This window comes from Podarcis muralis, chromosome 8 (genome assembly GCF_964188315.1).
Source record: "Podarcis muralis chromosome 8, rPodMur119.hap1.1, whole genome shotgun sequence".
Taxonomy (NCBI): domain Eukaryota; kingdom Metazoa; phylum Chordata; class Lepidosauria; order Squamata; family Lacertidae; genus Podarcis; species Podarcis muralis.
The window spans coordinates 28,486,843-28,630,102 of record NC_135662.1 but is presented as its reverse complement, the minus strand read 5'-3'; the positions used below and the strand labels follow the sequence as shown (position 1 = coordinate 28,630,102).

General features: G+C 44.0%; 6 protein-coding genes across 16 annotated transcripts in view; 4 read left to right on the top strand and 2 right to left on the bottom strand.

Annotated features, from left to right (window-relative positions):
* The window catches only part of RALYL (RALY RNA binding protein like), a 247,227-nt gene extending 245,267 nt beyond the window's left edge, over positions 1–1,960 (top strand). For all 7 annotated transcript variants that reach the window (XM_077932886.1, XM_077932885.1, XM_028736598.2 and 4 more), the window contains one exon: positions 1–1,960. This exon is cut by the window's left edge and continues 956 nt beyond it. The gene's annotated coding sequence lies outside the window, so the exon portion shown is untranslated.
* A 24,870-nt stretch (positions 1,961–26,830) lies between these two features.
* SLC7A13 (solute carrier family 7 member 13) lies at positions 26,831–34,112 on the bottom strand. The gene is made up of 4 exons (XM_028738626.2): positions 33,080–34,112; positions 29,618–29,749; positions 28,062–28,426; positions 26,831–27,071 (listed from the first exon to the last, which is right to left on the bottom strand). Exons 1-4 carry the CDS (start codon positions 33,801–33,803, stop codon positions 26,838–26,840), a joined length of 1,455 nt encoding a protein of 484 aa, XP_028594459.2. The 5' UTR covers positions 33,804–34,112; the 3' UTR covers positions 26,831–26,837.
* Positions 34,113–50,567: 16,455 nt separating this feature from the next.
* Positions 50,568–72,149, top strand: LRRCC1 (leucine rich repeat and coiled-coil centrosomal protein 1). Of its 3 annotated transcripts, XM_028736593.2 has the most exons (19): positions 50,568–50,668; positions 51,796–52,001; positions 53,170–53,235; positions 53,750–53,917; positions 55,064–55,233; positions 55,355–55,555; positions 56,541–56,734; positions 58,031–58,226; positions 59,756–59,904; positions 62,303–62,507; positions 63,460–63,599; positions 64,272–64,473; positions 66,602–66,787; positions 66,964–67,138; positions 68,250–68,413; positions 68,703–68,911; positions 69,111–69,248; positions 70,221–70,356; positions 71,836–72,149. In XM_028736593.2, the coding sequence occupies exons 1-19, from the start codon at positions 50,610–50,612 to the stop codon at positions 71,956–71,958; spliced, it is 3,087 nt and encodes a 1,028-aa protein (XP_028592426.2). In that variant the 5' UTR covers positions 50,568–50,609; the 3' UTR covers positions 71,959–72,149. The 3 variants fall into 3 exon arrangements, with proteins under 3 accessions (XP_028592426.2, XP_077789007.1, XP_077789008.1); XM_077932881.1 differs by lacking the exon at positions 70,221–70,356; XM_077932882.1 differs by lacking the exons at positions 68,703–68,911; positions 70,221–70,356; positions 71,836–72,149.
* Positions 72,150–73,051: 902 nt separating this feature from the next.
* On the top strand, positions 73,052–88,268 carry E2F5 (E2F transcription factor 5). 3 transcript variants are annotated; one of them, XM_028736595.2, is made up of 9 exons: positions 73,052–73,594; positions 78,810–78,919; positions 79,385–79,546; positions 80,358–80,401; positions 81,224–81,288; positions 82,707–82,968; positions 83,288–83,476; positions 84,262–84,306; positions 87,535–88,268. In XM_028736595.2, exons 1-9 carry the CDS (start codon positions 73,403–73,405, stop codon positions 87,642–87,644), a joined length of 1,179 nt encoding a protein of 392 aa, XP_028592428.2. In that variant the 5' UTR covers positions 73,052–73,402; the 3' UTR covers positions 87,645–88,268. The 3 variants fall into 3 exon arrangements, with proteins under 3 accessions (XP_028592428.2, XP_028592429.2, XP_077789009.1); XM_028736596.2 differs by lacking the exon at positions 73,052–73,594 and adding an exon at positions 73,688–73,756; XM_077932883.1 differs by lacking the exon at positions 73,052–73,594 and adding an exon at positions 76,624–77,198.
* On the bottom strand, positions 84,629–92,103 carry RBIS (ribosomal biogenesis factor). Its single transcript, XM_028736597.2, is given in 6 exon segments — positions 84,629–86,615; positions 88,316–88,393; positions 88,722–88,838; positions 90,016–90,132; positions 91,991–92,010; positions 92,013–92,103. Coding segments are annotated over 5 exon segments (399 nt in total). The 5' UTR covers positions 92,089–92,103; the 3' UTR covers positions 84,629–86,615; positions 88,316–88,324.
* Positions 92,104–97,802: 5,699 nt separating this feature from the next.
* LOC114600460 (carbonic anhydrase 13-like) lies at positions 97,803–114,010 on the top strand. Its single transcript, XM_028736592.2, has 7 exons — positions 97,803–97,947; positions 103,388–103,585; positions 105,010–105,128; positions 107,751–107,846; positions 109,092–109,154; positions 110,732–110,887; positions 112,265–114,010. The coding sequence occupies exons 1-7, from the start codon at positions 97,917–97,919 to the stop codon at positions 112,376–112,378; spliced, it is 777 nt and encodes a 258-aa protein (XP_028592425.2). The 5' UTR covers positions 97,803–97,916; the 3' UTR covers positions 112,379–114,010.
* The last annotated feature ends 29,250 nt before the right edge of the window (positions 114,011–143,260 follow it).

The window sequence follows — 143,260 nt, the reverse complement described above, 5'->3', positions numbered from 1 at the left end:
TTGAAGTCACATGATCACGGCGGTATGTTTGGGGTTGGCAACCAAGCTTTGTAGGTAGCTCCCCATAAGGTTAGTCCAATGACCTGGACTTATTTCAAACCAAACATTTATAATACTACCACAGTTTGCCTGGTGTTAAAATTGCCCTGAGCGATTTTGATGCTCCTTCAGTCAAGCACCTAACTGAACGGAGAGGCAGTTCAGATTTCTTTGTGGCATCCCTGCCAATAAAATATGAATGAGGCCCTGGATTGTGCAATATCTTTCTCTGCCTTTGTTTCTCATTCCTAAGTGTTTCTTGTGCTCTCAAAATAAGGCTGCCCAACTGTATGTTAATTTACTCTATGGTGTCTGTATAAACTCTTCCCCACACCCCTCACCAAATCTGGTGAATTTTTCCCCACATGCTAATTGGAAAATATTTATAGATACACTTAGTATTGTACAGCTGTGACTGCTTCTGCTCCAGGGAAAGAGCTGGTTATTTGGCAGTGCTGAAAATAAAACTGCATGGATCAGAAAAGTCTTTCCACCACCTCAGTTTCTCTCCTCTGCTGGGAGTACTGTACCATATACCTCTGCACACAGGGAAAATGGGTCAAGAGTTTTGGGTTGTTGTTTTTTCCTTTCCAGAATTCCTTCATTGTCTTTTTACATAGTTCAGTTTTATGATTCCTAAATAAAGCTAAAAATAAAATTTAGCTTTTAGTAATATTAATATATAATTTCTCTTAAGTTTTAATGCGTTTCCCTATTCCAGGGTGTTCTTGTGTAATTAAATTATTTGGCCATTCTTAACAAGATTCAAGCCCCTTTCAGATGAGTGGGGGGGGTCACACAGTCACTGAACATGTGCGGAGGGGGCAACACCATTCTGTCACACACACAGGTTTGCTACAAACAGGCCTCTGCCCCCACCCACACAAACTATCTGAAAGGTGCCTTACAGACTTGACAATGATACTTTTTCAGAGTACTTTCTATAGTGTAAAGAGAACTTTCCCCCCCAGTTTTGAGAGACAGAATATTTATTTCCCATGATTTCGTGTCATCTTCCATACACCTTTCCTACAAATGATTGACAGCGGCAGACCTATAAACCACAGCACAGAACACTTCTTCCACACGCTAGTTTGTTAGCACAAATCATTCGTACAATATGCATTTAGGTAGGGACACGGACCAAAGAATAACTTGTCGTTCTGATCACCTGGCGAGCAAATCTGAATAACCCCAATTTAGAAAACCACCCCGGTCAGCTGGGAATATGAACCTGTCAGATACAAAGTCAGGCTTATCAGTCCATCTAGTCCAGTACTGCCTGCCCTAACTGGCAGCTGTCTGAGGCACAGGTCTCCCCTAGCCCTGACACCTATTTGTTTGTGAAAAGAAGCTGCTCTACCTACATGTGCCCCAGTATATTGCTTTATTACACCATCTGCACTTGAGCATGCTGGTTTCCGTGTATGCACTTTCTTCTTAAGCTCATGCAATAGTTACAAAAAGGAAAGGTTCCCCCCACCCCGATCCCAAATCTAGCATGTGGAGCATGATCCAGCCTCTCCTTTACTGTGAGTGCATCAGCCACATACCTGTGACACAGGGGACCGAAATTGTCTCCATTTGCAATCCAATGAAGGAAACCAGATTCTTTCTTTCTTTTTCACTTTTCTGTATCCTTACATTAAGTCTTGTTATATCTTTTTGTCTACAACAATTTATTTCCAAGCAGGGAAAGCGGTTTCTAAAACGTCGAAAAACGTCGTTACCTGTACACACTTTCTGCAGCCCTTTTCAAAGCCATGGTAGTTTTTAAACAACTATGATAGGAAGTTTATTTGCACTGAATATATTGCCCATGTGTTCTCGTGGAATCATTTCATGACGGTTCTGTTCCAAATGTTGTAACATAATTTTTACATTCCTGTAAATAAATATTTTCTCTGACTAATGCACTAACTCTCTTTAGTAGTTCCTGCTGCCAAATGCTGGTTATAGATACGGAGCAATATCCCAAATATATTCAGTCTGCCGTGCTATACACATTTACCTGAGAATATGCTACACTGAACACAAAGGGTGGAATTCAATAGTGAATTAAGGCAATTGTTTGGTCAGCAGGACCATTTCTGCTCAACAGATGGAAAGATCTCCCCTCTCCTCCCCCAGCACACTCTTCTGGGGGTCCTCCCGAGCAGGTTTGGGGATAATGGAGGAGCAGAGTCCTGTTGTGCTAATGGGGGTCCACTAGTGCAACAACTTAGTTGAATCCAGCCCAATGGAACCTGCTTTTGAGTCAGCATGCCTAGGATTCAACTGCACTTCACTTAAACTAATGGTCCATCAGAGCAATCTCCATGAGGATAAAGCTATCAGTGGCTACTAGCTGTGATGGGAATGGTCTACCTCCACTGTTGGAGACAGAATGCCACTGAATACCAGTTGCTAGGAATCACAGCAGGTGAGGAGAGTGCTGTTGCATACAGGCTCCCCACTGGCACCTCGTTGACCATTGGGAGAACACAGTGCAGGTGGACCTTTGGCCTGACCCAGCAGGTGCTGCTTATGTTCTTACTGGGTTGTGGGTTGGAGGATAAGGACAGAGGAATCACCAAACCCCAAGCCCTACGGGGCTCATGCCAGTCAGTTGGAAGGTGAAGGATGAGTGCCATTCCATCTTTCTTCTCTCCTCTCAGAGGACTTAATTCCCTCCCTTGAAAAAAGGATTTCCTTCCAACTGAGATCAACAAGAAGGAAATTAACTACATCAGCTCCAGGGCTGTAGTTTTCCCCTCCATTCCATGTTAGAGAAATGGGAAAGCTTGGGATCCTGTGGATATCTCCTAGGACATCCTATGGATATCTCCTAGGACATCCCTGGAATCCTTTTTCATTTACCCACGTCCCACCTGACATCTAAATGAGGGGCATGTGGCTGCTAAAACAGTGCAATGTGCCTTAGCTGAATGTTCCAGTGACTGCTTCTGATGCAGCTCAGATGTACAGTCAAATAGTTCCCATGGCAAACTAAATAAGGAAATCAGAATTCCGGGTCCTAGTGCCCTATCTTATGAGATGGAGTACCTGTGAAGCTGTTGATAGCAGGCCAAAGCATATAGTAGCTTTTCTGGATACAAAATAGTCTATATCTCTACAGCCAGAAAGGCAAGTCTGTGGATGAGGCGGTAAGAAGGAAGCATGCAAAAATAAGGCTCAACTCAGGAAGGCCAAAGAAGTACAGAAGGCAGACTCAATTAATAGGATTGGGCCATGATCTCCCTTTGTATGGAGGCACTCTATGCGAATATGCACATAGTATGCATGTGCAGCTATTTCTCATGCGCATCCAGCAAAGAGACATCAGCTTATGTGGCTACTGATGGGTACAGAGGAGAGGCAGAACAAGTCTCTACTGTGGCCCTGGAACGCCACCCCAGCCCATGCAATCTTTGACACAGAAGTGGGAGGGGGGGTGTCACAGACCTGAACCCTCCCTGTTGCAACAGATCTAGTGGGAATGGAAGGAAGGGCACCAAAATGGTAAAAACAGGGGAAAGGTGCAAATGCTCAAATTGGTGCTCATCTGCCCTCATATGTAAAGGTTTCCACATTCTTGTGCATCCTTTATTGTATATGCTCATGATCATACGCAAAACTCCATGCGTAAGCCCATGTGCTGTGTGTTCCGTACAGATAAAAATGTTCAGCCTCCACCCTAACTGTTGCAGCCACATTTGCTCTATATACAGTGATACCTCGTGTTACGTACTTAATCTGTTCCGGAGGTCCGTTCGTAACTGGAAACCGCTCATAACATGAGGCGTGCTTTCGCTAATGGCACCTTCCACTGCTGCCATGTCGCCAGAGCGCAACTTCTGCTCGCATCCCAGGGCAAAGTTCGCAGCAAGGGGCATCTACTTCCGGGTTAGCGGAGCGCGTAACCCGAAGCATTCGTAAGGGGGACGGTACGTAACATGAGGTACCACTGTATGGCAAAAAAAAATTCTGGGGAGAAAAGAAAAGAAGCAGGAAAGATAATAATCTCTGCTGAGTTGTATTTAGTTTTACTTCAATCCAATATTATGTCGCTTGCAATCAATATGTCACTCCTATCAAGAAGCACGTTGGCTCCATCCAACATGGTTATTTAAGGAAACAAGTTTCGGAGACCAACTGCAAAGGCTCATGTCTTGGAAACCCAAAGTAGTTTTTGACAGCAAACTAGATAAAATCAATTGCAGTGATTTCAAGGATGACTTGCCTTTTAGAGCTAGTTATCCCTCTCGGCTTACTTGAACATTGCTTCTAAGTGAATGTTGAACTTTTGCTTGCTTGCTTGCTTGCTTGCTTGTCCTCCCCCCCCCCCCCCCAGTTTGGACAGAATCAACAGAGCATAAAAGCAACACCCTCCTGTCACTACCAGCTTAATGCTGGCCATTTGGACCAATTTATTGGAAGCTTTGCTTTGGACGATCCAGGATCCGTAATAAGGCAACCCGAGAGCAGCGAATCAATAGGAGCAATAGAAGAAATGGGATGGAGAAACGCATCCATGTAATTGCACATGGGTGGTTTGGAAGGCAAAATGCAATGTTGATTGCTCTATCCGATGCAGAGTTCACCAAGGGCAGGAGAGTAACGTCAGAAGCACAGCCTGCCAAGTCCAAAGTACAATAAAGCTTTTGAAACAATATCTAATGGCCAGCTCATAGTTTGGAAAAAGTTCTCTTTGCAACATGCCTCATTCAAATGAAAATGGGGAAGTATGATCGCGTGTTATCTTCTTTTTTGGTGTTTTGCTTCATCTAGTAACCCTTGAAGTCAAAGATGCCCTGATCTCTGGTTTCCTTGAACCTTCACTAAAGCAGCTGGGGGCTGCAATAGCTCAGCACTGCTAACCCTGGTTGAAAACCACTTGGGTTCCTCCAAACTGGTGGGGTTTTTGTGGGTGTATGCAACATGTCCTCATCAGGATATCTGCAGATTTACACTGGACCATCCACACATCATGCTACTTGATTAGTTGTTCTGTGAGCCTTCCCCAGTGCTGCATTATTGTTGGCAATACGGGCTACAACGCAACTGAAGCAGGACAAAAAGACCTCAACGCAGAATATTTGTGGTACGAAAAGCTATGGGATTTCAGTAGAAAGTTGCAGGATATGCCCTGACTGGAAATGAAGCAGTGAGACAGCCCCAAAACCTTTGCAGGCACAAACGGCATTGAAAGTGGGATCATGTGTGGCCGCCCCAATCACATGGTGAGCACAAAGCATCCCAAATGCACAATTAAAAGGATGTTTGGAGCAGTCCTTAGTACATTATATCCAGACTTCCACTGTGGGGCCTCCGGTGTCTGCCTGCCCCCTCCTACTCAGCCGCCCTACAGCTGGGGGTGGGGAGGCAGTGGGCGGACTGTTTGGGCAGCGTGGAGCATGCACGCACCCATACTACCACATCTCTCCCAGGAGAGACGCATGGTTCGGGCGCGCTGCAGGCCCCGAGGTGAGTGCCGTCTGGCATTTTGCCACCCCCCTCAGTGGTGACACCCGGGACAGCCCACACCCACTGCAGCCCCCCCTTCCTTCACCCCAGATCTGGCCTTTGTAGAAAATGGGCAGGGCTTTTGCACCTTGCAAAGCTGTGCAGAATTGTGCTTGTCTGAAATCCCCTTTCCCTCACAACTATTAAAGGGTCCAAGTGCCTTGTCCTTTTTTCCACCTGACCCCCCTAGTCCCTGTCATTTGGCTAGCTGGTTCAAACGAGTGTGCCTTCGATGACTGGCAAATAACTTTCTGCTGCTGTGGTTATAGTGATGTTAGTGCTGCTGCTGTTTCCTCACTGAATTGTTCTCCCCTCCCCGATTATTTACACTTAGGGCTTCATGAACTGAAAGAAAGAGCAGATGCAACTCCGTACTTTCCGCAGTTGCTCAAGCCCATCCTAATATGAAGTCAGAGCGTACTCTGTGAAGCTGTTCCCTATATCTGAAGTTTTCAAAGTGGGATTTCGCTTTGGGATTCCTGCAGTGATGTGATGGCTCTTTTCATCCGCTTTGGCATCGGAGGTCATACCAGAAGGCAGCCGATGAAAAAGGGCGGGTGAGGAGCTTCGACTGACAGTGGCAGGGCTCCTATCTATTACTGTCCTCAAACAGGCTGAGAAAATGAAATGTCACTAATGGAACATTTGACGCTCTGATCAAAAGTGTTAAATTAGAGCCGACGTGCATTAAATTATATCCTCTTTTCATCTGCGTTAAGATCTCAGGCTTTGGTGATTATTATCTCCTCCTGATTGTCTGTAGCCCCAACTGAAATAAATTAACTGCAGCTCTCCTTGCTATATAGCAAGCTATTTCAAAACACAGTCCTAAGAAGCACCTTCCTGCCCAGCAGGAATTTCAATTAAAAAGAAATTACTTTAGACCCATTTTCTAAGTCTATTAGTTTGAAGCCTTGAAAGCGGGGTAGCATCACTTCTAGTGAGAAGCTGTGAAATTGTCAGGGAACCAAGCGAGTTGCAGAGAGAGAGAAAATCTAAGCTCACATTTTCTATTGTGTAGGAGCTACTTTTGTGTGTTATCATAACTTGCCTGTGCATGGGGAAGGGCTGTCGTTCTTTGCTGCTTTGCTTGAAGATGGTCCTGGGCTCAGTCCCCAATGGCATCTCCAGATAGGGGTGGAAGAGACCCTGCCTGAAACCCCCAAAAGCTGCTGCCAGTCTGACTCAGTAGAAGGCCATGAAGGAGCATCTCCACCCTCATTTTTCAGCCTGGACACTGTCCACCTCCGAGGGCCTTCTGGTGCTTCCCTTACTGTGAGAAGTGAAGCTACAGGGAACCAGGCAGAGGGCCTTCTCGGTAGTGGCACCTGCCCTGTGGAACACCATTAGATGTCAAGGGGATAGATAACTATATAACTTTTAGATGACATCTGAAGGCAGCCCTGCATAGGGACGTTTTTAATGACTGGTGTGCTCTTATACTTTTTGGAAGCTGCCCATAGTGGCTGGAGCAACCCAGTCAGATGAGCAGGGTAGAAATAACAAAGTTGTTACTATTATTATTATTATTATTATTACAAGGCAAATCTCACACTCCGTGATACGAGCCAAGACACTGTCATCACATTTCTTCTTAGTGATTGCACTTTGAAGGCTGCCAAAGACATTTCCCTTATGTTTTTTCATAAGCTTTTATTAAAGCTTTTTCATGATACAACAAGATAAAAGAAACTAATCTAGATAAAAACAAACACAGAGAAGGAAAGAGAAAATAGAGTTCTCTCTCAAAGGTAATCCTTGCCTCACACAGAAAGTGGTGGACCATCCCAGCTCTCACCTGGGAGCATTCCCTTCTTCTCCTTGTCTCTCACACTGAGAGGGCTTCCCTTCCCTGCCTCTCACTTAGGGTCCTCCTATCCATCAACCCAGGGCTTTTCTCTCAGCTGGGCACCCTTGCTATTCTAAGAGAATGAGGGAGGCGTTCATGGTGAGTTCCAGCACCTCTTTTTCTAGAAAGAGAGAGGTGGGGGGATGTTGTGAGCCTTCAGATATGGACACAGTGATGCGCCTAAGTCTGGACCTCAGGGATGAAGCTCAAGGGTCTGCAACCCAATGCGGTCCCTAATAACCCTGAGCAGCTGTTAATGTAGGCAACAGAAGATAAGCTCATCATCAGCATAATGGGTGTATCAGGGCCCATTGGGATTGATACAGGTCGTGGCAGTATCCTTTCTTCTGCTTCTTTTTAATTTTATAGCCAGGGGGTGGCTAGCCAGGCATGCCTATGGTTACAGGTGCTTGTTTTGTTATTGTAACTTTAAAGTCCATCCTCCTTTTCTACGAGAAAAGGATGTTTATTCCCAAGCAACTGAGCTTAGCACTGGGGAAGCAGAAGCAAGCACCACTTTGTTCCTGTAGTCCTGACAGTGACATGATTTAAGTGAGCTTAAAATACGAAGCTGCATCTGTTCAGAGCATTTGATCAAGGCAGGCAAACTCTCTCTTCCTTTTTTTATTGTGTTTTGCTCTAGCATATGAAGAATATGGAAGCCATGGGAAAGGGCAGAACAGAACATTGCAATCGAGTGCTTCACAATGAAAGCCATCGCAGCCTAGAAGGGGGAAGGTGGCCATAGCTCAGTGGTAGAGCTCTGCACGAAGAATCTCCCAGGTTCATGCTGGCATCTCCAGGCAGGGCTGGGAGAGAACATTGCCTACATGAAACGTAAACTCTAAATTGTTCCAGGGGAAAAAGTGATTACCACCCCCGGTGCTTTTGACAGGAAAGCTCAGCTGAATTTAAAGAAAAGCTAGAGTGAAGGTGTCAATGTCTGGAAGCTTGCATTCATTCCCCTGGCACAATATTTATAGTCGAGATGCATACACATTTTATACAGAATACAGCCTTGGCCCATGGATGTTCCATTAACATTGTATAAAATAAAGTGTATCAGTTCAGTTGACACTTGTATTCAGTTCGTGACTACATTGTTAGGAGTTTGTGGGTCTGGTGGGTTTTAGAATTTAATCAATGCTTGATTAAATTGTATTAAGCCATGTGTGTTAAACTGGACCTGTGTGTATTAAGCTTTGTGCTAGACACTTTTAATCTGCTGGAATCAGAAAGTATTTAAAGCTAATTAAGCTAAGCTAAAGGGATGTGGGTGGCGCTGTGGGTTAAACCACAAAGCCTAGGACTTGCCAATCAGAAGGTCGCTGGTTCGAATCCTCACGATGGGGTGAGTTCCCATTGCTCGGTCCCTGCTATTGCCAACCTAGCAGTTTGAAAGCACGTAAAAGTGCAAGTAGGTCAATAGGTACCACTCTGGTGGGAAGGTAAACGGTGTTTCCGTGCGCTGCTCTGGTTCATCAGAAGTGGCTTAGTCATGCTGGCCACATGACCCGGAAGCTGTACGCCGGCTCCCTCGGCCAATAATGCAAGATGAGCGCCGCAACCCCAGAGTCGGTCACAACTGGACCTAATGGCCAGGGGTCCCTTTACCTTTACCTTTAAGCTAAGCTAAGCCTCCGCATGAAGTGATAGCCTGGAGTATGAACCATGAAGACTAGGATCCCATGTGAGATGGCAAATGGATAGGGTCCCTCCCTCAACATATAAAGCAGTAGCAACGTGGGTTAGGAGATTAGAGGAAGGGTTTATGTGACCAGAAGAAGCAAAGTAGCAGGCAGAGCACAATGTTGGATCTCTGCTTGGAACCTAGGCTGTTTATAGAAAAGGCAAGACCCTCTTGGGGTGATTATGCTGTGAAACCCCTCCACTGCAGGCTCAGGTTGTATATGTGGGTAAATAAACCGTATATCACAAAGACACCACAGTCTCTACTGTGCCTCATTTCCAGAAGGAAACACAGACCCTGGGTAAGCATGCCTGGAACCCCTGGAATCTCTCCCCACTTGGAGATTGGGGTTGTGTGCAACAATATAAATCCAAATGGATGTGCACTCACTAGCACAGAGAAAGTGCCATAATTGCATAGGTTACAACTGGAATAAGATTATAGCAACCTGACAAGAGTTCCGACCTGCAAAAGGTAACCTTGAAGTAATCATTAACTCAATTTCTTTCAAATTCTGTGTAAATATGCAAGCTTGAAAACCAATCCAGAGCAAATGGAGCCTGAGAGTTTCATTCCAGCTGTCATTGCAGAGGGTCACAAGGCTGCAAAGCATTTTTTATTCAGCGAAAAGAACAGATGTATGGATCTGACCAGGTTAAACTAATTTGAACTCAGACTTTGCCTGTAATTTACAGTGCAGTCCTGTGCGTGTCCAAGTCCCACTGAGTTTGATCAGACTTACTCCTGTGTAAGTATGTACAGGATTGTAGCCTTAGACATACAAATAATGAGAAACTGAGAAGTCTTATTTTCAGATAGCAATCTTCCCTCCCAAGGAAGCATACAGACTAGGAAGGCAAGGGAATTGGGTCTTGTTTTCAGCACTTAAAAACCCTTCAAATTTTGCAGAAAGATTAAGCAATCAGAATGAATGCATCAAATTATGTAAATGTGTGTAGCTGTGTCTGATTGTTCTACTGTGCTTTTACTTTGTGTTGTTCTTAGAGATTAGGTAGCAGTGGGGAAGCGGCAATAAATCTGCAGAGGCAGAAGGGAAAGACTTGAATAGTGAGAGGAGGGAACCAAGGACTTCAGGAGCCGGGAAGGGTGAGAGGCAAAGAAAGGACAGCCCAATTGCTGCAGCGCCATTTATTCTCAGAACCTCAACAGGGTTTTGTAACTAAACAAGCACACACATTGGTTTATTTACCATACAGCCCAGAAGTGGGGAGCCTCAGGCTATATGGGGAGCCAAATGTGGCACTTCAGGCTTAAATATTTGGCCCTCCAAGTTCTCCCCCTGGCCGTGCATCACACCTCAAGTGCTTTGTTTTCTTGGCTAGAATGTGCACTTGCACTCCAATAATGCTCTCGATTTGTCTGGAAGATAGAAAGGGGTGCCTGAGCTGCACCCCACTTTGCCTGGAAGGGGAACTTCCCCTGGACAGGGGTGTTACAAAGTTTGCATCTTTGCAATCAAGCCTGCCCTTCTTACATGCAAACCTGACACTCCTTTCAGAAACTTTTGGCTTTGAGATACGAGTGTGTCCTGAAACAGGCACTTTATTGAGTCAGAAAATACTGCTGATCATCATTCAAGCCATTTATTATCATGAAGGAGAATTAGCACATTTCTCTTAAAATGCCCACTGTGCTTGGTTATTTCTGCTTTCCTCTCCCCAGTGATCCTCACAACAAAGCAATGGTGTAGGGTAGACTGAGAGACACTGACTAACCAAAGGGCACACACAACAAGCTTCAGATTTATAAAAAATCTGATTTTGTAACCTACTGTCTGATCTTGTGACCTACTGTCTTCACATGAGTATATGCATTTCAGTGTGCAACCTAATAAAACAGCTCCATGTATATTCCTGATGGTTTACAGAGGAAGCGTCTGTAGCATTTACAACAACAATGAGAAAATATATACATATAAAGAGGCTCTTTGCAGATGTGTGTGGAGATGAACTCTGAAGGTCAGTTTTTCAAGATAGCCTGTGAAGTTATTTCTTAAAATCCCATAGAAATTCTGCGGGAAGGCAATTTGCTTGAAGCGAGGAGGCTAATCTGAACCACTATTTAATAAGAATCATTTTCTACCTCAAGCTCTCTTGATTATCATCTTAGTATCGACTCTGGGTGCCTGCAAGCCTTTTCCTTTGTGTACTGAATACCCTTTATGAATGCTTTGATCTTTCTTCAATATGCATTTTTTTTACCCCTCTTTTTTCTTATTTATAGTTCTTGCCAATATTTTGCAGCAGCACTATAAAGATTACTGCTTTTAGTGGAGAGAATAGGAAGAAACTATTAACTGAGACGCTGAGTGCTTCGCTTGGATAAAAGTACCATATGCATGCACTAAATGGTCTTCTGGGATTAGGCTACCAAGGACAGAATTACTCTTCTAAATTTAAAAAAAGTTCTCTTCTCCAAGCCCATTTTCAGCATCTAGCACCATCCGGCAGTGGCTGGAGTCCCCAGCAAAGCTCACCAGCCCTCGACCAGATGGTGAGTAGATGGCCACAAGTCATCATTTAAATTTCCAGTGATGCCCCAGAGCAACCCTATGTTGGATGTTGACTGCTTTCCTCTGTGGAACTTGCACTTTGACAAGTGCCGGTAATGTTCCTTCTGCATTTGCAAGGAGAAGAAGAAGAAGAAGAAGAAGAAGAAGAAGAAGAAGAAGAAGAAGAAGAAGAAGAAGGAGAAGAAGAAGAAGAAGAAGAAGAAGAAGAAGAAGAAGAAGAAGAAGAAGAAGAAGAAGAAGAAGAAGAGTAGTAGTAGTAGTAGTAGTAGTAGTAGTAGTAGTAGTAGTAGTAGTAGTTTGGATTTGATATCACGCTTTATCACTACCCTAAGGAGTCTCAAAGCAGCTAACAATCTCCTTTCTCTTCCTCCCCTACAACAAACACTCTGTGAGGTGAGTGGGGCTGAGAGACTTCAGGGAAGTGTGACTAGCCCAAGGTCACCTAGCAGCTGCATGTGGAGGAGTGGGGAAGCGAGCCCGGTTCACCAGATTGCAAGACTGCCGCTCTTAACCGCTACACCACACTGGCTCTCTGTCTTTGAGCATGACACCATCTGTGCCTTGGAACTCCCTGCCTGTTGACCTTAGGCAGACTCCTCTCTTGCTATAGCATTTTAGACACCTGCTGAAAACTTTCCTATTTGTTGCAGGATTGCAGCCTTATGATATTTAAACAATTGTGTGAAATAGGAGGGTAATGGAACATGGCCAACTGTGCTGAGGGTGAAAGGCACAATCAGCTTTTATGCCTCACTGGCTGCCTTGGCAGGTGGGCAGCCAATGCCCTTTCAGCCAACAAGGCACACCCTCCAGAGGAGGACTCTCATTGGCCAATTTGAAATGAAGGACTCCAGTCCTGCTACCCATGTGGCCAGGGGAATTCCCCAATGGTCACCTAGCCATGTGCATTCTGGCTGCCCAGGGATGTTGCAAGGCTCTGCAACAGCCGCCCACCCAGAGAAATGGGTAAGCATCCATTTTACCACCTGGCTGCTTTCAAAAGTCTTTAGGCCCACAAGGACTCACGTTGCATGAAGCTCAAATATTGCAACTCTGAAGTTACTAGCGGGCTGCTTTCATCTTCTCCTAAAGGTGGCAGCTTTTCATTTCAAACTTTGGTTTCATAAATGTGCAGTCTCGTCTAGAAAAGCTCTGTGTAGCCTTCTCTATAATATAAAAAATTATTCATCCTTTGAATGATCTGTTTGTGGTATTTGCTTTCCTTGAGCCAAGCAAACCATACATCAGGATTGAAAAAGAAAACTTCCCCCAAAGCCTTTATCTGCAAATTGCCGTGAATGATTGATCTGATGTCTGGTGACTGAATGCAGGTAGCTCTTATTACAGCCTCATGGCCTTTGTGGCAGTAACATCAAGTAGCAATTTTGCCGTCAGCATCAATTCTTCGTCCCCCCCCCTCCCATTCCAATATGAAATGAGTTTTGTCACAAACAGACCAACCTTCGGTTTAAATAATCCTATCTCTCAAGTTGTAATTTGCATGACTGTTGTGGTATTTAGGCAAAGGCAAGACTGAAGTTAAATTTCTCAGCACCTCACTTTAAGAAGTCTATAGACTATTAGAGCAGTTTGGAGGACAATAACAAAAGATGCTCCGGCATATGGAAAGCAAATCCTATGAAGAAGGGTGAAAGGAACCAGGTTTGTTTAGCCAGGAGAAGAGAAGAGAATGTGGTGCAAGATAGCTATCACACTATAACTAAAAGACTATCATGTGCAAGAGGCCAAAGACTTGTTCTCCGTGCCTCATCTTCAGTTGCAGGAGGGTAGGTTTCTCCTGAACATTTGCTGATATATTTTTTTGGCAGCAACAGCAATTTGACATTGGAACCAATTACCGATGGGGGTTGTGAGCTTCCTTCACTGAAGGTCTTCAGTCAGAAACTGGACATTCATCTGTCAGAGATGGTCTAACTCTGGATCTCCTGCATCAAAGTAGGGGATGGACTGCAATCTGGCCTACAAGATTCCCAGCAACTCTGTGAGCCTATGAGATGATGGAGCATGTTGGGAACTTTCAGGTTCTACTTCATTTTGATTTTGGACAAAGAGCAGAACAAAATATGGGGTGCTTGTTTTCTCTGAAGCCTCAGAGGAAGTCAGTTATTCAAGAGGAGCACAATTCCCTACACAAATGCTACACAATAAAACAAAAGAACGTTACCTTCTCCTCTCCCTCCCTCCCTCCTTCTCTTCCCTCTCTTTCCCTCCAGCTGCATGATGTCTATGACAATAGTGTCTCATACAGAACATAAACAAACTGTGGAAAAGATTATGAATAAAAAATGGAGGTGCTATATGTACTTTTCCTTGCTTGTTTGTTTTATAACACAATATAATCCTTAATAAAAATGAATTATTATTATATGTATAATTTTTTTTATAAAAAAGAATTTAGATCAGAAGAATGAACTGACCTGAGGAAGTTGAGGAAGAGATGAGCAGACTCAAAATGTTGCTTAAAAAACATTTGTGGAACAATCTGAAGATCAGTACTGGTTCAAGGTGACTCTGTTAGAGTTGCATGGCCTAGATGCTTTCAGAAAGACTTTGCAGTGGTACTAGAGACTTCCATGGTGGACAGGGACAGAACTATTACAACTCCATGGAAAAACAACTTTCCTCCCCTTCCCTTGGCCATGAGGAAAATCCCTTCTCAGATACTGGTATTTGCTTTGGGAGGAAATATATATTTGGAGCTATCAAGCCATGCTGTGATGATCTGCAACTGTCTTGCTTGACTGTGTAACTCTGCTCTCCCTCTCTGAGAGTTTGCTTTGCTGTCTGTGACCAACCTCCTGATTCCAGCACAGAGGCAGGGCAGAAGGGGCTACAGCCAGGGCTTTGTTTTTCAGCCAGAACTTGCCAGAAATCAGTTTCCACGCCTCTGCCATCCTCAGAAAATGAGGGAGGCACGTCTAGAAAAACAGCATTGTCTACTGTTAATATGCTGCCTATAAATGTTCACCTTTCTTTCTGTCTGAGCCGGGGGGGGGGGGGGGAGAGATCCCTGCTTGCAGCTGAATGGTGCAACAAGAATTTGTGGGGGGACTGGATCTGTACTACATTCATTCATTCATTCATTCATTCATTCATTCATTCATTGCCTTTATATACTACCTGATAGTAAAAGTTATCTGAAGTACTCACAGGGTGACAGAGGATGGTGAGGGGATGGGGGGGTCAGTGCACAGGAACCAAAGGGGCCCAGTATACCTGAAGGAGCGTCTCCACCCCCATCATTCTGCCCGGACGCTAAGGTCCAGCGCCGAGGGCCTTCTGGTGGTTCCCTCACTGCAAGAAGCAAAGCTACAGGGAACCAGGCAGAGGGCCTTCTCGGTAGTGGCACCCGCCCTTTGGAACACCCTCCCATCAGATGTCAAAGAGATAAACAACTACCTGACATTTAGAAGACATCTGAAGGCAGCCCTGTTCAGGGAAGTTTTTAATGTGTGACATTTTAATGTATTTTTAATCTTTGTTGGAAGCTGCCCAGAGTGGCTGGGGAGACCCAGGCAGATGGGCGGGGAACAAATAAATTATTATTATTATTATTATTATTATTATTATTATTATTATTATTATTTATTATTATTATTACCTCCATGAGCACAGCAGGTTCTGAGGCATAGAGTAGTAGAGTGCTCTTGGAGGCTGAGACAGGCAAGGGCCCACAGCACAGCTCTCTAGCTGGCCAGGTGAGGCTCATTAGCTGTGGGAGAAGGTCTATGAGACCTCAGCCGGAGTAGGCTTAGGACAGGTGAGGGTCACCTGCCTCATCAAGCCCAGGTGCTGCAACCATCAGGCAAAGTACAAAAGGGAAGCAGAGCTAAGGTACTGTGCTTGTTGAACTGCCTGTGTTGATGGACTTTGTCTTGGATGCTTGAGGGCCTCTACAGGACAGTCCTTCAGGTTTGGCTCTGAACTCTTGTTTCCTGCAACATGCTGGGCTTATTACTTTTGCAATAAATCTACCGTTGCACCTTATTACTGACTACAGTTCATATGCCCATCAGTTCAGTATTCGTTTTTCACAAAATAAAATAAAAATTATGGGAAAACATTTATGAATGATACACTGTCAAATGCAGGAACATGATTCAGTTCCCTTTGAAAGCAAGCATTTAAAAACCACTTAATGTGCATGATCAATAGCATGGAATGTAAATTATTACGGTAAATGGTGTGTCAAGGAAACGGCATCTTACACATATGCCAATGCAATTTCCATTCCAGAATCGGTTTCTTAAATTGTAAAGACCTAGTGGAGATCTTTACGGCAAAGGAGCATAAACTATTATTGCTTCTCCTTCCTCTTCCTTTCGGTAAATATGACCACTGCCTTACAAGTAATGGTCTACTAATTCTGCAGAGTGCCATTTTGCAGCAGAACATTCAGAGTTATTGATACGTCTGCTTTGTCATGGTTGAAACTGAATTGTAAGGACAGATGGAGTTTATGTTCATACATTACACTTGGACGTTCCGTGGCTCACAAAGAAGGAAAATAATTTCTTAGAGCACCGGGGTGAAAGGTCACATTCCCAAATCACACAATATATAATTTTTACTCTTAAATTATTTTATTCTTTTTTTCAAAAAAAGAAAAAAGTTTTTGTTTTTTTAAAAGTTTCTATTTTCCTCCAAGTAAGCATGCTATTTATAGCTGGTGCAATCCTGGATATAGCATGCAATTGTCTCCAGTAACGATTCCAAGAGGATTATCATTAATTGCCCCATTTTCAGTGAACAGATGTGTAAATTACACATGTTCCTGTGACACACAAGCAGATCTGGTATCACAATGGAAATGGCCAACAGCCAGGAATGATGGGAGTTATAGGAGGGTCAGAGCTGGAGGGCCACAGATTCCCCATCTCTCTTTAATCATTCTGTGCCTGATCTTTCCTATAGCTCCTTGTATAGCTAAGGCAGAAAGAGATCAATTCTATTATTATTTTATTTATTTTTTTACTATGTTATTTATAGTCTTCATTTATATGCATTTTGTCAGGGAACTGACATCAGAGACACGGGAGAAGGAGAGGGTCTCAGATTCTGCAGGTGAAGGTCCTAGCACAAGGGGGAGACTCAGCTTGGTGGAAGGGGAAGGAAATACGCGTGACACCAAGAGTCCAGGAGAGCAAGGGGAAGAGGAGGTGGAAGGGCTCCGGGATTCTTCCCTGGAAGTCAGTGAAGAGAGCCCAGGCACTCCGCTACCCACGCCCACCCTGCGCAGGAGACTCCCGCGCAATGAGAGGCGGAGACGATTAGGTGTCAAACAGCTTTTATGCTGGCAGAGGTTTAAGAAACGCCCACAGACAGATTCTGCCAGTGACTGAGGCAGTCAAACGGAGATGGGCTGTGCAGTCCGAAGGGTTTAACCAGGCAACCAAGCACCCAAACGGGGTCGGCTTACGCATGAGTAACTCCAAACCACTACACATTTCAACAATTGTTCAACAATAATTCTAACATTTGAAACCTAACTTCCTCCTTTTTCTGCGGTTCCTTAAATTTATTTTCATCATTCCTTGCATATTTCAAATTATCTTGGCTTATTATTTTATTCATCTGTTCTCATATATGTTTTTTGAAGCTGCAAGTTATTACAATACTGCCAATGTCTCAATCTGTTTACAGTTTGTTTGGAAATATTCAATAAACTATTTCCATTCCTTTATAAAAACTATGTTGTCTTGATTTCTTATTCTTCTGATAAGCTTTGCCATTTCTGCATAATCCATTAGTTTCTGCAGCCATTCTTCTCTTGGGACTTCTTCTTCTTTCCATTTTTGAGCAAATAACATTCTTGCAGCTGTAGTTGCATACATAAATGAATTTATATACTGTTTAGGTAGTTCTGATCCTATAATTCCCAATAGAAAAGCTTCCGGGTTTTGTTTTTTGTTTTTTTACAAATGTTATCTTAAACAGCTTTTTCAATTCATTATATATTATTTCCCAGTAAGCTTTAACCGTATTACAAGACAACCTGTCAGGAGGCTGTCAGCAGCTCCTGGCTGTTTGTCTAGGAAAGTATAAAGACAAGGGAAAGTTTCTTACCATCCTTTTTTATTTCAATCTTTATTGAACCCAGCCTCCTGGATAATGGCATTGTCCTGAGTGAATCTCCACCCACCCCCTTCTTCCCCACTTCCTCATTCATCATCATCACCTCCTCCTCCTCTCTGGGTGCCACTAAGTGCCCTCTGTCTTCGAGCTCTTTGCTTTCCTACTTTTAAGGCTTGCCAGGTTCTGGGAGATGGAGGGTCTGGAATGCTTTCTAATGACAACGTGTCAGCTGGGTGTTGTTCTGGCTCTCCCATGATTTCCCAGCTTTCCCCCTCATCTGCCTCTGAGCTGTTCCTGCCTCAAACCCCTGTTGTAAATCTGTACTGCCTTCCTCTTCCTCCTCCCTGGAAGGGTCAGGATGGGGAGGCGGTCTCCACCATTTCTCCTCTGCCCAGTTCCTGACACCACCACATGTGAAAAAAATGTACCTTCTTTTTCTTTACATTTCCAACACTTATTCAATTTTGATTTATACATTTTCGCCAGTCTACTAGGTGTTAGATACCAACTATATAATATTTTCATATAATTTTCTCGTAACCCATAACATGCTGTAAATTTTATATCCGTATTCCACAGTCATTCCCATGCTTTCATTTCTATGTTATGACCAATATCTATTGCCCATTGAAGATTTCACTTGTTCGTCCTTTGTCTCCCATTCCAGTAACATCTTACACATTTTAGACATCACCTTAACATTACAGTCTAACAGGTATCTCTCCAGTTATGAAACAGGGGCTTGAGGAACAATAATCATATCTTTTTAAAATACTTCATTCAAATGATATTGTATCCATGTTGTTAACAAATCCTTAAACTCTTTTAATTTAAATTCTCCACCTTCTCTCTTAGTAAATTTCTATAGGTTGCCCAATTTTCCATCATATTCTTCTTCTTCACCACTATGGCTTCCAATGGTGAAAGCCAAAGTGGTGTTTTTGTCTCGAGTAAATTTTTATATTTATCCCATACCTACTATTGTTTTCTTTAGGGTTCTTCCATTCTTTCCCCAGGATATCTTCAAGCAGCACTTTCAGCAAGGGGTTTGCAGTATTTAGTAAAAGAAGAAAAAAAGGATTGGCAACCATTATTCATAATCCCTAACAAATCCTAAGTAATCTTTGAGAAGCCTGAAAATAAATCAATGCGCATATGCAGATTTTGTTTATACGTGTGCATGGGGCATTATCATCAACTTCAAGCCACAGTTTCTGGATCTGTCTTTATATACTCTGAAAACAAAAGGAAGGGTACACATTTCTGAAAGGGAAAGCCTAATTTCCCTTGAACATGTTAGTCAGCAAACAAGTCTTTGGAGCAGATATCCTCCGTGGATGCTGAAATGTGTATTTTATGTATTTTAATTATGAGTAGCTAGATAATCGATTTCATACATGTTATTTTGCTGTTGGCTTTTATTTGTTAACTGCCTTGGTATTTATTCAAAATGAAATTCAGGAGATAGGATGTTGTTGTTGTTGTTGCTGCTGTGGCAATCCTGGAATCAGAAGCAGGATGTGAGAAATCTGCATTTTTCAGGAGGCAGACTAGAAAATTGCCAGCAACTCAGACTCTCTCTATATGCACACATGGCATCATCCACAAATAATGTCCCTTGTATTGACAGAACTATCTCCAGACCTGCAATCAGTGGAACAGATTCAAAGAATGACACAACCCACAGATGGTCCTGACACAGGTGAGACCCCCCACAAATGGCTGCTCATTGCAAATTATTCTTACAGCTGTAGCAACAGGAATGTGAAACCATCTCTGTGCAAATACAGTCTGAGTTGCAGGACATGCTGTATAACTTCCACGTGAGAGATTATGATGTCTAAAATATCCATATAGTGAAATAGGTCTTTGCATAAAAGGCTTAAAGTATTAAGTGAAGCAGCTGTTTTATCCACCCACTTTACAGCTGGAACATTTTCAAGCATTTCTCAAACGGAATGAGAATAACAAGGAGGCATTAAATGTCTAATAGCCGTCTGGGGGATACGGGATTATAATTAACACAGAAATACATCATGTGAATTCATTTTAAGCTTTGGGTTTAGTTCCAAAATTTCATCGTAATAGCATTTATTCTTCCAGCTGAGTTTATGGAGGCATCTTGGCACATGCAGTTGGTCTGTTATATTCAGGGCCGTGTGATTCTGTGGTTGCACTGACCAAGCACACAACTCGCTCATGACTCTGGAAATCCTGAGAATCATTGTCTACTTTTTCTGCTTGCAATAAAAGAAGCTTCTAGGGCTTATACAGTGGTGCCCCGCAAGACGAATGCCTCGCAAGACGAAAAACTCGCTAGACAAAAGGGTTTTCCGTTTTTTGAGTCGTTCCGCAAGACGAATTTCCCTATGGGCTTGCTTCGCAAGATGAAACGTCTTGCGAGTTCTTGCGAGTTTGTTTCCTTTTTCTTTAAGCCGCTAAGCCGCTAAGCCGTTAATAGCCGCTAAGCCGCTAAGCCGTTAATAGCCGCTAAGCCGCTAAGCCGTTAATAGCCGCTAAGCTGCTAAGCCGCTAATAGCCGTGCTTCGCAAGACGAAAAAACCGCAAGACGAAGAGACTCGCAGAACAGATTAATTTCGTCTTGCGAGGCACCACTGTATCTCTAATACAGGGATGGAGAACCCATAGTCCACCAGATGTTGTTGCACTACAGCTCCCATCAACATTGACCACTGGGCAAGCTGGCTGGGGCTTGTGGGAGTTGGAGTCCTACACTATCTGGAAAGTCACATGCTTCTTGTCCCTGTTCCTGTTAGACAAAGCTTGTTGAAATCAGGAAAAATGAGTGGTTGATTGTAAGATACCTGCTTTTAATGGGAATAGGTTCCAATACCATATGTAGTTCTGCTATAACTAGTAGAAGGGAGAATACATTCTGAAATAATCAAATATAAATGCAGATATTCTTGTTCTGCTTGCACTATTCTCAGTTATATATTGCTGAAGAACAGTTGTGTGGTACCAACAGTTGTGTGATTAACCTCTAAATAACCTGATCAGCAACAAGGCTCAAGAGGTCACAAATTAAACAACTCAAGTTTATGCCCAGCTTCCCCATAGAGGAATTAGCTACATTTTCAAATGCTCAAAAGAAATGCTTATTTTAATGGGACTACATTTATTCAACATTTGAGTTCTTGGTGGAGAAAGGTCTATTACTGCTGTGCTGCAGTCTTACATTGAATCAGAATTTCCGACTCTTAGGTGTCTGTTATTGATCTAAGGTTATCCTGGCCAAATATTTTAATTGGTATTTTAATTGGAAGACTGGAAAAAATACAATGAAGCGTGATGTCCTTGGTATGAACGGAGGTCACTTTCTATGGATTCTTTTAAAAGTGCTAGTTCAGATTAAAACTGTGCTGTAACAAACGGTATTGTGTGGATGAGGGATTAGAGGTGGGAAAGTATTTATCAGAGGCACGCATAAACTGTGTTTGCAGCCTAATCACAAGGTGGGTGGGTGATTCAGGTGAAGTTTTCACATGCCTAAGTTGGCAAATATTGAGTCCAGCAAATCTTGCGGCCAGTGAGTAACTCTAGGATTTATCAAGATCTGCTTTACTACTGATCTGATATGGATTTATGAGTTGGGATGAATTTCCTGTTCTGAACCAGTTCATCTTCTAGTCTGTTGCCGTTTGCATTTCATTAAACTTACACGATCTCAGCCTGATCAGGCAGTTTGCTAAAATAACATTATTGTTTTCGATCATTCTGACAGTGTTGCGATGATCGCTTATATAATGGATATTGCTATTTACAGTACTGCTGTGGTTATTTATTACCCATCATCAAGTACCCATTTGAATGCTCCCAGGGGTATTGTAATTTGTCTGCCATGCAGTGTCCCATTAATTTTGATGTTTCCCTTTCGTCTTCCTGTATTTTTTAGGAATTTAATGAGGCTTGTGCATGCAGTTCTTTTTTGAGTTCCCCCACTACCCCAAAAAATGTAACTGGTGGTTAACCGATGGTTAAAAACCAATTGAAAGTGCCCACTGAGTTGGTGCCAGTGTACAGTGTCACAACTGTTTCAGAGGAGAGGAGACCCCAAGAGTTGGATGGTTTCTGCAGCCCCTACAGGGCGATGCAAGCATGATGCCTGTGGTGATCACACAGGGTCCCCGGACGTTTCACCGTCTATTGATCCCTGTGCCACCACTTTATTTCTCGCTGCCACCACCCAGGCCCTACCTGGTACAATACTGAGTCCAGTCAGGTTTAAATTGGAACATAAACTTCTGTTTATTTATTGCAGTTTAACAAGCGTGTGGTTTCATAAACGGTATCGGTCCATTACAATCATGGGGTGCCTATCCAGACCTATAACTTCCACTACTTGCTCTCACTCACTAAACCACCTCTCAGATATTTACTTGTCTTCCTAGCTCCTAACTGTTCCTGACTCAGTTTATTTCGCTACACTAACTCAACCTCCCCACAGACTCTATCCCAATTCACTCCCACTCCAACCAACCACCCAACTCCCAACGAACTCCTCCTTCGCCCCTCCCAGAGCTGGTTTTATAGTCCCTCTGACTCCACCCCCTGGGTTCTGATTGGGTAACTTGTTTAACTATTTCACCTCCAGCACTCTCATATGTTAACGTCACAATGCCACACATGGTTCCCTGTATTTACCTGCCGCAGAATGAAGGAGCTGTGCACTCTGGCTACCTTCAGTTCAGATGCAGAAGTAGCCAGGCAACCAGGACACAGTGGCTTTCCAGGCATTTCTGTCTCCTAGGGGACCCAGCAGAAAAACTAAGGGCTCTCTCACATAGCATCCTCCTGTCACTACAGCTTGCCCAAAGTCGACCATCTATGTTGGCCTTGACCTACAGGGATATGATGTATTGTCATGGAGCAGAAGGCAGCATGGCATGCATATGGCTCTCAGGTGGTCCCCCACCCAGGCACTAACCCAACCCAGACCTGCTTAGCTTCAGCCAAGTGGTGGCCTTGTACCTTCAGACCTTGCAGGCAGTGACATCTCGCCGGGGTGACAGTGACACTGTGTACTTCTGATAGATTCTTGGGGATTGACTTCTCTCTCTCTCTCTCTCTCTCTCTCTCTCTCTCTCTCTCTGCCTGTCTCTCTGAATACAGTATATACAGTAGTACCTCGGATCAGTGGCGTAGCGTGGGTGGTCAGCACCCGGGGCAAGGCAAGTAAGTAATTTGCGCCCCCTAACCCGTGGATTTGCGCTCCCTAACCCGTGGATTTGCCCTAACCCCAGATGTTGCGCCCGGTGCGGCCGGCCCCCCCTGCACCCCCCACGCTACGCCACTGCCTCGGATTACAAACACTTTGGGTTACAAATGCTTCAGGTTACAGACTCCACTAACCCAGAAGTAGTACCTCGGGTTAAGAAATTTACCTCAGGATGAGAACAGAAATCCGGCACAGTAGCAGCGGGAGGCCCCATTAGCTAAAGTGGTACCTCAGGTTAAGAACAGTTTCAGGTTAAGAACGGACCTCCGGAACTAATTAAGTTCTTAACCAGAGGTACCACTCTGTGTGTGTGTGTGTGTGTGTGTGTGTGTGTGTGTACATATTCCATCTATATCTCAATTATTATTCAATGGTTACATTCTTTGGTATAATAATATCCTTTTAAAGTCAAGTGGTCCTGAGTTGCTCATAAAAGTTTCAAAAGCAGGGCACGGACCAAACAGATTTTAAGTTCCTGACCTAGAAAATGATTTATCTACATTTTTACCTTGCAAAAATAATAATAATGAGTTGCTGCTGTTTCTCTTGCGTTCTGCATAATCTACCTACTACTTCAGGTCAGATATTATTTGTGTGGTGCCATCTGCTAGACGTATCGCTAGGCGCTCCCTAACTACAAATAAGCTTGGCATCTCAAACCCAATTATTTGCTCAGGGATAACTGCCCATCCCGCTGTTGTAGCATCACTGCATTTCTAGTGAAATCTCACACTTTGTGCAAAGCATATCCAGGTCCATGCACACCCTGTGTATAGCACCGTAGCCTAATGCTGCTACCTGTTTTGTGAAATGGAACTTTGAGTTAGCTATTGACACTCCCAATCTCAAGTGAATCACTTAAGTGCAGACACAAAACATCTGCAAGAGCCACAATATACAGGTCCATGAACACTTGTGCTCAGTTTTCCATTTCGGTTTATGAACAATCGAAACTGAAATTGAGTGTTCCAGTTTTCAAACGTTCTTTTGGAACCTGAACATCTGACGGGGCTTCTGTGGCTTCCGATTGGCTGTAGGAGCTTTCTGAAGCCAATCAGAAGACAAGCTTTGGAAGTTGAACGTTTCAGAAGTTGAACGGACTTCCAGAATGGATTCCATTCGACTTCTGAGGTACGACTGTAATAATAAAAAATGTGGGTCTTCCCCCAACACCCTAATTAGGTTGCTGAAATGAAGAAAGCTTGTGGGGGAACCAGGAGTGGATGTCTGGGCAAAAGACAGTGAATTTAGTTCTGGAAAAATAATGATTCCTGGGCTAGTCACATCTTTGGGGGTATATCTAATATGTAGTATAAACACTGCCAATTGGGAAACGCTGGTCTGCGAGTGCTCCAATGGAGAACAGCCTTTACCAAAGATGCCATGGCCTTTGAAGACACTCGAACTCAGGACGAAAGGGAGAAATGTGCTAAAATGAAGGCACACTTGGCAAACCCTCACCATGATCAACTCCTGCCCGGAAACCAATGTCCCCACTGTGGAAGGACATGTGGATCCAGAACTGGCCTCCACAGTCACTTACAGACTCACTGTTAAAACCATGTTCATGGAAGACAATCTTACTCAGCTATGAGTGATCGCCAAAGAAGAAGACCTAATAAATAACGACCTTAAAATAGATAGTAGTTAGGGCATTGCTTTTTTAAAGAAGTTGTGGCTTCTCTCTATTCGACTTGACAAACAATAACTATGTTTAGTTTTTATTTTAATTGTTTGAAAAACAAAACATACTAGAATGTGCTCTTAAAAAAGATATCCCAAGAATTTTTCCCATGTTTATTTATTCAATTTATATCTCACCCAGGAGCCCAGAACAGCAAACACATATACCATTAGAAAACAAAAGCAAAAACATTCTAAAACCTTCCAAAAACCATCTGAAATCAGTTACTCTTAAACATTATTCCATCCAATGATATTATTATTATGAATTCCTGCCCTTCACCTAATGTCCCATTAGCATTAAAACACAATGCTTAAACACAGTTTATCGCAAGTGTCAAAGCTGCCTCAGGTCCCAGCTCACAGAGGACCAACGCCAGTCCGTTGTTATATAAAATAGTCTTTATTGAAGTTCAGTTTCTCATTTACAGCCACGGCGCGCAGCTCTACGTCTTAAACCCTAGACCGCTGAAGCTCCGTCTGAGTCTCCTCCCCCCAGACACCAGTTTAAGACTCTAGCCTTGCTCCACCTCTTCCTTTGTTCTTTCCTCCTCTGGGTCCGCCTGTCTGCCGGGGTTTTGCCCTTTCTAGACTCTTCTGACGCTGAGTCCCCCGAGTTTTCCCCCTCCCTCCGGCGGGCTTTAGGACCTGGTTCCCAATCCGGGCTTTCTGCTGTCCCGCGCGCCTGTACATTTGAACTTGGCGCGCGCGCCCAGCCTGCCACCTTCCTTCTGACCGTTATACTGTTCCTGTCGCTGCTCCCCTCTTCGGGGACGCTAGCTGGGCCTGACTCCTCCTCCCTGCTTGCTGGAGGAGACGCTGACTCTGACCTATGGGACTCTTCCCCCCCACTACGCTCTGGTGGGGAAGCTGGCCCTGATTTCCAGCTACTGCTTTGGGAGTCTCCGCTGGCCCCCTGCTTCTGGTGTGTCCCCCCTGGGACCCCCCTTGCCCTGGCCATCGGCGCCCCCTTCTGGGAATCTTCTGATTCACTGGAGAGGCTCATGGAATCTCTCGGGTCACTGTCATTCTGCCCTCCGCTGCCCTCAGATTCCTCCCCCTCGCTCTCCATTTCCTCTCTCCCCTGTGCCTCTGCTCCTGAGCCCCTGACAGCAAGTTTGGGTTACTAGGAACAGTAATCTTCAGCCAGCAAATTGGGTTTTATTTTCTTTTGAAATAAAGTTTAAAATGCAAGCAACAAAAAAGGGGCATTGGGTTGCTTTCACATTCAGAGTCCTTTAACCAGGTGACAGCTCTACTAACTTGTAACCTTAAGAAACATTGGGTGGGATGCAGAAAAATGCTCACACAATGGGGATTGTGCAACCCTTCTCCCATTTGTGCTTTGAGGTGGTGGTCCAGGGAGATGCAGTGAGAAATACAGACTGACAAATCTGTTGGTTTTAGTTTCTCTCTGTTTCTCATTTTTCACATATTTCACGATATTTTCATGATATTTACAAATCAGTTTGTGATTTTTTTAAAGACCTCACAAAATTTCATCTGCATTTAATATGCATTTTTCCTAATATCATAGCTGTCAACTTTTCCCTTTTTTTTAGGGAAATTCCCTTATTCCGAATAGGATTCCTCACAAGAAAAGGGAAAAGTTGACAGCTATGCCTAATACACATATTTCTGTATCCAAATTACTCTAATACAATGCATTTTTTGTGTTAGTCTCATGAATATATCGTAGCCTGAAAGTGTTCTAGGAAAAAAATATGGCATCCAATTTTCTTGTATGAGAGCACAGCAGCCATTTGGGTGCCTTGATCTCGTGAGATTCCGCGGCAAGATCTCTCCCAAAAGAAATCATGTATTTTGGGCTCCATGATCTCATGCGGGACATTTGACTCACCCAGGAGCACAGGTGAGAAGACATGTATCCCAACTTTGGGACACAAGCTGTTGGAAGGTATGATATATGCATTTTACTGCATAATTTCCCCTACTACACAATTTTTTGTACACATTTCTTTGGGTTGGAGAACAGCATTGCAAAATCAGAAGTACAAATTTCAACAGTGAGTTGCATTTCAGTTTGCATATTGTTTCAAGAAGTGCAAATTAGGTGGGTCTGCATTAAAACCAACTGTCTCCCCCACCCCCTTGGAGAGAAGGCTGTAGGAAGCAATATTCCATTAGATCCAAGCCACGTTCTTCACACACACAAAAGGCAGCCAAGTATGAACCTTTGCCCTTACTCAGATTTATAATGAGGAGGTGACACCTCCAGCAACAGCTGCAGGTAGCAAGTCATTTTGTCAATAAACGCAAAATGAATTTTAAAATGGACAAAAGGCACATATAAGAGGAGACCCCCAAGCATAAAAATGGAAGCGTAAATGTACTGCACCTTTGGAGACCAGACTATAGGAGCTAAAACTAAGAACAGTGAAATCGCCACCATCCCGAAAGCGACAGGTAAGAAAACCTGCAAAACAGAAAAGGCGTTTGGGAAAGCAAATGTCAGATATATGAACAAGCATAGGGGGAAAACCTGCAGAAAAATAAAATACGTTTCATATTCTAAGCAGAGATGATGTTTGTGCTGCCGACCAACTATTTTGGGGGACAGGTGGTAAGAACTGAAAGAGCCCCAGGCAGAATCTCTCCAGAGCTGCATTATGCAAGAGATTTCCTCCAGACTTCCTGAGTACTGAGTGATCTTCATACAGTCACTGGGGATGGTATAAATAACTGTTCAGTCATTTTTCACATGTGAAGCTTGGCTTGTCTCGATGCAAAGTGGTCCTGTCTGGACCTATCGTTGCATTATGGCTCATTCGTTTGGTGTTGCACTTTCAGAATTTGCCTTTGATTCTGCAGCTGTAGCTGAGTAAAATCCCTGTCTCCCTTTCAGTACAGGTCCCCCTGCCATTTTTCATATGTGCATAGCATCACTGCTTATAGAGTAATACACACCTACGTGCAATCAAGGCTGCAATTCTAACCTCCACTTCTCTGAATTCAAGCCCCATTGAAGTCAGCAGGACTTATTTCTGAATAGACACGGCTAAGATGGCAGTGTAGATCTACCTTTTAAAAACAATTCTATCCAAAATGGCAAAATGTGATTCTGGACCATACCAAGATGTGGTCTTTTGGCAAGGTTAAAAAAGAATTCTGTCGTATAATTGCATGCTCTTCACTCAGTAGGCTCACCTCCTAATATATATATAGGTTTATATAAAGGTTTATGTAGAAAACCTCTGCCTGACCCTCCAAAAGGTTTGCTGCTGGTCAGTGTATACAATATAGACCAGATGAACCAATCATCTGTCTAAGCATAAGGCAATTTCTAATGCAAATATGTCCCATCTAGTATCAGTGGGGTTGAGCTTACAGTGTCCATAGCTTAAAGCTTGCAAGACTCGCGTGTTATTTATACGGCAATTAATTAGGTATTTACATTTCTTTTTACCTTGTATGGCCTGTGTAGATTAGGCTCTCGGTAGCGGAGGACAATCAGGCTAGTGCAAGTTAATCCAATCATCAGCCAAACGGAGAAGCCAAAATAATTGGTTAAAGCAATTAGGTCTGATGGGATAATAAAAATGGACGCAACAACAGTTGAGAAAACCATGGCTGGCGCTGGGGTCCAGTGGTGGACATTGAGCATGGATACTATGGTGGGCAAATGTCCGGATTGGCTTCCAGCATAGGTCAATCGTCCAAGTGTAAATACGCTGCTGTTGAGGGCGCCAAATATGGAGATGGCCACAGATGCAGGAATTATCCAGGCAACTGAAGGGATCACTCTGTCGGCCCAAGTGACTGCTACAGCGACTGCAAGGAAACGTTGACATCATTAGCAGACTCCTGGTTACAGTTTGACAGCTCTCCTGGATCATCAAGTTTAGTCTCATGTTTCAGTGGCCGCCAGACCATTTAAAGCGCTAGCAGTTGGAGGTACTGCATCAGGCTATCATGGCAGTACTTTCTATTGCCATAAGAGGTGGGGCATTAGCCAAATTATGTATTTATTGCAAACACACATATACAGACATATATATATATATACACACACCCCACCTTGGTGCTGAAGTGTGTTGCAGTGATGTCATCTGTATTCCCAGAAACAAGATTGTACACCTACAGCAATCAATAATAATGCTGGTCACATTGAATTTATGTCATCTTCTTCTTTACAACAAACCACGCATCATCACTTGGAAGAGAAATTCATCCATAAATTTCAATGGGATTTGAGTCTCATCCCAAAGCAAAGGGGAATTATTTTATATTAGGTATAGTTTTAAAATAGTAAAAGGCTAGCATGCTACCTTCACATTGTTGCATAACTAGTCTTGAACGGTCACTTATTTGGTTTCATTCTTCATCCCTTATGCCTGATCGGGATAGGCTAAACAACTGACAATTTAAAATGCACTTCCAAAAATCACCAAATGGGGCTTCAGTTAAACACACAAACATAAATCTGATTTTCTGCCGTCTTTAACATAGTTCATAATTGCATGCTTTTTAAACTCTGACTTTATTAGCAAAATCTCTGCTTTGGTTTGCTTGAGACCCTGGCCTGCCTCGTTTTGGTTTGGTTCACTTTTTAATATGAGCCTGCCTAATTTGTACTTCCTGAAGAAAAACACAAACTAAAACACAGCTATCCTTCGAAATTCTCACTTTTCTGAACTTCTCCAATCAAAATATGTATATTGTAGAGGAAAGTGTGCAAAGAAATGTATAAATGTGAACATAACATTGACAATATGGGAAATCGTTTATTAAAAAAATGTTTATATTTGGGGGGAAATGCATACAAGAATAAGGAAAAATGCACATTAACATGCTGACTTTAAAAAATCACATATTGGTGCAAAGTAGTAAACTGAGCATAAGATTGGAAAAATGAGAAATGGAGAAAACACAATTGTCAGGTCATCCATCTCTATTATCTACTGAATATGTATTATATCTATGATCAGTTCTTGAATAAAAAATGCAAACCAATCAGCCTACCTGAGGAGACAACCTCCTTTGGTGTGAGAACTGTCAAGTATGAAATGTTCACAAGCAAGTAAAACACAGTTATTGCAGGAAGTGTTGTCATCACAGTCAATGGAATGTTCCTGCTGGGATTTTTAACTTCCTCTGAAATAGAAAATTTAGAAGAAGAAGAAGAAGAAGAAGAAGAAGAAGAAGAAGAAGAAGAAGAAGAAGAAGAAGAAGAAGAAGAAGAAGAAGTTATTATTTATTCCCCAGCCACTCTGGGCAGCTTCCAACAGAATATTAAACAGAATAAAACTTCATGAAAAACTTCCCTAACAGGGCTGCCTTCAGATGTCTTCTAAAAGTCAGATAATTGTTCATTTCCTTGACATCTGGTGGGAGGGCGTTCCACAGGGTGGGTGCCACCACCGAGAAGGCCCTCTGCCTAGAAATCATTCCAAAACATTTGTTTGTAAAGGGAGAAAGCATACATCATAACTTCTTTTACTAGACTCACGGCTATGCTGTTTTTGTGAATTTCCATATGCTGAATTTGAAAATTGGCACTGAATCTTGTGAAAAGCTGCTTTACATTTATTCTTATACCATGTTTTTAGCTGGCATGATTATTGTTATTCTCTCCCCCGCCCGCCCCCGCCCCAGTATCCTGTTGTTTTGCAAAACAAAGAATTTCGCTTCCATTTATACTTCTTTGGCCACATTTTCTTTACCAACTTATGTTCCTCCAAGTACTATGTTGATCATTGCAGAGACATTCCCCATACTATAAAACTAAAACAGAGTAAAATCAGAAAGCACACATAAGACCATTTTTCTATAGGAACTCTTAGCCAACAGATATGCGGTGAATGGCGAGGTCTCATGCAACAGTGGCCTTCTCTAAACCACAGTGTTTGGGATGTTCCATATGTAAAGCTTTTATTGAAATGGACGGGAATTATTTTAAGTGTGTTCATTGCAACTTTGTGGAATTTCAGATCCCAGCCATTGTGTTTTACTGAATCAATTTGCAATGATTACATCACCGGTTGCTGCTCTGAAAACCAGTAACAATGGTCAAATTGATGCCTGTCAGGAAGTAACTGTGTGGTCTTGAGGAAACAGAGTAAATATGAAGACTCAGGACAATACGTACATTATGTACACTGCTTAGGTTTGTTCAACACTCACAGCAGCTGTAACCAGGTGCAAACCAAAGGGAAGATTTCACCACCACCTTGGAATGCTCCAAGTAGGTAGTTACTTATGTGCCAACCGCTTTCCTTATCTTATGTTTCTGTTCTTGGCACAAATATACATTCCTTGCACCAGGTATGAGATAGCTGTTCTGTAGCTTGGCTAACAGTGACCTAGCCCAGCAACAGAGAAATGCAGAGAGCTGACTGAGAGATGGGGGAGGCAACAGAGTGACTGGAGGAGGCAGGAGGGGGAGAAAGCAAGATGCAGCAGGGAGCAGGACAAAGGGAGGGAGGGTGTTGGAGTGGGGAGTGAGAACAGAGGGTCAGAAAAAGAGACGGAAGAGATAAAAAGAGAGAGGGAAGAGATAAAAGTCAAATCCAATAAAAGGGATCCTCTTCAAATTGCATGTTTTTCCTACAAATCTCCCTACTCCTCACCACCATCAAATCACAGATCACACCTGAACCATAAAAATCAGCTCTGGTGCTCCCCAGCATAGTCATTGCACACACAAAAATATGCTTTTGAGGTATGGATTCTTATGCATTCTCATAATTTTTACAAGGGGTCCCTTCAAAACTGATAAAACTATGGGTCACATTTCTATCCACAGGTATAAATTTTCTGGTGATTTGGTTACCACCCTATTCAAAAATAGGGTCACGGGTAGCGCTGTGGGTTAAACCACAGAGCCTAGGACTTGCCGATCAGAAAGTTGGCAGTTCAAATCCCTGCGACGGAGTGAGCTCCCGTTGCTCGGTCACTGCTCCTGCCAACCTAGCAGTTCAAAAGCACATCAAAGTGCAAGTAGATAAATAGGTACCGCTCCGGCGGGAAGATAAACGGCGTTTCCATGTGCTGCTCTGGTTTGCCAGAAGCGGCTTAATCATGCTGGCCACATGACCCAGAAGCTGTACGCTGGCTCCCTCGGCCAATAAAGCGAGATGAGCGCTGCAACCCCAGAGTCAGCCACGACTGGACCTAATGGTCAGGGGTCCCTTTACCTTTACCTATTCAAAAATCATGAAAATCTATCAGCTTTAAATTGATAGTGCTTCTGGCTGTAGTGGAGTCCCATGTAAAATCATACAAATTTAAGAGAATATGTCTTAATTCATATGGATCTGACTTTCACCTAGAGTCTAGACTATATTTTTAAAACCCCAAAGTGTGTGTGTGTGTGTGTGTGTGTGTGTGTGTGTGCATGTGCATATGCATATGCTTTCTCTCCTGCCTGTAAGGGAGGGGGAGAAGAAGCTAGAGACCATGGGTCCCAGAGCACTCTTTCAAAAAGCCCATGTGCCCCAAAGGATTGGCAACTCCTAGATTAGAATCTAGTCCTGTCAGTCTGCAGGACCACCCTGTATTTTCATCATATGTTTCAGTTTTTTACAGACACATGATCACATATTTTATTCAAGTTCGCACTCCTGCACATGATCTGTATAGCTTTTTAAAAAAACATCTGGATCTCTTAATCACCCCAGATAGCTTTAATGGTCCCCAGCAGTTCAGGGTGCTTCTGAGAGATCCTGCTTCAGGTCAGAGAAGTTCTGAATCCATCCACAGCAGCTGACTTAGAATCATCATTCAGGATTTGTCTGAATCCAATGAGTGCCTTTAGTGTGCATTTAGGATCTTATACCTCACAACTTCCCTGGCTCACATCGCAATACCATGGCTTCCATCAGGGATGGGAAACCTGTGACCATCCAAGATGATGTTGGACTCCCATCAGCACCGCAGAGCATAGCCAAAGATCAAGGATGATAGAATTCAACATCTGCAGGGATACTTTCACATGGCTGAAACTGATCCAGAATTGCGCCTAACACTTATCTATGTGTTCCCCGATTGAATGATGGTAGATCAAACTTTTTTAAAAAAAAACCACAGCAGCAGCAGAATTGGGCCTAACACTTATCTATGTGTTCCCTGATTGAATGACAGTAGCTCAAACATTTAAAAAACAAACAAACAAAAAACCCTGGTAATCCTAGGGTTCAGAAATGTGAGGTGGTATTCTGTGTGATTAAACCGACTGCTTCACTGTGTTCAATCCTTGTGAATTAGTTGTTTACTGCTTTAGAATAATCTACCCTGCAGTGTCTTCCCTCCTTCTCTTTCCTTGGCCTAGAAAATTATTGCTTCAGGCCTGTATGAAGAAACCAGCCAGGAAGCTGTACAGGACTCTATTCGTCATCAAGTAAAGTCACTGACACCTGTGTGGAGCCTCAGTTCCATAATCAAGACATCACAACTGCCAACTGAAAGCAAAAATGAAAGATATACCTGACAAATAGTTGAGAGACCACCAGCCGCCATATGCATAGAGCCCCTGGTAAAACGCTTCCGCAACCTGCGCAGCATCTGGGATCTCTGAGCCGAAGGCGTTCTCAAACCTTGCTACGTTCTCTTTCCTCCCCCTGATCAGCAGGACAATCCCGCCAACCGCGATTACAGAGAGAGCCATCATCTTCAGGACGGTGAAAACGGTCTGCACCCAAGCAGCCATCTTGACACTTCGACCGTTGAGGATCCCGAGGCACCAGAGGACCGCCAAAGCCAGACATTTCTTCAGCACGTCGGGAACCGGGCACTCGCCGTAGAAAGGCTTGGTGGCATACTCAGCAAACAGCAAGGCCCGGGCGGCATTTGAGGCGGGTTTGTTGAACACGGCCGTCCACAGAAAGATGAAAGCCAAGGGAGAGCCCAGGGCTCTCTTGATGTGGCTGTATTCTCCTCCTGAAAGCGGTAAAGCTGTGCCCAGTTCTGCGTAGCAGAGAGCGCCCATCAACGATACGATGCCACAAGCTGTCCAGATGATCAATGCAACGCCAACATTGAGCAAAGAATATTTCAGCACTCCAGTGGGGGAGACAAAGATCCCTGCCCCTACAATGGTGCCCACGATAAAGCTGGCACCTTCGAAATATCCTATGGTTCTTTTGAGTTGCATCTCGCCATTTTGGCTTTTATTTTCTTCATCCACCTGATCACACCCGTCGTTCCCCATGGCGCTTTCTTTTCTTTTGCTGTTATTTCCACACACCCACCAGAAAAAGAATCGTTAGCAACCCGAAGATCCTAATCTCCTCCTCTGACTGTAGTGAAACGTTACTTGGAACTGTTTGCAAGGTCATTACAAACCTGTATCCTCCTATGTTTAACAGGAAAAATGCTGATGATTAACCATGTGGTTTCGAGGAAGCAGGCTGGGTCATAGAAAATAGCATTCCCCATCACCAGCGTGTTCTCAAATTAAGGCACATTTTCTGGAACAAAAAGAGAACTGAAACACAGCCGTCCGTGGGAATTCACACTTCTCTGAATTTTGCAATGCAGTTCTTCAGCCAAATAAAGTTTACAAGAAAGGCATATGCTAGTTAATCTGTGCATAACAATGCATATATTAGTGGAAGCCAGTGCCAAATATATTGCTCTGCTTTGGACCACATCAGCAATTGGGGTCTTGTCATCTGGGTAGCCCAGGACCTCCATACACAGTACCCAGGCTTGCGCCCCAAGGAGGGTCACTTTGGTGCTGCTAACGCAGTGGTTTGACTTCACCTCCAGAGGTGGACTCCATTGTCTGTCGAGACAGAGGGATACCCAAAAACAAGCAAAAATGCATTAGTTTTTTTGTGAAAATTGCTTTGCAAAAATGTGGATAATTAGCAAAAATGCATTGTATTAGCGAAAGTTGCTTTATGTGGATAATGGGCAAAATTGCATGCAAACATGTGCATTAGGAGAAATTCACACTAAAATGCAGGGTTGGGGAGGCTGTCAAGGCAGAGAAAGATGGAGCAAAAACTCTTGATGGAGGAACCTGACTGCCTAGTAAGCTGCAGTCCTAATGTGAAGGAACAAGTCCATCCTGAGTCCCTGAAGGGGGTGAGGACAGATATGGAAGCAGACCTCATTCAGTGGACCCCTTTACTTCAAAGCTTGCTTACCTGGAACGTGCAAAGGTCCTGGAAGAGATCTACAAGGAGGGTTTTCCTTCCTTTATATTTGTCCTACGAAATAGGCTGAGGTGGGGCTGCCAAGAAAGGAACAGCTTTACTTGAACAAGTCATATAAAGCCTACACTTACTGTTTGCAGGAGAGCTCTTGAGATGTTTCCCTGCCATGGACCTGGGTATTTACAGAGTGCTCTAACACCTGATGGTTAACAGAAGCCATTGAGCTCAGCATTCCCTGTGACTGTGTCCAGTTGTATATAGGAGAGCAGTGAGAATAGAAGTAAATACCTTTTGATATCAACAGAAGCCATGACTGCTAAAGTTGTGTAAGAGTGCTTGAAACTTATGGTGTAGGTATGACCAGAAGAAAAATTAAAGAAATTTAGAGTGCAATTTCAATAGTACAATATCCTAGCTTAAACTGAAAATGGTAAGGCAAGGGTATATTTCCACTTTCCCTTAAACAAGGCTCCTACAAGCAAAATGGTGTATTTGTGTTAGACGAGGCCAAGTCTTTCACACATGCTCAATTATGTCTGTAGAAACAGAGGCACCGCTAAAAGCAACTATTGGCAATTCTCTGGTAGCAAAGTCTATCCCAGTTTTATGCTGATTACATTTATTTGATCCAGAGTCTCAAGTCGGATCAAAGGCAATTACAGACATTTGTTCCAAGTATCTGAGATAACAAAAGGATTTGTCTATAAGCAGACAGGCCTGTGGGTAAACAGGGGAGCTGGAATCTGATTGCACAGCTAAAATCTGATTGCACATTCAGATTTCCTTCCTCTTGGAAATGTTTAGAGTCGTAGAATCATAGAGTTGGAAGGGATCCGAGGGTCATCTAGTCAAACCCCCTTCAATGCAAGAATCTCAACACACGGTCCCCTATCCAAGGTGAAACCATACCGGACCCTGCTTAGCTTTGAAAATGTGCTAGCGGTTTTACTGCTGTGGCACTAGGATCCTCTGCCTTTTTTTGGTACACCTTATAGAAAAGATGACCAAGGACATGATAAATGTGTTGCTCGCTCCTGACCTCAGGAATGCAATTAATGGGTGAAAATGGGAAGTAGATTTTGGAAAAGCATTAAGAGAAACTTCCTAAGTGAGGAATTGGGTGACCAGATGCCAAAACAGACAAGGATCCTTCACCTTTAATAGTTGTATAGAAGAAGAGAAGTTCAGCTGACGCTGCTTTTTATGCAAGCTTAAAAGCAACCATAAAACTTCCTACAAAAAAAAGAGCGAAACAAAGCTATTTGGGTTCATTAACTCAGATCAAACATAAACTCAGCAGGGTATACTGGATATCAAGAAATAAAGTATAAACAGAAATATTAATTCTTCCATGCATATTTCATCCAAAACCTGCCAGCATGCAATAAATATCTGATTAATCAAATTGATGTGCTTTGTCATTACTCTCCCCTGATTATTCATTACAAGAGGCATATGGTCATAAAGCTTTACTGACTCCTTATTGATTTAGCAAATGGTCTCACTGGATCTCAGCAGCGCATCAAGGACTTCATATGTGCCATTTATTTAAACAAAAACCCCTAAAAATGCCATCTGGCACTGCATTGTGCTCCTAGATGATTCAGATACTGATTTTCTTCCCTTTTTTATTGCATTTACAGCACAATCCCGTGTGTGTGTGTGTGTGTGTTCAGGAAATAGTATTGCACTGAGATATGTGAGAAGTACCCCCCAGGGATGCAATTCTTCTTAACTGGTAGTATGTACTTAACTGAGAGTAGGTCCTGTTGAATGGGCATCTGATTAAACATGTATAGGATTGCTGTCATAAGCTGATAGCAATATCTATTTGTCCCAGTCTACCAGTAGCCAGCTTAGTCTAAGGCAAGAAGGGGAAACTTTTGGCTCTCCAAATGTTGCTGAATGACAACTTCCATCAGCCGCGGAAAGCATGCCCAATGGCTAGGGATTTTGATGATTAATTACATTTATATACCGCCTTTAATCTGAAGATCACAGGGCAGTTTACAAGTTTTATAAAAGTGTATGTTTGTTATACCTATTATTATTACAGTGGTACCTCAGGTTAAGTACTTAATTCATTCCGGAGGTCCATTCTTAACCTGAAACTGTTCTTAACCTGAAGCACCACTTTAGCTAAGTGCCGCCGCACCACCGGAGCACGATTTCTGTTCTCATCCTGAATCAAAGTTCTTAACCTGAAGCACTATTTCTGGATTAGCGGAGTCTGTAACCTGAAGCGTATGTAACCTGAAGCATATGTAACCCGAGGTACCACTGTAATTAAATTTGTATATCGCCCCTCATTCATAGATCTCAGGGCGGTTCGCAACATAAAAATACAAGATAAAAACACAAAACATATAATATAAAGAAGAAGAAGCCCCTCCCACAAAAAACAATAACTCCCCTCCCCCCACAAACACATTTAAAAGGGTATAGTTTTCTTGCGTCCTAAAGCAATTTACAACCAAAGTAAAAATAAAATCCCATGCACATTATTAAAACAGACTTAACAGTATATCACACAGAAATGTCTTTGGTGCTGAAACGATTACAAGGCTGGTGTCAGGCAGGCCTCCCTGGAGACAGCATTCCTGTTGTGGCCTCGCTCTGGACTTACTCATGAAGTTGGCATTTAGAGAAGGGCCTCAGATCTCAGAGTTCAGGCAGGTTCATGGTGGGAAAGGCAGTCTTAAGCAGAGTAGCTCTGAGCCATACAAAACTGTTAATGGATCTTGTAGAAGGCGGTGGCAGAGCTCCATCTCAACCCGCCCCATCCATCTGCCTCCCTCCCCAGTGCTCCTCTGCTTTCCTAGCCTGGCCCCAGAGCTAGACCGCCCTCACCAAGCTGGTTCATTTCCGAGGCTCTTTTCCAATGGATGGAGATGTAGCCCTGAGTTTATGCCAGCAAATGGACTTTTTCTCCCACTGGCACTGTGGTGTTTGGGCATTTCTCGTGCCACTTTCTACAGCCCTGTGTGATAGTGGTAGCCAACGGATGGGAGTTGTGGTTCAGCAACATCTACTGTAGATGACCAAATGTTACACACTCCTGGTCTAAGGAGTAGCTATGACAAACTGTGTTAAAGTCATAACCCAGCCTATTTGACTAAGCCGCAATTCCAAGATTCCATTCTAAACAGTGCAAGAAGTCCTTTTTGAGAAACTATGAAGCTGTGCAGTCCAGGAAATCGCTGCCATAGATGCCCTCCTGTGTTACTGAACACAGAAGTGGTTTATTATAGAAGAAGCAGACAAAACTATCACAAGATAAAGGACTACTTGTGGGACTGCACTTTCTGCTCTTTTTGGGCATGGATGATTGTTCAGTACTTGTATAGATGATCCCAAGCCATATATGTCAGACCATCTCAAAGACTCCAAGATAGCTCCGATTTAATGGTTCCTGAACTTGCAGCAAATCCAGACAAGCCAGTGTCTTCAAGCAAGGAGGCCTCAGAAAGAAAAGGAAGAAGACTACTACTTGCCTTACTTTTAAAATTTCACAAATCCATCTTAGAATCTTAAGTTTACGCCTCCGGAGCCCAATATATATGACGACTGCTGATTCCAGATTGCCACTATTTTGTAACTGGAAGTGAAGTCAATTCATGGGCAAATTTGGGTTGTGCCATTAAAGTGATTTTGGCACTCTTGTACAATAAACCTGATTTCCTCCCCAAAATAAAATCAACACCCGACTTGTGGTGGTAAACAAAGTGCATGGGAAAGCGTAAGATGACAAATGCTCCGGATATGACATTGTACTACATCCCTGAAAACAAATCAGTAATGCTCAGTAAACAGCTGACATCATATAAATGCCCTGTGAGTTGTGTACAAACAGAATCAGGACGAATGCTTAATATACAGGTCACCTGTAAGCAACCCAAATCACCAAGCCATGAGGTTTTCTATCATGGATTTATTTGGTCATTTCCATTAATGAATGTATTGCATGATCCGCTGCCCTCCATTGATTCTAATGTGCAGTGTTGGGGAAAGGAGGACAGAGATAAATCCAGATTGCCCCCTCTTGGGTGACAAACATGATTAAGACACTGGAAATTAGGCACATACGCATTTCAGCTCATTTAGTATCATCACAGATGGCAACGCAGTTTGGAGACATGTGTGCCCTTCAGATTAATGATGGGAAGAAACTCTTCATTTTCTGGAGGATTGCAAATATCTGTACATGTGCCTTATGAGAAAGAGTACATATTTTCCCTAAGGGGTGCCAGCTATGTCACTCAGGGTTCTTTTAAAACTTTTTTTAAAAATGTATTTTATTTCTTATTTCACTATAAGGTCCCAAAGCATTTTACAGCAATAATATATACAACTATATAAAGCAGTTACAGTGACAAAACAAGAGAAGTGTAAAAACATTTATATGCAAATCATATAAAACAATTCCATATATAAAAACAATAAAAACATTTTAAAACAACTGAAATAGCTTCCAAACAGATACAGAACCTGGGGAGATCAGATTCTAATCAGCAATCCCCATACAGCTATAAAGCTCACTGGGTGACCTGAGTCCAATTGCCATTTCTCAACTGAACCTACCTCACAGTTGTGGGGGAAAAGAGGAGTGGGGGACCTTACACAAATGTCCCATTCAAGCCCTATTTTCACATTATGTAAAGAGTGTTGTCATGTTTATTTTGGAGCGGGGCTGCACTTTGGATCTAGACCCATCAAAGAAGTGTTTCAGTTAAACGCATTGCAAACTTTCTTTGAGAAATCGGGTTGGCAAAAACGGAACTCCGCAGCGCCACCTGGTGTCACAGTGTTAGAACAACAACACATATAAAGCAGTTTTTCTTTGTCAGTGTAACTGAGTCCCCAGTTGCACAGAGCTTCCTACAGGAAAACAGGACTGCGAGCTGGAGTTTATTTATCGAAAACTGCATGCGGAGGGCGAGATCTCGCACAAAATGGATGTGATCTTTCCCCAAATCAGTGCCAAAGGCAGTGACCTTCTCCGCTCTGGCAGGGCCGGTGAGGTGCCTGTGGGTATGCCATCGGGGGGGGCGGGGTTCTGCCACCTGAAGCAGCAGTCTTGCCCTGCCTAATGGCTGCAGGCAGAGCATAGCCATGATGGCAAGTAGCCATGCACAGCCTCCTCTTCCATGATAGCCTCTTTCAAAGCCACTCAGGTTGGTGGCCACCGCTGCCTCCTACGGAAGCAAGTTCCACAGATAAACAATGTGTGGAGTGAAGAGGTACATTACTATATCTGCCTTGAATCGCCCAACACTCAGCTCCATTGGGTATCCACAATTTCTGGTCTTACGACAGAGGAAGAAAAACTGTTCTCTGTCCACTTTCTCCATGCCATGCATACTCTCTCTCTATATATATATTGTTGTTGTTGTTTAGTCGTTTAGTCGTGTCCGACTCTTCGTGACCCCATGGACCAGAGCACGCCAGGCACTTCTGTCCTCCACTGCCTCCCGCAGTTTGATCAAACTCATGCTGGTAGCTTCAAGAACACCATCCAACCATCTCATCCTCTGTCGTCCCCTTCTCCTTGTGTCCTCCATCTTTCCCAACATCAGGGTCTTTTCCAGGGAGTCTTCTCTTCTCATGAGGTGGCCAAAGTATTGGAGCCTCAGCTTCAGGATCTGTCCTTCCAGTGAGCACTCAGGGCTGATTTCCTTCAGAATGGATACGTTTGATCTTCTTGCAGTCCATGGGACTCTCAAGAGTCTCCTCCAGCACCATAATTCAAAAGCATCAATTCTTCGGCGATCAGCCTTCTTTATGGTCCAGCTCTCACTTCCATACATCACTACTGGGAAAACCATGGCTTTTACTATACGGACCTTTGTTGGCAAGGTGATGTCTCTGCTTTTTAAGATGTTGTCTAGGTTTGCCATGACCTTTCTCCCAAGGAGCAGGCGTCTTTTAATTTCGTGACTGCTGTCACCATCTGCAGTGATCATGGAGCCCAAGAAAGTAAAATCTCTCACTGCCTCCATTTCTTCCCCTTCTATTTGCCAGGAGGTGATGGGCCCAGTGGCCATGATCTTCGTTTTTTTTGATGTTGAGCTTCAGACCATATTTTGCACTCTCCTCTTTCACCCTCATTAAAAGGTTCTTTAATTCCTCCTCACTTTCTGCCATCAAGGTTGTGTCATCTGCATATCTGAGGTTGTTGATATTTCTTCCGGCAATCTTAATTCCGTCTTGGGATTCATCCAGCCCAGCCTTTCGCATGATGAATTCTGCATATAAGTTAAATAGGCAGGGAGACAATATACAGCCTTGCTGTACTCCTTTCCCAATTTTGAACCAATCAGTTGTTCCATATCCAGTTCTAACTGTAGCTTCTTGTCCCACATAGAGATTTCTCAGGAGACAGATGAGGTGATCAGGCACTCCCATTTCTTTAAGAACTTGCCATAGTTTGCTGTGGTCGACACAGTCAAAGGCTTTTGCATAGTCAATGAAGCAGAAGTAGATGTCTTTCTGGAACTCTCTAGCTTTCTCCATAATCCAGCGCATGTTTGCAATTTGGTCTCTGGTTCTTCTGCCTCTTCTAAATCCAGCTTGCACTTCTGGGAGTTCTCGGTCCACATACTGCTTGAGCCTTCCTTGTAGAATTTTAAGCATAACCTTGCTAGCATGTGAAATGAGTGCAATTGTGTGGTAGTTGGAGCATTCTTTGGCACTGCCTTTCTTTGGGATTGGGATGTAGACTGATCTTCTCCAATCCTTTGGCCACTGCTGAGTTTTCCAAACTTGCTGGCATATTGAGTGTAGCACCTTGACAGCATCATCTTTTAAAATTTTAAATAGTTCAGCTGGAATACCATCACTTCCACTGGCCTTGTTATTTGCAGTGCTTTCTAAGGCCCATTTGACTTCACTCTCCAGGATGTCTGGCTCAAGGTCAGCAACCACACTACCTGGGGTGTACGAGACATCCATATCTTTCTGGTATAGTTCCTCTGTGTATTCTTGCCACCTCTTCTTGATGTCTTCTGCTTCTGTTAGGTCCTTACCACTTTTGTCCTTTATTATGGTAATCTTTGTACGAAATGTTCCTTTCATATTTCCGATTTTCTTGAACAGATCTCTGGTTCTTCCCATTCTGTTGTTTTCCTCTATTTCTTTGCATTGCTCGTTTAAGAAGGCCTTCTTGTCTCTCCTTGCTATTCTTTGGAAATTTGCATTCAATTTCCTGTATCTTTCACTATCTCCCTCGCATTTTGCTTGCCTTCTCTCCCCCGCTATTTGTAAGGCCTCGTTGGACAGCCACTTTGCTTTCTTGCATTTCTTTTTCATTGGGATGGTTTTAGTTGCTGCCTCCTGTATAATGTTGCGAGCCTCCACCCATAGTTCTTCAGGCACTCTGTCCAGCAAATCTAAATCCTTAAACCTGTTCCTCACTTCCACTGTGTATTCATAAGGGATTTGGTTTAGATTGTATCTAAATTTCTTTTTTTATATATAAAATATTTATTAAAGTTTTAGACAATAAAACAAACTTCACATTCACAACCAAAAAAAAGGAAAAACACCATCACATTCAATCAAAAAAGCCAAAAAAGAAAAAAAGTACAATAGAAAACCCCCCCATACAAAATAGAAGGGAAAAAAAGAACATAAAAAAGACATAAAAGAGGGGGGGAAAGATTCAGTTTCTTAAATATTGTTTTCAAAACCCTCCTTCCAGACTCCCTCACATCTCCCTTTTCTGTGTTCCCTTTTACAAAATCTTATTCAGCAATACTTCACCTTCTTTCAACTCTTATTTTATGTTATACATTTCAACTATTATGTCTCCAATTTTTCCCTTTATTATCAGTTCTTTGAGTTTGACATAATATTATTCTAACTTCACCTTTGTTCTTTTAAACCAGTTTTTGCATATTCCTTTCAGCTATGTCACTAATGCCATATTATCTTTATATCCTGCATCATTCTAACATTCATACAGTTTACAATACTTTTGCAAGTAATCCTTAAATTTCTTCCAGTCCTCTTCCACTATCTCTTCCCCCAGGTCTCGGATTCTGCCAGTCATTTCTGCCAGTTCCATATAGTCTATCAGTAGATTGTATCTAAATTTCTACCCTGTCACCTCTTAGAATCATAGAATCTTGGAAGGGACCCCATGGGTCATCAATTTCTAGTCCAACCCCTTGCAATGCAGGAATCTCAGCTAAAGCACCTGTCAGGGGTTCAGGAGCAGAGGGACAGGAAAGGGAGGAAGTAGAGACCGAGGGAGAGGAATCTGAGGGAGAAGTCAGCGAGGGTAGCCATCCGAGGTCTCTAAGTCTCTCCAGTGAATCAGAGGATTCACAGAAAGGGGCTCCAGTGGTCAGAGCCAGGGGGTTGCCAGAGGGAACACCCCAGGAAGGAGGGGCCAGAGGGGACTCAGAGAGCAGCAGCTGGAAATCGGGACCAGCTTCCCCACCGGAGAGCAGTAAGGGGGAGGAGTCCCAAACATCGGCAGCAGGCAGCCTTCCGTCAGCGGAAGGACAGGAGTCAGGGTTAGCCACGCCTGCATCAGAGAGCGAGGTAACGGTCAAAAGGAAGGTCAGGGGCAGCGCGCGCGCGCCAAGTTCAAATGTACAAGAGGGGGGAGCTATGGGCAGTCCGGAGAGAGAGCCGGGTCCCAAAGCCCGCCGGAGAGAAGGGGAGGAGTCCGAAGGGTCCGCTTCCGAGGCATCCAGGAAGGAAGGCACCCAGGGGGGTAGTAGGACCCAGAGGAGGAAGGAGAAACGTAGAAGGTGGAGTAAGGCTAGAGTCTTAAGCTGGTGTACAGGGGGCGGAGACTCAGACGAGGCTTCGCTGGTCTAGGGTCTAGACGTAGAGACGCACGCTAGTGCTTGAAAATGGAAACTAAATGTCAATAAAGACTTCTGTACAGTTCTAATGGCTAGCGTTGGTCTTCTGTGAGCTGAGACCGGGAGGCAGTCTCTGACAGTAAGCCTCGTCTCCAGTATCATCGGTTTTCTTCGCCTCAAGCATCGCTAAGGAAGCGAGGCAGGGAGGGTAGAAGACTGGTGCCTTGCGAGCTCACAAGAGTCAGGCAAGATGACTACAGAACAGAAAATAGCTTCCCTGCAAGAAGCGGTGACACTACTCAACGCTGAAATAATCGCATCCAGGAAGAGAGAGGAAGAAGCGGCAGCTGCCTGCAGAGATCTTCAAGCCAGGTTGGAAGGGCTTGTAAAGCAGGGGATCCCAGTACCCAGATCCGAGGGGATCGGTTTGGGGAAGAGAGGAGGCAGCATTGTATCTCATTTTGATGGGAATTTGCAGCAGTACCCCAATTTCCGAGCAGATGTGCTGTTTGCGCTGCAGCTGCTGGAAAGAGACTTTAGAGATGAGCGGGAGAAAGTGGGGTTTATTTTGTCTCATTTGCATGGGGACGCGAAAGCATGGCTGCGCAACCTGTGGAGGGATAAGGATCCAGCGCTCCAAAGCGCAGATGCGTTCATTAAGGCGATGGACTCCTGTTTCTTATCCAAAATAGACCTTGACATTGCCCGGAGGGACATATTTGGGCTAAGACAAGGGAAAGCCAGCGTAAGGCAGTATCATTCCCGGTTTTTTGCATTGGTCAACGCGCTGAATTGGGATAAGGATTCTCCGCCGGTTAGAGACCTTTTTTGGGAGGGTCTGAATGCACAGATCAAGGATGAGATGGCAAGGGGAGAGAGACCCACAACCACTCAACAAGTGGTTGAAAGAGCGTTGTCTATTGGGGTGAGGCAGGAAGAACGCCCGTGGAGCAAAGAAGAAGGGCGTTGGGGACGCTCACCAGCGAGAGTGCCCTCCCTCTTGCCCAGAGAGGCAGCGCGTGCGCAGTCCACGCCTCCACAGGGAGGGGGCGAGGAGCAGATGGAGATTGGCGGTGCTAGGGCTCACTCAGCTACCAGAGCCTTAACACCGGGAGCAGTAAAATTGAAGCTGCCTAGAAGGAACAGGAAGTGTTATATATGTGAGAGTGCAGAGCACATGGCGAAAGAGTGTCCCCAGAGGATTCTCAAGCACACTGCAGCTTCAGTGACAGTATTGGAAACAACTCAGCAGAGAGCACCACAGCAGGGAAACGACCAAGTCTGGCTGGAAGAGGAGGCACTGGGGCCCAGCCAGACGAGTCAGTGAGGAAGTCCCCAGAGATTTTGCAGCCCACAGACCCCCTCCCGCCCAAGCCAGTGGTGCAGCTAACCGCATCGCTTCAGCTGCCCAATGGACTCACCTTAGAAGTGCCTATTACAATTGACTCTGGCAGTAACGCAGACTTTATTGGATTGGAGTTCATTCAACAACACAACGTAGCATTACTGCCAGCCACACTGCCCCTGAAGGTTGTCACGGTGGATGGCAGGGAACTGCTAGGGGGGCAGGTGGTGCAGCAGACGCCGCCTATGGTGATGCAAATTGGGAATCACCGGGAAGTCATCAGTTTCAATGTCACCCAACTGTCCGACACGCCTATAGTATTAGGCATGAGTTGGCTGCACAGACACAGCCCAGCATTGGCTTGGTACCAGCGCCAACTGACTTTTGGCTCCTCCTACTGTGCAGAACACTGCATTATACCCAGCCCGGAAGGGGAAGAGGAGGACCCGCAGTTACAGTTGGGCACGCTGCAAGCAGTACCCCACAAATATGCGGAGTTTTTGGAGGTATTCTGCGAGAAGGAGGCGGACAAGCTGCCCCCTCACAGACCCTATGATTGCAAGATTGACCTCCTGCCGGGGGCGACGCTGCCAACTGGGAAACTGTACTCCATGTCTGAGGATGAACTGCAAGAACTCAGGGAGTTCATAGATCACAATTTGAAGCGTGGGTTCATCCGGGAGTCGAAAGCGGTGGGAGGCAGTCCCGTATTCTTTGTGAAGAAGCGGGACACGCCCCAACGGAGGCTGGTGGTGGACTTCAGAATCTTAAATTCGAAAACCAAGCCCTCAGCTTTCCCCATGCCCAAGATAGACGACCTGCTCGCGACGGTGCGGAAAGGACGCGTTTTCACCAAGCTGGATCTACGTGGCGCGTACAACCTGATTCGCATGCGCGACGGCGACGAGTGGAAGACGGCCATGTTCACGCCACTGGGCACCTACGAATACAGAGTTATGCCCTTCGGATTACAAAATGGCTCTCACACTTTCCAAGCCTTTATGCATCATGTGCTGGCGGGGCTCCTTTACAAGAAGTGCGTATGCTTCCTGGACGACATCCTGATTTTTTCAGAATCGCGAGAGGCGCACGAGAGGGATGTCAGGGAAGTTCTGCAGAGACTGAAGGAGCACAGGCTGTACGCCAAGCTGGAGAAGTGCCAGTTCGACGTGACGGAGGTGGATTTCCTGGGCTACAAGTTGTCGGACAAGGGGCTCGCCATGGACAGCGCCAAGGTTCGCGCAGTTTTGGACTGGAAAAGCCCACGCAATCGGAAGGAAGTCCAGCGGTTTGTCGGCTTTGCCAACTTTTACCGCAAGTTCATCAAGGGATTTGCCATGCAGACAGCGGCCATCACCGACACGCTCAGCTCCAAGAAGAAGAAATTCATCTGGACGGAGCAAGCGGAGCAGTCCTTTCAGAAACTCAAGCGTCTCTTCGCGTCCGAAGAGCAGCTGCTGCATGTGAATCCCAGCAGACCCATGAGGGTGGAGACAGACGCCTCAGACAGAGCCGTGGGAGCTGTCCTGTTGCAACAAGACCAGCAGGGGGACTGGAGGCCGTGCGCCTTCTACTCGAGGAAGCTCAGCAAGTCGGAGCAGAATTACACTATCTGGGACAGGGAGTTGCTAGCCATACATGCAGCATTCAAGGCATGGAGGCACTTCCTCATCGGAGCCAGACATACAGTGCAGGTCCACACGGACCACAAGAATCTGGAGTACTGGCGCACGGCTAGGTTCCTCAACCAGAGACACATTAGATGGGCAGAGTTCTTCGCGGACTTCGACTTCAAGATAGAGTACATCCCAGGCGACAACAACGTGATGGCGGATGCATTGTCCAGAAAGCCGCAATACCTGGAGGAGGCGGCACCGTCGGCGGCCAAGCACATTTTCGCACCGGAAGCGTGGGCATGCGCGTCGGCAACCGTGGACCTGGACGCCGTACGTCGCGCGCTGCGGGAAGACCCCTTCGCACGGGCCAAGATGGAGGAGGTGCACAGGGGCACAGCGAGGGCCGACGAGTTCCAGATACGCGATGGGTTGCTCCTCCACAAGGGAGCACTCTACGTGCCGGGAGACGACCTCCGCGCAAGGGTCCTGCAGCAGCTACACGACGCTCCCACCGCCGGGCACTTTGGCAAAGAAAAGACTGTCGAACTCGTAGCCAGAGACTTTTGGTGGCCCAAGATGCGGGGGGAAGTAGCGGATTACGTCTCGAGATGTGACACCTGCCAAAGGGCCAAGTCAGTTCACAGACCGCCGGCGGGACTGCTGGAACCGCTGCAGACACCGTCTGAACCGTGGGAGAGGGTGGCCCTGGACTTCGTCACGGATCTGCCCAGCTCGAGGGGAAAGACAGCAGTGCTAGTGGTGGTGGACATGTTTACTAAGATGGCACACTTCATCCCGTGTGCGAAGGTAGCCACGGCAGAGCAGACCGCCAAACTGTTCATAGACCACGTGTTCAAAGTCCACGGTCTGCCACGGTCTATTCTCTCCGACCGGGGGCGACAGTTCATCTCGAACTTCTGGCAGAAGCTGATGGGCATTCTGAACGTCAAAGTCAATTTGGCGTCGGCGAGACACCCACAGACCAACGGACAAGCGGAGAGGGTCAACGCCATCATGCAGCAGTACCTAAGATGCTACGCCAACCAGCAGCCCACGACATGGGTGGACTACCTGCCGCTCGCCGAGTTCGCTTACAACAATACGAAGCACGTGTCGACGGGGGTGACGCCGTTCTTCGCCAACAACGGGAGGCATCCCAGAACCTTCCCGGGTTTAGAGAGAGTGGGGGAGGGGGAGCCACAGGCAGCGGAAGCCTTAGCGTCGGAGTTGCAGGAGGTCCACGAACAGCTCAGGAGGCAGTTAGAACTAGCAAAGCACGCATACAAGGTGCAGGCCGACAGACACAGAAGAGTTGGGGAAGACATACAGGTGGGTGACTGGGTCTGGTTAGCAGCGCAAGCAGTGCCGACCAGATCATTAGCTAAGAAGAAGCTAGGACATAAGCAGCTAGGACCTTACCAAGTCCAGGCGCAGGTCAATCCAGTGGCCTTCCGGTTGGCTCTTCCGGAGGGTTCCAGAATGCATCCGGTGTTCCATAGATCGGTGCTCACGCCCTACAAAGCACCTCATAGGTTTCAGGAGCCAGACACAGCACCAGACCAGAGCAGGGAAGGGCCCAGAGTGAGGGGGTCGCCTAGGAGGGGACACATCAATGAGGTCACAGAGATTTTGGACTCCAGATGGGGGGAAGAGGGAGTAGAATATTTCCTAGCCAGAGAGGGTACCCCGGCCAGTGCCAACAGCTGGGTACCGGGCTATGCCTTGGAGGAACCGCTGCTCAAAGAGGAGTTTCATGCCCTCTTCCCGCACAGGCCCATGCCAGCAGAGTATTTCGACGACTGGCTTTTCACACCCACTCTTTCAGCCAGCACATTCCTGGGGTTCGACTCGGACGAGGAACAGGCACCAGTCCCCAGCTCCCAGGTGGGTTCGCCACCGGGGTCTGCCTCAGACCACTCGTATTGGTGGGACGATCAACCAGAGGAGCAGTGGCGCAGGAAGTGGCTGAGGGGTCCTTGGATGGGACCACCCGAAGAGGGGGAGAGGGGCGAGACGGACATGGACGTGTTGGGGGACAACGTGGGGTTCGAGCACGAAGACAGAGAGATGGAAGCAGAGGAGAGCGACGTTGACGAGTACATGGGGGACGAACTGTATCCTGCAAGCACCCCCGCTACGACGGAGCACCCAGTACCCGCACCGGAAGGAGGGGAGGGGGGAAGGGGGGGCTTCGAGGGGGGGATGGATGTCAGGGGTTCAGGAGCAGAGGGACAGGAAAGGGAGGAAGTAGAGACCGAGGGAGAGGAATCTGAGGGAGAAGTCAGCGAGGGTAGCCATCCGAGGTCTCTAAGTCTCTCCAGTGAATCAGAGGATTCACAGAAAGGGGCTCCAGTGGTCAGAGCCAGGGGGTTGCCAGAGGGAACACCCCAGGAAGGAGGGGCCAGAGGGGACTCAGAGAGCAGCAGCTGGAAATCGGGACCAGCTTCCCCACCGGAGAGCAGTAAGGGGGAGGAGTCCCAAACATCGGCAGCAGGCAGCCTTCCGTCAGCGGAAGGACAGGAGTCAGGGTTAGCCACGCCTGCATCAGAGAGCGAGGTAACGGTCAAAAGGAAGGTCAGGGGCAGCGCGCGCGCGCCAAGTTCAAATGTACAAGAGGGGGGAGCTATGGGCAGTCCGGAGAGAGAGCCGGGTCCCAAAGCCCGCCGGAGAGAAGGGGAGGAGTCCGAAGGGTCCGCTTCCGAGGCATCCAGGAAGGAAGGCACCCAGGGGGGTAGTAGGACCCAGAGGAGGAAGGAGAAACGTAGAAGGTGGAGTAAGGCTAGAGTCTTAAGCTGGTGTACAGGGGGCGGAGACTCAGACGAGGCTTCGCTGGTCTAGGGTCTAGACGTAGAGACGCACGCTAGTGCTTGAAAATGGAAACTAAATGTCAATAAAGACTTCTGTACAGTTCTAATGGCTAGCGTTGGTCTTCTGTGAGCTGAGACCGGGAGGCAGTCTCTGACAGCACCCATGACATATGGTCATCCAACCTTGTCTTAAAAACTCCCAAGGAAGAAGAGTCCACAACCTCCTAAAAAGTCCCTAAAGCTGCAACTTTTCTAAAGTAGGGGAGTCGCCCCCCCCCATCTATTGTTTTGGTTGCCCTTTTCTGAACACGGTTCTGTTACGATGGATGCATTGGTGGCAGGGATCAGGTTGCTTTTAACGTAAATCTGGTTCAGTCTGGAACACGCGTTCCCAAGCCCCTTTATTCGTCTCCGTAGGGATGCAGAAAACAATGAGACCTCAAATTAAACTGTACTCTAATGGGAAGGGAGGGGTAGATATCTATTGTTTCTAGCTCTGTGGGCTAGAAGTTTCCCTTGATCCAAATAGATATGGGGAAAATACGATGTGCACATGGCCATAACTTCCGGGTTCCACGCCTCAAAAATAGAGAGCCGCTCTTCGCTTTCTATCTCCAAGGTGTCCACTCCCGGCACGTTTCACAAACGCAATAAAAATGAAGAGTGACGCACGTAGCTGATTGGAGTTTCCGGGTTCACTTTAGAGAAACCGTTCTTGGTTGAATGGGCTGTGTTTGCACTGGCAAGGCTGACATGTGTTTACATTGTTATCTATATATATTTACAAACCTCGTTTTCCACATTTAAAAAAGTCAGAAAGCGGAGGACGAGCTGTCTTGTTTTTAATCACCTTTTATGCTCTCCATAGACTTACATCTTTCCCCGCCTTGCCAAACAACTCTGAGAGATAGGTCAGTCCTAAGAAACTGAGTGGGGGATAAGAGCCCTGGCCCTTCTGAATCGTAACGCGAAGCTCCAAGCACTACCCCTCACTTTCCCTTCCTGTAGTAGGAGAAACGCGCAGAGTCCTGCGGCGCATCCTACTTCCGTCCCGGAAGTGCTCAGGAGACGTGCGTATCTATATTTTGGCATAGCGCTATGGTTCGCTTTCGCTTCGCTCGCAGGGAAGAGCCGCCGGGAGGAGCTTCGAGCTTCCCGTCATGCCGTGCGCGGGCGCGGTTGTCCCAGCGACGGGGTGGGAGGGATTTGAAGCGGAGGGCGGCAAACGCCGCGGCGGCTAAGGGCGAGGGGCAGCTCCGACGGGAGCGGGATGGCGGAGCCCGGAGCGGCCTCGGGGGAGCTCAGCCTCATGGACAAAGGCGTCAAGAGGCGAGCGGCTGCAGCGGAGTCACGGAATGATAGAGTTGGGAGGGGTCCCCAGGGGTCATCTAGTCCAACCCCCCGTAATGCAGGAAATTGGAATCCGTTGGTTCGGGTCCCAGCAGGGCAGGATGAACCACCAAGCGGAAGAAGCTTGGGGCATCCAGGGAAGGGAGGCTCCGGGGGGACATTTCCCACGGCTGGATTTTTAACATTAATGGCCACAAATTGCTCCGCTGAGCAATTAATTAGTTGGAAGTATATTGAATGTCCCAACGGAACCAACTATCCAGCAAGGCCTGGGTTTAAGATTCCCATTCAAACATGAAGCTTATATGAATGGACAGGTGGCTGTCCTAATCACATAAAGGTAAAGGGACCCCTGACCATTAGGTCTGGGGGTTGCGGCGCTCATCTCACTTTATTGGCCAAGGGAGCCAACGTACAGCTTCCGGGTCATGTGGCCAGCATGACTAAGCCGCTTCCGGTGAACCAGAGCAGTGCACAGAAATGCCGTTTACCTTCCCACCGGAGCGGTACCTATTTATCTACTTGCACTTTGACGTGCTTTTGAACTGCTAGGTTGGCAGGAGCTGGGACCGAACAACGGGAGCTCACCCCGTTGCGGGGATTCGAACTGCTGACCTTCTGATCGGCAAGTCCTAGGCTCTGTGGTTTAACCCACAATGCATAACCCTAATTCACAGGCTTGTGAAGATTGGAAGTTGTAGCAAAATGAACCTTATGGGAAGAGCGGGGTGAAAATGCACAGGCAGTTCCACCGTTTAATTCTCACAACAACAACCTTGTGGAGTAGCAGTGAGATAGAAGAACTGGCCCAGGATCCTCCATTGTCTTTTCAAAGCTGCATGGGGATCTGAACTTGCAAGCGGAAAGCTGGTCATACATCACACTGTCTTTCATCCCCAAGCAAATGCAGTCTAATTGAGTGCATCCTAATTGAGCACAGGTAGCCATAGTAGAGAGCCAGGCCTGAGCACTGGAAATGACCGTGTTTACCTGCCTTGCAGACCATTTGAGATAGGCTACTTACTGCTTATTTTCATTAGGATTCTCTATTTCCCTCCCCACAAAAAATTATTACATCCTAATATCATTTGCTTTTTCATTTGTAGTTTAGCGGGGATACCTTTAAGCTCAGAACTTCACACGCTCAACTTGCACTGTAACCAGATCTCCAGAATTGAAAGTCTTGGTCATATGTTGAACTTGCAGCATCTGGATCTCTCATCCAATCGCATACATCGGATTGAAGGGCTGAGTTCCCTGACCAACCTGCGTACCTTAAACTTAGCTTGCAACTTGATAACAAAGGTTGAAGGTTAGTCCTTGGCTTGACTGGTTTTCTGTTCCTAGTGTGCATGTCACATGTAATGACTGTGTTTGGGTGACACGGTAAATCAGTGCTAGTGCAAGCTTCCAGATCGCTCCTGCTGTACTCCTCCCCTAGTGTAAGCAGGAGTAACAAATCACAAGCCTTGGCTTACTACAGTGTGTGAACCAGTGCTTGGCTTCAGATCTTGGTTTGCTTAGAGAGGAAATAAACTCCAAATCCTGGTTCACATGTTACAATAAGCCAAGGCTTGTGGTTTGTTGCTCCTACTTGTGCCCAGGAGGAATGCAGTAGGAGCAGTTCAACAGTGTGTGCTGGTTTACTGTTTGTTCAATGCAAATTCTAGTTTATGGCGGGGTGGGGAACCTCTGGCCCTCCCAATGTTGCTGAACTGCAGCTCTCACCAGCCCTAACAAGCATAGCCAATGACTGGGGATGTTGGGAGTTGTAGTTCAGCAACATCCGGTACCCTACACCTGGTTTGTAACTTGTTCGTTTCTGACTCAAACACAACTCACTGGCTTGTGAACTTCCAATAGCTGCTTATTATTATTATTGTTATTATTATATTTATTTATTTATTTATTTATTTTATTTTATTTTATTTTATTTTATTTTATTCATTTATGCCTTTCTCCCAGAACCGGGACTTAGTTAAATGTTCTTATAAAAACACATGCTATTTTGTTTTGTAATTAATTGTAAAAGGAAGACCCTTCTCCTCCCCACCTCCAAGCTGGATTGGAAAGTTGTGGATTCCTATGATGATGCTTGGCAACTCTGTCAAGATGTGCTTTGCTAGCCCAGTCCTCAAACAATCCTCTGCTTCCTTCCCCAGTTCCAAGCTGAGATGAAAAGTGGTGGGAATGTCGTCTTAAAATTGCGCTGGATCTCAGAACTGGAGACATACTTTGTTTATTAAATTTATATCCCACTCTTCCTCCCAAAGGAGCCCAGGACAGTAGGGACATAATGTGAGGTCAGGAACAAGGGACAGTAACCATAAATTCTGGCTTGGCTGCCGACCAACCCAAAACTGGACCCCTGTAACTGTTGCGACTTTATCTTTTTTCTACATTATCTTATTGGCATATATTCTTTATCTATTCTCCGTGGTCAGTGATTTTTTTGTTTTCTTTACCTTTTTCTTTCCCAGGACTGGAAAAGCTGTTTAACTTAACTAGATTGAATTTGTCTTACAACCGCATACATGACCTTACAGGTAAGAGATTTTTGCAGCTCAACCCTCTGCATATCTACTTGGAAGTAAGTCTTACTATGTTTGATGTGACTTAACTCCCATGATGGCTTTGCGAGAATTGTTATTGCTGCTGCATACATCTAACAATTGCCAATAAAGTATTCATGGGATATTTTACAGAAGAAAAGGATGAAAAGTGGTTTATTCTAAAAGGAATTACTTTTTCCACATAACACATCATTTCAGCTACAGAACATTCCCTCAGGAAACAGTGATGGCTACCAACTTGGATGGCTTCAACAGAGGATTAGACAAATTCAAGGAGGCTGAGCCCATCAGTGGTTACTAACCTTGATGCCTATGTTTTACCTCCACTATGCTTCCAAATTCCAGTTGCTGAGAATCACATTTGGCCATTGTGAGACCATGATCCTGGTCTAGATGAGCCCTTGGCTTGATCCAGAAGGGATTTCCTTGTCTTTACACCCCTTCTTGTTGAAAATGTTTTTTTGACATACTGTGTCTGTTTTTACAGGACTTTTATATCTTCGTGGAGCCAATTTTAAAATTAGTTCTCTTGAGCTACACGGCAATTGTATAAGTAATATTAACCATTTACTCCAGTGCTTGGTGGGATTACAGTACCTGTCAAATCTTTCTTTGGAGAAGAGTGGAAAAAGTAATCCAGTGTGTGCAAAAATAGGTAAGAGTGGTGCACAGGAAACATTTACAACTCACTCTATTTGCATTTTGAAGATCGGCATTTCCAGCTGATCACCAGATCATGACTTGGATCTAGATAACTGTTGGCAGAAAGAGAAAAGCACAAGTGCTGGCCCATGAATTATTGTGCTAAGGTTGTAGAAGACTTCTTGCAGCGTGGCTATGGCACCCCAGTTATAGAATGTCTCCCCCTCAGAGGCCAGGCTGACGCTAGCGTTGATCTTAGTTCAGCACCGGGGAAACCTTTGACTGCAGCTTAGTATTGATGTTTGCTTGATTTTTAAATTAATGGCTATAGCAGGTTTGCAATTTGCTGTTTTCGTATTCAGCCATTATAGGGCGGGTTATAAGTATTTTAATAAGCAAAATATTCATAAGGGTGCATTGCAATATAAAAAAACATGCTGAGAAGAAAGACGCAGACTGTACCATATAAAGTTCAGTGAACAATGAAAAAGTCTTGAGAAAGAGCTTGCGCAAACAGCAGAACTGCTTTGAAATCTTCTCATGTGGTGCTCTTTTGCTCCATTCAGAATTAGCCCTTCTGCGAGTGGTTGAGGCTTTCGGCTGCCAGAAAAACATCTTGGGAATGGATTGGAGCCTATAATTTAGTTATTCAGTGAATGATGTTTCAGATAATACAAGGATAGGGAACCTGTGACCCTCCAGATACAGTGGTACCTCAGGTTATGTACTTAATTTGTTCCGGAGGTCCGTTCTTAACCTCAAACTGTTCTTAACCTGAAGCACCTCTTTAGCTAATGGGGTCTCCTGCTGCTGCTGTACCACCGGAAGACGAATTCTGTTCTCATCCTGAAGCAAAGTTCTTAACCTGAGGTACTATTTCTGGGTTAGCGGAGTCTGTAACCTGAAGCGTATGTAACCTGAAGCGTATGTAACCCGAGGTACCACTGTACTTGATTCCTTATTCCCATCAGCCTCAGCCAGCACAGCCAATTGTTTGGGATGATGGGGAGTTGTAGCCCAAAGCATCTGGTAGGGAAACTGGTTCCCCATCCCTCTGGTATTGGGATAGTCAGATATGCTATACTGAAATGAATTTGCCTCACTGTTGGTGATGTTTAGACTGAAGCATGGAGCTTAATAGCTTCTCTGTTCTTCTTAGGCTACAGAGAGATCCTCCTTCAGGCTTTACCCCAGCTAACCATCCTAGATGGAAGGAATATATTTGGTGAACCAGTAAACTTGGCAGAAGCAAATTCAACAGATCTGAAGTGCTTAGAAGGCCTTTTGGACTGCTTGGCTTCATCCAGTTCTCCTGCAGATGATGATGAGGTGCTGTGACTTCTGCATGTGGGGGGGCAGGGGAGGGGGGCCTTTTTGTCTCTGAAAATCTCAAAGCAGTGTGCATCCCCTCCCCGCTCCCCATCACTTATGCTTTGTTTCTTTTAAACAGACTTGTATCAATTTGCCAGTGATGACACCCCGTATTGATGAGGTGTTAGCTCAGTTTCGCCAGCGTGTCTGTACACCAACCTGGCCCGCCACTAGCTCTTCCCCTGAGGGCATATCCTCTTCCGAGCCAGAAAGAATTAAACTGGACAGTGACATGAGAATAAAAAAACTAGAGGATCAGATATCACAGCTACTGGAAAAGGTAACAGTTTACATTTCCCCCTCTGGCTTGACAGATGTCTGTTTGCTGATGAACATTGGAACGTACGAAGGAGCCTTGTACCTGGTCAGACAGTAGGCCCATCTAGTTCAGTGTTGTCTACATTGACTTTCTCTTGCATCTCTCCCGACCTGACTTGGAGGTGCCGGGAATTAAACTTGGGTTGTTCTGAAAGGCAGGTGTTCTACCACTGAACTACAGCCCTTCCCCAAATGTAGGGTGGATCTACACTGGTCGTTTATAACGTTAAAATGCATTATTAAAATGAAACAACAGAGGGCGCTGTGGAGCAGCGAGCCTTCGACAATGGGAAACTGCATTGAGAGTTATATAATGTTATATTTAATAACATTTTTACAGATCAGTGTAGATCCAGCCGTAGTTACAATTGAAACAGTTGCTCCATGTGACATAGATATAGTTTATATCTTGTGCACCTATTATAGAGGCTTGGGATGACTGCAGCAAAGCTACCAGCTGACTTGCCTGAAACAATTGACTTCTCCGCCCATTTTTTTCCATTTGGTTGCTTCTGGCTCATTCTCCTTGCTTTAATACCAAAGGTCTGAACTGAAAGGTCTGTAGTCCATGACTTCAGACAGAGTGTGATCAACAAGCCACTTGAGCTTCTGTAGTCCCAGAACTGCAGTGTGAATAAGCTTCAGAGTGCAGTATGAGCCATGCGCTTGAGAGCAAAATTGTTCTTATGGTCTGAGTGGAAAGTGCTGAAGCTTGCAGTCAAGGGGCTTAGGCTGGGTATTTTGGGAACTTAAAGGGAAGAAGAACCTCACTTAATTGCTGCTTGAAGTAATAATGGACACTTCTTACTTTTGGAGTTAATACATTTTCACAGATTATCCTGCTGTAAGTGGCATTCAGTGTAATCAGCTACCCAAGACTGTCTAAAAGTAATAGGTCTAAAGATCAAGTAAGATAAAAAATGAGCTCTAAATCCTTTTATTTTTAGGTGACTAATACTTCAAAGGCTGGCGTTGCTCTTAATGTTCTCAAAGCAAAAAAGGACACAGATCTCACTTCAGAGAGTGGTGGTGAAAGTGGGAAAGAGAACAGAAAGGTAGCTAAAAGGAGCAAGATCCCCAGTTATCGAAAAGCCACATCGTCTACAAAGTACCATTCTCAGAGAGGCAAAATTTCAGACAGGTATCTTCAGTTTGTTGATGTGTGCTTCCATATTCACATGCAGTCTTTTATCCATTTACTTGGGAGTAAGCCTCATTGAACTTGGTGGATTTCTGAATAGGCATGTCTAAAATAATGTTTTCAGTGGACTTTTTAGGTACTTCTAGTTGGTACCCTGAAATCATCTTCTGAGGCCCTTTGTGCCTCCTCCACAAGAAGTCCGGAGGGTAGCAACACGAGAATGGGCCATTTCTGCAATAGCTCCCCATTTGTGGAATGCTTTCCCTGGGGAGTTTCGCCCGGTGCCTTCATTATACACCTTTAGGCGCCAGGCAAAAACATTCCTCTTTAATCAGGCCTTTGGTTGACTGACATTCAATGGCCTTTTAAAATTTGGGGGGGGTATCTTTATTTTATGTATTCTGTGTTTTTATATCATGGTTTTATCCTGTGAACTGCCCTGAGACCTGCAGGTATAGGGTGATATGCAAATTTAATAAATGCCATATTTTTCGCACCATAGGACGCACCGGACAATAGGACGCACCCTGTTTTAGAGGGGAGAGAACAAGAAAAAAAAATCTCCCCCTCTCTGGCGGCAGGAGGCGCTGCGCAGAGATGGAGAGAATTTCCCCCCTCTTGTTTTCCCCCTCTAAAACAAGGTGCCATTTAAGGTGCGTTCAGTTGCCTTTAGGCGGCTACCTTGGAAGCCTGGAGAGCAAGAGGGGTCGGTGTGCACCGACTCCTCTCGCTCTCCAGGCTTCAGGTTCCTTTCGACCTGCTCTTTGGGGCTGGCGGGGGGAAGCCCACCACCAGCCCCAAAGAGCAGGTCGGGGAGCAGCGGAAAGGCACGCAGTGGAGAGGCTGCTGCCATAGTCGCACGTCACCTCTCCAGCCGGGAGAGGGTCGCGGGGCTATGGCTTCTTTAGCCCCGTGCGCGCTCTCCCGGCTGCAGAGGTGGCGCGCGGCTAAAGAGGCTGCTGCAATAGCCACGTGTCACCTCTCCAGCCGGGAGAGGGTCGTGGGGCAATGGCGTCTTCGCTCCATAGGACGCACACACATTTCCCCTTCATTTTTGAAGGGGAAAAAGTGCGTCCTATAGAGCGAAAAATACGGTAATAATAATAGTTCAATCGGAGAGCAGTTTGGGTGTTAAAAATACAACAGAAATTGTTTTGTGTGCTAGTTTATGATCAAGTAAAAGCACAGAAAATTCTCCTTTAAGTATTTGGAAGGCATTCTAAATGCATTTGGTAACATCTGGAAGTTTTTTTGTCCAAGTATTGATGTGTGAGTTTAATTTATGTATCGTTTTAGGGCAGGAGAGCAGACTTGTGCAAAGTCAAAAACTCGAGGATCTCAAGTTAAAGAGGAAGAAAATTCAAGTCCAACTTCAGAAGTTCTGAGCTCAGATTTAGTGGGGAGATCGCCCAAGAATTTGGGTGTGCAGAAAAACCAAATGAAAAACCTAAAACGTTTAGATTCCAGTACTCAAGAAGAGTCGACTTACAGGGTAGGTATATTTTACTCTGGACCATAAAGAAGGCTGATCGCCGAAGAATTGATGCTTTTGAATTATGGTGCTGGAGGAGACTCTTGAGAGTCCCATGGACTGCAAGAAGATCAAACGCATCCATTCTTAAGGAAATCAGCCCTGAGTGCTCACTGGAAGGACAGATCGTGAAGCTGAGGCTCCAGTACTTTCGCCACCTCATGAGAAGAGAAGACTCCCTGGAAAAGACACTGATGCTGGGAAAGATGGAGGGCACAAGGAGAAGAGGGCGACAGAGGACGAGACGGTTGGATAGTGTTTTCGAGGTTACCAGCATGAGTTTGACCAAACTGCGGGAGGTAGTGGAGGACAGAGGTGCCTGGCGTGCTCTGGTCCATGGGGTCACGAAGAGTTGGACACGACTAAACGACTAAACAACAACAAGGCTAACATGGTTTTCACGCTAGCCATAAAAACTGGCACTAATATAAATATTGATCAACAGAAGTAGGAGTAACTTTCTAAATCGAAGTGGAGAGAACCCCTAAACTTGTAAGGCAGCATGAGTGTTCTAGCTGTTGGTCCACTGAGCACAGGATCTCTTGCAGCTGAATCGGCTTATAGATATCACTATAGGATCACATCTGCTTTCTCATGTTTTTTCCTTGCATCAGCACCTCCTTCAGCAGTCTACTTGCTGTTTTGAACTTCAAAACTGGCTCTTCTTTTGCAGTATGCACCTTACTACCATTGTCACACGGACATTCTCATGCTTTTATGAAACCCATTGTTTCTTTTCCAGCATTACTAGACTTTACCTTTGCTGACCTTCATTCTTCTACTTATTTGGAGCTGAAGTAGATCATTTCTTGATATGCCCAATATTGGTTTTTAAAGTTGGGATTTGTTAGTTGTTAAGCGAAAGCAATCCCTTTGCCTTAACTGTCTAGTAGCCTAGTTTTTAAACCCTTCCTATAGTGTAGCAGGGGATGCGGGTGGCGCTGTGGGTAAAAGCCTCAGCGCCTAGGGCTTGCCGATCGAAAGGTCGCGGTTCGAATCCCCGCGGCGGGGTGCGCTCCCGTTGCTCGGTCCCAGCACCTGCCAACCTAGCAGTTCGAAAGCACCCCCGGGTGCAAGTAGATAAATAGGGACCGCTTACTGGTGGGAAGGTAAACAACGTTCCGTGTGCTGCGCTGGCTCGCCAGATGCAGCTTTGTCACGCTGGCCACGTGACCCGGAAGTGTCTCCGGACAGCGCTGGCCCCCGGCCTCTTGAGTGAGATGGGTGCACAACCCTAGAGTCTGTCAAGACTGGCCCGTACAGGCAGGGGTACCTTTACCTTTACCTTTATAGTGTAGCAGCCTGCAGTGTTGGAGTCATGGCCATATAGCACGTTATCTTTCGGGAGAATAAAGTGGGTGTCTATCATCTCCCTTCAGTGCCAACACCCTTCCTGCCCCAAAATGCATCCACCTTTCTTCTTAGCAGAAGCAATTCTTCTGCATTTGTAGTTTCTCCTTTGGATTATATGGGATCTCTGTCTTGTTCAGGCACTAATTCAAGAGCTGGATCAGGAGAGAGAGAAAAGGTGGAAGGCTGAACAAGCTGAAAAGAAACTGAGAGAAAATATCAAAGAGCTGCAGGACCAAGCAAAAGAAGAAAAGGGTATTCAAAGTATGGCCGTGTATACTACAGACCGGTAAGGATCCAGCATGTTCAAATGACCTTCTGAAAATTAATTTAGTACCAGTTTCCCCCCCACTAGCATTTCTTCAGGCAACAGAGAGGGAGTATTTTAGAGCAATAAAATATTACAAGTTTCTATAGGTGTCTGTAGGTTTATTTGCAAATCAATAACTTTCAGTGTGTCTTAGGCTATAAATCTTCCACAATCCTGTTCTGTGCTACTGCTCTTCAACAGAAGAACACATTGTGTCAAAGGTGGATGGAGGTGCAGCTTTTCAGAAAACTGATCAACCTCGTCACCAGGGTGATACTATTAGCAATATTATAATTGACTTTGCCTTCAAATAATTTTGAAGTGTGCTTGAAAAATCCTTGTTAGCACTTCTGGCATTTGAATATATGTGAATAACTCTGAGGATTATCTGCAAAACTTCTATGCATAGTTTATCCTTCAAAAAAAGAATATTACTTTTACAACATTGCATTTCAGATATTGGTCTGGTTTGCACAAAATGCTAATTCTTGGTTTATTAACCAATGGGCTTTTTAAAAAATCATCCGAGCCCTTCCCTGTGGCTTAACTATATTTTGTTACTGCCAACAATATGTGAAGGCATAGCTTGTTGCTGTTGGCTTGTGCACCTTGGTTTGTTTTAACTGTGACTTGACATTACATACGAACCCTTCCTTAGTTTGATCACCTTTGTTTGATCACCAAACTACAAAGGCCATAGCAGCTGCAGAAACAGCCTTTGTAGAAACAAGCCATGGTTTCTATAATCATCTCAAGTGGTTTGTGTGATCATCTGTGGGACAACTTCATACTTGTGGCAAACTTGTGGTTTGTCAAACAAGCTATGGCTTAGTGTAATGTGTGAATCAGGCCATTATTTCCTGATGATGAACATGCCCACTTAAAATATATATTGGGCTGTGTTTGCTATTAAGCTACCTTTGCAGTTCCCACTCACCTTCTTGTGAATGTTTGTCACTTGGATAATTCCACATCCTTTTCAGCCTATAAGAACAGAAAAGTTGCTTGTTTTTCTGTGAAGGAAAGCCAAGCTGCTGAATTCAGCATCTATTGTCAAGTTTTGTGTGTTCTGGGCTTGTGGGAATGTTGAAATATGCACAACCCTAATGGACATACCTGGACCTTGCTATGAGGATTTGACAAGGAGGCCATAGCTCAGTGGTAGAGGAATATGCTTTGCATGTGAAAGGTTCCATGCTAAGTCCTTGGCTTCGCCAGTTAAGACTGAAAAATGCTCCTCCCTGAAACCCTGCAATTTAGCATGGGCACAACTGTGCCAGTTAGAATCTCACTTGGAATACAGCAACACAAGGTCTTCTATAAGCTTGATGCAGAAATGCTGAAACTGCACAAAGCTGGATGCCAAAGTATATGCCAGTAGTTTTAGGCAGATGATTTAACTCCTGAGTTAAATATTTACAGTTCTGCCTCTCGAACTTTGAGTGCTTTCTCATTGCCCTTCTGGAAAAGCTTTCCCCTCCTCACTTAAAGACTTAGTTCTATCAACTATTAATACAACTCATTGCTTAGGTTGGGAGCATGACAAAAACAGTAATTTGACCGGAGATCACTTAGGTACCGACTGTTGGGTTCTTCTGCCATTGACTAAAAACATACCTCTTCACCCAAGCTTTTCCTAACTGTTAATACCAGATCCTAGCATTTCTGGCTATTTTAATAGCAACTGATGTTTGCTGATATGGCTTTTTAAAATGGCTTTTTAATTTTCCTATAATCTGCCTTGGTGTTTAAAATGAAAGGTGATATATAACAATTTTAATACAGTGGTACCCCGGGTTAAGAACTTAATTCGTTCCGGAGGTCCATTCTTAACCTGAAACTGTTCTTAACCTGAAGCACCACTTTAGCTAATGGGGCCTCCTGCTGCTGCCGTGCCACCGGAGCATGATTTCTGTTCTGAAGCAAAGTTCTTAACCCGAGGTACTATTTCTGGGTTAGCGGAGTCTGTAACCTGAAGCGTATGTAACCTGAGGTACCACTGTAAGTAAAAAATAAATCCATTGTCTAACTATAGCTCAACTTAGACATCATACCAAATCATGGTTAAGGAAGCTGAACTGTTCTGGCATAATATCTGAATGGACAAGCCATAGTTATGTCTGGCCCTTTGCCTCTGGAGGTTGCTGTTCCGTGAGTGTCAGAAGCTGAGTACTGGGAGTCAGGGAGCAGATGAGCAGGTTTAAAGCATGGCTTGCCTATATGCTTTGGAAATGATAACTATGATTTGGCCTTAAGTGATACACCAAGTATCAAAAGCTATACAATACTATGGTGGCATCTCTTCTTACATTCCTAAACAGCGCCACTTCTTACTTTGAAAAAGTAGTGATTTTGAATTGAACGTGATGTTTTTCAGGCTAAAAGAGCTGGTATTGAGAGAAAGAAATGCGAAAACCAAACTTCAGGCGGACATTCAGCATCTGAAAGACGAAGTTGAACGACTTCACAAGGAACTAGATCAATCACGACATAAAGTGGAGGATCAACAAAAGGCACTTCAGACTTTAGAAGAAACGCTGTCCAAAGTGGAGACTCAAAGAGCACAGCGGCAAGCTTCAGAGGTACAACCTTTGTTTCTCACTGAAGAAAATGAGTACTGCATTGGCATTGGCTGCATTGGGAGAGCATCACCATATTCAGCTCCTGTAATCTCTACAGCTGGAAAAATTGCTGCCGCATAGTAAACCTTGTGCAGCTCCTTTCGTACAAAAGGGCAGCACAACCAGTTCCGCTACAGCGGGCACTGAGCCTAGCGGGCACCACAGGATATTACAACTATGACATACATAGTATATTAAGCAGAACGGAAGCGATGGGGGGGGGGCTATCCTTGCACAGGGCATCACTGAAATTTGAAAGACCTTCAAAAGCTTCCTGTGTAATTGCAGGGATGTGTGGTTAATGATGTTCAACTTTATAAAGCTATTGAATGGTACTGTGGATAGGAGTGTGAGCCAAACAATGAAAGATGTGATTGGGGGGCATGGGGAGTAATGTAAAAGTGTATTCCATGAGAGGGGAAGCTCTTTCAGCCTGAGAGCCATGGTACCTTCTGCCCAACTCCCAGTGCCGCATGCTAGTTGTGCTACATCAAAAAGCAGATAGAGGAAAGGAGGGCAAAACCAGAGCCAGATCTTCATGGAGTTTGCAGCTGAGGATAGAAATATTGATGCTTAATTCTCTGTCTTCAATCTCTGTCTGCCTCTGCCTGCCTGCCTGCCTGCCAATCTCTCAATCTCTCTCTCTCTCTCTCTCTCCACACCCACCCACACAAACCACATGGCAATTTGACTTGAAACTCTCTTGCATTGCTACTGACATAAGGCTGTTTTCAAGCCCAATTGCTTCATAGGTTTTTTAGGGGGTAGGAGTACATGCTAGCCAGAAAGATCAGGAGTTTTCCATGATTTCTCATGGTGAAGCTGGCAGCTCCGCCAAGATGTTTTGCTTGTAGTGCCAACTATCAGCAACCATGACAGTGTTTTCCTTATCTTCCTTTGATACATTGCACAGAGGAAGCAAATTCAAGCTGCAGAATTAAAAGTTTCAGCTTCTGAGAGAGAAGTGCAATTGCTTCGAATTTCTTTGCAGCAGCAAAAAGAGAAGGTGGAACAGGTCCATGAACTTCTTATGCTGAGAGAGCAGGAACACAGGTATGTGTCTCAAGACAATCCAGAAAGCACAGGTGTACATTAGTTGTGCATTAAAAAAAAAAGTTCAGCTTTGTGTTGTTGAAAATAGCCTAGGCTGCACTTAGCTGTAGTCTAAAGCCCCATTTAAGTTGCTAGGACTTACTTCTGAGTAGTTGTGGTTAGAACTGTGCTGTAAATTTATATTTTTCTAATTCAGACACCTTCTCTTGCGGAAAGCATTTTGCAAGTTTTGAAAGTGGGATTCCTTGGTTGGGCATAACAACCAAGGCTAAACCTTCTGCATGTAGTTATTCCCATGGTCAGACAGTAGAATATTCTATTAAAAGAGAGAAAGTGCAGAGACAGTTAATTTTGTACTTCATACAGAAGAATTCATCAGGTTTTCCCAGCAAACCGAAACTACAATTTGCTGTTTTTAGAAAGATTATAAACTGGCAAAGATGCCTTTTTAAAGGGAGCAAGTCCTTGTGGTAAGAAATGGTTGTAAGTGAAGTGCTATCCAGGCAGTCTTGTATCTGAATTAACATCTGTGATCTCAAGAACCATTTGAGACTCATCTCTGCATACGTGGTGTCTGAGAACTAAGAAGTATGGAAGAACTCCCATCTGCAGACATGCACTCCTCATTTATTTTACTGTGTAGCTTCTCACTCATAGGTCTTGTTATTCCAGAAAAGAACTTGAAACTAGAGTTACATTGACTGGCTCTGAATTCCAAGAAGCTTTGTCAAAAGAAGTGGCCAGAGAGCAGCAGAGGCACGAACATCATATTAAAGAACTGCAGGGGAAGAATACTCTGCTGCACCAAAAGTATAAGGATCTAGAGGATGAGTTTCGTTTTGCATTAACGATAGAGGCCAGAAGATTTACTGAGGTAAGAAATAGAAAGTGAATGAGGAGATCTATATTAGGAATTCTTCTGCTAAAGCAGAAATGATTGTCCTTTTTTCATAGCAGTACATTTGCAACAATAAGTTCATTCCGCATTGTAAAGAGTCTGTGCTCTGGAACTCCATTTTATTTTATCTGTGTTTTTATTTTTATTGCGTTATTTTATCACACATGTGTTTGCTGTTCTGGGTTTCTTTGGGAGGAAGCTATATCAGCATATAAATTTAATAAATAAATAAAATCAATAAGATCCATATATTTTGGGTTTTTTTATATTGTAATTTTATGTTGCGAACCGTCCTGAGATCTATTGATGAAGGGCAGTGTACAAATTTAATAACTAAATAAATTCAGTTTTTACTAAATAAACATATCTGTTAATTAGCTGCTATAAAATTGATTAGTGCTTTTATGGAAACTTTGAGGATTCACTCAGGCTGCAATACACACTGATTTTGGAGCAAATCCCATTGAACTCAATGCTGCTCGCTTCTGTGTAGACGTGGATAAGATTGCACTTGTTAAGTTACAAAATTAAAAAACTTGACAGTGCAAACCTAGACACATCTACTCAAAAGTAAGTCCCACTGCTATTTACTCTCAGGTAAGTGTGCATAAAATTGAAGGCTTTGTGTTTTTATTGGCTTAAATCAGTGTATTGTATATATATTTTTAATTTTCAGATACTGCCAAGCTAAATTGTGTCAAGCAAAAATACATTGCACACGTACCACAATAATTATATTTTAGCAACTAACTAATGTGTTATAGGAAGTAATTTCATAAAGTTTAAAAAACTTATAAACTAGTTTTCATTCTGCCCACACTCATTTTACTCTTAGAAATACCCGCTTTTCCAATTCTAGTGTAACAGCTGCTCACTTATGCAACAGAAATCTGCTTGTACAGTAGAACCGAGGTTTTTGAAGGTAATCTGTTCCGGAAGACTGTTTGACTTCCGAAACGTTCAAAAACTGAGGATCAATGGGCTGGCTGCAAAGTCAATGGGGGGGAATTAAAAACACACCTCAGAAGCAGTTCTACAGTGGTACCTCGGGTTACATACACTTCAGGTTACCGACTCCACTAACCCAGAAATAGTGCTTCAGGTTAAGAACTTTGCTTCAGGATGAGAACAGAAATCGTGCAGCAGTGGCGCAGCGGCAGCAGGAGGCCCCATTAGCTAAAGTGGTGCTTCAGGTTAAGAACAGTTTCAGGTTAAGTACGGACCTCCGGAACGAATTAAGTACTTAACCCGAGGTACCACTGTACTTCTAAGGTGCACTCAAAAATGGAAGCAATTACTTCTGGGTTTTCTGCGTTAGGGTTCCAAAATGTTCAGCTTCCGAGACGCTTGAAAACCAAGGTTCCACTGTACAACAAGGCAAGCCTCTCCATACCTCCTGTGCTCCCCCAAAAGCTGCTGCACAGTATCCTCCAATTCTCTGGAGCAGATTTTGGGGACTGCAGGCAGGAAGAGAGGAGGAAGAAGGTCTGTGGCATTTGTAGATGCCCACTTGTGTTACATTACATCTCGCCCCTAAACAACTCCAAACACTTTTTCTGTGCCTGCAGAAGAGCTGACTTAGCTATAGAAGGAACTCTGGTTTTAAATGCTTATCCATTGACTTCCTTCAGTTCATTCAAGTAACACTTGAAAATATCCTTCAACAAACATATACTGCTTAAAGGATCACCTCCAGCTCAGAAATGTATTATGACTGATGATGTTTTTCCCGAAAGTTTCCGCATCCTCAAAGAAAAGCTGCTTAAAAGTTCAGTTTTAAGATATTACATGCTTTCATTAATTTCAGTTCTATTTTGAATTGAGGAACTTATTATAGCTTTTATATATAGTTTTTAGTCTTTTCTCCTTCTTGCTAACTGATGATATTCAGCGTCTATTTTTAGTTCATAATTTGGAATAAATACTGAGCCTCTCGCTTCCTAAAATGCAAGGTAATATTCGGTGTTTAATGCCATGTGTTTTCAAATTAACCTCTTGTCATTCATTCGAAAGTTACCCTGCAGTTTTTATTGTGTAAGAAATAACTCACACGTAACAATAACCTTTCCAATAATTTGCAATTTGTTTCCCCTTGCTGAAATAGGTTAAAGAAGGCTTTGACAATGTTGCTGCCGAGCTGGCAGAACATAAGCATCTTCTTGCTCAGTCTCTGCAAAAAGAAAAGCAATCGGCCACCCTAATCCAAGAGCTGACATCCATGGTAAAAGAACAAAAAATGAAGATTGCAGAATTAGTCAGATCGAAGCAAGAAACGACACACAACTTGAGAGTATGCATTCATAGGCTTATCTAACTTTTGTATGTTGTCTTCTGTACGCTGCATTTTGTGTTAATACACAGAAGACTGTTGTCAATCAACAGCATGAAACATTGAATGGCACTGCAGCTTCAAATACAGTGAAAGGCTTCTTTCACAATGGCATGCGTCCTTTTTCTTTTTGTCAGAGTCAAATCCGAACTCTTGAAAATATGGTGGAGGAAGATAAACAGGCGACTATTCAACTTGAGCTTCTTAAACAGGAGAAATCAAAACTTATTTCACAGATAACAGCCCAGGAATCTGTAATTGACGGATTAAAAGCGGAGAGGAAAATATGGGGACAAGAGTTGGCGCAACAGGGTAAATACCTGTATTCTGCTTTGGTAGGATGCTGATAAAGAACAAAGTGAAACTTAAACCTGCATGTTAAGCCTCTGTAAGAATGCAAAGTGTCTACATTCTAATGGTGTTGCAATGAGCTGTACTGGCATAAAGCTCCGTAGCTGCATTGTGCTAGACTGGTGACTGGGAGTGGCCGCCGGGACCATATAACACCGGTTCTGAGAGACCTGCATTGGCTCCCAGTACGTTTCCGAGCACGATTCAAAGTGTTGGTGCTGACCTTTAAAGCCCTAAACGGCCTCGGTCCTGTATACCTGAAGGAGCGTCTCCACCCCCATCATTCAGCCCGGACACTGAGATCCAGCGCCGAGGGCCTTCTGGCGGTTCCCTCATTGCGAGAAGTGAGGCTACAGGGAACCAGACAGAGGGCCTTCTCAGTAGTGGCGCCCGCCCTGTGGAACGCCCTCCCATTAGATGTCAAAGAGATAAATAATTACCTGATATTCAGAAGACATCTTAAGGCAGCCCTGTTCAGGGAAGTTTTTAATATGTAACGCTGTACTGTTTTTAACACTGATTGGGAGCCGCCCAGAGTGGCTGGGGAAACTCAGCCAGATGGGCGGGGTATAAATAATAAATTATTATTATTATTATTATTATTATTATTATTATTATTATTATTATTATTATTATATATCTATTTCCTAATGCATCGCAGCTTTATGTTTTGGTAGTGCTTTACACAGTAGAGGCATTCATCCCCAATCTGGCATGCTCCTGTATCACACACATAAGAGCTGCTGAAAGTGTCTAGGTGTCCTTCCAGCAGTATCATAATTTTCCTGAAATTAATTTCCAAAATACTATTTACGAAGAAAAGGTTGTTCTGTTAATGAGACTTGGGTGTGTTTTTTCATTCTTAAGCTAAGCAGGTTAACAATTTTCAAACAGTTACTACAGTAGCCTAAACAAAGAGGCATTTAAGAAAGCCTGGATGCCCAATGTTAATTTTCAGACATGAAGAAGAGTGGGGTGGTTTGGATTGCTTTGCAATCTGTTAACACGACAAATTAACTTCGTTATCTGCAGCACTGAAAACGTAGACTTTGTTTTGTGTCTCCCTCCCCAGGAGCATCTCTTGCTCAAGATCGGGGGAAACTGGAAGCCAAAATAGAAGTACTAACTAGTGAGAATGAGACTCTGAGAAGACAAAACGAGCGCAACAACGACGCATTGAAGATTAAGTCTAAAATAGTGGAGGATCAAACAGAAACGATTAGAAAGTTGAAAGAAGTAAGAGTTGGTTTTTTTAACAAACTTGCCTGAAAACAGATATTGAATACAGTAAAGGTTCTTGTAATGATGAGGGGAAAGCAAAGAAATGGCACAACAATTGTGCATGGGTTGTCTTCAAATGTTATCCATCAGTGATAGAGGTATAATGGCCATTCTTTTCTGGCAAGCGTCCTCTGCTTTTAACTATAGGAGACTGAGTAAGCAGAGTTTTTCCTGTTGATCCATTTTGAACCTTGAAGTTTTAGCTGTGGTCCAGGGCAAATATATTGATAAAATTGTTCTCAAGGCCTCACAGGACCGAGATGAGCAGATAAGAAAGCATCGTGAAGAAAGTACTGAAATGCAGAAGAGACTTCAGGTGCAGCTAGAGGGAAGAGAGACTCAGTTGGATGATCTCATGGAAAAATTGGAAAGGCAAAATGAGAGGAAAGAGGAACTCAAACAGCAGTTGCAGGAAAAAGAAACAGAGCTCGAAGATATCAAGAAAGCTTATAGGTACTAACTAGTAATGTCTTAAATGCTGCTAAATTAATATTAGTAATGCTAAAGTGGTGTCAGTAGGCCATATTGAGGCAGGATGGGAAGCTGTAACTTTTCTTTTCCCATTACAAAAACTTGAAAAGTAGGGATATGGTTTTCATTGTAGTACCAGTAAGTCTCTGAAGCTTCTGTGAAAATGTCCATTACATTTCAGTGCAATGAATAAAAAGTGGCAAGATAAAGGAGGATTGTTGAGCAAATTGGAAGCACAAGTCAAACAAATGAAAGAAAATTTTGATATGAAAGAGAAGCAGCTGATTGAGGAGAGAGATAAAAGTATTCAGGCACAGAAGTAAGTTGCTATATTTGACTTTCTGATTGTATTAACGTGAATTTATTCAAGACAGTCATATTTTTGGTGTATGTATTCTTCATGAAAGATCTTGCAGAACAGGGTGTCTTTCAGATAAATTAGAGAAAGAAATTTTCTTTCCTGAATGGCGGTTGTGGCTTTGGGGGAAGCTTCTTGTTTGCAGTATGGGCATATATTGGAACTTCCATTGGTGAAAGGTGCTCACAACTGTCATTACAATACTGTTTGTTCTTAGCCCTAATTAAATTGAAAATTCATAAAGGACCACCTGTAGCCTGACAAAATTTGAAAGCAATTCTTTAGCCCAATTTTATGAACTCTAGGAGGTGACATAAATATCTGTTGGTATTTGTAAAAAGAGAGTTCCCCTGTGGAAACCTAGTCCATTTCTGTTTTATCTGTGGAAAAAATAAAAAGGGTTCTTTCCATTCACTGAAGGAATTCCAATTCCAATGGTGGAAGCCATTTTTTTTTTTCTGATTACTGCTTACTCTATAGGCCCTTTTGCCTTCTAACAGCTGCTCCAGAGGAATTGAAATAATGTGGGTGGTGAGGAAATTTGTCTTCTGCTCCCCCCCAAACTCTTCCTTTCAGCAGAGCTTCCTGAGTGAGGAATTCTGTTCATGGGAAGCATGGATGGCATCCCAGAAGTCTATGGTTTGAACTTGCAACAGATCCAAGCTTTCCCACCTTCACATATTTCTCCAAATTTCTAGTGTATACATACACTGTCTCTGCTAATGTGGTTTCTGTAACAAAATATCTAGAAAATTGAGATTACAGTAGAAAAAACCCAGTCAGAAAATGCTGCTTACAATATGTGAACAATTTACTGGGATGTACTTAGTAAAGAATATTTTTCTGACTGTAGGAGAATAGTTCTCTACACAACATGCATATCCAAATAATAGTGATATAGATATAAGGTTTAAGAGTTCATTTTGTGTTTAGGGCAGTGGTGGAAAAGCTGCATTCTATGGATGATGCTTTCCGAAGACAACTTGAATCAACGCTAGCAGCGCATCAAGCAGAATTGCTGCAGCTAGCAAATGAAAAGCAACAACAAATTGCGGCAGCAAATGAAAAGGTGATAGATAATGCTAAAAGCACCCAAATGTTGTTTCACTTTTTAAAAATATGTTAAGCAAATAAATCTACAAGTTTTTGTTTGCTAACAATGTGTAGATAACGCCTTGATTACTGCAGCAACTGCAGAAGAATGATCAGCGGATGCAGGATATTGAAAGCAGACCTTCTGATATAGTTGGATCAGGGGCAAAAAAAATCATGCTTTTGACAATGTCACCCCACTACCATTCACTCCCAGTCTGTATTCAAGGTGATGGGCTTAACCTATAAAGCTTCTATAGGCTGGCTGCTGCCTATTACTGAAATGTATTCACGTGGCCTTAAGGTTGACAAGTGATGCCTTGCTGAAAGTCGTATTTGTACTGATAGATTATGCACGCTGAATAATTCTCAGTAATGGTGGTTGGTTGTTCATTCTTTCTTAAAAAATCAAATGAAAGGGCTGCCTAGAGACCATTTTTTTGTAATTTCCCATTAGGAAACTTTTGGAAGTTTGAGTGAAATTAGTTCAAGAATGAATGTGTTCTCTAGTGGGTGCAGGTACATGGTAGTGGTCCTCTGTCTTTGTGAGGAACTTTTACTGAAAATTGGAATGGATCTAAATAAAAGCCTACAGAAGGGGGTTGGCAGAAGCTGACTTTCTTGTCTTTCCCAGTAGCCCATGTCCTCCCCCCCCCAAAAAAAAACACGGGTTGGGGCAGTGGTTTTCAATCAGTGCGCCGTGGGCACCTGGGGTGGGCTCAGGGGTGCCACGGGCAACACTGACCTCTGCCCCTCTTTCCTTCCCTCCCTCCTCTGATGCTCTTTCGTGTCTCTGCCTCCCAAAGGCTTGCACAGCTGTCTACTGCAGCAGCCCTGGCTATAAGCTACGCAGGCGAATGGAGGGGAGCTCAGAGACCCAGGGACTCCCAAGGAGAGGGGAGAGGAGAGGAGGCCTCCACAAGGGAGGGTGTTTGAGAACGGGTGAGAGGCTGCCAGCTCTGCAGGCAAGGGGTGACTTAATAGGGCTCCTGAGCCCCACAGGGATGCCGCAGAGAAAATGTAGTTGGTTGAAGGGAGCTGCGGACTCAAAAAGGTTTAAAACCTCTGGGTTGGGAAATCCTACTAAGCCGGGAGGTGTCTGAAAAGGCAGTCGGCTTCCATCAGCTGCTGTATGTATGCTTTTCCCTGGTTGCAACCCATTAATGTTTCAGGTATGTATTGTATAATGTATACATTTAAAGTATATATTTAACTTTTTAAAGTGTAATAGGTTTTGCACGATAGGCATTATCTTTTATGTAGTCTACATGAAATGTATGTTGGTGCTTTCACAAATGTAACCTCTTCAGCCAATTTCAAACTTCTACCTACCTTTCTATGACACTTTCAGAAATAATGTTGTAAGTTCCTATTATATTTTACGTATCTTTCATTGCACAAACAGACCACAAGTTCACAAGGGTGTCATTTATAACAGATGTAAATTTTATTTCAGGTTTACCAAGTTGAAGAAGAAATGCGTCAACTCTTGCAAGAGACTGCAAGCAATAAAAAGGCCATGGAAGAGAAAATCAAAAGATTGACAGTTGCTTTGAGTGACATTCAGCAGGAGCTCTGAAGTACAGGGAATGTGACACTCCTGTAGAGACATACAAAATTCAGTAAGATAGTCAGCCTTGATGGACACAACTATGACATTAGCCGTTTATTCAAAGTTAGTCTTCTGAAAAAAAAATGCTGCATATTGGCATGACTTATATCTGCACTTTATGTATAATATTTTCAAAATAAATAGTTACCTTTCTTAAATTACTGATTTACTAAAGAGGCGATTCATAGGCTTGAATAACTTTCGGAGGTTTTATAAAGTGGTCTTTGCTCTCTGCCATAGTGCTGAAAGGAAGAATCCTATATATGGGAAAGTGAGAAATATGGTCTTGTGGAACCACTGCTGTATCGTGCGGGATACCAAGCCAGGAGGGATGGCCGCAACAGCATCACATCCAGCAATTGACCTACTTTATTCCACTCTTGACTATGGCAGGTGTCTGAATTTTCTTATGCTCTTCACAACCACTGTCTCGCAGCACAACATAGCACTCTGGGACACAAGGTTCCTCTCTCCTCGGGGTGTTTTTATTTCTGCTAAGTGTGAGGCCAAGATAAGCAATGAAGGCTCACACACAGGGCCGTCTTAACCACGGGCGTGAGGGGTGCCACAAGGTACTGAGATAATGTGTAAGCGTGATGCAAGCTCCCTAAAAAAAGGTCAACCACCCTGGGCAACCTTTCCTGCTCACACAGTCACAACAGCAACCTGGTTGGGCGCTTGGCTAAGCAGCAGCAAAAGGGGAGTTCAAACCCCACCAAGCCTGGAGCGCGGAAGCGCCGCCGCCGCTCACCACCTGCAGGGAGTTTCGCAACGGGAACCAAAGGAAAGCGACTGCTGGGACTCAAGCCGCCACCTGGCTTGTCGTCGTTGCTTTACTTTCCGGGCGGAAAGACAGGAGGGCTGATCATCTTGCTGGAGCCTGGGCTGCTTAGCGTCGCCCCAGGAAAAGTTTGCTTGGGAGGAGGGGAGCCGCGCGGAATTCAAGCGCGCGCGCTTCCGTGCCTCGCGCAGCGCAACTTTGCGCGGAAAAAGCCCCCGAGTGAGTGAAAACACCACTGCCGGGCACTTCGAGGGCGCCTTTTCCACCCTCCCCGCCCCGTTTGCTGCTTCGTTTCCCCCCGGGGGTCGAGAGAGGGGCGCAACCACCCCGCAACTCTCTCCCCTCAGGCTCCACCTTCTCGGGAAACGGAGCAGCTGCCCCCTTTCCTCTGGCTCTTCCCTACACAAAACTTTGTCTCCCGGCAACTGCGCGGGCGGCGTCACTTCCTCTCCCTTGCAGGCCAGCCGGCGGTGGGCGAGAAAAGGACGAGGGCTCGCTCTTGTGTCTCTGCGGGCAGCTGCTCCGCGCGGGGACCAGCCGGGCTCCCTCGCGGCCGGAGGAAGGGCAAGCCCGGTGGCGAGAGGGCCACGTGGGGCCGCCGGAGGAGGTGGGTGGGTGGGGGGATGCAGCATGGCCGCGGTGGCGCTGCCCGAGTCGGTTTCCAGTAGCCATGGCGGCGGCGGCGTGGGGAGCCTGGAAGGCGGTGCGGGCACCGGGGGCGCCAGCAACAGCAGCCGGCATGAGAAGAGCCTGGGGCTGCTCACCACCAAGTTCGTGTCCCTCCTGCAGGAGGCCAAGGACGGCGTGCTCGACCTGAAAGCGGTGAGGGGGAGGTGGGGGGCTTGGGTCCAGGCGCTGCGGGTGGGATCCGGGCGCGGAGGGAGGAGCGTGCATGTGCGTGTGAAAGAGACACACGCAACGTGCGGTGCGATGGCCCTTGATATTCCGAGGGATCCAGCGGGAGGATCTCTGGAATGGGATCTGGTGAGGGGAAAAGTTCCATGTTGGGAGTAGGCACCTTTTTAATAACCCACCCCTTTTCTTCAGGCTTTGGCGTATGTGGTTTTGCTTTTGCCCCTGGGTGGGTTTAGTGGTTTAGGGCTCGGTTGCTTCAAAGTGATGCTCTGTTTCCTCCTAGCCGCCAGCTTCTCGGTTGCCCCAGCCTAGAATTATAAAGTTGGAAGAGACCACGAGGGTCATCTAGTCCAACCCCCTGCAATGCAGGAAGCTTTTTGCCAACGTGGGTCTCGATTCCACCACCCTCAGATTAAGAGTCTACCTGACTTCTCTAAAGGAGCTGTGGGCTGTAGGAGTAACCCCTGCTCTTTTCTCCCACCCTCTCTTACCTCCACAGACAAAGGTGCACAATAAGTTTTTTTGTGACTGAGTTGGGATTTGAACTCTAGTCTAAGTCCAGTCCTGAAAACCGCTGCACTTGCTCATCCTACAGCTTGTCCCTTAAAAACTTGTATTTGCCCAATATGTGCTCTTTATCCCATTGTGCACAGAAGCCTACTTATGTTGAGACAAGCTGGTGGAAGTGTTGGGGACATGACCCTTCCTGCGTTCTTGAAACATGTGGAGGGACGCTTTTAATGTTTAATAGAATATTTTATTTTAATATTTTGTTGGAAGCTGCCCAGAGTGGCTGGGGAAACCCAGCCAGATGGGCGGGGTATAAATAATAAATATTATTATTATTATTATTATTATTATTATTATTATTATTATTATCTCTGTATATAACACTCTCTCCCCTTTATATATCCTGGGGAAGGTTTTAAGTAGAAAAGTGTGTAACTTCTGAACTCTTATAGGATATCTGGATTGGAGAGACGTATGACTGGTGGGGCTTTTTAGAAGGAGTTGGATTCATTGAGCTTGTTTTTTAGGGTGAGTAGGAGAAATGGAGGTGTAGCTCAGCCGTAGAGTTCATTGGTACAGTGGTACCTTGGGTTACATACGCTTCAGGTTACAGACTCTGCTAACCCAGAAATAGTACCTTGGGTTAAGAACTTTGCTTCAGGATAAGAACAGAAATCGTGCTCCAGTGGCGCAGCAGCAGCAGCAGGAGGCCCCATTAGCTAAAGTGGTGCTTCAGGTTAAGAACAGTTTCAGGTTAAGAATGGACCTCCAGAACGAATTAAGTTCTTAACCAGAGGTACCACTGTATTAAAATTATTATATATCACCTTTCATTTTAAACACCAAGGCAGATTATAGGAAAATAAAAAAGCCATTTTAAAAAGCCCTATCAGCAAAAATCAGTTGCTATTAAAATAGCCAGAAATGCTAGGATCTGGTATTAACAGTCAGGAAAACCTCTGGAACGAATTAAGTACTTTACCCGAGGTACCACTGTATTACATATTGAGGAACAATCAAAACCAGAAGGGCTATAGAGTGAATCCCTTGGAGAAGTGTGGCTTGAATCCTGCTTTCTTCTATAATCTAAGTGGGGAACTTGCAGAATCTTATGTGAAGTGGATAGTCCTAACTATGGGAAGCCACTGTAATTTACACTGGCTTAAGTTAGGCCAACATAAAGTTGTGCCAGATCCAACCCCGTTCGAGAGCCCGGCTACTGCCACCTGAGCTGTCCCAAGCCTGCCAGAGGGAAAACAAAATAGATTTTGAGTCACACCACCCATTTTGCCAGTGTAAGTTCTGCCAGGTTGCCAAGTCACGTGACTGAGCTGAACAGAGTTAGGATCCAGTTTAAGTATCCTCTGGCCGATCCCACCACCAGGAAGCCGGTTCTGGGGGACTTGCATTGGCCAAGCCATGTTGTGCAAGTTACCCCAGCATATCTTCAGCTGAGCCAGGGTTGGGGATATACGCCATAGCCTGGCTGAGACTGAGATCTGCCACATCTTTTCTCTCTCATCCTGATGAGATGATTATGTATTTTGTATTTTTATATTGTGATTTTATCCTGTGAACCGCCCTGAGACCTTCAGTATACAAATTTAATCATTAATAATAACAATAATTGTGGCAAAAAATGAAGTGCTTTTTTGGAGAGATTTTGAGGGGGTTTTAATTGAACCGCTAATAGGGGAATTGTGATCAGCTGGCACCAGGCCTGGAATTGGACACTGGTTCAAATTCCTATTTAGTTCTCCATTCTATTGATGGCCCATGGCAAACTGCCACCCATTTCTGTATAACAATGGTCTCTTTCCCAGAACTGTTGAGCAAATATACAAGGCAAAGATTGTAAAACATTTAAAACTACTATTAAACTATTAGCAACCTCCTCCAAGGTGAGTTGCAATAAATTGTGTCGTTGCTCCAGAGTTCTGGTAAACTTTCTACTCCTTATTTTATTTGTCCCCTGTAACAAGAGGTCTGTAATCCACTTAATTAAAAACAGACGTCAGGTTCAACAATAACCCCACCCCTATACACATACAGAAACAGCAATATGTAAACTTATGCAGGCTTGCCCAGAAATAAGCTCCAGCTTTTAAGCTTGTGTTCAAGTACAGTGGTGCCCCGCAAGACGAATGCCTCGCAAGACAAAAAACTCGCTAGACGAAAGGGTTTTCCATTTTTTGAGTCGTTCCGCAAGACGAATTTCCCTATGGGCTTGCTTCGCAAGACGAAACGTCTTGCGAGTTTGTTTCCTTTTTCTTAAAGCCGCTAAGCCGTTAATAGCCGCTAATAGCCGTGCTTCGCAAGACGAAAAAACCGCAAGACGAAGAGACTCGCGGAACGGATTAATTTCGTCTTGCGAGGCACCACTGTAAACTTGCCTAGGATCAACCTACCAGAATAATTTTGCTAGTGAAGTAGACTGGTTCTTTGCTCTTGCACTACATAATGAAGGGTATTTTCAATAGATATTCAGCTGACATTTATATTCAGCTGGGTAAAGTAAACGTAACTATAATTATACTCCAACAAAGGGCAGATTCATACACTTGCCCAAATGAAGTCTCTTTTTTCGTGGCAGAATAGCATGCGTGTTCACCTTCTTCCATCAATCACTCAGCATAAAGGGCATGTAACATGAGTGCTCCTCATATTTACCTAAGGGGATGGATCTAGTCTTAAGTTAGATGTACTGAAGATTTCAGTGGGATTTAAATTTAGCTAACTTCATCGGAGCCAATAGAATGTACATGCCTTCCCCTTTAAAAAAGGGGATAGGGGAAGGGATATATTATGTAGGGGTTTACATGTGTGTAAGATGAGGGAGTCTTGTGCATCCACTCCGCCTTGGGGAAATAAATGATCTTTGAGTGTACAAACTAGGTCTTAGGTGCACATTGCCACATTAAGATTCCATCTTCCCTCCAATTAAAGCAGGAATGAGGAATGTTTTTCAACCCAAGAGCTGAAGTTCCTTATGGGGGACATTGCAAAAAGGCTCGTATCAGAAGTGGATGGACCAGAGGCAAAAGTGGGAAGAGCAATAAATGTAACTCTTAGCTTTGTACAGTAGGTTTCATTCCAACTATGCAAAAGTCTGGTTTCTCTGCACACATCCCTCCAGCGGAGCTGGACTGATGGAAAGCGGAATGTTAATTTTGTGGTTAGGATTGTGTCTTTAGTGTTGAATGATCAAATATAAGCATGAATTTGGAGAGGAAGGCTGTTGTTAACAGCCCTTAATTGGTGGTTAGGGGACGCAGGTAGCACTGTGGTCTAAACCACTGAGCCTCTTGGGCTTGCCGATCAGAAGGTCGGCGGTTTGAATCCGTGTGACAGTGGTGAGCTCCTATTGCTCTGTCCCAGCTTCTGCCAACCTAGCAGTTCGAAAGCACACCAGTGCAAGTCGATAAATAGGTGCTGCTGTGGCCGGAAGGTAAACGACGTTTCCGTGCGCTCTGGTACTCATCACAGTGTCCCGTTGTGCCAGAAGCAGTTTAGTCATGCTGGCCACATGACCCGAAAAGCTGTCTGTGGACAAACGCTGGCTCCCTCGGCCTGAAAAGCGAGATGAGTGCCGCACCCCATAGTTGCCTTTGACTGGACTTAACTGTCCAGGAGTCCTTTACCTTCACCTTAATTGATGGTTGTAGGTTGGATCAAAGTAACAGCTTCTTCGCCGGTAGATATGGATGAAAAAGCAACAGCTGAAAAATGTGTTTTTCATTGTTGCCAAAAAGTGTATATGGGTTAATGAACAACTGGATTAGGGGGTGAAGCAAAGGAGGAGTCTTTCACAAAAAAAAAAAATTAAAGTGAAATTTGTCTCTGGTGAAATATGAGCAGGGGGTGAAAATTTCAGGCAGCTTGATCCTTAAAGAATTTACATTGGTAACAGTCTTGGACCCATGCCAATGCAAAAAATTGAGGCTCAGAGCTTAGGCTGCTAATCACGTTGGCTGTTACTTGCAGGTTAAATTTTACTCTTTATGCTATTGCTTTCAGCAACAGTTCAACAACATAAAGTGTTCTAGAGCACACCTCTTGAGCATTCCTGATTTCCCCCCTTTTTATCTCATTACTTCTTTTACTCAAAAGGTCCATGGTTTCATTTGTTTGGTGGTGTTCGTTACTGAGGTTCAATCTTAACCATTGCCGTTATATTTTGGAATGATAGCAAACCCCATAATAACCCTGCTCTTCCATAAATGACATTAAGAAGCCTATCTTCCTTTGATACAATGAATTGTCATCCTACTCCCTTCCACAAATCTTGTTCCCATATTTAGAAATGAAATGACAGATTATTCCTTTACATCCTGCTCAAGGAAAGCATGTTGTCTTTTCAGCCCCACTTTCCATTTCCCTTGTTCTCATGCATGGCTAATTCTGAAAGAACTCATTCCCATGTGTGGAATTCTGTGGACATGTTTTAAGGAGGTCATTCTTTCGGCATCTTGCTTGAAGGTTACTGTCCCTGTCCAAGAGTCAGAGAGTCTAACGCATCTAATTGTGCATCTGTGACTGTGGCAGGTTGAAGATTTACCCTTTTAGGCTTGTGATTAATATTCTCTAGGAGGCTTGTAGAGCTTCACTGAAGCTGTCTAATGAGCCTCCCCTTTTGCCCTTCATCTGCATAAATTAGTCTTTATCTTACCAGGCTGCCGACACACTTGCTGTAAGACAAAAAAGGCGGATCTACGACATCACCAATGTTTTGGAAGGGATAGATCTCATAGAAAAAAAGTCGAAAAACAGTATCCAGTGGAAGTAAGATAACTGATTTTTAATTTTCTTACATAGAAATACAGAATGCTGTTTTCCTTCACAGATGAATGTTATCATTGTTAGGTATTTATGTAACGAAAACAAGGTATATATGTAATGAAAGCAATATATGTCAGCAATACCAGCTTTTGTATTCTCTCCAGACACTAGTCTCCAGGCAGTTGTTTGTCAGGACCTGGAAGTATATTTTGCCTGCCACAAATGCGAGGCTCCACAGTTCAGCAGAAAACCACACATGAAAACCCAAAAAAGAGATGGATTGTCTCTCTTGTGCGCAACCTTTGAAAGTCCCCCTACTCACATCATACAGAATCAAAGGGCAATTGAAACTTACTTGATATTACACTGTTTATAGAATTAAATTTTTTGCTGCTATGATATCTTTTCTACTTTTGCCTTTTTGTTACTCATTTACAGTAGCATTGAATTTTTTTGCTCTCTCTTAAGAGGTGTAGGTGCTGGTTGCAATACGAAGGAAGTCGTAGACAGACTGAGATACCTTGAAGCAGAAATTGAAGAATTGGAGCTAAAAGAAAAGGAGCTGGATCAGCAGAAACTGTGGTTACAGCAAAGCATAAAAAATGTCAAAGAAGATTCCACAAATAAATGATATCCTTTGAAACATGCTGTGTAATTCTTGCAAATGGAATTATTGCTGCTGTGCCTCGGTGAAACACAGAAAATGGAGATGGAATAAGTGGTGGGCATTTTCTCAAATGGGAGTTTTGAGGGGTTTGACAACAGTTGGTACTAATTTTGTGTCTGGCTATTCAAAATGAGTTGTGGGAACATAGACCCTTAGTGGAATAATAAGGGATGTGAAATGCCCATCAGGAGGCAAAATGGCATACATGGCCAACTAAGGACAAAATTATATTGGTAGCTTAGCATTAGCTACCAGTTGGATCCCATTCAATGTTTACACAGAAGTCTCGTGTTCACAGGTGCTGTTTCAAGAATGGAAAGCATTCTCATACAAGGCAGTGCTTCCTTTTTCATTTACTCCTCCACTGCTGCAGCCCTCTGTACCATATTGCATCTTGGTCCAGGTCGTCCCTCATCCTCAGAGTCCTTTTTTGGGCAGCAGTGAATTGGGTGACTTGTCTGAACAGATTTTTTTTCCATTCATGCAACAGCACCTTTGGATTCAGGCTAATGGGACTTTTTAATACCCGAGATATAAAATAGGCAGAGGCTGTTTTTTGCTAAACAGCTTTCTTACAATCAAATGGTATATAAATTTTGTTTAATAATTAAAATGAATGTGTTTTTAACTCTGCAATTTCAGTTACTAGTCCAGGGTATGACAGGCAAAATATTGAAACAGAACTACCTAACTAGCCTGGTAAATTTCCTAAAACGTACTTGAAAAAGGTCAGCAGTATCATGTTATTTTGAAACTTTCCTTGACACAGACCACTTTTTCATACATCACTCATGAAGACATATGTGACTGCTTCAACGGTAAGTTGCTGAGAAGTTTGACATGTTTGTTAAATGGTGTCAGGAGAAAACCCAGTTGTGTTCACCTTATCAGTCAGTGCTAAAAGTTCATCAGATAGCATTCGTTTAAAATAGTGTTTGAGTTAGCTTTCTGTTTTTCAGAACTGATTTTCAGAGACAGGATATACCTTTATTCCAAAAGAAATCCTCAAAACTCCTTAGCAGGCCAGTTCTTTCACTTTCTGCTAGGGGTGAGGAACCTGTGCTCTCCAGATGTGAGTTTATAGGCCAGTAGCATCATCCCTAATTACTGCCCATGCTGGCTGTGGTTTATGAGAGTTGCAGCCTCACAACATCTGGAGAGCTGCATATTCTCTGCCCCTGCTTTATGTAGACCTGGACTTCAGCTACAAACCTAAAACACAAGAAAGCCCTGTGTGAATACAGTGGCCCTTGATTTCAGAGTAAATGTGCTAAAGCAAAGACAGCACCAGATTTCTGTGTGCAATAGGAGTGGAAAAATAAAGCTGGTAGAATATGGGGAAGTGAAATGGCCAGTTTAGGATCACTTAAGACTTTCTTCCATTAAAAACATGATTTCTCTTTACACAGTGTAGCCATCCTGTACTGTTTTTTCCCACACTGAAATATAGCATATCTTATTTAATCATGTAAACCTTTGCAAGTATGCCAAATTTTATTTTGTATATTTGTTCTGACATGTTTTCATGACCTATTGGCCATGTCCTTCAGGCAGTACAAAGCAAAACAAAACAAAACCTCCCTGGAAGGGAATGTGTGTGCATGCATTCAGCTAACACTTGACAATTACTCCACAATCAGGGGATACACTACTAGCAATTCAGGCTCCTTCTGGCACACAGTTAGAAGTTCCTGTACCTCATGTGGTATGTATAAACAACTCTTTTAATCTGTGTGGTTAGCAAATAATAATAATAATAATAATAATAATAATAATATATTTTTTTAAAAGGGTTTTGGACCCAAGTAGTGTATATGTTCTAACTGGGGCTTGTGCTTACAGAATAAAGTTGCTAAATTAATAACATAGAAAAGTATACCTAGTTTGTGTTCTGTTAACTTTTTATGTTTCTTCGAAACGTGCTGCATTCATCACTTCAACTATTACTGATGGTTATTTATGCTGAGCCTGAGTGAAACATATTTACACAATAGAGGTTTGGGGGTTTTTTTTAGAATTTCCAGGAGGAAATACTTGCTCCACATTTTCAGTTTCAAGTTTCCTTTGCTGCTAGCAAAAGTCATACAAATAGCTTTTTGTCACAGTTGGAAGGAGGAAATTGACCGCTATTCCAAATGATTGTTCACATCCTGATCCAAGAGAGAATTAGTGAGTGGTACCATCTAAATTTCCAATGAACCCAGAACCCAGGGACGCGGGTGGTGCTGTGGGTTAAACCACAGAGCCTAGGACTTGCCGATCAGAAGGTCGGCAGTTCAAATCCCCGCGATGGGGTGAGCTCCTGTTGCTCGGTCCCTGCTCCTGCCAACCTAGCAATTCAAAAGCACGTCAAAGTGCAAGTAGATAAATAGGAACCGCTCCAGTGGGAAGGTAAACAGCGTTTCCGTGCACTGCTCTGGTTCGCCAGAAGCGGCTTAGTCATGCTGGCCACATGACCCGGAAGCTGTACGCTGGCTCCCTCGGCCAGTAAAACGAGATGAGCGCTGCAACCCCAGAGTCAGTCACAACTGGACCTAATGGTCAGGGGTCCCTTTACCTTTACCATCTAAAGTTCCAATGAACCCAGAACATTACCTTCTGAATGGTTTGAATTTGGCACTATTTGAAGCCATCACTTTGCCTGTCCCTCACCTGATGTCATATGACACCAGGAGAAGGATAGGTGGTTGCAGTTTGGCTCAAATGACTTCATGCGCCAAATGGGAAGCTCTGGCGGGCCTGGTTAGGCTCGGGGGCCAGAGGTTTCGCTTCACTAGTATAAAGCAAAAGCATTATCACTACAGGCAGCAGAAACATTTACTGAAATTTTGATGCAGTTCTGAGACAGGATGCGTGTTCAGTGTGCAATTAGCTTCCAAACAGCTTGACCATGTGAAGATATGTTGGGTTATGGTGTAGATTAGAGGTGAGGGGGTATACTTGTGTACTTGCATCATCGTTCTTTATGAATTCAACTTCTCAACTAGCACATTCTCACCTGTTCAGTACACAGCTTTCACCTGCATTATTTTTTTTTTACTTCAGTCCAGTTTGGTTTAATTGCTAAGCCTACTGCCATAAAGAATGGTAACTTTACCTGTTAACTTTGCTTCCTTTCTAAAGAGACAAAACAAATATCAGATCAATCTGAAGAGTCATTCAGGGCCTATCCATGTGCTGCTTATAAACAAAGAGTCCAGTTCCTCAAAGCCAGTGGTTTTTCCGGTACCTCCTCCAGATGACCTCATGCAACCTCCATCTCAGTTGCCAGCTCCATTGATTTCCCCTAAAGTGAATGTAGATCCTCAAAAGTTGGAGTCTAGAGATCCTCCTCATCAGGGTCAATCCCTTTCACGGATACCACCAGTCACAGATATGTCAGCAGGTAGGGATTTCTCCTTTTCTCAATTAGCAGCAAATTAAAAATATAAAGGGGGGGGGCAGGTTGAGCTAAGGATTTGTGGGTGGAAGACAATGCTTACATGTGACTGTTCTAAAATCTAGCAGCAAAACCCATGTATTAAGAATTAGTTAGACATATTTTTGCTATTCACATTAGCATCGCTAAAATCAAGTGCATGCCAATATTGAAATGTGAGCTTGTGGTAACAAATAATTTGTGCCTGTATCAGAAATGCTGTGTTCCAGAAATTTGCGTTGAACTAATATTGTCGATTTCTACTGTGAACTTTCCCACCCTGTAGACATCAGTTTGCAGGAGAGCCAGACTCCTGGAACTCTTTATGCTGGCATTCCAGATTCTGAGCTGTATAACAGCCTTATAGCAGAAACTACACCAAGCTCAAATACCTGCCAGTCCTTCCTTCCGCTGGACGTAAATAGTATTCTGAAGCCGAATGCGTTTGACATCGCAAAGATGGATGAGCCTGGAGGTAAATTACATACTTCGTTTGATTATAACTTTGAGGGGGGGGAGGACAGTTGCTGGTGTCCTGAAGCGTAAAACAGGAAAAGAAAGCAGCCCAGTGCTATTTGATGACAATGTTGAGCTGTGGGATTTTTATTTTTTTACGGTCTTAACATTGGCTAAATGTCGAGGAGAACATCTTTGCTTTTGTAGCTGTTTTGTGAGGTGCTGAAGCAGATGTTCATGGGCAAATGGTTTTGGTGGAAATGGTTAGGGATGATAAGAGTTGTAATCCAGAATATATGGAGGGCACCAGGTTGGGGAAGGCTGATTAAAAGGATGACGGCAAGGATTACTGCTAATGTAAAGCATTTTGAACAGAACTGCACATAAAAACTAAGCATGTTTTATTATGAAAATACTATAAAGGAGTACTTGATTCGCTCCTAGCTACTCCTTCAGGGCAGGCTAAACAGGGGTGGTGCATGCTAGTTTATAAAATACTATTCATAACTGACCTGGCATTTTGTTTTGTAATTTTCTGAATCCACTTGAGAATCCTGCTGGGTGTTAAGCCACTCTATATTTCCATTTCACTAGAGATACCAAAGAGAGTAGACTACATGTAATATTAAAAGCCCATGGAAAATTTCAGGAGCCTTAAATACCTGTAGCTAGCTAACACGTTTACTTGACTAACTGCACATGCCAACTGGAAATATGAAAGCCTCATAACTCCCTCCTGTTTTTTAGCCAATTTGATCTTATTGTCTATGTGGATAGCCATGAATTTGCTTTTTGTGTTCATAGGGATAATTAACAGCGATATCATTGATGAATTGATGTCCTCTGATGGTAAGTTTATGTTCTCATTGTCTCATCCTTCTTTACAAAGTGTGATGTCTCTGATTCACTAGTTAACAGTTCCCTGCAAATGCCAGCTCAACATCCCTTTGCTAGAGTTTTAGGTGAACATGTACTTGAAGCAGTTAGATATCATGATTCTTTTACCCTGTTCGAGTTTAGAGCATGTGGGCATTCTGCTGCCTGCAGTTAACAAAGCAGTGAGTTTCCCTAACTTTAGTACGTATGCCCTCCTCCAATCTTTCATTATAAACAATGCTGGGGTGACACTGCTGGGACACTCCTTAGGAATGCAAGAAATATGTGAACAAAGTCACACAAATTATCATTTTTATTTCCATTTGCCTATGCAAAACGTTTAACAAAATAAGGAGTAGAAGACTGCAGTTTGCTTTTAAAATTATTTCTGCCCACAATTTTAACCACAGCCCTCTTTAGGGTCCAAAGTATATTTTATACTGTAGTTCCCACTTTCTTAAATATGTAGAATCATCAACACAATCCTCTGTGTGTTTACTCAGAAGTAAGTCCTGCTGATTTCAGTGGGGTTTACTGTCTGAAAAGTTTGCATCAGAGTGTAGCTTTAGATTGTGTTGTTCACATGACACATTCTAGAATAATTTGTTGGATGAGTAATATAGCAAGTTGAATGGCACTACTCAGAAGCACTAAGATTTACATTGAGTAAATCAGAGCAGCAAACAGCTGGGAGCTTAGCTCACTGAAAACACCAGGCAACCACCCATTGCCTCCAGATTTAAATACCAATTCCAGACTCCCAGGATTCATCAGGGTTAACTGAAACAGCATCCTTTTATTACAGACTCTGAATGAGCAGATCACCCATTGTACTAACCTAATTGAGTGTGTTTTCATAATAATGGCGCAGGAACCTATAGCTGACAGCCTTTCCCACTTGCAAATTGTTACCTATGAATTACTGCAACATGCTGTTTGCAGAATTATTCAGCAGCTTACCCACCAGCCTTCAAAGGTCAGGATGGTATGCTTAAGTTTCTCACTTTAGCCTGAGATAAATTATGACTTTCTAACAATCACCCAATAAGTCTGGTTTCCAACACTCTAAGAGTGTCATCTGTTCTGCAAGGATGAAGTTGGGTCATCATAAATTGTTGCATGGGCAGTCTACAAACATGTACATTTGAAATAGACTTTCACTCCTCCAGTTTTACTCCTCCTCTTGCTAGCAGTTTCCTCCTTTCCAAAGTTTCATTTTGTTTCGCACTTCACACATGGGATTTTGTTTCGCACTTCACACATGGGATTGAATCCTGACTAGCACACTGGTTGAATTTGGGGCCTATTGGAATTAGTGAGGCTAAAATTTAACAATCTTAGTCAAGATTCAACCCATGGTGCCCCTGTACCAATACAGGAAGATTGTTGAACATGAATCTCAAACTAAACTCACCAGGAGAATGTCCCTTATGAAATGCTTGAGCAGACTCTGCCTGAGTTTTCTTTTTGCACGTCCAAAAAGCGTCATGTTCCAACACTAATAATTGCCAGTGGTGCATGAGCTGCATTGCAAAATAAATGCTTGCTCTGCCAATTTGTGTACAAGGAGTCTGTACCAGCAGCATGCCTGGTCCAAAGCTTTCCCAACCAATTTCTCAAATGCCATATATAGTGCTTTTCCCTTTTGAATTTGCCCATGAATTAGGAGGATGTGGGGCTTTCCACCACCAAATCAGCTTTAGGTTGTCCCACTATCCCCTATAATAATTAAGCTTCATTTTTGATTACGTTTTCTCAAACCAAGATGTTTCTGATCTTTAGCATTTCGGTGAAATGGTTTTGCACTTCAGCTGTAAATAAAAAAATAAATGTTCTCAGCCGTCCAACTATTCTTCATAGCCCTGCTATTATGCCACCCTGCTTCCACGGAATCTTGATTGAAGGAGTTTTCTGAATGAAGCAAGCAAATTCAACAACTGCTTTTTTTTGTAACCTTGTTGCGTTCCATTAACAAGCTAACAAAGAAATTTTAATTTTGTAATTGTGGTTGATATGCTTATTTAAAAATGGTTGTTTCACTTCAGTGCATTTGCTGTTTCAGAGGCCCACAATTTTAGCCCACCTGTTCAGAAAATTGACTTGGCCCCCTTCTATATGTGCACCATATGGATGGGAGTCTTCATCTTAAATAACTCGTGCAACATCTCTGCTGTTGCCTGAAGACCATCGCATCTCATGTCTTTTTGATTCCATCAGAGGCGTTCTGGCTGCTTTTTCCAAATTGTATAAGCTGGTTGTGAGCTGTCCCTTCCGCTTCACACCTGAGGGAGTGGGGAAAATACAATTTAACACTTCTACATTTTCAGTACAGTAAATGTATTGCAAATGAACACATAACATCATCCAATCTACATTTTTGCATTATATGTGTTTAAAGCTCATTTCATAGCACAACACTGCTAGTTCCTTATTCCTATAATTTGACTTGAATGTAATTAAGCTACCATAGTGCATCATGTAAAAATGGTGCTTTGGTTTTGAAATGATTTGTGGGGCATCCTGTAAAAAAGGGTCTTGTGGTACTGGCAGTATATTGCGTGGTGGTCCAAAGCTTATCTTGCAGTCCAGGGGTGTGCAAACCTGAGTTCCTTATACAGGCTGCTTGTGGACAAGGAACTACCTCTGTGTCATTCTTTACTTGATTTCACTTGTTCGTAAAATTCCACAAGATAATGTACACAGTTGTTCTACATGCCCATGCTAAGTGGACTTCGCCAGAGGGTAATAAATTCCATTGCACAGTATGCACTTTTGCTGTGCTGACCCATCAAGATTTGAGTCGCTAAACAGACTTAAAGAAATACATAATAAAAAATTAACATAAAGACACTCACATTTTGCACTGTATGCTTTAAGTAACAAAATGGGTATCCCTTCTACTAGTTCTTTGCCTTTCTACCCAGTAGAGTCAAAGCTAGCATGAATTTCTATTTGCCATATGTGGAGAGCAGTACTGGAGCAGGATCTTTGCCAACCTCATTCTCAGCAGAGTCTTATGCCTAAACAGCCTTGCAGGATGTTGGGTGAATGTGGCAGCAATGATAATTATTTTGGAGGCCGGGAGAATAATAATGCTAATTCAGAACTAGGAATCAGGATAGTTATGTGTTCATTTGCCAAGGTACTGTAGCTGTGTGACACAAACTGTGCTTAAATTGATATTTCTTTTCCCCTCTGCAGTCTTCCCCCTCTTACGGCTGTCTCCTACTCCTGGAGATGACTACAACTTCAACCTGGATGATAACGAAGGAGTCTGTGACCTCTTTGATGTGCAGATACTGAACTACTAGATTTGATGCAGCCAGATTGCCTCATCTACCTCTAACGATATAATATTGTAGACTTAATTTCATAACACAAGTATTTAAAATAATGAATGTAAAACTTCTGTAGTTCACCAACGCTGGGTGTACATTCTTCCTTGTACTTCATTATTTTGACCAACTTATAAACTCAGTAAAACAGAAGCTTCCTTTTGCTGCAGTGCAGGGAATGGTGTTCCTAGAGATGTTACAGTAGCTTAATACAGTTACTTGAAAGCCCCAGTTCCTTTTAATTTGTTCTTTAGGAACCAAAGTTTCATAAGCCCAACTCTGCTTCCTGTACAACTCCAGACTGCTGCGTTTTATACACCTAGAAATCCTCTACAAACATTCCAAAATTCTGACCTTTTATGTCTTAAAACTTCCACTGCCAATTGTAGAATGAAGGGCATTAACTAGTTTATGCTACATTGTTTCAGTGAACACTTTTGTGGAGTGCCTTTTTAATTAGCACTTTATTTTGTTCCCTGTTTTTTACTTCTGACATTCCACATTCCTAGATTTAGGAAAGCACTATTTGTAGTTTGTATTAAAAGAGTGCCAATGCTTGTACATTAACAAGATTTTTAAAATAAAACTATACAAAGAGTTGCTTTTTGCCTATTTATCAGGGGGTGCAGTATTGATGTAATACGTACTATTTGGTGCTACAACTGGGACAGCAAGTCAGTAGCAGTATCCACATTGGCTGGTTCACCTTCCATATCTTTTGGAATCTGATGAGGGAAACACACATGCTCAGTGATTTGGGTCCAGTGTCCATGTATAATTTAAGAAAACGCTTATAACCACCAACTCATTGAAAACTGAAGCCTAAATTGCAGCATAGTAACACAACAAAATATAGTAACAGATGCCAAATGAAAGAGTAAAAGGGGATATCTAGAGCCAAACATATAGGAACAGATTTCCATGCCAAAATCAAATGCAATAAATTAATATCACAAAGTTCCAAGTAACACAATGGGTTTACATTCCTCTTATAACTCCAGTACATTGTGAAAAGAGGCTTTACTTTATTTTTGTATAAGGCAAAGGAATTACCTGAAAGCTCTTTGGAGAGTCCGATGAAATGGCTTTGGACAATTGCTTAACTTCTTTCTGTACTTCTGTAAATACCTTATTCACCATGTTAACCTTTTCATCATTCACAATATTAATCTTTGGGGGGAAAGAAAACAAATTTTAGGCTTTTGTATTTCAAGATCAACCTAAAAGCATTTTCTGTGCAGTAAGCTATTGAAACTCAATGTGTTGTGTTTTAAAATAACTTTGGAGGATATACATGACACTAAACTATACTAAGATTTCAAAAGTTCACCAAGGGAACCATTCTTACATAACGGCTCAGCTTGTTCATTAGGCTGAGGCAGGGTGAAGTCTTTCAAAAATATGCAGAAATAGATTTGCATCACTCACTTCCAAGAATCAGGCTTATAGATTTTAAACATGAGAAAATTACTACAGGCATTTCCAGACTGTTGCTGTTCTTGGGGCAATTCAATCCCATTCCAGCAGATTCAGGCTGTACAATTAAAGCTGATTTGGAGCTCTGGTTAAAACATACCCATGTTCCCAAAAGATCAGACATCTCAAGTGATGAGGAGTGACTGGAAAATGGGGGATTACTTTGCATCAAAGCGTTATCTAATCTCTCCACAAACAAATCATTAAACAGCCAATGTCATCTAATCTCTCAGCAAATAAATCAGGGTGAATGCTCATTAAATGGGTAATCTAGAAGTGACCTGTGTCTTTATTCAGCCAAGAGAAAGTCATAGTCGGTACAGCATGAGACTCTTAATATCAGGGTTGTGCGTTTGAGCCCCATGTTGGATAAAAGATTCCTGTATTGCAGGCGGCTGGACAAGATTGCCCTTCCAGCACTACAATTCTATGAGTATTGTTGTTGCCTTTACATGCATATGGAGGGAGAACTGGGTCATATTTTCTGGCCTCACTAACCTCAGTTGAAGTTAGGGAGATGTTGGGTCAGCAGGCACAATCCCCTCCCCGTCCCCTGCATTCATTCACCTTGGATTTGAAGTCAAGAATGGGGCTAGTAGAATGTCCTGCACCTTCCATCACTCTGCAATTGCATATGCCATCCTTTCTCAACTTTGGGTCTCCAGGTGTTGTTGAACTACAACTCCCATCATCCCTAGTGAGAAGGGGATGATGGGAGTTGTAGTTCAACACCTGAGGACCCACGGTTGAGAAAGGATGGCATATGCCATAAACTAGGGTTGTTTCCATTTATCATGCATGGCACAGGTTGTTAAGATGTTCCTAATGAAGAATCTAAAACAATAGCAAGAAGGAATCTTCTAAAACTAACCTTTTTTAGATTTGTTGTCACTGGCTTTGCTTTCCTTTTAACCTTCGCAATTTTCTTGTTGGCCACATGGAATACATTCATCGGCTTCTGACTTTTTCCCTTGTTCTTGCCCATTGCCTAAAATATTGTTTTCAAGAGTTTAAATAATGTGTTTTGGCTGCTGTAGTAAGCAATAATACTTAAAAGCTCCTTGAATCTTTCATGCAAATAAGGCTGCAGTTTTACACACTAATGTGGGAAGAAGTCCCATTAAAGCAACTGAGACTTGCATAAAATGAAGCTATAAACCCAGATTCCTGGCTATTCAAGTGCTAAGAAACGACACATATTAGCCACAATTCAGCCCAGAATTCAAGTGCACACTTAAGTCAAGTGTATTAAGATTGTAAGCAACAAGTTTAAAGGGCCACCAGGGTGCAACCAGTAATCTGAATCAGCCAATACAGCTTCATAGCAGAGCAACAGACCACCTCTCCCCATATGAACCAACCCAGATCTTGCGACCATCATCTGAACTGTAGCCTAACAACATCTGGAGAACCAGGGTCGCACCCATCCTTTCTATAAAGGGCCACTAGAAGAAAAAGGAGTTATATCCTCTCCAGAACTGTGTGCCCTTTCCCACGCACAGCCATAAAATGTCCAGTTGCGTTGGCAGTCCTCTAGCACAGCCTTTTCCAACCTTGAGTCCCTAACCTACAATTCCCATCAGCCCCAGCCAGCATGCCCAATGGTCAGAGATCTTGGGAACGGTAGTCCAACATCTGAGAAACTACAACACACCAAGGGAAGTAGGGCTGCATACGGGAGAAGAAGAAAATCTCCCCAATAAGAGTTCCAGGCTGGTTGCAGCTATAAACAGGAGCACTTCTCTTAGGCCCTGAGGATACACTACAACATTACATTGACAAGGAGAGTCTGATGGGTTGGGCCAAAGGCCCATCCAGTCCAGCAGACTGTTATCCTAGAGGCCACACAGAGGTCCTCAGGGAAACCTCAATCAGGACCAGTGCCGAATTTACGTATAAACTAAACAAGCTATTGCTTAGGGCCCCACTCTTTTGGCTCCCCCCCCCCAAAAAAAATTCAGTATTAATATACTTCCTCTTAATTGTATTTCAGTTCAACAATTACTTTGATAAAATACATATTCTGTTGTGTGCAAATGGCTTTAGATACCTATTAGGTGGTCCATAAATTACCACATAGCATATATTCAACACAAAAGACAGCAACAATTTGTTGTTGGCAAAGGACAGCTGGACATATAAAGGGCCCCATTACCTTGAGAAGCTTCAAGGTAAAGGGACCCCTGACGATTAGGTCCAGTCGTGACCGACTCTGGGGTTGCGGCACTCATCTCGCTTTATTGGCTGAGGGAGCCGGCGTACAGCTTCTGGGTCATGTGGCCAGCATGACTAAGCTGCGTCTGGCGAACCAGAGCAGCGCACGGTAACGCCGTTTACCTTCCCGCTGGAGTGGTATCTATTTATCTACTTGCACTTTGACGTGCTTTCGAACTGCTAGGTTGGCAGGAGCAGGGACCGAGCAACGGGAGCTCACCCCGTTGCGGGGATTCAAACCGCCGACCTTCTGATCGGCAAGTCCTAGGCTCTGTGGTTTAACCCTCGGCGCCACATCAAACCTAAATCCGGCCCTGAGCAGGACGCGGTGAGGGCAAGAGCCCCTCTCCCCTCCTCCGGTTCCCAGCCATTGGCATTTAGGCGCATTGCTGGTTCCGACCTTGAAGGGAGAGCCCAGACATCGTGGGTAAGGAGCCATTAACAGCCTCGCCCTCCATAAATTTGCCCAACAAAACTTGGTGGCCGTCACTGCCTCCTGCGGGGGGCGAAGTTCCGCAGTTGCACTCTGCGCCGCTTATATATCTCGCTTACACGAGAGTAAAACGCGGGTACACCCTGAAGTCCGAGCCCACGCCTCCCTCCCTCCCCCCCACCCCTTCCCAGGGCTTTACCTTCCTTGCACGCAGAGCCAACGCCTTGCAAACTCGTCCGGCTTCCAGGCTCTTCCCTTGCCTACTACACCACGTGCGGCGCCGGCGCCTGACGTCATCCGAAAGCGACGGGGAGTTCCCCAGCTACATGCCCGGGCCAGAAGTTGTGTGTCTGCGGAGAGCTCCCCTGGGTGGCGCAATCTTTGCCTGTGCCCGCCTGGAGGAAACTTGCAGGGTTGTGTGTGCGCGCTGCGGTTTGATTAGATCTTAGCCACTAACTTCTGTTTCTACCTGATTTTACATTACATATGCACACAGTCAGCATTCCCTGCCCGTTCAGCATATTCAGTCTTCACTGGGTTGTTTTGGCGGTTCCTAAAAGGAGATTCACTGGGTATTTTGAGTATTTTGGCAAGCCTCAGGGCTCCCTCAAGCTAGCTGACACCTCTCTCTTGTGGCTTTCACTGCATAAGCAGCAACACTCGGTGTCTGAACACTGGAAGTAGAGGCAATTATGCTTGGCAAATAAGGGTAGAAAGCTGTATATTTTGCAGACGATCACATATTTTGGGGAATCTCAGTTTTAAAATGGCATTGTTGGGGAAAACCTGCTTAGGCACTTTGGATAACATAGCCCAAATTGCAATATCAGCACCAAACTGAAGGTGGCAATGCGCTCTTAAATTTAATATATTTAAAACACGATGAAAGTTGCTGGATCACATTAAACCGCATTTGAAGCACATTTCCACCTCACCCAAAGAATTCTGGACTCTGTAGTTTACACCTCACAGAGTTACAGACTACAGTGGCCAGAATTCTTTGAGGAGTGAAATGTGCTTCGAATGGGCTTAAAAGCTGTATTGTGTGCACAAGTCTGGCATCCTGTTTCAGCCAGTGGCCAATCACAAGCCTACAAGTAAAGCATGAAGGCAATATAGTGGTACCTCGGGTTAAGAACTTAATTCATTCTGGAGGTCCGTTCTTAACCTGAAACTGTTCTTAATCTGAAGTACCACTTTAGCTAATGGGGCTTCCCGCTGCTACCACACTGCCGGAGCACAATTTCTGTTCTCCTCCTGAAGCTAAGTTCTTAACCTGAGGTACTATTTCTGGGTTAACGGAGTCTGTAACCTGAAGCGTCTGTAACCTGAAGCATCTGTAACCTGAGGTACCACTATACTCTATCCTCACTGCAGTTCCCTAAAAACTGGTGTTTAGGGGCACAAATAGAGGTTCCCTTTAGCTCACACAGTTTGTTTAAGGTCTATTCCACACATGCTGTAGAATAAGGATAAGGAACATAGGAACCTGCCGTATACTGAACAGACCAATGCTATCTTAGAATCGTCTACACTGACTAGCAGTGGCTGTCCAGGATTTCAGATAAGGAGATGTGATGTGTGCACTGGATGTATACATACATGCCTGCACACTCATGTGCTGTTCTACATGCCACATGGATGCACCTTTAAGAAGCAATCACTTTGCCCAGAACTGCTGTAGACAATGCTAAAGAAGTCATAGACAGAAAAGAGGAGAAATGGCTTGTGTTCAGCTTGCCTGGACCTCTGCTGAACAGCACATGGGTCAGCCCAGAATTCTGTCTTCTTTTTGTGTGACATGTTGACCGCAATTACGTACTTTTCCATTCTATTCCCTTTCAGATTGGGGTATTATGCAGTTCTCTTATAGCTCAGAACAGAATTCTGGATGCATTCATCCAGAAGTTTGGTTATCGAGAGGTATTTCATTCTTTTGCCAATCATCGAAGCTAAGAATTTGTTCCAACAGCAAAACTACCGAAACAAGGAAGTGCCTGAGTGCACAGAGAATTGCACTACCTTCAAGTGCATACTGGTTTTAAAGTTATGACAGAACAGCACATTTTGTGATAAGACATAGCATTCTTATAGCCCTTGCGTTGCTTTATTCCTACAACAATTCTGAAAGGTAGGACAAAAAAGATTATTACCCACATACTGTGGGTAAGAGAAAGCTGAGGCTGAGAGGCTCATGAATTTTTGGCAAGAGGTGAGGTTTGAACTGAATCACAATTCTGTTTCTTAGCCACCGTTCTATTCTGACCCACTTTACGACGGCACATAATTATGGAGGCAAAACCTTAGAGGGGAAAACTCACATAGTTTTGGAATAGTTGAAGATCAGTGTGTTCTATTTCAGAGGTACCACACACTCTTACATTAGCAATTCAGTGGTTTTCTGAAGGCTTTTTGCTCAACACCAGTTTACCAGTGCAGCAGTAGCTGCAACAGGTTTTTCATTATATGGGCTGGGGAAAGGGCAATCTCTTATCTCCCTGGCCAGTGTTCTTTGCACTATCTCCTTGTTCTCACATATCCCTTTTGTGCTCATTCTCAACAAGCATCTCTCTCTTGCTGCCTTGGGAGCAGATAAACCAAGAGGCGGCACTGAACAATTTGCCATTCGTGTTCATTTCTTGCCTACACAATGCATGCCAGTGGCTGTACAAGAGCTATTCCGCTGTGTAGTGCAGCTGCTTTCTCTCTGTCCTTTTGTCGTCCTAACTGTAAAGAGGGTTGACAGGGGAGGAAGATATTCTAGATAGATGGGCTTGCCTTTCAAATAGCAGGTTAGGACTGGATGATCTTCCTGTGATTTCTACTGAATGTTTTCCATCCAGATCCGGAAAACCTGCCATGGCATGCATGTAATGAGCACATTTCACATAGTAAGGACTATCACCTTACATGTACAATAAAAGGTAAAGGACCCCTGACAGTTAAGTCCAGTCGTGAACAACTCTGGGGTTGCGGCGCTCATCTCGCTTTACTGGCCAAGGGAGCCAACGTTTATCCGCACACTGTTTTTCCGGATCATGTGGCTAGCATGACTAAGCCACTTCTGGGGAAACCAGAGCAGTGCACAGAAACACTGTTTACCTTCCCGCTGGAGTGGTGCCTATTTATCTGCTTGCACTTTGACATGCTTTTGAACTGCTAGGTTGGCAGGAGCAGGGACCGAGCAACAGGAGCTCACCCCGTTGCGGGGATTCGAACCGCCAACCTTCCAATTGGCAAGCCCAAGGCTCAGTGGTTTAGACCACAGCGCATGTATGAAATCAGCTTCCCCCAACCTGGTCCCCTTCCCAGTCAGTCTGGTCCAAAATCCCTGAAGGACAGCAGGTTGGGAGAAAACTATACTAAATATGCACATAAGCTTGCTCAATTCAGAAAAATTTAAACACAACAGCTACCTAAGAAATAGCAGAAAAAGAGCAACTGTAGCCAAATCACGTACATATTTTATATCCGTCTGTAAAATAGTGCCTTTAAATACACGATTGCAGTGGAAACAAAATATAAGATGCCTGCAGTGTTGTCCGATTATATCAGTGTTAACATTGATTTCTAATACATGCTCATAATAGTTGTATTTCACACAATAGCTCAATAGCAATGAAGGCAAATGGGACAAACTGCATTTTATCAGCAACCTCCTACTGCAGTATAAGTATTCATAAACAGCCTGTACTCCCAGCTAAGCACAGTGACATCTCTCACACAAAAAAAGCCACCTCTGAATAAATGAGGTCTAGGTTCCTTCCTCGATACAACCCTAGTATTAGCTAGGAGTCGAGAAAGATGACACAGGGAGAAGGTTTTTGGGTTGTTTAGTGCCAGCCCTACCATTAGGTAGAAGTTGGTGGCTGCCTTGGGTGGCAGAAAATGAGGGACAGGTGCTGGTGGTGCAGTGTTGATGGCAGCAGAGTTATGAGTGCTTCAGCCCCTAAGCTAGCTTGCTTCTTTCAGGTGTGGTCAAGGATGCTGTGCTGTCACTGGTATTGAAGCATGAACAAATGAATTGATTTATTTTGGTCACTGACCAGAATGAGTATTGAAGTAAGATTCAGTTCTCTGGTCAGTTGACTTCTTCTATGGTAGAAGGACATCCAAAGGTCTTGGGCTGACTCTGGGGTTGCCACAGGTAAGGAAAGGAATGTAAGAGGGAAGAGCAAGTCAGATTTATTTATTTTTAATGGAAGTGGAGCTACTGCACACTAACCTGGTTTTAGTTCTCCCCAAATTGCGTAAAATGTGTGTGCTTACTTTACCAGGCATGACCTAGAATTCTTGCCCATGTTGATGCAACACCCAATACATTATCCTTCGGATGATGACATTGTGGGACACCTTTGTTTATGCTTAGGGGCTGACTAATTGCCCTATTTTCAGTTGAGAATGACTTCATGCCACCACCTGCTATGCCTCACTTCCAGCGTACATGAAGTGATAATGTTCCCTGAAACATACTCAACAGAACTGGAAAGAAATATATGTGTAAGAATGATAGTCAATTTTTAGCACAGCTAACTTGCTAAAGCTGTGGCAATCTTAACTGGATTGGTTGGAAATCTGGCACATTTATAGAGGAGCTCATCAGGCAGATCATGTATGGAAAGTTTCAAGTGATTAGTCCAAACAGATGTCATTTTTAAAAGCTACAGTTTTTAAAATGTATTTATTTGCGTTTTTAGTAATGCAAACTATACAATAAAGCAAACATGAAAACAATACACGCTTCCCTTCAATCCCTACCCTAGGATATTTTTAAAACTAAAGGAGCACTAATACTTTCATTGTTGAATTGCTGATAAGCTCCTAATGGCTCTGCCACTTTCCTATGTAATAATAACATTAGTATTAGTAGTAGTAGTAATAAATAATAATAATAATAATAATAATAATAATAATAATAATAATAATAATAATAATACGCCCGTCTGACTAGGTTGCCCCAGCAACTCTGGGCGGCTTCCAACGAAATATAAATAAACACAACAACAACAGCAGAACAGAACATCACACATTAAAAGCGTCCCAATTCAGGGCTGCCTTTAGATGTCTACGGAATGTCTTATAATTATTTATCGCTTTGACATCTGGCAGGAAGGTGTTCCACAAGCTGGCGCGACTACCGAGAAGGCTACCGTGTGGCTTGTATACATCTCAATCGTGCAACTAATGAGTTAGCTGTGGCTTGGACCAGTGGCGTAGCGTGGGTTGTCAGCACCCGGGGCAAGGCAAGTAATTTGCGCCCCCTAACCCGTGGATTTGCGCCCTCTAACCCGTGGATTTGCCCTAACCCCAGATGTTGCGCCCGGTGCGGCTGGCCCCCCCTGCACCCCCCACGCTACGCCACTGGCTTGGACTGATCTGATGTTTTACTAACAGCACCCTCTCTAGTCCCTTCTTACTCATAATATTCCTGTTTAGGAGGATTGCAGTGTCTACACAGAAGCAAGTCCTATAGAACTCAGTGGGGCTTACTTCCGAGCAGATCGCACTGCAGGGCTACCCCGCTGGGAGCGGGGGGCGGGCGGGGGCCAAAGCTGGCCTAGATGTATTTGGGAGCTGAACCTGCAGGAATCCTTCCCGACGTTCCTAATCCATTGCGGATCTTACAGGGAAGTAACTCGTTGGGCTACTAGCTAGCACGGCTAGCTAGGTTCTACTGCCGCTGCAGCAGTTCCTGGGAATCGCAGGTGGGCCGACTGCTGCCGTGCACACGTCCAGTTTGCAGGCTTCCTAGTTCCTACACGCGTCTAGTCGGTCACCGTAAGAACAGAATGCTGGTCCTGATCCAGCAGGCTTGTGTGGGGCTAACCTCGGAGTAAAGCTGCCGAGGATCGGCCTCGAAATGCTTTCTAATACATCTCTATGAAAGCAGAGAGGGCCAGGCAAGGCGACACAACTTGCGCCTTGCGCGTCTTCTCAAGTGACAGGGCTCCCGCGGGTGGCGCCGCGACGCCCTCGCTTGGGTCCCCTGGCGGCCAAGCGCGGCGCTGCAGGGCGCGCGGAGCATAAGAAGGCGCCGCGGGGCCGCCCTGGGCGCGCTTGGTCCCTGCCTCGTGGAGCGTCCGCCTCTCTTCGCCCCTGCTGCCGCTGCCGTTAGGGGACTAGCCATGATGCACTGGGGATACGATGAGCACAACGGTGAGGGGGGAGAGCTGCTGCTGCTGCTGGCTCTCTGGGGCAATCAGAGCAGGACGGGAGGGGGCTGTAGGGACCCGGGGGTGAGGGCTGGGGGGAGGGGGGTCTCAACCTCTGGGCCCCCAGATGTTGTTGGACTACAACTCCCATCATCCCTGATCACTGGTCATGCTGGCTAGGAATGATGGGAGTTGTAGTCCAACAACATCTGGGGACCCACTGGTTGAGAAGCACTGGCAGATGTTTGTTTTTAATTCGGGCCTTGGCGACATGCAAAGTCCGTGCAATAAGTGAGTTAGAAGGCATGGACAAGTTTTTAAGTGCGGTGCGCCCAGTTCCACCGCACGTGCATCTAGATCCGGGGCGTGTTGCTTTAGTAGTGGGATTTGTTTGCAAGTTAGGCGGTTGTAGGCAAGTGGAGGTGGGAGAGGGATGGATCTCTAGTAGGTGCTGTTAATCACAATTTGCCAAACAAATTAACGCTTTGAAATGGGGTTTAAACTAGGGATTTTTAAAGCATTGCTGCTTCTGGGAGATTACGGGGAACTTCTTAATTGATAACAAGGCTTGCAAAACTTAAAACAGCAGCTGATTTGTAGGTTTTTTGGGGGGGGGGCAAGGAAGGCATATATATATATATATTGCTAAATCAGATGCAAGGCAGTGGTGGTTTAACATGAATTGGTTTCTTTTTCCCCTTTTTGTGGTATTGCATTAATAATATTTTCTGAACTAACATTACTTTCCACAGTGTTTATTCCGCTTCTATAAGGTAAAGGTAAAGGTACCCCTGCCCGTACGGGCCAGTCTTGACAGACTCTGGGGTTGTGCGCCCATCTCACTTAAGAGGCCAGGGGCCAGCGCTGTCCGGAGACACTTCCGGGTCATGTGGCCAGCGTGACAAAGCTGCATCTGGTGAGCCAGTGCAGCACACGGAAACGCCGTTTACCTTCCCGCCAGTAAGCGGTCCCTATTTATCTACTTGCACCCAGGGGTGCTTTCGAACTGCTAGGTTGGCAGGCGCTGGGACCGAGCAACGGGAGCGCACCCCGCCGCGGGGATTCGAACTGCCGACCTTTCGATCGGCAAGCCCTAGGCGCTGAGGCTTTTACCCACAGCGCCACCCGCGTCCCTCCGCTTCTATAAAGGACTCTATAATTCTGTAAAACTTCTGAAATCTGTGCTAGGGCAGTCTACACATGAGACCTTTTCTCTGTGGCACTCAAAAGCACATGTATTTCAACTCGATTCTTTGTGTTATGTGTGAATGTTGTTCATGTCAGAAAGCCGGGGGGAAACCAAACATGCATTCTAGCCAGTATGAATTTTACCTTCATGTTTTAGAGCGATTTAGGCAGCAGTCCTAACCCCATTACTTGGGCATAAGCCCTGTTGAATTCAGTAGGACTTAACTTAAACACAAACCTGTATGAAACATTCAAAGTGATTTGCTGCGATGTCTTAGAGTGAAGGAGTTCTAAACTTAAATTTTACCTTAATTAATACTGCACACTTTAAAAAAAATATTAAATGGCTAAAGATCAAAGTGAGGAATGGGGAACAAGGATTAAAGCAACAATGAAAAATAAAACAGAGCAGTTGCAAAACTCAGCTCTTTTCAATTTCATGGTGTCTCTGCGTGCATTCCCCATTTCTGCTTGCAAATGCAGTCTATGGGCTTTTCTAAACCCCTCATGCCTCCTTTAATTCTCCCTCTTTCATATGGCTTTCCCCTCCAGCTACTGATGTCCCACACTTTCTCCTCTCAGAATCTTAAATCCAGAGGTTCCCTATGCAGTCAATGCAGCTCTCTATTCAGATTTTCAAAGTATATTATAGGGAATCTCTGGATTTAGAGACAGGAAAGTGTAGAACAGCAGGAGTTGGAGAATTCTACTGAACTCATGGTTCTTTGGGATCAGGGATCATGTATAAAATATAGCATATAAAATAACAGCATCTTGTGCTAGAGAAAGGTGTGAGCCAATAACCTTTACAGTTATGGTGCAGCTTATACATTTCCTTCTGCACCAAAACAAGCTTGTTTTGTGATGTATCCCTTAATCCTTCCAAGCTGAATACATCTTTGCATTCCCTAAATTTCTGGTGAGCTCAGTTAATGAGCTGGGGGAGATCTCTGACTTTTGATACTTGTTCTACCTTACGGAATAAACATAATCTAACTAATAATGCCACTTTAGAACCAGCACTTCTTAGTCCATATGTACCTTCTGCAATCCTGTACTCACCTACTTGGTAGTAAATCCTACTGAACGCAATCAGATTTGCTTCTGATTGTACTGGATGTATAGGATTGTACTGTTAAAAGCTCTCTATGCTGTATTGGGTTGCAGTTGCCTAATCTTGATGCAACAGAAGGATGGATGAGGTCTGTTTAGCAAGACACATATTGAAGATACAACGGCACAGCTTTGTGTTCTGCTGCATATGGTGGCGCACCAAATGATTTATTATATGTCTTCTTAATAATATATGATACTTTAGCAAGGTACCTCCTCTGCAAACTAAATAGAAGGCTGGCAAACATCATGAGCAGTGTTAGTGACATGCAGGGCTTTAGTGTGAATACAAAATGTTGAATAGATGCCCCATGTGTTTTCTCTTTCATTGGGGGCTTTGCATACAAAATGTGTGGAATGTTCTAGTTGCACATTGGAACCCCCAGTTTCAAGAATCTATGTGAGCGCACTGGAGATCTGGGGAACTGTGGCTGATGTGGTACTACTACAAGCTGTGCTGTGTGTTGAAAACACAGAAGAGTTCTGAACTGGAAATACCAGATCATTTCCTTACAACTAGAATAGTCTTCAATAGTTTTTTTTTTTTAAAAAAAAACCCACACATATATTCTACTCTACATCTGTGGTTAACAGGTGATAAAATGTTCATTACTGCAGAGAAGGGTGGCATGGTAACAGAGATGAGTAGCTTTCAAACTTTCTTTAAATTACAAAGGTAAAGGACCCCTGGACGGTTAAGGCGACTATGGGGTTGTGGCGCTCTTCTCACTTTCGGGCCGAGGGAGCCAGCATTTGTTCACAGACAGCTTTCCCGGTCATGTGGCCAGCATGACTAAACCGATTCTGTCGTAACGGAACACCTGACAGAAAGCAGAGCGCATGGAAACACTGTTTACTTTCCTGCCGCAGCGGTACTTATTTATCTACTTGCACTGGTGTGCTTTCAAACTGCTAGGTTGGCAGGAGCTGGGACAGAGCAACGGGAGCTCACCCCGTCACGGGGATTCAGCAAGCCCAAGAGGCTCAGTGGTTTAGACCACAGCGTCACCAAATGACCTGGGTAGTGTAATCCACACACTGCTTAAGAACTCCTGCACACAGTAGGACTCAACTTCTAAACAAAGCATGCACAGGATTGAACTCTAAATCAGATGGCATGAAATTAATACTTCCTTGTTTGCCATGAACAAAAGCCAAATTACAAGTCCTTGTGCAGGCTTAATTAACTTACAAGTTGCACGGTTGAAAATTTACAGTGGTAGGAAACATTACTTTGCAAATGGTGCTTTTGGGGCTGTATGCTAAAGTGATTCTATAAGCTGAAAAATCTTTCAAGTAATTGTGTAGCCGACCCATTTTGAGGCTATAATTTGACATACCACATATGGTAAGAAACACAGTTTGAAAGCCTGCGGGACAGATAATCTTGGTGAGACAGAAACATGTCTGACGTCGAACAAACTGTGCATCCCAGATAACATTAGGTGTGATGGTGTTTTCCAAGAATTAGAGGCCCAGAGTGGGTCAAGATGTTATCTTGTCAGACTCAGTAGGTTGCCTTCAGTAAGTAAGCTAGCCTCAACCCTCTGCCTGCAATCTTGGGCTAAAAATACTTGCCTACCTTACAGAGCTGTTGTAAGGATTTCTGAGCTAATGTAGATAAATGACACTGGACGACTGAAATGTGCTATGCAAATACTCAGTACTATAATTCATACTGCTAAAATGAAGTGAAAACATTTTTTTTTGTTAACTTTTGTGCTCCCCCCAACAGTATTGGGAGGGGAGGAACGCTTTGGTGCTAGAGACCTACAGCTAGGATTAAAGCAAAGATCCCTGGAAATCTGTGATGAATCGATATTGGCGTTTTTATTTGCACACTTGGAAACTGACTGCCAGATCTCCAGAAGGCTGCTTACAATCTTCACAAACATTCTAAGGAACTGGAAGCCACCGGTAGGATAGCAGAGGAGGTGTATACCCTAAGTTTCACAAAAAGCATTCCTGACAGTATTAAGGATATGAGGCTACACTGGAGCTATTCCTCCCCTTGTGAAGAATTCTTGAATAAAAGGAAGCTGATAACTAGAACTGATTCTCCTACCATCCCTGCTGGCATTTTGTTGTTGTTGTTGTTCTTTAGAATGTTATATTATGCATTAACATGCAAAATTGGACAAATCTCCAGGGCTGGTCACCAAAGCACCTAAAAATGTACTAATATCTGATAGTGTATCTGTGGTTTAACCATTATTTCCCTTCTCCCAAGGAATTGGGAGAACTGCAGTTTTATGAACTGGGGAGGGTTGTTTAATATAGAGCGGTCTAACCCCTTCACCAGTTTCCAAGATTCTTGGAAGATCGCTGTGACAGATTAAATAGCATAAAATTAATTTAAGTGTAAATATTCTAAGAACTTATTTTTCTTTTAAGGCTGGCACCTTCTAATAAACTGAACTGTTTTTCAAAGGATGGCACCTCCTAATAAACTGAACTCTAGCCTAGGAAATTGGTTTTCAGCCCTGTCATTTAAAATATGCATGTATTATGTGAGTTAACGCCACCAAACTGCTGGAGGCCTGGTCAACGGTGGCTATGTAACAATGGCAGAGATCTGAGATAGTAGCTGAATTGATTGTACCACTTCAGAAGGTACCATAGAATTGTAGAGTTGGAAGGGACCAGGAGGACAATCTAATTCAATCCCCCTGCGATGCAGGAATATGCAGCTGTCCCATACAGGAATGGAACCAGAATGAAGCATTTTAGATGTGTCGATTGCACATTAATCAGCTCGTGGGGAAATGTTCTCTGAATCTATTGCATGTGTGTCAATTTCAGGTGCCTGCTGCATTCCTAATGACCAGAATGCCTGGAAGTAGGCAGAAAATGACCCACCCGAGGGTTCTAACCCGCATCCTTGGGTATTTAATTCATATTAGAATTAAGACCTATTTATGTAGAGAGAACTGCCTTATAGCTCACCAAAGACAACTGGGCGGTGTACTTTCCATCCCTTTAGACCCATCCATTTTTTAATTATCTGAATAATATTTTTTAAGAAAAAAATAAGAAAATCCAGGTAGGTTCTTGTGATTACTTTCTCACGACAATTCCTTTGTTTCTCTGGCTGCCTGGAATGCATTTTAATGAACACCTTTTTCTACTGCAATACATTCTAGGGCCTTCTCGCTGGAAGGAACTTTTCCCTCTTGCGACTGGAGACCGTCAATCTCCCATTGATATCCAAACTGAGACGACCAAATATGACCCCACTCTGCGTCCTCTCTACCCTAACTATGACCCTTCCTCCGCTAAAGTTATACTCAACAGTGGACACTCAACCAGTGTGGAATTCGATGACACTGAAAATAAATCAGGTTTGTTTTTGTGGTAGATTTCATTCTGCTTTCGTTTTAGGGCGGTTCTCAGTATTTCCTGAGGTGAAATAACATTACGTGGTCTGGTTTGCATGGCACTTTAAACTATGATTTGCTGTGAATGGGCAAAAGACCACATTTCGCTCCTGCCTTCTGTGCTCTGGGGATGAAACTAACCAGAGACTGGCTTGGCATGACATAAAATCAGAACTCATTGTTTGTTTGAGGAAATGTTGCAATTGATAGGCCTGGTTTGCAAGTCTGGTAAACCACCAGAGATAAACCAACATCACATAACACATAACTGATCAAGGACAGGACTTTAGGAGGAGCAAAACACTAGTGATGTAGCCTCATATACCAGCACACTGCTCATTTCACCTGAAACCATAGTTTATTTTAACTATGGTTTAAAGTGACTTGCGAGCTAGGCCTATCGTTTAAGATTATTTTAGGATTCTCATAACATACACAATTGCATCTATCTGAACTTACCAGAGTTCAAACGCCCTAGCCTCATCCTGTCTGAAGATATTTCAGTCTTATACACAGCAAGTGAGCTGAAAAGTCCCTCCCCCCGCACGAACCCTGTTTAAATTGGCAATATTCCTCTTCCAAACACAGCTTTCATTTAGTCTGCAGCATAGTTGGAGCCTTTGTTTCTGATCGTAGGTCTGATTTCATGTGAGCAGTTCAGATTTCTCGTTTCCATTTTTGCCTGTATTCAGCGAGCAAGTTATGTCCCAGCCCTAAACTCATTCTCCCAAAATCAGAAGATTAAGGGACAGGGGGATTGAAACAGCAAGTCAAGTGGTTACCTGCTAATTTCAGATGTTATTATGTTCAGATGTGGAAGATCTTAGTATTAAAAAAACATTTTCATAGCAGATGGGCAAACTTATTTATACAGACAGTTCTGCTGCTAGTATTAGAGGAGAAAATATGCACACACACCTGTGCAGAAATTCTAAGAACTGCCTTACTGAATTCAACCCAAAGATCCATGTAGTCCAGCAATTTCCAGGAGAAACAGGGAATTTACAGGGAAACTGTAGCCTTGTGCTATGTCCCCAGTTTTGGTCGGAGGAGTAGTGCTGGAAGAGGGCAAGCTAACCAGTTCTCCCAGCAACATGTTTCAGATCTAAATTGCTCCCAACCGTTGTATGTTGCCTGCATTTTCTATTGAAGAGATGGAGATTTAGATCCAGAGAATTGGGGTGGGGTGGGGGTTAAAGCCCTTCTCCAGTGCTGTGACTCTGGTCAAAATCAGAGTTTCCCTGCAACTACTTTAAAATTGGGATATCCAGTCGCACTTCTTTCACATCCTGCCTGTTTTGGCCCCTTTGGCAGTGACAAGGAAATGTCACATTTCTCTTGGGTTCCCAGTATTCTAACAATGCTACCCTTCATTTTTATATTTATAGTGCTGAGTGGGGGTCCACTCATTGGAAACTATAGGCTGCGGCAAATTCACTTCCATTGGGGGCCCAGTGATGACATTGGCTCTGAGCATGCAGTGGATGGGACAAAATTTGCGGCAGAGGTAAAGGACTCCACTGAACTATATGAATAGTTGTGATTTAATGACTGCATCTTTACAGCCGTTCTTTGATAAGCAGGCCTGTTTTTAACATGTCAAAGTGATTTCTGCAATGGAAAGACCATTCGTTTACAGTTGTAAATCTCATTATGCTTCACCAGGACTGCTGTCCCCCCTCTGCCCCCACTCCCCTAGAATCTGCCTCTTACCATTTCTGGAAAAGGCATCCAGCTGTATTACCAATCTGCCTTTCATTTGTATACGGCGCAGAAAAGTTTCTATAAATTATGCTGACTAATGGGGGCTGCTTCACTCGTTACACAGCATATATAATATCACTGTTTGCCACATATCGGTGGACACTTAATATTTGAAGGGAGACACATCTCAGTAAGCACACATGGACCCCCATGGAGGAGCTGCACTATGCTTTGTCTTCCTAGCACATGTCTGCAGTATGCCTGAATGCTCATTTCCCCTTAAAGTGTTGCAGTATCCATTGCATGTACATGTGCTAAACAAGGAGGACGTACCCGCTTTATAAAGTGTGGCAGTCCTCAGAGAGTTGGCCGTCTTGTATGTTTATTGCTGAAGGCCACAGAACAGAAAAGCACAAATGTTTACATTTTGCCATTGCTTCTGTGGGAGTTCATTTTATTCTAAAACATTAGTCGCATTCTTGTAAACAAGCTGAGAAAATAGTAGCATTCCAATAAACAGGAAATGCCCTAAAGCAACATGGGCATGATTGAATCCATTGTGGTTATAGCACTTGTGTGCAGAAAACACTAAGTATCAAGGTATCGTGTACTCTGATGCACGCACTGTAATTTAGATGTGTTGGCCGCTCTATTCAAAAGAATATACACTTGTATCTGCTGCCTTCATTGAAATAAACAAGGAATTACTTCCAAGTGAAGGAGCTTCAGGTGCACATTGAAACTTTTGATACATCAAGGTTTCCCTGCACCAGGGTGTTCAATATTTTTGCTTCCTCTGGCATTTAGTTGTTTCAGTGTTTGAAATGGAACTTGTCATGCAAAAGCCACTATTCGTAACTTAACACTTTGGAATATTGATTCCCCCACCTTAAAAAAGTGTAAATGGGCTTCTGTTTAACTAACATTAAGATGCGAACTTTTAAGAGTCCAGTTATTTATTTATTTTTAATGGAATGGTAACCTGAAATGGAAGTACTATAATTCAAGTGCTGAAGACAGAGAGAAGCAATGTCCTTAGTGAAATAGAGAAAAGTGGGGAAATATGTTGAGTGGCTAAAATCAGTGGGGGAAATAAATTTGGGGGGGTGGGAAATGACATTTGCAGTGTTTAAAGACTTATGTTTTCCACAGGAACCAGGTGATTTGGAATATAAAGAATTAATAAGAGGTGCTTAGAAAACAATATGTTCCAAAACAAACATATAGCTGGAAAACAAAAAAATAAGTTCCATCTAAGAAACCAAATGGAAAGAGGCAATATCTAGGAATCTTTAGTCAGTCTAAAAAGGTTTCCCACTGCTGGTTATAAACATCTTCGAGAAACCCTTCTGGTTTTGGAGAAAGGACCCTAGAATTGAGACAGAACCAGGCAGAACTATACAGGTGGAGAGTCTTCCGAAGGATCAGTGGCTAGGTGGCAGTTTGCAGTGCTTAGTTCCACGAAGAAGAAGAAAAAGGCTCTTTAATGCAAGAATGCACCTCTGCCTAACTGGCACATGCAAGAAGAAAGAGCTGCTCTTCAGTCAAAGAAGACGACACAACTTCCCTTGGCAGATGAACTCAACAGGATAATGGATTCAAGGTCCCACTTAGCTGGGATGGCCTGTCCACTGGATCCAGGTTTCTCCAGCGGGCTGCCGTACGGGAGTGCCAATGATGATGTTGATGATGGTGGTGATTCACACAAGAAACAGGCCTTAAAAGATTTCTCCAACAAGCTGTGGTGCAGAAGCGGTGGTAAGACAAGATACATACATCCTTTAAAAGAGAAGTCACAAGCCATTGGGAATGGGCCTCCCCCACAGTGTTTCAGATTTTACTTGTGTCCTTTCTCGTTTGTTGTTTTCCATTACAATAAAAGCCATTCCGACCGAAAGCATTTGTTTCCTCTTTGTAACATGCATAATTTTTTTAAAAAGTTGTGCCGTCCAGCTTTTTAAAAGTGAACCTAAAAGTGCGAGTGTTTTGAGACACCTTTACGTTCCAGAATACGGAATGATTTAATGAACCGAGCAGTCAGAATTCATATATTTTACTCATTTGCACTTCCGTAGCAGCCAAGGACCTTGTGTAAACCCTCAAATCCAGCGTGTATATCTGAGGATACCTGTCGAGGGGAAAATGAGGGTGGGGAACATGGCCTAGTGGGCAGGGCTGGCATGTGAACAGGCCAGAGACCGTTTCATTGCTTTTTTTTAATGGCCAAGACTAGGACTGGCTAGAACGGATCTTCAGAGCTTTGGACCAAGAAGCATGGAGCTTCCAAAGGACTTCATACCTCAAGATGGCTTGTAAAAACAAAAAAGTTTTAAACTAGTCCCAAATACTCCTCATGAGATATTATGGAAAGTTGTCAGGCTTCAGTAAAGTGATGATTGATGGTAGTACATGTCTTGCTTTCTAGCTCCACGTGGTCCATTGGAACGCAGACAAATATGCCAGTTTTGTGGAGGCTGCTGGCCAGGCAGATGGATTAGCAGTCATGGCTGTTTTCTTACAGGTGAGAGGTTTTGAGCAGGGGGATTAAATGTATATAATAATAATAATTTATTATTTATGCCCTGCCCATCTGGCTGGGTTTCCCCAGCCACTCTGGGCAGCTCCCAACAGAATATTAAAAAACATGATAAAATATCAGACATTAAAAACTTCCCTAAACAGGGCCGCCTTCAGATGTCCTCTAAAAGTCAGATAGTTGTTTATTTCTTTGACATCTAATGGGAGGGCTTTCCACAGGACGGGCACCACTACTGAGAAGGCCCTCTGCCTGATTCCCTGTGGCTTTGCTTCTCACAGTGAGGGAACCGCCAGAAGGCCCTCGGTGCTGGACCTCAGTGTTTGGGTAGAATGATGGGTGTGGAGATGCTACTTCAGGTATACTAGACTGAGGCCGTTTAGGGCTTTAAAGTAAGGTTACCAGACGTCCCCATTTCCTGGGGACAGTCCCCGGATTTACAAATCAGCCCCCTGACAAAATCCATCCATTCCGACTGAAGTTGAAAAGTGTCCCCGTATTCACTGAAAAAAATCTGGTAACCTTACTTTAAAGGTCAGCATCAACACTTTGAATTGTGCTCGGAAACATTAAAGTTAAATGTAAAGGGAAGCTATGAGCCAGACTACATGCAGTGCCAAATGCACCACTTGTTTCAAAAATACAGAAATAAACATAATTGGGGAACGACGACACCAGGATTGGAATTGTAGAGAAGAGGGATAACTCTTCTTGCAGCTCAGCCCCAACCAATAATCCCCTCCCTTGAAGCTTGATTATTTGGCATGGAGTGAAGTTCCTTTTTGCATCAGTAGAAGTTTGCTTCTCACAACGAACAGCATCATTGGTTGGGGGAGGGGGCGTGTTAGGTGTGTGGCACCGGAAGAAAGAATTAACGCTTCTCCCTGCAGTCCTGACCCTGACCCACCAGCAACTGCTATTTAAATCCCCCCCCCCCAAGGTTCACAGAACTTCAACTTTTAGTATGATTCAATGATTAAAAAAAAAACACCAGACACATGTTCCAAGAAGGACTAACTAATATTTTGGAAATGTTTCCATTTTTAATTGTTCATGTTTCTGGACTTTTTTAAAAAGGCGTTTTTTAATATAGTTTTTAAAGCTTCTACACTGCTTTGAGCATTTTGACGAGAAAGCAGTTAATAAATTTAAAAGAATCAACAAAATGAAAAATTACAAATCTGTCAGCTTCCCTAAGTAAGGCAAATAAGTTGATCTTTGTATTTGCAGGTGGGTGAATGCAATTCGCAGCTGAAGAAAATCACAGACCATTTGGACGCCATCAAAATTAAGGTAAGGTAATTCTAAATTTGGGCTTATATCCAATGCAGCACTAAGTAACTATCCCTGTCAGCGCAAGGATTTCCACTTATGCGACTGGACTTCCAAACCCCACTTCTCCTTCCCCTGCATGCCCCCTAAAACTGTTTTTGGGGGGTTCCCTGAGCCCCCTAGAGGAGAGCTGCAGGGCATGCACAGAGTGGGGAGAAGAGGGAAGTCCCATTGCACAACAGGAAGTCCTTATGCTGATGGAGCAAGACAGCTGAATACTGCTCTTGGTGTTTTCCACAGCCCACAACATTCTTCAATGTATTTCTTTCTTTATTTCACAATATTTATGTACTGCTTGATTGTAATAAAACCTCAAAGAAGTTTATTTTTTTTGGGGGGGACAACAACAACAACAATAAAATTACCAGTTAAAAACAGCTATTTGAAACATAAAATAATAAAATGAAGCCAACCATCAGATTAAAACATATGTCAACATTCAACATAGCTATAGGAACACTCGGGTGCTCACGGAGCCTCTGCTGGCTATATCCAATTCCTTGTTCTTTGAGACAAGAGGCAGACCCACGCTGCTTCCCCTGCTGAATGAACAGGACACACATGTAGAAAACCTGCCATGTTTAGCTGTTCAAGCATATTCTGCATGTTGCGTTATTACAAACACTTAACTTGAATCTCTTGACTCATCTCATAGACTTATAGAATTTTAAAGTTGAAAGGAACTCTCGCTTAAGGTGGAATCTATACACATTTAAAAAACGTTCTGAAAATGCTTTTTCTTAAAGCGTTTTTAAAAAGACATTGAATTTTCCATAAGGCTCACCATCGCCATCTAGTATCACATTGTATATTTCACTTAAAACGTTTTATTTGCAGCTGTGTAGATGAGTCCATGGGACGCAGGTGGCGCTGTGGGTTAAACCACAGAGCCTAGGACTTGCTGATCAGAAGGTAGGCAGTTCGAATCCCTGCAACGGGGTGAGCTCCTGTTGCTCGGTCCCAGCTCCTGCCAAGCTAGCAGTTCGAAAGCATGTCAAAGTGCAAGTAGATAAATAGGTACTGCTCCGGCGGGAAGGTAAACGGCGTTTCCGTGTGCTGCTCTGGTTCGCCAGAAGCGGTGTAGTCATGCTGGCCACATGACCCAGAAGCTGTACGCTGGCTCCGTCAGCCAATAAAGCGAGATGAGCGCCGCAACCCCAGAGTCGGTCATGACTGGACCTAATGGTCAGGGGTCCCTTTACCTTTACCTTTTACTAAATGAGTCCATAGTTGAACCCTCTGCTCAATGCCTGACAGGTGGCCCTCCAGCTTCTCTGCAAATGCCTCCAGCAAAAGTGAGCCCATCACCTCCCAAGGCAGTCTGTTCTGCTGACAAATAGTTCTTCCCTTTAGAAAGCATTGCCTAAAGGTCCCCCCCCCCCCCCCCCGCTTTCCCCAGAAATTGTTCTTCTTTACGGTGCCGCAAGACACCAAGTTATTTGTGCTGCAGCAGACTAGTGCAGCTCCGTCTTCAAAAAGCAATAAGCTAGATAGGAAATGGCGCGTGGTGGTTTTTGCTCACTTCTTTCTCTCCGCAGGGTAAACGGCACAGGTTCACCAACTTTGATCCTTCCTGCCTGCTGCCCCATTCACTGGACTACTGGACTTACCTTGGCTCCCTCACTTCTCCTCCTCTTCTTGAAAGTGTCATCTGGATCATTCTCAGGGAGCCTATAAGCGTTTGCTCAGAGCAGGTATAGTTTAATACCTCTGCCTTGTAGAATAACATCTTCCAAGTTTAAAACCAGGCCTATGGCACCCACAAGAATATACAGGTGTACCTTGATTTTTGAATGGCTTAGTTCTTGAACGTTTTGGCTCCCGCACACCGCAAACCCAGAAATGACTGTTCCTGTTTGTGAACTATTTTTGGAAGTTGAACATCCGACGGGGCTTCAGATTGGCTGCAGGAGCTTCCTGCAGCCAATCAGAAGCCATGCTTTGGTTTTGGAACGGACTGCTGGAATGGATTCTGTTCGACTTCCAAGGTACGACTGTATCTTGATCTTAGGTGAATATACCTGCCACCAGCTTTGGAAGTTCAAGGCTGCAGGCCTAAGCATAGTTATTAGAAATAAATCCGACCCCAGCCCATCTTTTCAACGTGGCTTGCAGAAATTGTGAGGATTAGTTAAAATGTATACAAGATTTGTACAAATTCAGAGTGATCTAATGAGTTTATTTATATTTCTTAACTTGTATGCCACTTTTCTTCAGAGGATCCAAAGCAGCATAATGTGCCCAGAACAAAGAGACCTGCTGGATCAGGCCAAAGGCCCATTTAGTTCAGAATTCTGTTCCCATAGTGGCCTATGAGAAGTCCGCAAGTTTGTGCCTGTGTATGGATTTAGGCAGCATATACTTTTTCAGCATTTATACAGCTTTGTAGGAGGAGGATGTGTGTGGTGCCTTCCTGGGTGGATCTGTACACAGGAAAAGAAAGCTATAAATAAGTCAGAAATTAAATAGTTATAACAAAAGAAATAAAAGGCTATGAAAATTGCTTAGAATTTTCTCTCTCACACACGCCATCTGGTGGTGCATGTTTATAACACATTTAAAACACTGTTTCTTGACTAATGTAGCTGAGTCCCCTTGCTGTAATGAATCATAGAATCATAGAATCATAGAATCATAGAGTTGGAAGAGACCACAAGGGCCATCGAGTCCAACCCCCTGCCAATTCAGGTCTGAACTGAATTGCCACACCTACAGTAGGTTCTCTATTCAGTTCATTTAAGGCAGTGATGGCCAAACTTGACCCTCCAGCTATTTTGGGACTACAGTTCCCATCATCCCTGACCACTGGTCCTGTTAGCTAGGGATGATGGGAGTTGTAGTCCCAAAACAGCTGGAGGGCACACAAAGCTATTTTCCTACTGAAGGTAATAAACAACATGAAGTGCAAAGGGGCTCTGTAATCTCCCAATCATTGACTCACGCAGAAGGTTTTGGATTGGGATAATGCTTTGGATTGGGGGAACCTAAATGATGCATGTAATTGAACTTTGGGCTGAGTTTGGGCATCTGAATCACTTCCCTGCTGAATCTTGTGCCATTTTCGTCCACAGCTAGCCAAATTTCGCAACCTCCTCTGCACTGGTGAGGGAGAAGCTGCCTTCTGCATGCTGAGAAACTTCAGGCCGCCACAGCCTTTAAGGGGCCGGGAAGTGAGAAGAAACTGAAGGGGAGAAAAAGCAAGGATAATTCATAGCAATGGCTGATACTATTTAGCAAGCGGAACCCATTTTAATAGGTTATGTTAAGTTTTAATGATTTTTTTTTAAAGGATACCTTCTAATTAGGTCCCGATTTCAGTAAATAGAAAGCATTTTTAAGTCCTAGGTATTTTGAGGGAGAGGTATAAGCCCATGCTTACGTTTCTCAAGTGAAATAGGCAGACCTTAAAATGCTTCAGATTTCCTGGATTGTTCCCCTAATTTTTAGCATGCAATCCATAAATACGCTAAGGTATTATAATTGATAGATACTGTTTTGTTGCTATATAACTATGATAGGCAGGCACTCACGACTCAATAAAAAGAATAGGATTTATGTTGTAGTAAATAAGATTGGGTATTGTGGTTGGTTAAGATACAGTTAGTTATAGCAAAATAAGAGTTTTTCAGAGCTGTAGCAGTTGAGCCAGTCTTGTGTTTTGCTAGGTATGGTGATGCTCTCTTATCTAGGTTGGACAGATATCTGTTGGGAATGTTGGTTGTGGGGTGGCCTATCTAAGGCAGAGGGTTAGACCAGATGATCCATTTGGATCCGTTTCAACTTGCCCTGCGTTTACCACTAGCATTCCCACATGAAAACTCTGGGTGTCCTTTAGCAGAAACCTTAGTGGTTAATCCACAGAGGTTCAAACTCACTTAAATACATAGTATAGATGTGCTGGGATCTGATCATAGAGAACCTGAGATTCCTGCATCCCTCCAAACATTCTCCACAGGCCCCCTTTTCCTGCCCCCTACGAACTGGAAGGGAAAAAATGGGCCACGTTATTTCCTAACTTCCTTGCCAGAGGCCATATCTAGAGAATAAGTGTGACTTAGCTGTGGCTTAGATAGTGACTTAGGAATCTTCACTTACCTCAAAAACTGCCTATTCCTTAGAATTCTTGTAGCTCTGCTTCAATACCTTAAGCCTTAAGAAAGGAATTGAGGTTTTTTGAGCAAAGCACCTTTAAGGAGCAGAAGACTCTGGTGGCCAAAATGTGGAGCTGAGGCCTAATTAGATACTACAAGGAGAAGTGTGGGTGCTACTACCCCACATCTTCGTGGTCGCTAATTATTGGGGGTAAAGTGTGACGTGACAATCATATCAGCATTTTCCCACTCCATGAAACACACAGCCACTGAAGTATCAGGGGAAGAGGTGTGGCAATGCTAACATAGCAATGTCACCAGGGACGTTTTTCCAATTTACCTTTACTAGTAAAGACATGAGTTCATAGGACAAGTGTGTGTGTGTGTGTGTGTGTGTGTGTGTGTGTGTGTGTGTGTGCAATTGCACATTCATGTCTGTATGTCAGGATGTTAATGATGCTTTGCCTATGGTATATTTACATATATACATATATTCAGTCCAGAGTTGTACCTAATATTTTCATGTTGTCTGAATGGCTGCATGGAAGATTCTAAAGTTGTTTGTGTTGTGACAGGACAACAGTGAAGCTAAATTGGCTGATTGCATGTTTTCATATTAGAAGAAATGGTGGTGGTGGGGTGTTCTAATAATTTATTAGCAATAAATTGAGTTTATTCTGCAACTTTATATTTATGGAATAAATAAAAGCAAGTGAGCCAAATGTTTTCATGATTTTTTTTGTTTCTTTTTACTCTGCACACATGAATAGATCGACATGTTGCTCTAGGTTCAGTTGCCTGTTAGAATCTTTTTTTTTTAATTGCACAGGAAATGGAAACAAGTTGGGATTGAGTCCAGGTGCCAAGAACTTACACTAAGGTCCGTCCTAGGGCACATTTCCTTGGATGTAAGTTCCACTTGATGGCAATGGGATTCTGCTACACCAGAAATAATTTGTGACTCAAGTTTTTACAGTACACGCCTATGGATGGCAAGTCAGCTCCCTTGATTTCAGTGGGGCTTGCTTCCAGGTGAGGGTACACGTGGCATTGTACACTTCACTGTGGTAACTCAAAATAAGCTGGATGCCAAGACTCAGGTCACAGCCCTGTGCAAACTGACTTAGGAGCAAGCCAAACTGAACTCAGTGTGGATTTCTTCTGCATAGGCATGCATGAGATTGTGTTCTCACTGCCAACAAACAAGATTGGCCCAGGCTAACCAATACATTTACAAATCATGAAGTTGGATCATTTTAGCAATATTGATCTGTTGTTACCAACAGATACACTGATGCAAATGTTTAATGTTGGGTTATCATCATCATCAATAAATTTGTATACTGCCCTTCATCCGTAGATCTCAGGGCAGCTCAAAACATAAAATTACATCTGTTGTCTTAGCTGCTGAGGCATATTGCTGCTCAAGAATACTGTGTTTGTGCAGTTCAAGAAATCTGTGGCTATACCCTACTGCTTTTATCCCTCCATTTTCCCAAGTAGTGAGACATCCTGGGGCAGTGCTTAACTGGGTTTGGTTTCCGTTGAAGGAGAGGCCACTGGACTCTTACAGCATTTTGGTTTATTTCTAAATATATAGGTTGAACATACAATAGGTGGAGGCCAGCAGCATAGCACACTTGCAGCCAGCAGAGAGGCAGCTGTTTTAACCTTCCAGAGCTCAAAGCTCACTCTTTGCCACTTTCTCTGTCTATCTCAAACTGATTTCTTTCTCCCTTTACACATCCACAAGCACACTCCAGGAAAAGGATTACAAGTCACCTCTTAAATATAAACCACAAAGACTACATTATGGGTCAAAAGGAGCCAGCATCAGGTCCCTGAACCTTGTACGAGGAAGGTGGCTTTTTCTGTGTTCAGCAGAAATGATGGGTTAATCCAACTATATAAAAAATGGATATATAAAATAACTATACAAAAAATAGCACAAATGCACTAATTTTCCATACAACAGGGCTCAACAAAGACTTTGCTACTTAATTGGACAAAAGTCAACAGATTTTGAAGCAAATAAACAGCTCCTTCCAATCAGTAGGTGTCACTACAAGCAAAGTAATATTCAACATGTAGATCTATAACTATATGGGTTATCATTACTTGAAGCCGTTAAGTTAGCTTTAAGATGATTAGTGAGCTAAGCCATTCAAACAGCAATGAAATATACATGGACAATTAAAATCAAGTAAAGTGCTTGACTCCTTTGAAGAGGTAATCGGAACCCCTTTTTCATGCAAAGGCTGGAGAATTCATGGGGCGTACAAGTATAGTACAAGATAGTAAAGGTAAAGGGACCCCTGACCGTTAGGTCCAGTCACGGACGATTCTGGGGTTGCAGTGCTCATCTCGCTTTATTGGCCGAGGGAGCCGGCGAACAGCTTCCGGGTCATGTGGCCAGCATGACTAAGCCGCTTCTGGCGAACCAGAGCAGTGCATGGAAACGCCGTTTACCTTACCGCCGGAGTGGTACCTATTTATCTACTTGCACTTTGATGTGCTTTTGAACTGCTAGGTTGGCAGGAGCTGGGACCGAGCAACGGAAGCTCACCCCATCGCAGGGATTCAAACTGTCGACCTTCTGATTGGCAAGACCTAGGCTCTGTGGTTTAGACCACAGCACCACCCGCATCCAAAATGTAACTCAGATCAACTTCAATTCTCTTAATTGCCACACTGCAATCCTGTTCACACTTTTCCCACTGAGCTCCGGAAGCATGTATAGGATTATGCTGTGGAATAAGGCTATTTGTCATAATATGGACATTATTACAAAAAGCTGATTTGTGGGTCTCTCTGTTTCAGCAGCTTTGTGGAGAGTTCCCCTTGTCATGGCCTCTTTCCTGACATGGTTTGTACATGGAATAATTAGAGTTTGGATTGTCGGTTCTTAAAAGAGGTATCAGTTGATTTATCCCCCCCCCCCGAAACTTTGTACAAGACCTGCTCACTCACTATATATCCATAGCTTTTAAGGTAGGAATAGGTAAAAATAATCAAGATTTAGCTTTGGATGGCGATGGACTCAGAAATACAGTAGATGGTGTAGCTGAGTCGGTAGCAACATTTTTCTATTTTGTTAAAACAGCACAGCCAAAAGGCATACAATTCACAATTGTCAGCATTTAAGAACAACAACGATGGGACAGATACCTGTACTAATACCTGCAGCAAAGGCTCAAAACAAGAGAGACGAAAGCAGAGACTGGTACAGCCTGCTCCGAAGCTTGTAACTTTTCAGCTTTCATTAAAACTATTTGCTCATTGCTAGGAGAGCAGCCTCTTGAGAATGCGGCAGACTAAAACAATGGTTGAGGTACAGAGTGCGTATCAAAATTCCTTTCAAGCACAAGGCTTTTTCAAAGACCATTCATCCTTTTACAATGAAGCAGCAGTATAAAAAAAAAAGGAAGAACCAAACAGGTCTATGAAATGTGTTGACAGGCCGAAAGGCCACAGACAACCGAGTCCTTTCACCACCATCTTCATTGTTTCACTGCCAGATATTTTAGCAACAACCCCTAGCTCTTAATGTGGCATCATCGTATCCCCTTCAGAAGGAAGCATTGCCTAACAACCCGCCTAGCAGAGCCACTGATGTTTCACACAGAGTTTCGCTCTCCACTTTTTCTGTTCCCAGAGCAGATCCGCTGGCCAAGGTGGGCAAATCTGCCAATCTGGTGGTCTCATAGTTTCTAATATTCCTAGTCTTAAATTCAGTTCTCCACATTTCCACATCAATTTGTAAAGTGAAAGCCCTTGTGGCAATTCATCACCGTTTTGAGTTTGAATTTCTTCTGATGTAGAGTACACAATTTTGCTTAATATACACATTTTTTGCAAAACCACCACCCCAAACATAATACATTTTTGTATATTTGTATATTATTATACAAATATTTGTATATTTGTATTTGTATATTTGTATATTATTTGTATATTATTTTCAGTGATAGATGTCATGAATGGGTAGGGTGATGGGGAGGAGGCAGAGGACCCCGGCAAAGGAATGGGGAAGGAAGTACTCACAGGGTGGATGGAGGATAACGATGGGATGGGGGGTCAGAGCACAGGAGCCAGAGAAGCAGGAGCCATCATCAAAGCCAGAAGGCTGTCTCTATGCAAGCGGCAGGCTCTGAGGCCTAGGGAGCAGCAGGAGAGGTGCTCCAGGAGGCTGAGGCAGGCAAAGGCCCACAGCCCAGCTCTCTAGCTGGCCAGGTGGGGCTCGCTAACTCTGAGAAAAGCGGTGTGATTCATCAGCTGGAGTAGGCTCAGGACAGGTGAGGGTCACCTGCCTCATCAAGCCCAGATGCTGCAAAAGGGAAGCAGAGCTGAGGTGCTGTGTCTGCTCATGTTTATATACCTCAGCGTGGACGCTCCTGAATCTGTGCTTTGGCTCTGGAGTTCTCTGCATACAGGCAAAGTAATGGGAAGGGATTGGGAAAGACAACAAATCTATTCATCCATGCATACAGCTAGCATGCCATTGTGGTGTAGTGGTTAGAGTGCCAGACCAGGACTGGGGAGATCCAGGTTCAAATCCCCACTCAGCTGTGAAGCTCCCTGGCTGACTTTGGGCTAGTCACTGTCTCTCAGCCTAACCTGCTTCGCAAGGTTGTTGTGAGGATAAAATGGGTAGAGGAAGAACGATGTGCACCACCTTGAGATCCTTGGAGGAATGGTGGAATATAAATGCAATAATAAATAAAATACATACATGCATGCATACATACATACATACATACATAAAAGGTAAAGGGACCCCTGACCATTAGGTCCAGTCGTGACCGACTCTGGGGTTGCAGCGCTCATCTCGCTTTATTGGCCGAGGGCGCCAACGTACAGCTTGCGGGTCATGTGGCCAGCATGACTAAGCTGCTTCTGGAGAACCAGAGGAGCGCACGTAAACGCCGTTTACCTTCCCGCCAGAGTGGTACTTATTGATCTACTTGCACTTTGACATGCTTTCGAACTGCTAGGTTGGCAGGAGCAGGGACCGAGCAAAGGGAGCTCACCCTGTCACGGGGATTCAAACCGCTGACCTTCTGATCGGCAAGTCGTAGGCTCTGTGGTTTAACCCACAGCGCCACCCGTGTCCCGCATACATACATACATGCAAAATACACAGCTTGTCCTGTGTCTGCCGTGTGCCCCAGACCCTAGCAAGTAAAAGGATTGTGCTGAAAATGCCTAACAAAATGGCTACAACCTTCAGCCTTTCCTTGTGTTTAGCCAAGTCCCTTTGCAGCAACGTGCAGCACATTTTCAAATGTTGGTACTACATTCACAGCTACATTCAGAAGCTAACAAAAGGAAGGCCTCCTTGAATATGAATGCAGTAGTTCAAAGTGAAGTTGAAACGAGGGAGAAGTAATTTGGTTTAAGTGTTACCAAGTAGAATGTTGGAACAGAAGCTTTGCCACCGAGGGACTTTTGGATAGGTAACGTCACATATTGCTGATATCTCAGCGACACCAGCCAAGCTGGGTACGTGCAAATTCATGATTTAGCAAGCTGTGGATAGTCCGCCGAGAACATCGAGTCTCTCTCCTCCCCCCCCCCATCCTCTTTTTGCTACAGTATCCATCATATGCAGCAAACACACAGGGCAGCAGTGTTCAGCCTGATACTGGGGGGAGCCTCCGCCCTGGTCTGTGTGTCAAAGTTGAACAGCATTTGTGAATTGCAGTTAACGTGCTAGTTTTGAGGGTTTGCAGCCAAGGGGGTCGCAATGGGGCAGGTCCCCAGTTTGGGTTTCAAACAGCAGGCAGAAGCATGCGTAATCCTTGCAAGGGAATAGATTTTTATGCGTAAGAAAAAATATCTGACAGGGCACATGCTTAACTCAAAAGCAGTAGTCCTATGCCTGGAAATTATGTGCAATTCCATTACAGTGGTACCTCAGGTTACATACGCTTCAGGTTACAGACTCCGCTAACCCAGAAATAGTGCTTCAGGTTAAGAACTTTGCTTCAGGATGAGAACAGAAATCGTGCTCCGGCAGCGCAACAGCAGCAGGAGGCCCCATTAGCTAAAGTGGTGCTTCAGGTTAAGAACAGTTTCAGGTTAAGAACGGACCTCCGGAACGAATTAAGTACTTAACCCGAGGTACCACTGTATGTCTCATCATTTTGGTTGCCCTTTCCGGAACTTTTCCCAGCTCTGCAATATCCTTCTTGTGATGAGGCAGCCAGAACTGTACACTATGGCCTCCCCATAGTTATGTATAATGGCATTATGATGATGATGATGAAGAAGAGGAGTTTGGACTTGATATCCCGCTTTTCACTCCCCTTAAGGAGTCTCAAAGCGGCTAACAATCTCCTTTCCCTTCCTTCCCCACAACAAACACTCTGTGAGGTGAGTGAGGTTGAGAGACTTCAGAGAAGTGTGACTGGCCCAAGGTCACCCAGCAGCTGCATGTGGAGGAGCAGAGACGCGAACCCGGTTCACCAGATTATGAGTCCACCACTCTTAACCACTGCACCACGCTGGTGTAGTACACCACCGCAGTCTTCTTTTCAGTAACTTTACTAATGATCTCCACGTGGAATTTGTCTTTCACATGTGCTGCATGCTAGGCCAACATCTTCAACCTCATATGGTGACCACCAGAAGGTTGCCCCAATGGGAATGTGACTCTCTGTTTGAAAAGGGTTCCCCACTTTGGGGATAAAGGAACTGCTGGAGAGGAGATGGTTGGATCTGGGGTACCTATTCTCCCCTACCACCACCGTGCCATGCTGATCAGGGCTTCTCTGGTCTTATGGGACGGCAGAGAAGGGAGGACAGCTACTCTTGAAGGTAACCATGAGCAGCTGCCCTGAGCTCTGACAGGTCCAGGAACCCAGGTCTGTTACATGGGCTTATTTATATAGGGAAGTAATTGGATGATCTGCCCAGTTGTGAAATGCTTGGATAGAATTGCTGTGCAGCCTTCTGATTAGATGAGTTTATTCAAACATTAATGCCTGTAAATGCAGGGCTTTGCGCAGACATAATAGGAAATAAATCTAATAAGTCTAAAAAGGAGGTCAGGTGCAGATAGTTTAGCTATGACACTGGGATGCTCGTTTCAGATTACGGGCATGGAAAGTGTGGCTGTTGCCGAACTCCAAATGCCATTAGCGTCCTGTGTTCTTTCAAAGTTTTGCATTGTCTGGACATGCTTGCAATGCGAGAGCCATTCATTTGCACTCAATGACCCCTAGGAGCTTCCCGCTCACTCACCCGCCCCCCAGAATGGCACCAAGGAACTCTGGCTCCCCCTGAAGCCCAAAGTAGCCCCCAAACTCCCGTGAGATCAGCTCTTTTGCAGCCGGTGTGGTTGTGTGACCTCTGCAATGTTAAGCTGAAAGCAGGGTGGGGGGTCCTGCCGCTTTTGGCAGCTCTATTGTTGAAATGGATAGCCCCTGATGGCTTCTGTCATACTATATTGCGCTGACATTTAGGGAAGTATGCAGGTTCATTGGTTCAATGGGCCTATTCCTTTTAATAGGTTTGACAGGAGACACTTTGCAATCCACCTTACCCTGAGAGGCTTCCTTTTTTTGTAGTAGTTCACTTCAAAGTCATCGCAACACAATTCGGTACTCATTTCAAAGCTTTGCAGACTGTGGCAACGTAAAGTGTCACAAGGAATTGCAAGAAGTGCGGAATAGTTTGGGTTTTGGCTTGCGTTCATTTGTGTTATTACTTGCATATTACAACCTCACAGTTTCCTGACATATATCTATACAGGCTTAGAGCTTACAGATTGACATAGCTGTCAACGTTTCCCGTTTTTTTAAGGGAAATTCCCTTATTCCGAATAGGATTCCTCACAAGAAAAGAGAAAAGTTGGCAACTATGCAGATTGATCTCTCTGTAGATCTTTGGTGTTCATTTACAAAGTAGGTCTCTTGCTTTCTTACCTGCGGAGATCAAAAGAAAAGCATGCAAGCAATATTGTAACCAGTGGCTCACTAATACAAAAGATCACTTTAAATATATTGTGCCACATATCCATTGATTCCCCATCCCTTAAGGACATAATCAGAATTCCAACATTGCAGCTTTTACAACTGAGACCTGCAGGAAAATATTACTGTGTGCCATGTTCCTGGTCAGGATTTCAGCTTGCAGGCAGCCTTGCCCTTCTCTAAGATTTGCCATTCCTTTCCCCCTCCCTTTTCCCTTTCCATTTTCCCAAATGTTAGTAAGCATTCCACGTCCACTGATTATGTTTGGCCCTTATTGGGCCATTGGTCTGTTTGTTTTTGAGGGGTGGGGGGCGTCTCTTATAACAAGGTTTTTCCTAAAGATTTTTTTGTACTTTTGCAAAGCTTGAGGCTTCCTGGAGTCTTCTGATACCACCTTTTTGTGAGCAGATGGTGCTCTTTTGCCCACATAAGAATTGGCATTCAGAAAACGAGTTTGCTCAAAAGTTTTGTACAGTATTGGAACTTATGCAGAGAGGAGTTGATGCCTTTCCCTTTTATATTTCCTATGAAGACATGTTTTGTTTTCCAGAGCCCTGGCGGATTAGTTGACTGGCATTATGAGTCACTGTGGTCGACACTGAAGTAACTTGACAGTCTGCTAGTATATAACTTGATTTTGCCTGATGAAGTAGAATAAAAATATATCCCTTAAAATCTAAATTCCTGGAAAGTTAGTGATTTCAAGACTTTTAAATGCTGCATTTTGTAGTTGTGCATGTTGGTCTTTTATAGCATTTCCTTTGGGGGTGGGCAGGAAAGCTAGCTGAAAATATGTCAGAGATTCCATTTTATGTGCATCTTGAAGGGCAGGTTTTTTTGTCCTGAAGATTAGATACATGAATTATCAACAAGCTGCACTTGTCGTTGCCTGGAATTTAGGCAGCTCTGTATTTCATTAGATTACTGGATGTGTTTAATAGCTGAGTCGATTTCCACTGTACCTCAGTGCAAATGTATATTTGGAGCTCTTACAAATCTGTAAGGTAAAAGGTAAAGGTACCCCTGCCTGTTCGGGCCAGTCTTGACAAACTCTAGGGTTGTGCGCTCATCTCACTCTAGAGGCCGGGAGCCAGCGCTATCCGCAGACACTTCTGGGTCACGTGGCCAGCGTGACGAAGCTACTCTGGCGAGCCAGAGCCGCACATGGAAGCGCCGTTTACCTTCCCGCTAGTAAGCGGTCCCTATTTATCTACTTGTACCCGGGGGTGCTTTCGAACTGCTAGGTTGGCAGGCGCTGGGAACGAGCAACGGGACCGCACTCCACCGTGGGGATTCGAACCGCCAACCATTCGATCGGCAAGTCCTAGGTGCTGAGGTTTTACCCACAGCGCCACCCACGTCCCATTACAAATCTGTAAGGAAGCACAAAATGAAATCACACCCAACAGCTAAACTTCTAGGAAATATATAAGCTGGGATGAACAGTATTCCAAAAACCTGAACATACACAAATCTCTTTACAGTGGTACCTCGGGTTAAGTACTTAATTCGTTCCGGAGGTCTGTACTTAACCTGAAACTGTTCTTAACCTGAAGCACCACTTTAGCTAATGGGGCCTCCTGCTGCTGCCGTGCCGCTGGAGCACGATATCTGTTCTCATCCTGAAGCAAAGTTCTTAACCTGAAGCACTATTTCTGGGTTAGCGGAGTCTGTAACCTGAAGTATATGTAACCTGAGGTACCACTGTATATGAAACATCCACCTTTATTCTCCTATGCCCAGGATGGCATTGGCCACAGAGCTACTATTACCTACACCCTTAGCAGATGGGGCTCGTCAGCCTGGGAAGGTGGCCCATCTAGGAGAAGAAAATCTCTAATCCTAAACCTCTCCTGTCTTCATTTGTGAGAAAGACTTCAGGAGTAAACCCTGAGGAAAAATCCATACCTGCTGCCTTGTGGGACATCTTCAAGAGAAGAAAGGTTAAGGAATAAACCCTGCACAAATTTGGAGTGGAGTCCCCCAGATGGTTGGATGGTGCCCAGTACACCTCCTCCTGGCAAGTCCTGCAGCCAAGCTTTTGCCAAATGTATTGCTCTGCTTTCTTTTGGACCACATCAGCGAGGCTGAGAGGGGGGTCTTGTTGTCTAGACAGCCCAAGACCTCCATACACACCGCCCAGGCTTGTGCCCTCAGAGAGTCACTTCCGTGCTGCCAACACAGCAAAAACAATATGGGAAGCAACAGTTACGAATTACCTTTCTCTGCAGCCACAGCAGGTTCTGCAGTTCTCCAGAGGTTTGACTTCACCTCCTGAGGTGCACTCCATTTTCTCTCAAGACAGACGGAGGTCCCATATAGGTCCCAGTATTCTTTGAGGGTCAGAGCTATGGATACACAGCATATATCTCTTTCCAGGTTATGCTTTTAGTCTGAACTTCACGAATGTGATGTGTTGTCCGCTAATTCTATTTTAAAGGACTGTGGATGGCTATATGTTTAGAAGAATTATTATTCTATTATCGTAATTAGTGCATCACATCTGCTTTCTACATTCACGCCATACATTTAAAGTCCTGTATTATGATACCACTTTAAGCAGTTGTGGTTTTCCCCCAAAGAATTCTGGGATCTGTAGTTGGTTAAGGTTGCTGAGAGTTTTTAGGTAAAGGTAAAGGGACCCCTGACCATTAGGTCCAGTCGTGGTCGACTCTGGGGTTGCGGTGCTCATCTTGCTTTATTGGCTGAGGGAGCCGGCGTTCAGCTTCCGGGTCATGTGGCCAGCATGAACCAGAGCAGCGCACGGAAATGCCGTTTACCTTCCTACTGGAGCAGTACCTATTTATCTACTTGCACTTTGACATGCTTTCGAATTGCTAGGTTGGCATGAGCAGGGACCAAGCAACGGGAGCTCACCCCGTCGCGGGGATTCAAACTGCTGACCTTCTGATTGGCAAGTCCTAGGCTCTGTGGTTTAACCCACAGCGCCACCCGCGTCCCTTGCTGAGAGTTGTTAGGAGACCCTCATTCCCCTCACATAGCCACAATTTCTGGAGTGGTTTGACAACTGATCCCTTTTTCCAAGGAACTCTGGAAATTGTAGCTCTGTGAGGGAAATTAAGGTCTTCTAACGGCACCCTTGACAAACTACAGATCCCAGAATTCTTTGGGCGTGAAACCCATGGCAGTTTAAAGTGGAATAGTGCTTTAAGGCTAAGACTGGCCTGTGGGATAGATTTTATGGAAGATAACAATTTTGCTGGCTGGTTGTTCTCCCTCTACTACCAGAGGGAAGAGGTCTCTGCATACCTCACAAGTGGAGAAGGTGCCATTGAGCTTAGAAGTCCTGCTTGTGGATTTTCTAAAAGCATCTAGTTGGTCATTAAAGGAACAGGATGCTGGGCAAGGTAGGCCTTTTGCAGCAGGGTTTATTCTCAACTGAAAATTGTTCATATTGGTATGAATAATACGAAACACACAAAAACAGCCCCCAAAGGGTTTTAAAGGCATAGACTGCAAGCAGCCCCTACTAGAACTTTAGTCATGCAGCCTTCATGTAAAAAAAAAAGAAAGTGTCATTTTTAAGATCTCTCCACTATCTTGACTTGGGAGGAAAAATGCAAACCGAGGCATACTATCTTGTTATTTACTGCTTGCTGCTGTTCTTGGTGGGTACACTTTGTGCTGGTATCAGTCTTGTGCAGATGTCCCTGGATGACGACAGCAGCCATAGAGGCAGCCATGGACATATCACTCGCCTCATTGCCACCACTGGATTTGTCATCAAGTTTGCACAGCATACAGCAAAGCATGTGTCTTGGCCTCCTAACGTTATGCAGAACATTTACTTCTGTCACGTTCCACCACAATCCAGTGGCCCCGAAACTCTCTGCGACGTTCTCAAAACCACGGTTTTAAGCAGAAGTCACAGCTTGTAAGGCATGTGACATGATTAAGATGGAGCTAAGACAAGATATTGTCTTATTGTCTTATAAGGGGATAAGATCTGGGTGCCATTATGTTGTGGGCTTGACCCTGTAAGGTATGATTTCTATGCAATTCCATAGAAATGAATCGGATTTGAACCATTATTGTTAAACCAGACCAAAGATGTGCTGTTAAATGCATATTTGCATTAACACACACACAGAGTTAAACAGTTGCATCAGTGAGGAGGAGCTGATAATGACTAAGATCACAGCAGGAACTGAGGGGCAATTTAACCCTTTCATTCCCTAATTGGGTCCAGTGAAAAATTCATCCTCTGGCACCAATAGGGGATTTGCTCCCAATGCAAATAACCAGCTTCAGGGGATAATTATCAGACCACCCTGCCATCTCTAGATATTTGCATTCTTTTTTTTTTTAAAAAAAACCCTGCACATTTAATGTCTTGATTGGCCCATAGTGAGAGGAGGAAACATTTGGGTTTTCTACATTGGGCATAAAAATATTTTAACAACAACAACAACAACATATTTTAGAGCTATAACCCTAAATTGTGATAGCTCAGTAGGCCCTGGTTAATGGACCAGCCAGGATTCTTTCATTTTTTAAAAAAACCCTGAAACTATTTGTTGTACCTGTTTTGATAACCTGGTCCCCGAAGAAAGATCTTTGCTCTAATCGGAAGCAGGCCAATGAAATATTAAGAAATCACATCATTAAGAGCAGAAAGATTTGAATGAGATCACTTGTAATTCTTTAATAAACAAGTAGAAACAAATGTTTGGGAATAAGAGCCAAGAGAAATATAAATCTTATCCTAATAGACAGATGCAAAGGGGTTGTAATCTGGAGAAGCATGTTACAGTATCTTTTACAATATCAGATAATTGATGGCAATTTTCTGGCTATGAAAAATATGCACTCGGGGTGTGTGTGTATGTGTGTGTGTGTGTGTGTGTGTGTGTGTGTGTGTGTGTATGAGCATAGCACCAACTCAGAAAAAAGATCTTGGTGGCTGTAACCAGCTTTAGGAGAAATGACCTTTCACAGTTTTGACTGCCAGCCTTCTAAGTAATCCTAGAAGCCCCTTAATGCCATGAACTGGTTATGACTGACAGGACAGCTGGCCCATCTGCTCAGATGCAAAGCAACTGCTTCATGTTCTCCATTGAGGCATCCCTTCTATGCAGAGATATTTTTGTTTGCATCCTGCTTCAGACAGATGAGGAGAAGTAGCATTTACTCATTTTTCTCCCCAAGAAGAGGCTGGTGATCAGTAAACAGAGGAATCTCTGGATTAGAGCCAGAACAATCCAATGCAGGATGTGGGGGGATTTTCTGCACCAGCAGCAACACCTGTGTGAATGTGAGCTATGTGGGGAAGTTGCCTCAAACCACTTCAGGGGAGCTTTTCATCATTTTAGCTTAGTGGGACCTCTGACTGCAAGTGGCTCTCCAGGGTCTCAGGCAAGACTTGTTCACAGCTAGGGATGGGGGAGAGGGATGTGGGTGGCGCTGTGGGTTAAACCACAGAACCTAGGACTTGCTGATCAGAAGGTCGGCGGTTCGAATCCCCGTGACGGGGTGAGCTCCCGTTGCTCGGTCCCTGCTCCTGCCAACCTAGCAGTTCGAAAGCACGTCAAAGTGCAAGTAGATAAATAGGTACCGCTCCAGCGGGAAGGTAAACGGCGTTTCCGTGCGCTGCTCTGGTTCACCAGAAGCAGCTTAGTCATGCTGGCCACATGACCCGGAAGCTGTACGCCGGCTCCCTCAGCCAATAAAGCGAGATGAGCGCCGCAACCTCAGAGTCGGCCATGACTGGAACTAATGGTCAGGGGTCCCTTTACCTTTACCTAGGGATGGGGGAGAAGTTTGATTCAGTGTGCATTTTTTAAAAAAGAGAAACTATCTAAAATTGCACTTCTGGAACCAATATGTAAACCAAAACTCAGATTGCCTTTCGAATCCATACATCTCTGAATTTTGCAATACAGTTCTCCGACCAAGGAATGCGTACAAAAATGCACGTACTGGGGGTGGGGGTGGGAAGTGTAAAAATGAAAACAACACACAAAAACAAAGGTCTTGAACTACAACTCACATCAACCACAGCTAGCCATGCTGTTTTAGCTGGGGCAGATGGGAGTTGCAGTTCAAAACACCTGGAAGGCACCAGGTTTGGAAAGACTCTGACCTTGACCTCAAATACAATAGATTTTAGTTTAAGCCATCTTCATATGTTACGTGTTACTGTGTATTGAACACCCAGAAGTGTATTATGTTGATTCTGATAAGATTCTGTTTGGATTATTATCAGTTAGCACTAGTAGACGCATCAATGGCACGAGACAACTGAAGAAGCCCAGAAAACTGTGCTCAGGGAGTGTGCTATCCACCAACCCCAACAAATCAGCCCCACCGGGGGCGAAACAGCAGCCTCCCAACTGCATGGACTGCTAGGGTGAAACGGGGATAGAACGCTGGAACCCTTTATTTCTTCATCAGCACCTCACAGCTACCGGGAACAACGCTGAACTTACCCTTTCCTTGAATCTCCTTGAACTTATTTAAAAAACAAGAAAAAACAAAAAAACTGAGTCAAGAATTTGTAAGAACCTGGTAAAATCTGATCTTGCAAGTTACTTTATTTTAGGTAGTTTGTAAGTTTCCATGGCACTTTGGAAGTAATTGTCTCTTTCTCACATATTAGACAAATGGTGTAAAATTATTTTTGAACAACTGTGTGAATATTTGTCGCCAACGTGCTGTACGAGTTGCACTATCTTTATTTCTAGCCCAGCTGTTTTAGCTGGGGCTGATGGGAGTTTCAGTCCAAAACACCTGGAATGCACCAGGTTCGGAAAGACTCCGACCTTGACCTCAAGTACAATAGATTTCAGTTCAATCCATCTTCATTTGTTACATGTTACTGTGTATTGGGGGCAGTGGGGATGATGGCGCTAGCTGTTTTGGTCACCCTCCAAGTTATAGAGGGCAGCTGTCTGAAGCAGTGAACCTCCTGTATCAGTGGAGGTTCCCTACATGTTTTTGAAGCCTCAATGCATGGGGAGCCAGACAGCCACTCTCCACAAGTTGAAGGGTGACTGGAGCAGGGATGGGGGCGGGAGGAAGCAAGCACACCTGTCCCCACCCCTCTGGTACCTTAACACTTAATACTAATGCCTGAAGAGCTCTAGTGTGCCCATCCCAGGTAAGGAAGACACACATCTGATAGTTACTGTATATACTTGAGTATAAGCCGACCTTTTCAGCACATTTTTTATGCTGAAAAAGCCCCCCTTGGCTTATACTCGAGTGAGGGTCCCTGTTGGCAGCTGTCAGCAGTGGAGGAGGAGGAGGAGGAGGAGGAAGAGGAAGGAGCAGCCTGGAAGCAGCCGCTTCGGGCTGCTTGTTCTTCCTCCTCCGCTGCCGCCACCAGCCTCTGACTCTCAGCAGCACCCTAGGTAGGAAGGGGGACGGGAGGGGCTGGGGGGAGAGGTTTGTGGTGTGGTGAACCAGCTTATACTCAAGTTGATAAGATTTCCCAGTTTTTTGTGGTAAAATTAAATGCCTCGGCTTGTATTTGGGACGGCTTATACTCGAGTATATACGTTAACTCTCTTTTTGCAGGAGAAAAGCTTAAAAGCAGCTTCCATCGTGCTCCAGATACACCTGCTTCTAGCCTCTAAGCAGCTGTCCACAAGTCTGGAGCCTATGGAGCAGTTGCAGCAAATGGGGGGGGGGGAGTCCCCTATTCTGGCTTATATACCCTTCTCTGATATATTGCGGCCTGAGATGTCTCCTGCATGGAAGTCACCATTGCTCTTCTCTTTTGAAGTCCCTCCTGGTTCTGGGAGATAGTGGGGCAAGGGAAGATGGGGAATCTACTGACCCATCCCTTGCGTGAACTGCCCCTCTGCCACATCCTTCCTCTGCCTGGGTCTACCCTGACACTCCCTTCTTCTCTGGCTCCTGCCTTGCGGGCGGCATCACACCCCAAAAATCGCTGGTCCCCTCTCTTGGGTCACTCCCTGGTCCCCCGCCTCTGCCACACATTCTTCAGAGTGCTGCCAGTCCCCCTGGCTTAGTGTCAACTTCAATCGTAAAGTCATAAGGAAATCTAGAAGGTATAGTCACATGCGAACCAGACTGCTGTTTGCCTGATCATTATGCCTACTGTTGAAAAAGCTCTGGCTATCACACCTTACTGTAAACCCATATTTTCTTATCCAGGGGTTACCACAGTGGAGCTGAAGTGCCCATTAAATAAGGGTGGCTTATTTCAACTGCTACAGAACGTGGGTGGCGCTGTGGTCTAAACCACTGAGTGTTTTGAGCTTGCTGATTGGAAGGTCAGTGGTTTGAATTCCCATGATGAGGTGAGCTCCCGTTGCTCTGTCCCAGCTCCTGCCAACCTAGCAATTCGAAAGCACGCCAGTGTAAGTAGATAATTAGGTACCACTGCGGCAAGAAGGTAAACGGCGTTTCCATGCCCTCTGGTTTCTGTCATGGTGTTCTGTTGTGACAGAAGCAGTTTAGTCAATCTGGCCACATGACCCGGAAAGCTGTCTGTGGACAAACGCTGGCTCCCTCGGCCTGAAAGCGAGATGAGCACCGCAACCCCATAATCACCTTTGGCTGGACTTAACTGTCCAGGGATCCTTTACCTTTACCTTTATTTCAACTGCTGCTCCAGTTCAATCTGTGTCAAAGGGTCGTATCAGGATAGTGCTCCAGGTGCGACACTGCTGGTGCAAGTATCTGAGGTGTTTTACCTGTTGAGTAGCTCGCAAGCAAATGCATTTCAAATAAAATTTGGTTCCCAAAAGTCCTATTCAAGTGAGATGTTCTAATTTGCTTGGTAGTATCGCCTCATGATGAGGGGCCTAGGAAGAGGAATGGCAGGATGAGAGTTTAGCAAGTCTATTATTATTTAGTTTTCCCAGGTCCCAAGGTGGGTGGTGGAATGTAAAAATATAATAATGAAATAATGTAAAACAATTTTATTTATTATTTTTATTTGACGAGATTTATATGCTGCTTAGTCAGCAGAAGCCTCTAATTTACAGCCAGAAAATAGGAGGTGTGTGTGTGTGTGTGTGTGTGTGCAGGGCCGGATTTAGGTTTGATGAGGCCCTAAGCTACTAAAGGTAATGGGGCCCTTTATATGTCCAGCTGTCCTTTGTCAACAACAAATTGTTGCTTTTTTTTTTGCGTGGGGCCCTAAGCTATAGGTTGTTTAGCTTATACGTAAATCTGGCTGTGTGTGTGTGTTTTTAGATATGAAGCCAGATACGTAGTCGGACATGACTAAACAACTAAACAACAACATGTATCTCAGGTGTCAAATGCCTAACAGCCCTACAAAGGGAAGCTTTTCTGGAGTAACCACCCAGTGTCTATGGAAAGAATGAGATATGAAAGAATAACCTGTTTTGAATCTCTCCTCTGCTTACTTACTAGGGAGGTTTAAGCAAGCTGTTCCCTCTCAGTCCCTGTCCCCTCATATGCACCATGTGGTTAATAATACTGATCTACCTGAGGGTGGTTGTTGAAAAAAATATAACAAGGTGATGAAATACATGAAGCATTTTGCAATAATCTGTGGTGTATATATTTATGCTAAATATTATTAGGGTTTTTTGGGTTAGGATTACTAAGGATCATATTTTAACCATCCTTTTGATAAATGCAGCGTCTTGACACAGAACGACAGCCATGCATTGGATGCCAGTGATACCCGCAGCAGCCATGGCAAGACAGAGCTTTCCGCAGCAGTTTGAAAAAGTTCAGCACCAGACTTTAAACTTCAAGCAGTGGGTGCTGCTTGGCACAATTTCAGGAGTAAGTGCTGCCCCCTGCTGTCCTGTTGGAGTGATATAGCTGAATATTTACCGTACGTATTTTCTTTCAAGTTCCTGAAACACATATTAAGTCATTACAGACAATAAATAGCTGAAACTTTCCCCCCCTAGAGTGCCTTTATAGCACACGTTTCTTTTGCAAAACGGCAGCATTTTAATTGCACACCTAAATAATGGGAGCTATGATTTAGGATGCATTCACAATTATATTGTTCATTTACTTGCAGCCTTTTTATCATGTTATTCAGCCAGAAACTGCCCCAAGTCAGCTTACAAAGATAAATACACAGCACTTCCCAAGATATGGCAAGGAGAAAAAGGGCTGAGGAGGGAGAAGGAAAAGATCAAGCTGAGGTGCTGGCAGTGGCGTAGCGTGGGTTGTCAGCACCCGGGGCAAGGCAAGTAATTTGCGCCCCCTAACCCGTGGATTTGCGCCCCCTAACCCGTGGATTTGCGCCCCCTAACCCTAAGCCCCAGATGTTGCGCCCGGTGCGGCCGGCCCCCCCCTGCACCCCCCACGCTACGTCACTGGGTGCTGGTTCTTAAAGTAACCACAGCAGGATTTGACTATGTAGGGTTTGTTTGACCGCGGTCTGTGAGCTGTTTAAAGTCTGATCCTGACCCCAACCCAAACTCCTGAGCACACAACTGCCCTCCCTGGCACAAACCCTCCCACCTCTTTCCTCCCGGGTCTATCCACCCCCATATGTGCCCTCTTATTATTTCTGTGAGCAGTGCCAGATTTACATATAAGCTAAACAAGCTATAGCTTAGGGCCCCACTCTATTGAGGCCCCCCAAAAAAAAAATCAAAGGAAAAGAAAACTGGATGTGCATTTCCAAAATATAAGATAAAAAACAAATAAAATAAAACCTACATACAGCAACAGTGTTTTGTGTTGTATAGGCTCCTAGAATGTAAGTAATGGGCCCTGCCTGCTAGCCTGCTCCCTAAAATATCACTGGTTTGCTCATTTATATATTTTGGGTGCCTACATTCTGCATGGGCGGGTTGCATGGCAACATGTGCAAATGGCTTTAGATACCTATTAGGTCCATAAATTACCATATAGCATATATTCAACATAAAAAACAGCGACAATTTGTTGTTGACAAAGGACAGCTGGACATATAAAGGGCCCCATTACCTTCTGTAGTTTAGGCATGTCAACGTTTTCCTTTTTTTAAAAGAGAAATTCCCTTATTCCGAATAGGATTCCTCTCAAGAAAAGGGAAAAGTTGACAGCTATGAGCTTAGGGCCTCATCAAACCTAAATCCAGCCTGTCTGGGAGGAGGGTCACTCCTTGATGGGACCTCAAGGGGCACAGATGGATGGAGGGAAGCAGCTCTGGCGAGGAGCAGTAGTCACTGGGGATGTGCTGCAGCACTCCAGGCTTTCTCCTCTGTCTCCCATGGCACTTCCACATCGCCATCAGAGGCAGGGCAGGAGGCTGTTTAAAAAGGTAAAGGGACCCCTGACCATTACATCCAGTCGTGACCGACTCTGGGGTTGCGGAGCTCATCTCGCTTTATTGGCCGAGGGAACTGGCGTACAGCTTCCTGGTCATGTGGCTAGCATGACTAAGCTGCTTCTGGCGAACCAGAGCAGCGCACGGAAACGCCGTTTACCTTCCCACTGGAGCGGTACCTATTTATCTACTTGCACTGGTGTGCTTTCAAACTGCTAGGTTGGCATGAGCAGGGACCAAGCAACGGGAGCTCACCCCGTCGTGGGGATTCAAACTGCCGACCTTCTGATCGGCAAGTCCTAGGCTCTGTGGTTTAACCCACAGCGCCACCCGCGTCCCCAGGAGGCTGTTTACTGCCCCCCTAACCTGCCGCTTGCGACACTTGCTCCCGTTTGCCCTCTTCTCCCCTTGATCTAGGCCTGAATATCTCACATCTAAATCAAGGTATACACTGAGTTTATGCAGAGATATGCAGCCCAGCCCTCAAGGGTGTTTTGTGGATATGTAAAAATGTAAATGTGCACATGTGTTTCTTCATGAAACAAAATGTGGGCAGAGTTCCTTGTCGATTTTTTTAGTATCTATTCACTGCCTCAAATATAAATATTTCTGAGTCTGTATATATTGGCAAAAGGAATGCACCATTGTGGCAGTGAGGTAATATCGGAGCATGCCTGTTGTCAGTGTGTTTGTTTTTTTCTCTTCGTCACATAAAATCTATTAATTAGCAACTTGGCAACAGTAATCCAGGAATCACCGTTTGTCAACAAACAGAAATAGCTGCTTGGATTGTCTGCAGTTCACGAAACCCCCATCAATATTAAATCACCGCTGCCATTTGCAGCAGACACACAAACCCAGCCTGCTCACACCTAACTGAAATGCGCTTGCGTTCTCCTTACCCTTTGTGTGAAGGTGGCAATGACACCCTACCGGATAATATTTGTCACACTAGGGTGGTGGCATTCATGGAATACAAAAATAGCTTCTGGTGTTTCCAGCTATGGTAAGTGTTCTTCTCAAATAAGAGTGCCTGTGACAAAAGGATGATTGTGAATTGCGGTTTTAATTTACTGTTTTAGAGCAAATAATAATAATAATAGTACTTTGTCCATCTAGCTGGGTTGCTCCAGCCACTCTGGGTGGCTTCCAACACATATAAATTTCCACAATATTATTATTATTTTATTATATTTTATTTATTGCAACTATTTATTGCAAGCAGCCTCAGCCCAGTATACCTGAAGGAGCATCTCCACCCCCATCGTTCAGCCAAGACACTGAGGCCCAGCTCTAAGGGCCTTCTGGCAGTTCCCTCATTGTGAGGATACAGGGAACCAGGCAGAGGGTCTTCTTGGTAGTGGCGCCCGCCCTGTGGAATGCCCTCCCACCAGATGTCAAGGAAATAAACAACTATCTGACATTTAGAAGACATCTGAAGGCAGCCCTGTTTAGGGAACTTTTTAATGTTGATGTTTTATCGTGTTTTTAATATTCTGTTGGGAGCTGCCCAGAGTGGCTGGGGAAACCCAACCAGATGAGCGGGGTATAAATAATAAATTATTATTACTATTATTACTGTATCCCACTATTTCTCCAAGGAGTTCAAGGTGAGGTATATGGTTCTCCCCCTCCTCATTTAATCCTCACAAGAAACCTGTGAGGTAGGTTAGACTGAGAGGCAGTGACTGGCCCCAAGTCACCCAGTGAGTTTCGTGGCTGAAAGAGGATTTGAAGCCTTGTCTCCCAGGTCCTAGTCCAGCGCTTTAACCACTGCACCACATTGGTTCCTTTTAGACCTACTTTCCTGAAATATACTCGGAGTCCTGTAGTGATTTCATGTTCTTTATTGCAGCTTGTAAAACAGTGATTGAATTGCCCCCCAAAACCTCAGGCTTTTATATACATTATTTACACAATGAGTCCTGTCTTATTGGCTGATTATGCTTCCCTCCTGGAGCCTGATTGGTCTTTTCCTGCAGGCCAATCAGTTGCTGCATTCTATGATCCTACCAGCCTAATAGGCTGATTAACTTCCTCCTGGAGCCTGATTGGTCTTTTCCTGTAAGCCAATCAGTTGTTGCATTCTAGGCATCCTACTTGCCTATTGTTCTAGGATCCAAGCTTAGTACATAACATTTCCAATTTCTCTTGTGCAGCATTTAAATGCACACCAAACACGGACTGTGTCCGCACTCCCATTTCCTCTGCATCCAGTGTAGGCATGACACCATCTGCCATCCAAATCTATCTGTTTACCAGCTCCATCTGGTACGTAGGCTGAGACCCTATCTGCCCGCGGACTGTCTCGCCAGAGTGGTACATGCTCTGGTTATCTCCCGCTTGGACTACTGCAATGCGCTCTACGTGGGGCTACCTTTGAAGGTGACCCGGAAACTACAACTAATCCAGAATGCAGCAGCTAGACTGGTGACTGGGTGCGGCCGCCGAGACCATATAACACCGGTCTTGAAAGACCTACATTGGCTCCCAGTAAGTTTCCGAGCACAATTCAAAGTGTTGGTGCTGACCTTTAAAGCCCTAAACGGCCTTGGTCCAGTATATCTGAAGGAGCGTCTCCACCCCCATCGTTCTGCCCGGACACTGAGGTCCAGCTCCGAGGGCCTTCTGGCGGTTCCCTCACTACGAGAGGTCAAGTTACAGGCAGGGACGCGGACTTATAAAAAATATTGGGGGGGGCCGGGAAAGCTCATGAATAATAAATAAGCTCATGAATATGCAAATAAAGTGGCGCCGCCTCCTCGTGAGCGAATAGGGGAGAGCGTGCTGCGCCTATTAATCAGCTCCAAAGGAAATTGGGTGGAGCTTTTGCTCGGGAGGGAGGGCAGGAGGCATGCAGCCCGCCCCTCCCTGTGCATTTTGGGCTGGGGGAGGGGCGGCGATGGCGCTCTGCTGGAGGGGCGCCGGAGATTATTGGGGGGGCGGAGCCCCCCCAAACGAATTTTTGAGGGGGCTCGGGCCCCCTCAAGCCCCATGGAGTCGGCGCCTATGGTTACAGGGAACCAGGCAGAGGGCCTTCTCGGTAGTGGCGCCCGTCCTGTGGAACGCCCTCCCATCAGATGTCAAAGCGATAAACAACTACCTGACATTCAGAAGACATCTGAAGGCAGCCCTGTTCAGGGAAGTTTTTAATATGTGACATTTTAGTGTATTCTTTATCTTTGTTGGAAGCCGCCCAGAGTGGCTGGGGAAACCCAGCCAGATGGGCGGGGTACAAATAATAAATTATTATTATTATTATTATTATTATTATTATTATTATTATTATCCTGTAGATCCTTATGTGTTTTTCTCTCCAAAACCCTATGTGACCCAAATTGAGATAAGGAGCTACTTAGCTGTGTTTTAAGCTGGTAATGTGTACAAAGCCATGGTCTACGTATGGCAGAAACACAATTTAATTGCCTATATTCCCTTACTGGATGGAATCATGGTATAGTCAAGAGAAGGAGCAGCCCAGGTTGGAGTCTCTAGGTTCTTGCAACTAGTATAAGATGGCTATGGGCCCTACCATACAAAGCACAGCTTTCTTTTTCAAGGAGCCCTCTCTCTCTGAAGGGTTTAAAGGTAAAGAACCCTAAGAAGTGAGATGTGCAAGGGCCTTCAAGATGCCAATCAACAGTCGACAACTTCAAGGCGACATTTCCTCTTGGGCAACCCTTCCAGGGGTTACAAGCCAGGAGTTAAAGCTGAAAAGAGAAATGCTTTGCTAGATGGAGGCTGCCATGATCCCATATGGCAATTTCATGCAGTTGAAAACCTTCAAGGCTGTTCAAAGACACATCTTCTCTTTCCTCCTTTTACTGTATGTCAGAATGTTAGAATTTCTTGCAGTGCTTTTTCTGCCACAAGGGGGAGCTGATTATTTGATATTTAAAATCTCACAGCAATTCCAGACTGTTTTCTGGTTGGATTCAATCTCATACTGGCAACTTCAGATTGCACAGTTGAAGCTTAAATCCAAGATTGATTGATTGATTGATAGATTGATTGATTTTGCAATAAAGCACATCATGGGAAAGTGCATTGGAAAGTGTGGGATAGCCTTTGCTTGCTGCAGTGTCTAACCTCCCCTCTAACAGACCAAGATGAATGCTCATTAATCAGGTCCTGTAGAACCATAAGTGCAACTGTGACATTGAGATGGGGGCATACAACTTGCATGATCCCTGGCCATTTGCCATGCTGGCTGGGGCTGCTGGGAGTTGAAGTCCAAAACATCTGGAGAGAACTTGGTTGGGTAAGGCTGGGCTAGAGAGACAGACTACAACTCGAAGATCTGATCTGATTCTCACTCAGCCATGATGCTTAAATGCTGACTGGGTTAAAAGCCAGTCACCGTCTTTCACCTTAACTTATCTCACAGAGATGCTGTGAGGGAGAAAAACCATGTATGCCAGCCTGAGAGTCCTTGGAGAAAAGGTGGGTAAATTGAACAAACTTTGCAACTTAAAATAGTAAGGAACACAGGAAGTTGCCTTGTACTGAGTTGGGCCATTGGTCCACCTAGCTCGGTATTGCCTCTGATTAGCGGCAACTTTCCAGGGTTTCAGACAGGGAACATAGAATTGTAGAATTGGAAGGGATCAGGTGGGACATCCAGTTCAACCCCCTGCAATGTTGGACTTTTTTGCCCAATGTGGGGCTCATGCTCTACCAGCTAAGCTATCCCAGCTGTTATAAATTCTACCTGGAGATGGCAGGGATTAAACCTGAGACATTCTGCACATAAAACATGCTCTCTACCACTGAGCTACCATCCTTCCTAGCACAAAAAATGAACTATGCTTTTATTATTAATATAGGAGAGCTTATTTACCAGAAAACCAAATATGGTAACATTTTAAAAATTCTGTTAGAATGCTTTCCTGCTAAACAACCCTACTAGAAAAATTTACCAATAAACTGAAACTGGCACGAGGAACAAATAGAAGAAGACGCCTCCACCCCGGTATGGCTCCCCTTTATCACATACACAGCCCAACAAGACAATGGCAAAAATCTACCAACAGCATACAAATCAATATGGCTAACCTGATCCAAAACACCCAGCCACCCAACTCACACATGAAAACAAAGACCACCACAGCCAACCACAAATGAACAACCACACCCTAGGCCAACTCCAACCTCTCTCACCACAAAGGAACACAAGTGAACAGCAGAGAACCTGCACAAGCAACACTGACACCAAATCCTACATATATTAAGTAAAATAGAAACATCACCACCCGACCCCACCCCTTTCCCCCTTTTCTTCCTAATGTCTCAACAAATGAAACTGATTTGTAAAAATGTTACATGGGGAAAAATACGAGAGAGAGACATATCTTTAATAATAATAATAATAATAATAATAATAATAATAATAATTTTTTAAAAAGAGAATGCTTTACTGCTTCTATAGCAGGTGGCAACCTGTGCTGTGCACAGAGAAAGAAACTACAGTATGCATCTGAGAAAGAGATTGTCTCCTTGGTTCTGTGTATAGTTAATTCCTTCTCTCATTAGCATCCTGGCTGGACTTGGAAAGCTCAAGGAATAGGCTGATCCTTTCATCACTTGTGCCTCTGCTTCATTCCTTTGGCATCCTGGCAGAGACTAAAACCAGCCTATCAAATGAATAAGCATGGAGTAAGTCCTAGGCATGCAGCAGTTTTGACTATTATAGTAGCCACCATGCTCATAAGAAATATGTCTGTTATGCACACTTAAAGTTTAAACACATTCATGCTGAAATCCTATGCACGTTTGAATGCTCACATTACATTTCCGCACTTAGTCAAGGACATTAGGCATGGCTCCCCATTAGGTTGTGCATGGTGAGAAACATGCATTTGTCTCCATGCAACATGCCAAACACTTCTTGGTAGAAACTGCATCTTACAAAATAGCACATCCGAAGAAAAGTTCAATATATGCGGAAATGTGTCTCATCAAGATTAAGATGACATTTGGCGCTTTATTTCTCTTGCAATCCATGAAACCGTTTCATCAGTACACATACAAAAATTATATACCCTTTTTAACAAAGATATGAAAAGTTTATAAATCAAGTCACTCTATGGACACCTATTTCATGAAATGACAGTATTAGCAAAAACAGTTGTTCGTTAAAACTTTTAAATGTGCATGATCTTTATTATTAGGTTATCTTTATATTCCAATGGGACAATGCTTAATGCAGGGCAATATGGAATTTTACGAGCTTGTCCCCAGAATGCATATATTTGAAATAACTATCTATTCAGTAGTTGTAGATTGTAATTCAAGGAAGTTATATTTGAAGGTTAATTTACTAATAATAATTTTATTATTTATACCCCACCCATCTGGCTGGGTTTCCCCAGACACTCTAAGTGGCTTACAGCACATATAAAAACATTGTAAAACATCAAGCATTAAAAACTCCCCAATACAGGGCTGCCTTCAGATGTCTTCTAAAAGTTGTGTAGTTCTTTATCTCCTTGGCATCTGAAGGGAGGGTGTTCCACAGGGAGGGTGCCACTACTGAGAAGGCCCTCTGCCTGGTTCACTGTAACTTTGCTTCTCACAGTGAGGGAACCAGCAGAAGACCCTTGGAGGAAGACCACTTGCATGTTTTCAAGTGATTGCTATGTTTTTCATAGTGTTGCTTAGAAAGAGGCTTATGAGCATTGATTCGTATTTTACTAGAAAAACTTCCATTTTACTGGCACTAAAAATATTCTATGAATAAAAGACATGGCCTGAACTGTGTTTTTCAATGCTTCGTTGTGTTTTTATTCTTCCAGGAACCAAAAGTGTGCCAGTTATTACTGGGACCTCTAATTTTGCAAGCTTTTCCTCTGTGGAATTGAATCCCTATGTTTAAAATAGCCCACTTCGACCAAAATGGATCCTCAAAGCATATATTTTTCTAGTACAGTAGAGCTGTGTGAGTGACAATTGACAGCTATACCACCTCTGAATTTATGGCCAAACAAATGCTGTTGGCCCAGAGATAAAGGTATGCAAGTTGTTGACTTTGTTGCTCAACAATGTGCGTATGTTCTATAAATGAAGCACTGAGTTCATGCAGCTGTAGGAAAAGGTACAGGGGTGTAAGTTCAGAGAGAATACCTTCCATGCTTGAGATCTTTAGAGGAGTGCTATAGCTTCTGTTGTATACAGATATTAAAGAAGAAGAAGAACCTAGGGAGCTCTAGCATACTGTTTGGGAAATGAAGGGTTGTTTAAGTGTCAGGTCTTTATAAAACTGGAGTAGCTAGGCAAGGACAGAGAGCAACACACAAAGACAATAAGGAACCATCAGCATGAATTGTAAGTGGCTGCTAAATTCATGCTCTTGCCCAGTCTAGCTAAAGAGGTAAAACATGGGCATGGCAGGCCCAGAATAGCTATTCCATGTGAGTCTCTGCCTGGATAGCTCAGTGGGTTAGAGCATGGTGCTGATAACACCAAGGTTGCAGGTTCAGTCCCTGTGTGGGACAGCTGAGTATTCCTGAATTTCAGGGTCCCTTCCAACTCTACAATTCTATGATTCTATGTGAGCAGACTCACCTTGTTCCTTACAGCACATGGAACAAAAGGGAGCTAAGTGGACCATAATTGTTGATAGATGCTGCTGTAAAGTTAGAAGTTAAGGAAACAACAATAAAGAGAGAGGCAGATCGCTGCCTGCCTTTGCAGTTGGTGGTAAATGGCTATATGCCTCTGGATTCAGATGCAAAGGAGAATTCTCATCAAATAACTGCCCTGCTGCTGCTGCTGCTGTTATTATTATTCACCTTTTTATTAAAATATCTTTAGTGGTGTACAGTGAGAAAATGCTAAAGCACTGATAATTAAATTCACTACTACAGAAACTGGAGCTGGCAGCAAAACAAAAGCAATTTATTTCCGGTTAGAATTAAGTTAAGATAACTTGACTTAAAGTTATACAAAAATATTTTTGTAGCATGTTTAATACTAATCCAATTGTGACAAGCTGCTATGGACATGTGTGTAGTTGATTATAATAAGAACACCTGCCACGTCTAATGGTTTCTCTCTCTCTCTCTCTCTCTCTCTCTCTCTCTCTCTCTCTCTCTCTCTCTCTCTCTCATTACCTATGTTTGGACAATAAATCAGTACTCATTCATCAGGGAGAACCTGATAAGCTTTCCTAGGAAGATTGTGCAACAGCTCCATTTAACTACTAAAAAGGCTGTGTGTTCCAAGCAGCATGTGAGATAGCACTGGATTAAACTGTGTATGTAATATGCTATGCACTGACTATCTCCAACTGTGTTTTGACTTTTGAGAGCTATTGGAACTTATGGATCTACTAAATCAGTAAACATTATAATGAACAGCTTCATGTCTCCTAATAAGTATTGTAACAATTATGCTTAGTACTGGCAAAGGGTCTTAATTATTTGCAATGCATTTGCAGGCATTGCACACTTAATTCTTGTCATAACCCTAGGAGGAATTGGCTTGTGCTATAAATATAACAATTTGTGCATGTGAAGAAGTATTGTGTGAATGGCTTTAGAATGGGAAAGTACTAATTTATTATCTCATGCTGCAGTGACTGTAGTTAACAGGGCGATACACATTACTGCTGGGTGTTGTTCGCTCTAATTAATATTTGCGCATAAATGTGTCCAGAACCTGTTTAGTCCTTTTTTTGTTTATCTGGTCGCTAGTTTGTCTAGTCTGTGATTGCCTTTGCTGCAGCCGGAGGATGTGGACAGAATCCTTGGAGAGGTTTGGCTGACCACATGTATGCTTGACTCATGACTTAACAAAGTCATGTAAACTAGGGGCAACAAGCTGGGTCCAGGAGATGCATATTTAACACTGAACTGAAGGTCACAAAGTTCCCCTTTTGGAGCAAGGTTCTTAAGTGGGTGGTTGCAGCTGAATTCCTAACAACATCATCAACAACAACAACAACAACAATGACAACAACCACAATTTATTATTTATACCCCACTCATCTGGCTGGGTTTCCCCAGCCAGTCTGGGCGGCTTCCAACAAAATATTGAAATACAATAGTCATTGTTATTTATTATCTAGTTCTGCTTCAGACTGACATCTCCTCCAGGTTTAGAACTGATACCACTTTGGTCACCCTGACAGATGATGTATACCAGGAGACTGAGAAATGGAATGTTATAGGAACGGTATAGGAATTAGGGGCACGATGCTGCAGCAATTCTAGACCTATCTAGTGGTGCTGTGGAGCTTTTGCTGATGATACTTACTAAAGGACTGGCTGTTTCAAAATGGAATGTTCTTGGAAAGGACCTGACAGAATATGGTAACCTTTTAATGGAGGATGTGTTCATCAAACAGGATAATTTTCCCAAGGAGAGATTTCCCAAGCTGAATTGGAGTAAACATCAGCTCAGGTTTTCTGTGAATTGGCATTTGCTCCAATTGAGCTTTAAAGAGCGGTTTTTCACTGGGAAAGCTCCAGAGCAACAAAAAAGGGTGCTTTAAATCATGGACCATGCCTGGAAAGAGCAGAGGAAAGGTAAGTGTGAATAAGCCCTTTAGAAGAACAGCTCATTTGGCTGAAAGAGCACTGTTCTGCCAGTTTTCCCAGGTAAAGCCACAAATCTGTTAAACTGAATGGTTTCTTTAAATGTAAAGGTTCATCATTGTTCCACCAGTTATGTATGTCTTTAAGGGGCCTGAGCAAGGGCCAGAGCAAAATAACGAGACCCAGCTTTACAGCTGTGAAACATAGCAGGCGCTGCTGAGTTGTATTGATTAAGCTGTGTCAGCAATTGGGTGTAGTATATAAGGAGCAGCACCTAGCTCTCCCATTACCCTGGGGGATGGGTTGGTGGTTGGGTCATGGCTGTTGATGTATTTAGTGTAAATGGAGTTTTTGTTATTAAAACCTTGTTTAAGTTATTTTTGAGTCCCTTTTTAATGCATGGTCTCCCCAGTAAGCTCTCTGCAGTGCTACTAAACTGCAAATAGCCAACACTAAAGACTATTCAGAAACACTAATTGATGCAGAATAAGAGCACTAGATTACTGATCAAGTGCAGTCACTCCGGATTTCTATTTCAGGAACAGTACTCCCATATAGAAGGAAATGGTAGCAAATGATACTTGCTAAAGGACTGGCTGTTTCAAAATTGAATGTTCTTGGAAAGGACCTAACAGAATATGGTAACCTTTTATTGGAGGATGTGTTTATCAAACGGGATAATTTTCCCAAGGAGAGATTTATGTGCTTCAGATGAATAAAATGTTTTTCAGATGGGAGGAGGAAAGACTTAAGGTTTAGCCACATTTACCTTTTGCCCCACTCTTTCCAGGCACAGGTCTATGCTTTAACAATCCATGTCCAAGAATTGAAGGGTAATTTTTGCCCTGAGCTTTTTGCATGAAGACCTGCTCCTTAAAGGTGAATTGGAATAAACATCAGTTCAGGTTTTCTGTGAATTGGCATTTGCTCCAATTGAGCTTTAAAGAGCGGTTTTTCACTGGGAAAGCTCCAGAGCAACAAAAAAAGGGTGCTTTAAATCATGGACCATGCCTGGAAAGAGCAGAGGAAAGGTGTGAATAAGCCCTTTAGAAGAGCAGCTCATTTGGCTGAAAGAGCACTGTTCTGCCAGTTTTCCCAGGTAAAGCCACAAATCTGTTAAACTGAGGGCTTGGAAAAGCATTGGTGCATTTGTTCCATATCCACCTGCAATGCTTCAACAATGTTGTGTTTTGTGCTATTGCACTGGCTCAGCAGCTGATAC

Bases quoted from the DNA above. Each gene is read 5' to 3' on its own strand.
- SLC7A13 (XM_028738626.2), bottom strand. From the start codon at position 33,803: ATGGGGAACGACGGGTGTGATCAGGTGGATGAAGAAAATAAAAGCCAA. The intron at 29,750-33,079 runs GTATATCTTTCA...TTTCTATTTCAG, and splicing joins GTCTCTCAACTATTTGTCAG to AGGAAGTTAAAAATCCCAGC. The intron at 28,427-29,617 runs GTAGGCTGATTG...GTTTCCTTGCAG, and splicing joins AAAGGAGGTTGTCTCCTCAG to TCGCTGTAGCAGTCACTTGG.
- LRRCC1 (XM_028736593.2), top strand. From the start codon at position 50,610: ATGGCGGAGCCCGGAGCGGCCTCGGGGGAGCTCAGCCTCATGGACAAA. The intron at 55,556-56,540 runs GTAACAGTTTAC...TTTTATTTTTAG, and splicing joins TATCACAGCTACTGGAAAAG to GTGACTAATACTTCAAAGGC. The intron at 58,227-59,755 runs GTAGGTATATTT...TGTCTTGTTCAG, and splicing joins AAGAAGAGTCGACTTACAGG to GCACTAATTCAAGAGCTGGA.
- E2F5 (XM_028736595.2), top strand. From the start codon at position 73,403: ATGGCCGCGGTGGCGCTGCCCGAGTCGGTTTCCAGTAGCCATGGCGGC. The intron at 73,595-78,809 runs GTGAGGGGGAGG...TTATCTTACCAG, and splicing joins GCGTGCTCGACCTGAAAGCG to GCTGCCGACACACTTGCTGT. The intron at 78,920-79,384 runs GTAAGATAACTG...CTCTCTCTTAAG, and splicing joins AAAAACAGTATCCAGTGGAA to AGGTGTAGGTGCTGGTTGCA.
- LOC114600460 (XM_028736592.2), top strand. From the start codon at position 97,917: ATGATGCACTGGGGATACGATGAGCACAACG. The intron at 97,948-103,387 runs GTGAGGGGGGAG...AATACATTCTAG, and splicing joins GGGATACGATGAGCACAACG to GGCCTTCTCGCTGGAAGGAA. The intron at 103,586-105,009 runs GTTTGTTTTTGT...TTATATTTATAG, and splicing joins TGACACTGAAAATAAATCAG to TGCTGAGTGGGGGTCCACTC.